General features: G+C 49.8%; 8 protein-coding genes and 1 long non-coding RNA gene across 16 annotated transcripts; 7 read left to right on the top strand and 2 right to left on the bottom strand.

Moving 5' to 3' along the window:
* Positions 1 to 9,903: 9,903 nt before the first annotated feature.
* CA4 (carbonic anhydrase 4) lies at positions 9,904 to 24,609 on the bottom strand. The gene is made up of 8 exons (XM_021524977.4): positions 24,142 to 24,609; positions 15,927 to 15,977; positions 15,233 to 15,403; positions 13,300 to 13,457; positions 13,077 to 13,169; positions 12,733 to 12,796; positions 12,460 to 12,623; positions 9,904 to 11,694 (listed from the first exon to the last, which is right to left on the bottom strand). Exons 1-8 carry the CDS (start codon positions 24,197 to 24,199, stop codon positions 11,509 to 11,511), a joined length of 945 nt encoding a protein of 314 aa, XP_021380652.3. The 5' UTR covers positions 24,200 to 24,609; the 3' UTR covers positions 9,904 to 11,508.
* Positions 15,518 to 22,607, top strand: LOC146765762 (uncharacterized). 2 transcript variants are annotated; one of them, XR_014949538.1, is made up of 3 exons: positions 15,518 to 17,472; positions 18,029 to 18,273; positions 22,276 to 22,607. It is a non-coding gene; the product is annotated as an uncharacterized LOC146765762 (long non-coding RNA). The 2 variants fall into 2 exon arrangements; XR_014949537.1 differs by having other exon boundaries at positions 15,521 to 17,650.
* A 593-nt stretch (positions 24,610 to 25,202) lies between the features above and the next one.
* Positions 25,203 to 32,018, top strand: LOC110467706 (lysophosphatidic acid receptor 1-B-like). The gene has a single exon (XM_085557221.1). The coding sequence runs from the start codon at positions 30,153 to 30,155 to the stop codon at positions 31,092 to 31,094; it is 942 nt and encodes a 313-aa protein (XP_085413347.1). The 5' UTR covers positions 25,203 to 30,152; the 3' UTR covers positions 31,095 to 32,018.
* A 2,708-nt stretch (positions 32,019 to 34,726) lies between these two features.
* ZNHIT3 (zinc finger HIT-type containing 3) lies at positions 34,727 to 36,235 on the top strand. Its single transcript, XM_021524854.4, has 4 exons — positions 34,727 to 34,829; positions 35,223 to 35,254; positions 35,566 to 35,706; positions 35,792 to 36,235. Exons 1-4 carry the CDS (start codon positions 34,750 to 34,752, stop codon positions 35,983 to 35,985), a joined length of 447 nt encoding a protein of 148 aa, XP_021380529.1. The 5' UTR covers positions 34,727 to 34,749; the 3' UTR covers positions 35,986 to 36,235.
* A 54-nt stretch (positions 36,236 to 36,289) lies between these two features.
* MYO19 (myosin XIX) lies at positions 36,290 to 54,642 on the bottom strand. The gene is made up of 25 exons (XM_085557218.1): positions 54,490 to 54,642; positions 52,835 to 52,924; positions 51,105 to 51,249; positions 50,671 to 50,819; positions 50,321 to 50,434; positions 49,470 to 49,602; positions 49,185 to 49,254; positions 48,717 to 48,819; positions 48,407 to 48,503; positions 47,887 to 47,963; positions 47,457 to 47,547; positions 45,976 to 46,147; positions 45,706 to 45,779; positions 45,493 to 45,614; positions 43,756 to 43,869; positions 43,213 to 43,389; positions 42,268 to 42,414; positions 41,942 to 42,049; positions 41,301 to 41,371; positions 40,836 to 40,945; positions 38,990 to 39,135; positions 38,268 to 38,397; positions 38,026 to 38,111; positions 37,442 to 37,720; positions 36,290 to 37,049 (listed from the first exon to the last, which is right to left on the bottom strand). Exons 2-25 carry the CDS (start codon positions 52,844 to 52,846, stop codon positions 36,921 to 36,923), a joined length of 2,856 nt encoding a protein of 951 aa, XP_085413344.1. The 5' UTR covers positions 52,847 to 52,924; positions 54,490 to 54,642; the 3' UTR covers positions 36,290 to 36,920.
* On the top strand, positions 54,612 to 59,026 carry PIGW (phosphatidylinositol glycan anchor biosynthesis class W). 2 transcript variants are annotated; one of them, XM_085557219.1, is made up of 2 exons: positions 54,612 to 55,932; positions 56,473 to 59,026. In XM_085557219.1, the coding sequence occupies exon 2, from the start codon at positions 56,487 to 56,489 to the stop codon at positions 58,005 to 58,007; it is 1,521 nt and encodes a 506-aa protein (XP_085413345.1). In that variant the 5' UTR covers positions 54,612 to 55,932; positions 56,473 to 56,486; the 3' UTR covers positions 58,008 to 59,026. The 2 variants fall into 2 exon arrangements, with proteins under 2 accessions (XP_085413345.1, XP_085413346.1); XM_085557220.1 differs by lacking the exon at positions 54,612 to 55,932 and adding an exon at positions 55,939 to 56,119.
* A 3,044-nt stretch (positions 59,027 to 62,070) lies between these two features.
* Positions 62,071 to 78,754, top strand: GGNBP2 (gametogenetin binding protein 2). Of its 5 annotated transcripts, none has more exons than XM_021524849.3 (14): positions 62,071 to 62,130; positions 62,754 to 62,884; positions 66,564 to 66,644; positions 68,254 to 68,507; positions 69,123 to 69,221; positions 71,769 to 71,882; positions 73,352 to 73,555; positions 74,511 to 74,685; positions 75,548 to 75,742; positions 76,013 to 76,163; positions 76,405 to 76,530; positions 76,612 to 76,763; positions 77,159 to 77,407; positions 78,086 to 78,754. In XM_021524849.3, the coding sequence occupies exons 2-14, from the start codon at positions 62,792 to 62,794 to the stop codon at positions 78,287 to 78,289; spliced, it is 2,097 nt and encodes a 698-aa protein (XP_021380524.1). In that variant the 5' UTR covers positions 62,071 to 62,130; positions 62,754 to 62,791; the 3' UTR covers positions 78,290 to 78,754. The 5 variants fall into 5 exon arrangements, with proteins under 5 accessions (XP_021380524.1, XP_021380523.1, XP_085413336.1 ...); XM_021524848.3 differs by having other exon boundaries at positions 73,352 to 73,561; XM_085557210.1 differs by having other exon boundaries at positions 62,071 to 62,227; positions 73,352 to 73,561.
* A 1,524-nt stretch (positions 78,755 to 80,278) lies between these two features.
* On the top strand, positions 80,279 to 103,168 carry DHRS11 (dehydrogenase/reductase 11). Its single transcript, XM_021524975.4, has 7 exons — positions 80,279 to 80,454; positions 90,316 to 90,525; positions 96,845 to 96,939; positions 97,969 to 98,098; positions 98,650 to 98,742; positions 99,357 to 99,422; positions 100,579 to 103,168. Exons 1-7 carry the CDS (start codon positions 80,323 to 80,325, stop codon positions 100,618 to 100,620), a joined length of 768 nt encoding a protein of 255 aa, XP_021380650.1. The 5' UTR covers positions 80,279 to 80,322; the 3' UTR covers positions 100,621 to 103,168.
* A 1,658-nt stretch (positions 103,169 to 104,826) lies between these two features.
* Positions 104,827 to 111,795, top strand: MRM1 (mitochondrial rRNA methyltransferase 1). 2 transcript variants are annotated; one of them, XM_077787649.2, is made up of 5 exons: positions 104,847 to 105,544; positions 106,929 to 107,022; positions 107,539 to 107,659; positions 111,001 to 111,120; positions 111,247 to 111,795. In XM_077787649.2, exons 1-5 carry the CDS (start codon positions 104,943 to 104,945, stop codon positions 111,294 to 111,296), a joined length of 987 nt encoding a protein of 328 aa, XP_077643775.2. In that variant the 5' UTR covers positions 104,847 to 104,942; the 3' UTR covers positions 111,297 to 111,795. The 2 variants fall into 2 exon arrangements, with proteins under 2 accessions (XP_085413339.1, XP_077643775.2); XM_085557213.1 differs by lacking the exon at positions 111,001 to 111,120 and having other exon boundaries at positions 104,827 to 105,544.
* The last annotated feature ends 2,440 nt before the right edge of the window (positions 111,796 to 114,235 follow it).

Below are 114,235 nucleotides of genomic sequence, written 5' to 3'. Positions count from 1 at the left end.
GAACAATCCATGGCAGCAGCAAAGTGATCCCTCAGGTACAGGAAGGCTTTGCTCTGGTGTCTGTGGACAGGATCTGCAGGTACCTGATGTGCAGCCCTGCTGCAGCCAGGGCTGTTTGCCCATGTAGCTGTGACTGCAGCCAGTGCTGGACACTTCCCCTGGGCAGGCAGGGGTGGGAGAGCCCTGATTCACTCACTCCCTGCTTTTCTCCAGGCAGGAAGTGGATCTGGTTGAGTTGGCAACCAGACCAAAGTCTGCACAGGGCTGATGTCAGGAGCACGCATCACCTAGGTTCTTTAGCTGGAAATGAACCATTGTTCTTTTTTTTACAGCCCTTGAAAATGCTCAGTGGGTATTTATCCAAGGATTAGCATCCCCAGGCTGTCTCTGGTTGGAATGGGAGTGTTGGTGCAGCACTGAGTGGTGACACTTTGCTGGTGATCAGCTCTCAGAGCACTGGTCATTCTTACCAGGTGTGGTCACCCCACTGCCTCACTGGGGTCACTGGGGCATTTGCAAGGCTGAAAATGTAATTTCAGTATAAAGAATATGGGCTACAGTACTTCCTGTCATGAATTTCCCTCTGTCACTTTGAGGTATTGAAAGGGGAATTTAAAAGGATGAAAAACTCTTAATTACCAAGAATGTTCATAGTGCTGCTGTCAGTGGTAAAGCTTTTATTGATTCAGTGCAACAGGGGACATGAAAGAGATGAAGGTGTGACATCCCTGCCCAACCTGCAGCCATGTGCTGCTGCTGGATCCCTTTGACTGCCCAGGTCAGAAGTGTGTGGGTCTCGCAGGAGGGCTCAGAAATGAGCAGAAGCCCCACTGTTTCACTGCACTTTTGTGGGGTGGGAGCAGTGGGAAATGGGCTGTGCTGGGCTTCTCCCTGCTCCCTCGGTGTGTGTGGAGTGCTGGAGCACTGTCCTGCTTTTGGGGTGGGTCAGCCAGACTTCTGCAAACCTGGGGTGGCTTTTGGTGCTTCTCCTGGGAGGGAGGGGAAGGGCACGGCAGGGACAGCACCTCTTGTGCCAAACCCTTTTACTCCCCCCAGAGAGAGGGGAGGGATGGATGCACCAACCCTGGAGGGCCCTGCAGCCCACAGGAGGGACCACTGTCCCTTCCCTGCATCCCAAATCCAAAGGCATTTTGCCATCCTCATCCAAAAATTGAATCCTTTCTGGAGCTGCTGTTCCAGCCCTGCTCCCTGCCCTCCTCTGGGCTGGCACAGGAGGCTCTATCCCTGCTTTTCCCTGTATCTAAATATCAAAATATCCCAGATTTATCTGTGATCATGTCCTGAGAACGTGCTGGGCTCCAGGCACAGCCACTGGCCCGGGGCCCAGAGCATCCACGTAGATATTAATTATATTAATTATACCTTTTGTTACCCTTTTTCCCTCAGGTCCAGTAAATTGAAGCAAGAAGTGAGTAAAATGCAGTCATCCATGCTTGCTGATTTATCGTTTCAGGAAAATAAAAACCTGTCAGGAGTTGGGGAGATTGTGCCTTTTGTTTGGGACAAGCCTCTGGCTTCCTCGATCGTGTGTAAAAGATTTCCTGTTTGTGAAAATGAAAAGCAATGTTTGATAAGGTCCCTTCAGCAAAATGAGTCACAAAGGAGAAAATAGATTAAGGATGATTCTGGATTTCATAGAAATTAAATTTCGCTGGGAGTTGTGAGCATAGAAAACCAATGAGGAAAACTTGTGGCAAAATACAGGTTTTATTTCTATTTAGGGCCATTTCAGACACACCTGCTGACTAAACCTCACCCAGCTTTTACCAGTGCATTTAAAACTCGTGGTGAGAGCACAGAGATGTCCCCAGGTGGGTCACAAGCTGCTTTGGGTGGTCAGAGTTCACGCACTTCCCTCCCCTGCAAAAAAAATAAACAGCAGCAGATGCTTCAGAGCCTTTGTCAGAGTGTTTGTGAGAGCTGGCAATGCAGCACTCGCTGTACTCTGATATTTTTTATCTCGGTGCTGCTGAAATTTTTTTCAGCACTAGGTTTTTATTGGGTGCGAAGTCCAGATGAAGTGGCTGAGAGAGCTGTGGTGTGTGATGACTTCTTTTGGATTTTGGAAATACTGTTTCTAAAGGCTGGGAGCATTCTCTGTGTTGTTTCTCAGCTCTCTGTGAGGTTAAAATCTTCTGATTTTCCCTGGTCCTGAACAGGGGAAGCACAGGGAGCTCTGGGGCCCTTAACAAGATTTTATTTTGCATAGAACTATTGAATCCTGAGTTCTTTCTGACTCTTCTCCACCTTCTTACTCCCTCAAATACCTTGCAAACTACATTGTACACCATGAATTTGAGAGGTTTTGGTCAAACTGAGGTTGAAGAAAGGAACTAAACCAACAAATAAATGTGACAGTTGGTGGTTTATATTCTATGTTTGCAGTCAATGCAAGGGTTTGAGGCAACAGGTTTGGTTCAGTCTTTACACCCCACAGAAGTTTGTCCAGGAATTGCTGCATGTTTGGGTGATCTGGTTTAAAGTTTGCTGAAATGTGATATAGAAAGCAGAGTTTTAGGTGAAATCTCCTGTATGTTTAGCATGCAATGAAATTGTGCCTTCACCTAACACAGCATTTTGCTGGGAATAATAATTTATGTGTCTCATAAATTAACCTCGGCCTCCCGAGGAGAAGCTGCAGGAAAGCTGGAGCTGGGTGTTGGTTGGGAGCTGGAGAACAACAAAGGGAAGCTGCTGCTGCTGCTGCAGGGCCAGAAAAGGGATCCAAGAGCAGCACTGGCAAATCAAAACCCTTACAAATGGTGTTTGTACTGTGATGTTTGGAGTAGGGAGACAATGCAAGGAACAGGGTGATTACAGAGCTCAGCCCGGACATTGTGAGGCAGATCCCTCCTCCAGGGGCTCGGGTGACAGGGTGACAGCTGTCCCCTGATGCCTGGGGAGGGCAGAGGATGTGGGGGGCTTGTCCAGAGCAGCTGTGGCTGCCCCTGGATCCCTGGAAGTGCCCAAGGCCAGGCTGGATGGGGCTTGGAGCAGCCTGGGATGGTGGAAGGTGTCCCTGCCATGGCAGGGGTGGGATGAGGATGTTTAATGTCCCTTCCAACCCAAACCAGCCTGGGATGGTGGAAGGTGTCCCTGCCATGGCAGGGGTGGGATGAGGATGTTTAATGTCCCAACCCAAACCAGCCTGGGATTCCAAGAGAGGGAGGAGGAGTTCAGCAATGGGGCAGGATGAGCATACCCCAGAGCCACGCCGACTCAAATATTTATGAATACTTGGCAGCAGCAGAGCCATTAAATCTGGGCTGTGATGATCCCCCTCAGCTCAGCGCTGTCAGGACACAGCTGGGGCACAGCCCCAGCCCTCCCCAGTTCAAACCAGCCCCGGGGAACTGGAGAGATCAGGGCTGAGCTGGCTCAAGTTGGAGCTCTGCGCTCAGCAGTTCACGCAGCGATGATTTCAACCACGGCTCCGTGCTGGAGGTTTGCATTGAGAGCCCCCAGAACAGAAAGGTGGATGAATTTTTGTTCTGTGGTGCTTTCCTTCTGATATGGAATAAAAACCCTTTCAATCAAGGCCAGTCCTGTTGTACCCAAGCAGTGCTTGAAGGGGCAGGGGAGGATTGCACGCGGGAAGGCGCCGGTGCTGCGCGCTCGTGTTTGGGACCTTGCTCGGGAGCTAACGCCTTGGAAACGTTTGCTCTCCGTGTGGCTGTGCCTTTTTAGCTGCACCTTTGATTATATAAATGTTCCTGTTGAAAAGGCACACGCCAGGGAATAAATCTCTGGGCCCACAGACTCTTTGAGCACAGGCAGCCCCAGCATTTAACTGGTAACAAAGAGAGTTGGAGTGGAAGCTTTTTGATGAGGAGTTGGCAGCATATCAGAGGAGCAGCTTGGCCACGAGATGTGAGCAAGGATGTCACACTGGGTGTTTCTACTTCTTACCTTTCCTTCCAATTCCTTTTTATTTTTTTTTTCTTTAAATGATTATGAATGAATTATAAGAGAGGTGGTGATTGTTTTCAGTGTGTATGTGTTCAGATAGTGGCTCAGTTAAAAAGGACATTCAATTTGGATTTTAACATAATACAGAGATCTGGCTGCTCTAACTGCAGTTTAAGTAGTAAGAATTAAGAGTGATCTGCAGAATGATCAGCTTTTAGCACAAAATCTCTTGTTTAACTGATTTAACTGGGCCCAAACCTCTGGCTATAATTTGAGGTTTTCTTCCATGAGAGTGGCAGGTGCTGCCACACAGCAAAAGCCAAGTTGAGTGTGAGGAAAAGAAGAATTCAAATAAACAAAATACACTAAGGGATGGCTAAAGGGAGGTGGGGGATAGAACACAGATGTGAATTTCTCTTCTGAATATCTTCCCCTGCCTTTGGCTGCCGGGCTTTGATGTCGCAGAGCACAAAGAGACTCCTCCTGTACCTGAGCTCTGTGTTCCAGGCAGAGCCCAGCCAGGTTATAAATCTGAAACGTTGCACTTCACCTTTTGTGTCTTGCTTAATGACCTTTCAAAAATAAATGCAGGATGGCTGAGGGGAACAGGATCGGTGGTGGAAAAGCTGACACGTCCGCAACCTGAGCTCTGATCCCTCTGATTGCTCCGGCCCGTTAAACAAAACTTCTTTTGCTTTGTGCTTAAAAAAAAAAAAAAAATTAAAGAGGGAAAAGGGGGACAGGGAAGGGTTTTCTTAGCTGGGTTCTCTGTCTTAAAATGCAGCTGGAAAGTGCTTTACTGGGGAAATGCTGCATGGAGTCACTTGCCTACAGGACAAGAGTGCAGCTACCATATATTAAAATATATTCTATCTGCTATTTCATTTTAATGGAAAGCTGCTGTTTCAAGGGGCTTCTGCCCCTTTGGAAGTGTCATCCTTCATTTCTCTTGCATAAAAATGATCATTTAAGAGCCTCATCAGGCTCTTGTTCCGTTTCCCACAGTACTAAATTTAATATGCACAGCGATAATATAAATAAATGTCTAAAACCTCTCACTTAAATCCATGAAAATGTAAGTTATCCCTGAGGAATGTCTTTCCATGAAATGTCCTCCACTTGAATGAAAGGAAAACTGCAGTTTCCCACCATTTCAGACCGGGACAATAATTTATTTTGGTGATGATTGTAGTGGATATTTTTGATTCATGCATACAATAGTAAAACTGACACTATTTTCTTTTGTTTGTGTATTTTGCTTAAAATAAAAGATTACTCCAAAGGAAGGCATTTGAGGAAGACTGCTTGCAGAGAGGGGCCAGATTTATTTTGGCTGCCTGTGCTGTCCTGTCGGCTGGGCAACAACCTGCACCATTCCCAGTCCTTCAAGCCCTCTCAGCTGCCTTTGCCACAATAATTTCCCTGCAGATTCCCTGCTGGAGCTCAGCTGACTGATGCTGACAATCTTTTCAAGCCACATCAAAAACTTTCCAGCAATTTTACCGTTTAGGATTCCCCAAATACCTGGAACACCAAAAGCCAATTGCGTTGTGGGCAGGTCACTATATATTATCTTTAATTTCTGCAGTTGTGCTGTGCCCTGTCTGGGATTTTATTTCTTTTGGTAGGGCCCTAATTGAATTTTTCCTCCAGAATATTGCTGTTTCCACCTAATCTCTGCCATTTCCTCATGTGCCTGTTTTTTCCCTGGCTGTGCATTCCAGCCTGTGTTGCACCCCTGGTTTGTTCCTTTGAGCAGCTGGTCAAACTGAATTTTGCAGTCCTTGGTGGGGATTCTGTTTTTAAAAGAGAACGGAAAAAAGGAGCAAGGGATGGGAGGAGAGGAAATAAATTCCATCTTATATATTTTGCTGGTTTTCTTCAGTAAATGAGTGGAGCTCATCCCCTCACCACCTCCCTGTGAGGCGGTGCTGCCAATCCCTGTGCCCAGGAGGGAGAATCCTCCTGTGGTTTCACTGAATTTCTGCCGGTGTCCCGAGGCTGAATCCTGCCCGAGGCCATTCCAAGGAACACACAGGGCAGGATTTTGATGTTAATAATCTTTATTTACCTGAGCCATTTGTAAACCCTGACCTGAGGGCTGCCCATGCTCCCTCATGGCCTTCGCTGCCACAGCCCCACGGCTGCAGCAGGAATTCCATCAGATTTTAAAAGTAATTGGACTGTTTGTGCTCTATGAGCTTTAATGCCCTTTTTTTAAGGAAGAAATCCATCAGGTTTCATGACAATGTGTGCCCCTATCTGTGGGATCATAAACCCCAAGGTCCTGTTTATGGCCTGGCGGTGCCGCACGAACAAAGGGACAGCAGAACCTGTCCCAGGGGGGTGATGTGACTCCAGAGCCCTTTTTGCAGTGCTTGATAAGGCACCGTGTCCTTGCTAATCAAAAAAAAAAAAATTGTTTAAAAAAAGGATGATAAAGCCCTTGGAGGAAATGGAGCCTTGGCAGTTTTTCTGCTCCCAACCTGCTCTGAGGGCTGAGCTCTCTCCACATCCCTGGGGCTCTCCCAGCTCCCAGTCCACAAAATGTCAGAGCTGGACCAAGGATCCGGAGCCCTGGAGTTCCCTGAGGAGGTGGGAATGAGTGGTGAATCCTCCTTTCCTCAGATGGGTCTGGCAGAAAGGGCTGCACAGAACGTGTGGCATCCTCAGCCACCGAGGGTCTCAGCTTCACGGGGAAGCTTCAGCACCTCCACAGTTCATTTGCTGTCTTTATCCTGCTCTTTTAAGACTTCAACTCGTTTTGTTTTCCTCAGGGAGGTCACTGCTGCTCTACCAGGATTATTCTTATGTTTCCCAGTGGCTGCTGGGCTCCAGGACATGAGCCATTATGTTTTACTGCCTGTGTGAAAAGCATTTTGTGTAAAGCTGAGAGCTTTGTGTACCACAAACTCCAATGACTGGAGGCTTATAGAGATACTGCACTCTTGATAGAGATTGTTTATGATTTATTTGGAGTTTAATCTCGACATCAGCACAATCAGCAAAATGCTAAAACTTCTCTGCCTTTCTTTCTCTCTCATAAATTCTTCATAACCACCCCCAGTCTGCAGACTCATCCATCAAGGTCTCTCAGTGTGCTGGGAACAGGAGCAGCCTGGTGAGGTGGGGAGGGAAGGGTGGTGGCACTCTAAAGGTGATTCCACTCCATGGAAACCAAGGTGGTTTTGTGAAGCAGTAAAAAGGAAGGGCAGGGAAAAGTTGAGATGGTTTGGATTGTGGGAAACAAAACTCATTAAAACAGCATCAGCTGTTTGGGTTTCTTTTACATCAATTTTTGTTTGAGTACTGGATGTCTAAATCACTTCAGAAGATGTTAATAGGTAAAAGGTAATGAAATAACCCAAACTGATTACCATCTTATAGCCTTTATGATATAACTTTAAATGCAAATTGCATTCAACTGCGAGAAGGGAAATAATGTGCCAAAGGCATTTCAATTAATTGCTGTAGTTAATTACACTCATAATTTTACTTGTGTGACTAATTATAATCAGCTTTTAGTGGTGTATATGGATTTATTTCTGATACTAAAAGCCCCAAACAGCAGGTTATTTTAGGAAATGCATTTAAACCTTATAATGAAAACTGCATGTTCCCATTCTTAGCAGTTGTCTTGAAGGCGCTGTGTCTGTTCAGGAGGAGTTTGGAGGAGATCAGGAAGGAAAAGTGTCCTGGCTGAGGTCACTGTGGCCCTGCTGTGCCTCCAGCTGGGATTTTTCACTGCCTTTTCCACAGGTACACATAGTTTACCAGTAAATCCTACATTTCCTTTCTTTAAAAATCCAATTTACATATGAATTTCTCCCACACAAAGCATTTTTCCACAGCCACCTCAGTTCCCAGGTAATTTGTTTTTTTGTCATTGCGGAGTTTTAAAATCCCATCTTATTAAAATCCCATCTTATTTTAGTGCTTTGTGGAAGAAAATCACCAAATCCACTTTTAACTCTATCAAAAGGAGCCTCCCATCTCCAAGAGTACTACTTTTTCATGGAATAATTTATAGAATAATAGAACCATTTAGGCTTTAAGATCATTGAGTCCAGCTCTGATTTTTGGGGTGTTGCTCCTGTGCAATGGGATCCCCGTCCCTGGAGCAGAGGGGATCGATGTTACAACTGGTATTTATTAAACTCCACACTTACTAAACTCTAAAACCAGCCTGAGAAATTTCCTGTCTTCTCTGTATCCTTTTTTTTTCCCCTTCTCTTTTTTGACTACAGGTGGATGAATGGATTTTTTATGTGGATTTGCTGTGTAACATCTTTTTAATGGAGAGGGTGCTGGCAAGTGCTGTTTTCCCTGTGGAATCCACATCTGGCTGGGCAAGGAAGGACAAAGGAAAAACCTCTGTCCTTCTCTCCCAGCAGTCACAGAAAACTAATTTTGTCCAGACAAGTTCATTTTGAGCTGGTGTTTTGTCACGGGAGGAGCTAATTGTAAGTGGAGTTGCCAAATTTGTCAGAATTCTTTGTGGGTAATGTAAATACATTTCTAGTGAGTAATGGTTTGGTTTCCTTGTCTCTCTGTGCTTCCTGAGAAAAATGTTTTGCTGAGGACACATTGTATGAGGAATTTTTTTGTGCCTGTCCCTGCTGTCACCCCCTGCCCCTCTGATGACTGGGAAGGAGCAGTGCCTTCACCTCTCACACCTCCAGAGCTGCTCCCAAACCCAGGTGCAGCCCAAAGCTGGGAAAGGATTGCTTTTGGATGGGTTGTACAAACCCTTGTTTGTTTTATTTGTTTTAACCCTAGTTTTAATTGCCAGTGTTGCTTCATTTTCCCTGGGACTGCAGCTCTCAGCCCCACAGCCATCAGCTCTTGCTCCAACATATGTGAAATGTATCAGTGCAGTTCTGTGCTAACCCCAATGGACATGGGAAAATAATGTTCTTGCTGGATCCTTCCAAATGCTCCTGTTCCTCCCCCCACCCTTTCCTGTATCATGCCTTGGCTATTTGTCCTTCAGGAGTGACTGTCATTTCCTGGTGTCTTCACAATAAAAGAATTTCATGCCAAACGTCGCCGAGACAACATTCCTGAAAGCCAGCACCTCAGGTTACCTGTGCAACAGCAAATTGCTTTTCCATAACCATCCTCACAAAGCAAAGCAGATGTCCCACTCGAAGTCTTCTTGTCTTTTCCTGGGAATAGGGTTTTTTTTGGGGGTTGTTTATTCCCTGCTGGTCCTGTCCTTGTCACCTCCTGGGTGCCAGGAGGGGCCTGGGGCAGAGCAGAGGCTGGTCTCAATCCCTGTCACAGGAGCATTTCCCTTTCCCTTACTGCCACAGTACTGAGCTGCTCAGGGAAAACACTGATCCTTGTCCAGGGAGATTTTATTCCCACTGGGCTGGTGCTGAAGAGCTCTCAGAGAAGGCTCACCCTCTTTGCAGCAGATTGTTTTCTTCCTTGTTTTAATCTGTTCCCTCGTGGCTGTGCCCTGTGATTGATCATTTATTATTAGCAATGAAAGGCAGCTGAGCCAGAATCCTGTGGGGTTTATCCCCCTGACCCCTTGGAGAGCTGCCTGTGAAATGAGAATTGAGGAAATAGCCTGAAGGAGAGGGATGGTGGCCCCTGCACACCTTGGTGGGTGCAAAAGGTGTTTCTCAGGTATCCAGGGAGTGCTGCCGTCGCTGCTTTGGGAGCAGGAGTTCCCTGGGCTGGGGCTGGGCAGCAGCTCTGCACACCTGGGCAGGGTGCCAGACTCCAGAAGCTGCTGAGTGCAGGTTCACCCTGTGAAACAGAGCCCTGAGCTCTGCTGACAGTGCAAACATCCCAAGGCACTGCACATCCCTGCCCCAAAAATGCAAACCCAGCCCTAAACCCAGCCCTAAATATTGTGAAGAAAACAGGGAAGGGGGGGAAATGTCATGTTCCTCTTCTGAAAGAGTTCACGGATTCCCCTTCAGCAAGGACAAAAGAAATAAAAACTCAGAACAATTCAAATATAGGTCTGTGGTTCACCTTTAATATTTCATTTCTGTTTACTCCTCCAAAGATATTCAGTTACATAAAAATACAGTTAAAGTATTAATCTTTCCTTTAAACTTAAATAGCTTAATTTAATTTCCCATATGTTTTTTTAAAGCTTTACTGATTGATTAATATGAAAATAATTTCCCTGCTTTTGGTGAGCTGTGGTTGTTCTCATTGCCAGGATTTTCCTGAAAATATATAAAGTTATCTCTGCAAACATTGACCTTAAAGGAAAATACAAATCTGCTAATATGAAATCCTATTTTGGTATGGCCAAAATCTAAAATCCTAAAAGAAGCTGTAACATGTTATATGGCACTAGCCAAGGAGAAATATTATGTCCCTCTTCAGAGGGAGAACTAGAATAATACAAGGAAACCCCATTTCCCAATGTATTTTCTATAAGTAATGGGGTGAGAGCTAAAGGAATTGGTTCAAACCACAATCTTCTTGGAAAAAAACTATGCATCTTGGCCATATGTGACTATTTCAGGTATGCTACTATAAAAAATTATATATATATAAAAGAAATATATTTATTTATGTATTTATATGTAAGAAAGAGCCATTTCTTGAGCTGTCCTATTTCATTAGGTAAATAACAACTACAAAGGATGATCAGAGTCTCCTGCTTCAGAAGCAGCCCTCCAAAGAGAGGGAATTTCCACAGATGTGCCTCTGGTCGGTGGGGATGAGCCTCCCTGCTGCTCCCCAGCACATCACATTGGCCATGGCATCCCAGAGAGAGGTGAATAAATAACAGAGCAACCTGGTAGCCCCAGCAGGAGATTGGCTGGAAGGAACCCAGTGTCCTTATCTGAAAATAACTGAGATATTCTGAAGGAAGGAGGGGGATTTATGTGCTGGGTGAGTGTCCCTCCCTGCAGGGGATGAGGGCTGTGTGTGAGCATTTATCTTTGCTCTGTGTTGTACCTTCAGGTAGGACGGTGTGGGGTTGGAGGAATTAGTCCACATTTCACTGCCAGGTTTGCAGTGCTGAATGGAAACGTGCTCCCAACCAACCCCGCCACAGGCACTTCAGAACAGATTCCTCTCCAAGGTTCTGTGTGCTGCTCCTTCCAGTGCTGCCTTAAAACTACAAAATAATCCAGACTAATGCTTTCTCTGAGTGTATTGGCTTCTCAGATTGAATTTTCATCGCTTTATCTCCCGGTTCCTTTGAGTTCTGGTGCTTTGGGTTTCATTGCTTTATCTCCCGGTTCCTTTGAGTTCTGGTGCTTTGGGTTTCATTGCTTTATCTCCCGGTTCCTTTGAGTTCTGGTGCTTTGGGTTTCATTGCTTTATCTCCCGGTTCCTTTGAGTTCTGGTGCTTTGGGTTTCATTGCTTTATCTCCCGGTTCCTTTGAGTTCTGGTGCTTTGGGTTTCATTGCTTTATCTCCCGGTTCCTTTGAGTTCTGGTGCTTTGGGTTTCACCAGAGCAGCACGGAAGCCCTTGGTTCACGTCTGGAGGAGGACAAGGCTGTACTGGGACAAAATTCACGAGAGGCTGAGACAAAGAACAGCAAAAATACCAAGAAGTGAAGGCCCAGGACGATGAATGAGGCGGGGAAGGCTCAGAGGGCCAGAGAAATGAGGGTGCAGGCCAGAGGCAGGGCCAGCAGCAGCCGCGCCGTGGGCAGGGTGATGCCGGCCCGCGACCACAGCACCTCGCGCCCGTTCAGGGGCTGCACGGGTCGGAAATTCTCCATCATGGGCGTGGAGTTCTTGCCGTCAAAGTGCAGGGCCGCGAAGCGGGACAGCTGCAAAACACAACACGCAGTTAAATCTGCTGGCCGCAGGACGCCGCGGCTGCCGCGCCGCCTCGCTCGGCTCCTGCAGCCGAGGGTTTCGTGGGCGCCTCACGCCTCGGAGGAGAGGCAGAGGTGCTGCAGAGGTCGGCGTGGTGGCTCCTTCCAGCCTTGGCAGCCACGGGCACCTCCTCAGCGAGGCAGCCAAAAGCTCCGTGCAGCCCAAGGACTGGCCTGCCGCCCGGGCCCGGCCCCGGCCGCCGCGTCAGGGCAGCACGAGGCAGGAATTCTGTCCTTGCTCGGGCTCCTGGCTGCCCTCTGCCACCCTGGGCTGTGCTGGGGCACCGTCAGCGACTCGGGCCAGGCTCCCAGCACAGCCTGCGTTTGCCAAGCACTCATAGCTCCATCTCCTCTTCCTGCCTGCACGCCACAAATGGGCTGCCTGATGCTGATGGGCCCCAGGTTTGGGGTTGGAATTGCTGTGTTCTGCTGCCCTGGCAATGGGAGAAAAGCCGTGGAGCCGGGCAGTGAGCAGGTGGCAGCAGTGGAAGTGCTGCTGACGGAGCCCTGAGCTCGGGGGGGTTTCTTGGCTTTCCCCTCACGCCGTCATTTCCCCTTCCTGACCCTTTCCTGCCGTTTTCTGAGGGATGACTCCACAGGGTCAGTCGGCCGGCAGCACCTTGGGGTGTGTGGGGAACGGGGCGCTGAGGTGTCACCCTGTGGGTGGGCATCCTGGGACACGGCACAGAGCCTCCAGGCTGCTCCTCTGCCACTCACCTGCAGCACGCTGAGCTCCACCGGCTTCTCAAAGACCGTCCAGATGACGCCCTGGTGGCAGTCAGGGCTGGTGAGGGACCCCTGGTAGCGGTAGTACCTCCCAAGGTCTTCCTCAGGTGGGAGGAGAGAGCTCAGTGGCAAAGGTTCCACCTTTACTTTATCCCCTGGAGAAAGCACAGGGGAAAATCCCTTGTAATGCTTGTGGCTGCAGGCTTTACCCAAATTTATCCTCACCCCACGCAGCTTGTGAGAATCCTGGCACGAGTGTCTTACCTTTGTATTTAATGTCCTTTAATGCGCTCAGTAGAGTTTCATAGTTTTTATTTTCTTCGTCAGCCTGAAAAGGAAATATTTTCATTCCGTGTAGCGTGTTTCTCTACAAGTGGTTGCTTTTAATCAGTGGTGAATAAAACAGAAAAGGGCCACAAGAAAAAAATAACAGCAAGCAGGATGTAGAAAAAGGTAGAGGAACTCAATGCTGGCAGAATGCCTGCAGAAGATAGGGAGGTTAAATCTTGGGCTACCAATATTGACATAAACATAAAATATTGACACAATCCCTCAGCCAAAGTGCTGGCTGAGATTTGAGAGGGGCAGTTGCAAATTTCACTGCCTACCTTTATAAAGAAGGCCAGCACAGCCAAACCATCTGGGCTTTTCTTGGCTTCTGTCACATCCGAAGCATCTTCCCTTATGTGGACGACGTGAAGCTGGAACACAACAGCCAAGGACAATTATTTCCACCCTCAGACCTCCCATGGGGAACTAGCCAAGAGATGTTGTGAGCAGAATTCCAGAGCTGTGCAGTGAAAGCCGGGCTCCACACGCAGTCCCACCTACCTCCATGGGGTATTTCTCTCCATCTATGCTGTGCTCTGAGCCAGGGAAGTTTCGTGGCTCACCTGGGACTCCCCAGTGTAAATGGAATTCTACTGCCTTGTATTTTATCCCCAGGCCTCCTCCTCCGACTTTAGGGGATGTGTCCAGTGCCACTTTAACTGGGGAAAAAAGCATAAATTGTTTTGAAGGAGAAGAGCAGGTCCTACATTAACAGCATGTGAGAGCAGAGATGTTCTTGAGATTCAAATTTATCTGCAAGTTCTCACTTGGCTTTTCAGACCGAGTGTTCCAGAAATTCTGCTCTGCAGAAACTGAACTACAAAATCATGCCTGAGTTTAATTTGAGATCAGTTCTAACCATTATGACCTCTTAACCTCTCAGAAGACCCTATATTCCTTCACTTTTTTCCTAAAAAAAACCTCTATCAAAGTAAATTGAATCCCAGTTTATTTGGGTTTTAACCATTATTTTAATCTCCTGTTGTCTGCACTGTAACATTTCCTTTGGGCAGGGTTCAAAGACATTCTGTTTTAATTTAAAGTAGTGCTGCAATTTAAGCCTAATCATACATATTTGAGATCTATGTTAAAATTTTGCTTTTTGCGACCCCCACGTTAAGCTCAGCACTTCTCTTTGCAGAGGAAAATTCTGGATTGCAGCCCCAGAGATTTCATTTCTGTTCTGAATTCTAAATGAACTTGGAGAGTGCATGAGTCATTTAGTTCCTTTGCTTTTTAATCTGTAAATGGATGAGTCAGACGTCTTTGTGGGTTTTGTTTATTTAGCTTAAAACCGTTGAGACTGCGACCTTTGCTATGTGCCCATCACGGAACATAATGAGGGTCTAATCTCACCTGCAGTCTCTAATTGCAACTGTAATTTAAGCAATGACCTCCTCATTTAGCACAGGAATTGGTTGCCCTTAGAAGGAAGAGATTTTAAAAACCCAGATTAAACCCCTAATCCTTATGCATGGCTGGGGAAGATGAGGAGCAACCCTTATAAATATTAATATTGATGTCAAAGGGACTGTAATTGGACATCCTGGAGTATTATCCTGTAATGGGAAAGTCATTAATCCATATATTAGTGAAAAGTCAAAACATTCCTTTTTCTTGTGGTCTGCCACGACAGCAATGTTTGAAATTAGAATTTGTAGCTGTTAAAATCTACCCAGCTGCCTTCCCACCTTTCTCTTTTAAATCAGGAAATATTTGCCACATGCTACTTTCTGCTTTGAGGATTTGGCAGTTAAAACAACCCATCCAAGATTTTAAAAACACCTACACATAAGTTTAAAAAAAAAATAAATTAGACTACAGGTTTATTTTTAAAGTTGAAATAATTGAACATAATTTTTTTTTTGGAGCAGCATCCTCAGTATTGTGAAGGAAGGTGGAGGAAGCGGAACAGTTCTAAATTACTGTTAATTGATTCAAGGTTTACTGATTCACTAAGTAGCTGATCAGCATCAGATAACGTCTGTGTGCAGAGAAAACAGGTCTGAATGTGAGAAGAACATAGCTCATTATTTAAAGAACTAATAGAGAATGACTTTCCCACAGCACAATTTCTCCAGCAGGATTCTTTGTGCAGAGGCAAGAGTTGGAAAGGACCAGCCCAGGAACGGAGTGGTTGCAGCAGGAAAAAGATAAAGTTCTGCCCAAATTATTGTCCTGCCCACCTGCCCCCAGCCCCGGGCTCTGTTGGGTTCTGTGGCACCTCCAGCTCTGTTTCTGCACAGAAATTCCTGCTGAGATGTCCAAAAAACCACATCCACAACCCCAAAACTTGGCCATTCCCACAAACTTCCCATTAAAATATTGACGCCAGAAGGGTCCCGGGAGTTTCCCTTCTGGGGCAGAGGGGTGGGATCTCCCTGCTGGGCTCCAGGGGATGCCCAAAACCCAGCAGCAGGCTGGCACCACTTGCCTGTGTGCCCGTTGTTCTCCAGGTCCCACTTGGCAGAGCCCTTGACATCGTACCCTTCAAAAGCCAGGGGCTTGAGGCTCTTGTCATAAACCACATTTCGGGTGACAATGTTGACAGGGGACTGGCTGTCCCCTCTGCACGCCGCGTTGATGTTGTGCCACTGAGCGGGATCTGTTCAGGGATGAAGAAAATCTCTTTATTTTGCTTCCTGTAAACAGCAAAGCCTTAAGAAAGCCAAACCACCCAGCTGAAATGTGAGGCATCACCCCAACTCCTGGGGTGATTTTTACATTTGTGTGCTTGATTTTTACATTTGTGTAGTATTTGATTTTTACATTTGTATATTTAATTTTTACATTTGTGTAGGATTTGACTTCTACATTTGGATATTTGATTTTTACATTTGGATATTTGATTTTTACATTTGTATATTTGATTTTTACATTCGTGTATTTACATATTCACATTTATTTGTACATTTCTACGTTATCCTTGGTCGACACAAAACGAGAAATTACCACAAACACTGAGCTTCAAAATACCCTGTTTGGCACTGACATGGTCACAAATAATGTGTCCACGGGCCATTAAAGGCTGAGGGCTGTGAATTTTTTGCATGATTTCTCTCAGCAGCCCCTTTGCAAAGCAAAAAAAATCACCAATGTGATTGGAAAAGTAAATTGCTTGGCACTACCTTCACACTGTGGCTGCTCACACTTCTGGGACCGATAGCACCAGTGGCCCACTAAAAAATAAAACAATAAATAAAACAGGTGAATGAAAATCTGTACCAATGATACCCCCAAAAAGCAGCAGGGAAATGGGTTGGCAGCTCTGGCCTCTCTAGAGCTCCTCCTGATCTCTCATAAATCACTTTATAGCCATTAATATCCCCCCAAAACTTACTGGCAGGAATTTTAAGGACATCAGGATTCTGACTGGGTTGCAATCCTAAAGAATTTGATTTTCAAACCTTGGCTTCCTCCTAAAGAATTTGATTTTCAAACCTCGGCTTCCTCCACTTCTTGAGGCAAAAGTTCCACATTTGAACATATGCGGTGTTAAAGTAAATTTCCTTTTATCAGCTCTGCACCTGCCAGCCTCTCACAGATGTGTAAATTCACTTATGCAAGAGGATTTATCTCAGCCCATTCCAGGAAGTCCTTTGAAGGTTACCTGGGGAAGAATTCTGAGAAATGAAGGATCTCCCTCCCTGCAGCACCTGGAGCATCTTTGCTCTGGCTCAGTTGGGTCCTGGCCCCCAGGGATGGACGCAGGTTCCTCAGCAGAACATCTGAGCTTTGCTTTCCCATTGTCAGAAGAAACACAAACTCCAGAGGACAAGAGCTGATTTAACTTTATGTGTTTATCTGGGCAGGAAAGCAGGATTGTTTCGTTTATCCCAAGTTGCTTCAGTGGCTCTTTATTTATTCTAAACTTTAAATTGACTTTGACAGGGGTAGTTCTCTTTGGCTATTTAACTTCAACCCATAACAATTCAAACCCTCTTATAATGATGATTAATACCACATCTTCTGTTTGCTTGTGATTAGGAAATTATAGACATTTTAATAAATGGCTAATCAATTTTAAGGATAATTATGGAGGAGCCCTGTCACTTGACTGGTAATTACCTTAATTTGTAATTTATAACACACCTGCTGGAAGGCTTTTAACACCTTTATCTTGATATCAGTGGCATAACAATACATCCATCTATTAAGTATTTAGGAGTTAGAAATAGAGAATTGTTGTAAAACCTGAGCTGCTGTGACACAGAGGGAAACCTCGTGGCAATTATTATAACCTTAAAAAAATGTCTTTCACAAAAACAAAATTTCTGCTGAAAACTACGAAGTGTTGCCTCACTTTGTTGTTTAGCAAGACAGGGAAGAAACACAAACTTTGTGTTTTCTGTGTGGTTAGAACTGCAGGGATTTCTATGTTGTCATCCAAAAACTGGTTTTGATGAGGTTTTATCCTTTTGGCAGATCCCTAACACGCACAAAACTTCATTTTCCAGCACTGATTGTTGCTTTTTTTATCTTTCCAGGACAGAGCTTTTCCTCATCCCCACTGGGAAACTGCAGAAGTTCCAAGCACAGGATGCCACCGAGTGCCTGAATCGATATTTTAATCAATAAATTAAAATGATTAATTTTAATTTCTTGCAGAATGCCAGCTGAGCTGATCTCCTCACTGCCTCCACCTGTGTTTTCTGCACAGATCAAAGACTCCAGGTGAGGCTCTGGCAGCTGCTCTGGGGTCAGTGTGAACTTTTAACAATCCCCCAAGCCTGGGGTTGGGAGTTTCTTGCCAATTTACACACGAAGGAACTTTCAGGTGTGAAAAAAACCAGCAGGAATAACCTGGAAGGATGTGCTGCCAAATCTTTGGGATGGAAAGCAGAGGGGGAAGGTGAGAACTTCAGGCTGGGCAGTTCCAGGAGGTTTTACAATGGGATGGGAGCATCAAAGCATTTCTGCAAGATAAATCTGATTTTTCAGGCGCTGGGAGCCAGGGCAGCAGCTTCAAGGCTGGGGAGATTTTAAACCTCTTCCCTGGAACCACCAAATTCCAAGAGAGCCACAGGGGCAAGGGGAATTATACCCAAATTGTGCTGGTGGTGGTGCTGAGCAGGGCCTGTGTGCCAGGGGGATGAAAATGGGTTATGTCCCACCCTTCCCCAAGACAGAAATCATTGAGTTTTTACCCCCTGGACAGGGGTCTGGGAAGCTGTTTTATCAATCATCTTTCTCCTATATTTCATTATGGATTTATCTTTTTTTTTTTCAGTGGTTCTGTGCCATCAAATAAACTTGTTGCAATCACGCCTCAGTAAACTGACACTTGAGCACGCCACAGATCTTCCAGCCTGGGCAGCAAAATGATGGGGAGAAAAAGTTGAACAAATTAAAGTTTCATTTTGAAAATCCAGCCCTCAGTGGCTGCAGCTGCCTCACATCCAGCTCTCAGGAGTGTTAATAATTAGCATCTGATTTTTGCACCTTTCCACCAAACCCCCAGTGTCTCTGAACAAGGTAAGGATTGTGTTTTCTACAAAGTCCTGAGCACACTTGTGGTTGGATGGTATCAGTGAAGTAGAGGAGCACATAAATCCAGCACTTCATAAGAAAAATGTCCTTGAAGCTCTTAAACCTTAAAGAACGAGCTAATTAAACATCACAGAATGCCTGAGCAAACAGAGGATTCATGTTTAGTGTGAATTAGGGCTGGTTTTTCATTTGTGGTTTGGGGTTTTTTCTTGTGATTGGCAGTAATGGAACATTGGGGAACAGGAGCCTTTGTGTGGGTGCTGCTCAGGAGGAACCACAGAGTCCCCAGGAGGAAAATTTGGATTTGATCTGAGTGGGAGGTGAGCCTCCCTCCCTATAGGAACCTTGCATGACAATGGCTCTTTCTTCCCCTGAGCTCTGGGGCTTTCTTTGCTAAGCAAGAAGGGAAGATCCTTGTCACATGCAGGCACCTCTCTGTGGTTTTAGCCAGGATTCTGTCCTCAGGCACATTGTCCAGGCCACTTTTAATTATCCAGAGGCTCCTGCCACTTCCCTTGGAGGACTTTTCCACAGTGCATTAGCCCACGCTGTCAGGAAATGTTTCCTATTTAATAGCTTACATTTTCCACTTCCTTATCTGCATCCCATCACTCCTAGAAATATCACCGAACCACCCTAAACAATTCTTTTCCCTCCCTGGTGTTTACAGCATCCAAACAGTTCCCTCTTCATCTGGAATTCCTGTCCTGGCTCCATTCATCTTTTGTCCCCTCTGACAACCGTGCCCTTCACCTTCCCTCTGTCCCCCCTCCAAAATCTCCCTCTGAACCCCCTTTTTTGTGGGCTCTGGGAGCCCTCGGATCCCACCCTGCTCTGCCCTTCCACTCACACCTCAGCTCCCATACTCTCTTTCCTGCAGTTCAATTTATTGCTGGAAAAACACAGCAGAAAGTGGGGTTTTCAGTGGTTTAGGGAAGATTTTTGGTTTGTTTTTGTGGTTGAGGTCCTGAGATGATTGCTGTGATATACAGATATAAAAATATATAAATGCAAATATAAATAAAAATATAGATAAAGATGTAGATATGCACATCTGGACTTACTGTATTATCAATTATCTCTTTCTCTTACGTTTTATTATGGATTTATCCTTGATTTCAGTGGTTCTGTGCCATCCCACAGGTGTCACCTTGACTTTATTTGGTTTAATTTAGAGTAAGGCTGGACAGGGCTGGCTCTTCCTCCACAGAGTTCAGGACAGTTAAATTTAGGGAGCCTGTCTTGGCACGTGAGCAGTCCCACTTATCTCTGCCTCTTCCTCCTGGAATTTACAACTGGTTCCTGCCCAAAGCTGCTTCTTGGCAGAAAAAACAATACAAATTACGTATTGTTTTCATTTCATTACAAACGCTTCCAATTGTTTCGGCTATCAAGCCTCGTTTGGAAGCTGGAGGCCAAAAAAATAAATAAAATATTCCTGCCCGGTGAGAGGGGAGGTGCTGCTGGCCAGGGGCCAGGCTGGAGCAGCCCTGCCAAGGTGCAATTGTGAGATCTGGGAAAAGACCCTTCGGCTCTTTGGACCATGCTCAGATTGTCTGAATTCCACAAAAGTTCCCCAATCTGCTCTGTCCCACTTGGAGCTGCTTGGTGTGCTGGGTGAAAATGCCATTTAACCTGTTCCTGTGCACTCAAGGGTCACTAAAAGGGGCTAAACTGCCTCAATTCCTGCTCCTGATGGAGTGCCTGGGGTTTATTCAGCTTCTATTTTGCTGGTTTTATTATTATTATTGTGGGTTTTAATATTATTTTTGCTGGTTTTATTAACGATATTGAGCTTCTGGGAGTGTGAATGATCTTTTTGCCTGGGACAGCAGGAATGTCCTGTGCTGATTTTTAATTCAAATCCTTTTTCTCTTTCACCTGAGTCCTTTTTTTGTCCCTTTAGGCTCCTGTCCCCCTTCCAGCCATCCTGCCTGGCCATTCTCTGTTTTCCTGGGGGTCCCAGAGCTCTGCCATCCTCATCCTCAAATCCACCCCCAAAATCTGCTCTCACTCTTTTCCACCAAAATGGCAAAAGCTGGGTTTGCATGGGATTGATTTTTAGGTTTGCCTTGTGTTGGACTCATCCTATTTCTAGCTGGCTTTGTGAAACTTTCTATTTTTAGTGCAAAAGACAGAACAAAAGCAATTGTTATCTAAGCCTGTCTTTCTAATTAATGGGCACCAACTGAGCATATAGAGAATATTTATACCTTCTGAAGCATTATACATCCTCAGGAAGCCCCAGGCAGCCCCTTTGAGAGACAAAACCAGTTCCAAAAGTTCACCTCGAGATCTGTGTGTCCCTGCAAGGCTGGTGGCCATTCACTTCTCTTCACTTTTCACCTTAATTTGATTTTTCCCTAGGGATGCACATATTTATGCAGGTATATTGCAGGAGATGATGGGCAGCTAGCCTGGAAATCAGCTTTATTGTGGTGGGGAAGCCTTGCAAGGCAGCACATCTGATGTTTATAATTTGCACACATAAATCACAGGCTGGGTGAGGCCTTTGGAACAGACACGAACTGCAGGAAAAGTCCAAAGGGAATCGGGGATTCTGGATATGCAAACATCTATTAACATCTGCAAACGACTTCCTCTGTGTCACAGAGCAGGGGAAGGTTTTCAGCTGTGACCTGTGGTACTCTGCTGTAGATAATGTGCCCTCAGAAATGTCCTGTATCAAAGGCAGGAGCTGCAACAAAAAAATCAGTATCCAGGGCTAAGGTGATTTCCTCCTGTGAGCGGTTTCGCCTGGCTTTCTTTAATAAAAATGCAATTCAGAATTATTTATTTTAAACTACTTTAAAAATTGCATTCAAACAATTCACTTGGTAGCTTTGCTGGCCCTTTGCAGCCTTTTACAATGAGATTTTGATGGCTGATCCTGAGGCTAAAAATATGACTAAAAATCTAATAACAGGCCAGTGGAGGGATGCTGGAACACCACAGAGCATCCCCTGCAATGCCACAGGCAGGGAAAAGAGCCTGCACAGAGACACACTCTGGGCTTTGCAGCTTTGCTAGGAGAGCTCAAAGTTTGTGCTGGATTTTTGCAAGTGTAAAAGGCTTTTCTGCTTCCAGCATCCCAGTGGGAGAGCCAGGAGCATCCATGGGGAAATCATGGATAAAACTCAGCAGGATCATCCTCATCCCTGGGGAAGGGGCAGCTTGGATCCCGACCTGATGGAGACCCCAGGGGTGACCTAAACCCCTCACTGGGGTAATTCCATCTTTCCTGTGGCTCACTGTCTTTTCTCTGTGCTCCAGGTCTTAAATTGCATTTATTATCCTTTTTTACTCAGCTGAAAATGCAACTTTTCACCCCAGAGCATGTCCAAGTGCGCCAGCATCCCGAATTTGGCAGCTCTGAAATGGATTTGGAGCCCAACCATAAATCTGTGTGCAGTCCACACCATTAGAACTGGAAAGGGAAGAATCACAGAATATTTTTATTTTACTTTATTTTATGTTTTGTTTTTGTTTTGTTTTGTTTTTTAGCTGCTGATGGAGCTCTCAGGAGTATTTTGTACCTGAATGGCCCCGAGGGAACCCCAGAGTGAGAATTGATGCCAATGTCCGCATGGTTATGTAAATTTAATGTTTGTGAAGGGTAAAAGCATGTAAGCAGAAATACAGAAAATCAGAGGGATCTGATCTCATCTAAATTAGAGGAATGTCCTATCAGGCATCAATCTTTTGGAGCAGCAGAGCATGGACTGTGGGAGATTTGTCTCCTCATGGCTGAGTCTTGCTCTGTGATAAAGCAAAAGGTTAAAACGTGCTGGGGTTCATTCCATTCTCCCTGAATAAAGATAATTTTCAGTGACTTTGCTGTAACCCCACCCCAGAGCTGCTGGAGGGATGGATGGACAGAGGGATGGACGGAGGGATGGATGGATGGATATCCCTCACTCTCACAAGTTTTGGAGCATTCCTGCTGGAAATTGCAGACACTTTTGTCTCTCTTTTCCCCAAAAACAGCCCCAGAGGATCCCTGAGCTCTCGAAGGAACCACACAAGAAACCTGAGGTGGATCAGTGCAGCTGTAAATGGAATAAGCTGGGACCTGGATGAGCCAGAGGATGAGGCTGGACAGAGGTTTGGGGGTGATGTTTGGTCCCTAGGCAGGTGCCTGCACCAGCGTGCCTCAGTTTCCCTCTCCTACAACAGGGATAGTGTCCCTCCCTTCCTTAGAAAGCCCTCTAGGACTGTTCATGCTGGTTTCAAGCCACAGGTGCTCTGCTGTTTGACAGGGCTGGCAGCAAGCTGAGATTAGCAATCAGGGCTTTGGCTGGCTCAGGCTGCTGAGCTGTGAGCTGCCCAGGTGGAGCTGGGCTCAGTGAGCTGCTCCGGGCACATCACCCAGGCTGGTTCTCACAAGTGGCAAGGCAGGAAGGAGAGCTTTATTCTTAAAAAAAAAAAAAAAAAAAAAAAAAGATAACAAGAAGGAATACAACAAGGAGGAATTTCAGCTGGTTCTCAAAAGTGGAGTTTCTTGAAACGTGTTAGCCTTTAACTTAATTAATTGTATCCTGTGGAGCTGCTGCCTGAGGAGAAGTTTGGAGAAGGTGTAGAGAGTAATTTTCTTGTGTATTAATGACTGTGAAATTTGGTCCATACTCAACGAAAAACATGGTAATAACCGGGCTAGAGGGGGCAAAAATCACCCACAAATGATCATCTATGCATTCCCTGTGTTATCTCCTTCTGATAGAGAGGTAAACCCTAATTATTGACACCAATCTAATCAAGTCACAAGGGTTTTCTGGCCAGCCTTTAGGTTTCCCTAACTACCGGGGCAGTAAATTTAGCACAGCATTGATAACCAGGATCAATGGGAGGCAAACCCCAGGGGCAGAGTTTGGAAAAGCAAAAGCTTTTTGTGTTTTTGTGTTTACCTGGCCCAGGTGTGGGGAGAACAGGGGCTGAGCAGAGGGAAGGGCTTGGAAGGTCAGGGAGGAATTTGGGGAAGCCAAGCTGCTGAGGGAATTCATTCAGAGCAGAGAAAGAAACCCAGGGAAAGCCTCCAGGATTTCTGAGCAGCTCTGAACCTTGATCTGCTTTAACACCATCTCCCTCCAGCAGCTCCCAGGGCAGCACTTCCCCCTGATAATGCTGGAGCCCTTTTCTCCTCCCTGCACTCTGCTCTATTTTGCTGCAAACAATGGACCCTTCGTCACTTTTAAGAGCTGCAGTGTTTAATTTCGAGGCTCTGGGCTGGTATTTGCATAGGAAAAGGGATTTATTCCGTGCTGCTGGTTGAACAGAAGCAGGGGGGAAAATACCTCCTGCATTTTTCAATACTAGTTATAGATCACAATTTAATTGAGCCATCCTAAGTGCACAGAGTACTTATAGTGCCCAGGGAGCAAAAATAGATGGGGCTGCTGGGCTGATGCAGCAAAGACATATTGTTCTTTCTCCCTCAGCAGAATTTCATCTTGGATCATACACAGCAAAGCAAAGGGAGTAGAAATTTCAAACAAGCAATTTCTTTCAAGTTTAAAGGGGTTTTAAAGATAAAGAAATTAAGTTTTGGTATCTTAAATGCACGTACATAATAAAATACAGAGATCAAGTCAAAGCTCATTGATTTTTCTTGGAGGAGGAAGGCAGATAGAATCTCAAAAGGTGAAAAGAAACCCCCAAAGCACTCATTCATTCATGAGAAAAGCCTGTCCTTGATATTTTAACACAAATAATAAAAGGCAGAGAAACAAATAAATCATCCTTCATTTACCAGAGAGAAGAATCAGAGAGCCTGCACTGCATGTCCTGATAGTCAGAAACAAATCAGAAATAGGAGTGAGCTTAAGGTGGGGTTAGAAAGAGCAGGGAAGGACTTACCTACTGCCTCTGTCTTGAGAACGTGCAGGCAGGACAGAGCAAGGAGCAGCAATTCCATTCTCTAGCTTAAATAGGCTCAGTGTTGAAACCAGAATTGATCAGACTCCTCGGGATGTGATCATATTTCTGCTCTCAGTTTTATACTGGAGTAAGTAGTCCAGGACAGACCTGAAAGCCATAGCAGGAAGGTGAACTCCTCCCCTTTGTAATTTCTCCAGATTTGCCCTGCTCCTGATTTGCCTGAATTTATTCATTCTCCAAAGTGGATGGCAAAAGGAGTGAGGCTTTCTGGCACTGAGCAAGGAGCCTTTAGTGAAGAACTGAGGCTTTGCCCAAGTAAAATGTCACATTTTTATTTACTGGGAGCTTTTCTCCTGGCAGCCTCGTGACATTCAATTAATACGTGTGTTAACGTTTCCTTAAAACAAAAAACCAAAAAAACCCAGGGAGACAAATAAAACCCCAACTCGCCCTCACTTCTACCCCACAGCTCTCCAAACAGGATTGGACTTGATTTGTGGGACTGGAAAATGGGAATTCCATGTGCAGCAACAGGAAATGTTAATTAGGTGACATAGAACACCTTACGTAGGCAATTAAGCAACGATACATTTTTTAAATAATGCTTTTTCTCAACTTTCTGCTGCTGTAGAATGATAAATACGCAGATTTTTTTGGTTTGGTCCCCTTTGTTTTCCCATCTAATTTTTTAAAAAATTAAACACGATTCAGGGACAACTCAGAATTTGCATTCAACGAAGAAAAGCGACACAGCTTTATCACAGACACAGCATCATCTCTGGGATTTTTGGGGGTGCATTTTGATCCAGCTGAGGAAAACAAAATTCATTTCCCAAATGCCCGTGGGGGCACAAGCCCAGAGCTGGGCCGGGAGCAAGAAGAGCAGGATGCTGTGGGGAATGGGCAGAGAAGTGATGTTATTCCAGCTGAGCTGAGCGTGCAGAGTCATCCAGCAGAGTCTGCATTCAACAAAAAAGCAGCTGAGAAATCTCTCCTTGCCCTGCTGCTCCGGCAGGGGGGTCGCAGGGGCTCAGGCACACCCAGAGCAACTCCTTTATTCCTAAAAACGGGGCTGTAAATGACATTTGCACAACGCAGAGCTCTCGGGGAGTGTTTTCCCACCCTGCAGCTTTGCCTCGCACGTGTGATGGGGTGAATAATTCCTGTGGGGGGAACAAAGAGGGGCTGGTGGAGTTTGGTCCCTTCCAGGTCCCTGCGGGGCCAGGGGGATGCTGAGCACGCAGAGCAGCTCTGCAGCTCCAAGGGCATCCAAGGGACAATTCCTGCTCCTTCCCTGGGCTGCTCCTCACCAGGGAGCTGAACCAACGTCCCCGGAGGCTTTTTCCTGCTCTATTTCCTTGAAGTGCTCTGTTCAGGACTGGAAAGCTGAGGGTTAGAAATTCTGGTCTTGAAAATCAGGATTCTTGATTGATTGATTGATTGATTTTCCTTTTATTTTTTTTTTTATTTATTTTCTTCTTTTTGTTTCTAAACCTTCCAGCATGTCATTATCAAAGTGGCAATTAACTGCACTGCAGTCACGTTAATTAAGCCTTCATTTGAGCTCACAAGTGAAGGCACACTCAGGCAAAGGCATTCCCTTTCTTTCTAAAGCCTGTCATCTAAACAAGCAGGGCTGGCATAATTTGATCTCCTTAGCTTTATTTTTTTTTTTTCCCTAAGGAAACTCCCCTGCCAGGTGCTTGGGTGTCAGTTTTTGATGGCATCGTTGCACTTCAGGGTGATTCTGATTCCTCTGCAAAACCAGAACTGCCCTGAGATGCAACGATGCCATCAAGATCTGGGTGTATTTACACAAAGATTTTTGGGTGCTGAACCTGAAGACGTGGGAGCATCTTGGTCAGAGGAGATGACACAAAGTTAAGCAGCTCTCTGAATTCTGTTTTTTCCTGGCAGCTACAGTGGAGGGAAGGACAGGTGGGAATATCAAATCCAGTAAAAATTGCACTGATCTTGTGGCCTGGAGAGCCACAGCAGCAAGGGCTGAGAGGGTGAGGCTGGCTTGAGCCCAAACCCTGGTCAGGGATGAGCTGACCCAGCAGGGGACAGAAAAGCACTTCCAAGGGATTTAAAACCCAGATGGGTTTAGGAATTAGCCAGTGGGTGACTGGGAATCCCACCCTGCAGGGTGAGAAAACACAGCGTGCTCTTCACTTGGCTGTGTGCTGTCATTTTATTCCCCAGAGTTCCCATGGCACTGAAGAGGAAATCTGGAATTTCAGAGCTCTGGATGAAGCAGAAATATTCCAGCTTCATCTTCCATGGGCTGCTGTGGCTGTGCTGAGTGCTGCCCTGGGAATGCTGCCCCAGCACGGGTCATTCCATGGAGCCCTGGCAGCAGGGATGGGATCTGCTCTGCCTTCCTCACACCCGGCTTTGTTTGCCACACACCTGCCTCCAGGTGTTTGTCTCCCATTGCTTTGATTCTTAAGATTTTCTAAAGCCTTCTGAGTTTATATTCTGTTAAAAAACTTTTTCACACAATATTCTATAAACAACATATTGTTTTATATTCCTTCATAAGAGTAGAAAAACTTCATATCCTAATAGTTTGTCCAATGTCTTTGGAGAGGTGGCCCATTCACTCTCCAATCCACTGTCACCTTTAAAAAAGTATAAAAGTTAGAGTCAGAAAATAAACATTCTTCTTCTTTACCTTACAAATAGCAGTAGCACACATTATACTTTCACATATCCTATAACAACAGTCTCCCATCACTCCAAACCTGGGAGGCAAAAATTCCTCCAGGAGAGAGGCTGGAGCGGGGAGGAGCAGAGCTCTGTGTTTTCAAAACAGCTCCGAAAAATCTTGGACAGGGATCACAGACCCCGTTTGTGCCTCCCTCTCCAGAAAGGAAGGCTTTAATCTGCATTAATTGAAACATAAATTTGATAAATAGGCTCCTTATTTGTATCACTCCCTTTCCTGACTGCTTCTTCCTTGCAGGCCTCGTGATGCCCGCGGAGAGCCGGGGCAGAGGGACACTGATGTGCTGTGCTGAGGGTCATGGCACAAAAGCTGGGATGCATGCAGTGATCCTGCCCAGCTGCCCAGTCCCCGGGCAGGTTTTTGGCCCAGGGTTGGTGTCCCAGTGCAGAGCTGAGTGCAGGGACAGCGGGGAGACAGCAGAACCCTCCCAGCTCCCAGGCGTTGGTGTCGGGGTGGAGAAGGTGACAGGGCAGAAAGCAGGGTGCTGAAAACCCTCATCCTTTTTGGGCTCTCCTGCGTGCACACAACCTCTGGCTCGTGCTGCATCTCCTCTCCCCCCTGTGCTGTGGCATTCCTGTCTCACCACAAGGATGCATTTTCCTCTGGAGCTTCAGGCAGGGTTCCAGTTCCAGCAGAGGACCCCAGGGCGAGGGTGGGAGCTGCCCAGGGGATGAATTCCCTGTTTTGGGATCAATTCTGGTGTGTCCCAGCCGGGGCCTCTCCTTCTGAGCCCTTCTGGGTCCCACTGGAGGCTGAGAGCTGCAGCTGGGGGCAATTCTGAGGCTGCGAGCTCAGCTGGGTGAACTTGGATTTTCCTCACTCGAACTATCACTAAAAATTCAGCCTGGAGTCTCTCCTGCCTCTTTCTCAGTCTCTTCAGTGTGGTCAGTGGTTACTGTCTTCCCCACAGGCACAATCAACAGATAATTCCACAAAATGAGGCCATTTCTTACACATACATCAAAATAAATTGGGCATTCAGAAGAATTCAGTCAATGCAATCACAGAACTAAAAAAAAAAAGTGTTACAGAAGGTGAAATCTCAGTAAACATAAATCAAAGGCTGCCCACAGCAAGGTACAGTCAGTGTTGGAGGTGTCTGCCTGAGATCCTGGAGATTAGATTCAGTCCCTGGAATCCTGTGTCACCTTAAACAAACAATGGGATTGTTCTTTCCCCATTTATAGGATGCAGATAACAATTCCTCACGAGGTATAGTGAGGTAAGCACAGAGAATGATGCTCAGTTCCTGGAATACAGGAGTAGAAAAACACCCTTGAATTGAGGTTGTTCCATGAAGAGGCTGGGCTTTAAACTTAAAGTATTTTTCATCTGCTTTGGGGAGCCCCAGCTGCATCACAGAGGGTTGGAATACACAAATCCGAGGGTTTCTGAGTATTAAAGCCCACTAAAAAAGCAGCTTCCCCACTATTGTCTCCCTTAATCCAGCAACACGATGGTAATTTGTATGCAATTCTATTAGGGAAATCAGATTACAAATCTTTTGTGGAGAGCTATTTATACCACTTGATATTACTTTAATTACATTCTCATCTCACAATGTTTAGCATTTTGTGCTCGAGCACCAAATTTTCAAATTAGAGCAACTTCAAGCAGCATTTTCAGGAATATCTAGAGCAATTTGGAGCCCAAATTCACAGCTAAGTAATTTTTAGCCACCGGGGCATTTTCCAAACCGTTTTGCTCTGTGGATGTTGTGTCCATCACGGGTGTCCTGTGCCCACCTGGGCCGTGCTGCCACTTCTGCTGGGAGGGAAAGGATTTGCTGGGCTGGCTCAGGGGGGACAGAAATAGTGGGGCCCTTGTTCAGCAGCAACCTCACACCCGAGGTGTGGCTGCCAGGGCTGGGATTACAAAGGGAGTTTTATCTGGGACACTGGGAGAAGAATATTTTCTAGGGTGTTAATGCACCCCCAGGCTTGATTGATCAGTTCTCAGCCCTTATTTCTATGTTATCACTCTCTATGTGACCATCTGAAATGCTTGTTGCTTACTTAGACTTGTATAAAGTATAATAATCCCACTTTAAAAGTGTATTGATTAATTATAAAGTATTCCTGGTACACAAAAATGGTGGATGATGACTGCACATTAAACTGAATATGCTTTCATACACTTCAATAGAAAAAAAAAACCCTAGAATTCCCCTTTTTAAACTCAAAATTCTACCCTAAATGTCCCACATTTTAAATGTGGCAGAGCTATCAGAGTTCACAGATTCCCACCTCTGGGCTGGAATTGCTGCTGTCATGATCAGTGCTGAATGTGGGAGCCCATCAATTCAGCTGAGCTGCTTGGCAAGGCCGTGGCAGAAAATTGTGACCAAGGAAGGTGAATCCTTCATCAAGGTAACAAGAAAACACAAATTGAATCCGAATAAATAACGTGGATAAATGGATCATTTACCTGGATAATTGTCCTGCTCACCTGGACTGCTCACCTGGTTAAAATCTCCCTGCTGCGTCTGTATCCTGTATTTTATTCCAGCAGTGCCCTCTGCTGAGAGCATGGAATGTGTGTCCCCAGAGCTTTTTTTTCCGCCCCCCAACTCTCGGGTATTTCCAATCTAAGTTCTCAAAAATCATTTGCATTTAAAAAGGTGGAGAACAAAAATCTACACTGGTGTTGATATTGGTTTATTAATGAACAAACCACATGAAATAAACACAAAATATCCTGTAGCAAGGGCAGGGGTAGTGGTGTTGGCTGGGTTTTAGCTGTGTTATCGTGAAAGGATTAATTGGAAAAAGGCATTTTCTGGGCTGTTGTGGTCCAAGCTGGAGACACAGCAGTGATGTTTTATTTCCCTCAGTCCTCCAAACCCACAAAACTCTGCTCTCCATTTCCTGGCTCTCTAGCCTTTTATGATGAATTAATTTGTGAGTTAAAGCTGGATTCACTTCACTCTGTTTGAGAACATCCTTGAAGGATTTTAACCTGCAGGCGTGCCCACCCATCTCCCCAAGCCCTGGGCAGGTTTTGCTCTTGTCAAAGGTTGCTTCCAGCAGCTCATCCGTGTGGGAAACGTGTTCTGCAGTTTGGGCTATCCTAGCAACTGCCAGGGGCTGGCACAGCCCCCAGCTGGCAACCCAAATATTTAAAAACACGCCTGGTTAAAGTTTAACCCCTGTGCCGATGGTGATGTGGCAGCAGGAGCTGCGTGGAGGAGAGGACCTCTGCCCAGGACCGAGGGGGAGAATGGGATGAGCAGAGCCGGCCGAAAGGAGCATTTCCCACCATGAATGGGTTCCCAAACTGCTCTGCCAACTACACCAGGATCTGGAATCATTACTTGGTGCTGGCCCTGGGCATCCCCCAGCTGACCATCAACGTCGTCTCCATCATCTTCAACTGCACCGTCATCTTCACCCGCCTGGCCACCCGGGACCTGCACAAGCCCATCTCCATCCTCTTCTGCAACCTGGCTGTCTCTGACCTCTTCACCAGCTTCTCTGGCTTCTGGATTTCCATGCTGTTCATCACCAACCCCGACATCACCATCTTTGGCTCCCAGGACATGCTGGCTCCCTACTCCCTGTACACCACGTCCATCCTGTCCACCATCTACAACCTGGTGAGCATCGGCATCGAGCGCTACCTGGCCGTGGCCGCCAGCATGAGGACGAGGTTCCGGGTGGCCAGGAACCACTCCATCGCCGTGGTCTTCATCAGCTGGCTGCTGGCTTTCTTCCTGGGCTGCCTGCCCCTGATGGGCTGGAACTGCCTGCAGGCGGAGAGCAACGTCTCGGTGCTCTACAGCCCCTTCTGCGTCAGCTACCTCGTCTTCATCGCCATGCCCAACGTGGCCGTGGCCTTCCTCGTGCCCCTCTTCACCTACCTGCGGATCATCATCATCCTGAGGAAGAGGAAGCTGAGGATGCAGGCGTGCGGCCAAGCCACGGGCACCTACAGGTCGGCGGAGACGCAGGTGGCCAGGACCAGCATCTCCATCTGGCTGCTGGCCCTGGTGTCCTACGCGCCCTTCCTGGCCGGCGTCGTCTTCGACGCCGTCAACCAGCGCTGCCACGGGGAGCTGTACCCCGGGGTGTACATCTTCAGGAACTGCACGGCCATGCTGATCACCCTCACCTGCCTGGGCAACCCCCTGCTCTACACGCTGAGGCTGAAGGCGCTGCGGGGCCTCGCGGCCGGCCGCGCCTGCGCCATCGGCCACGGCTGACCCCGGGCTGGGGGCTGCGGTGGCTTTGGGGTGCTGCTGAGCCCAGTGCCGTGCCTGTTCCTGCTGGATGTTCCATTCTGTGCCCTCCAGACTGGCTCTGAGAGCGGAGGTGGGGAGAAGATGAAGCACGGGGGCTCCTCTGGAAGCAGCACTCCACGTTCTGCGCTGCACGCTGCTGTGTGGGCACGGACGGAGCAGAACAGAGAGCTCCCTTGCTTTTTAGTTAGTTTAGCCACTGAGGCAGAGAAGGTTTCCCTGGGCTGTTGTTTTTTCTTTCCCTTTTCTTGGAACTGTTGGAACCTGCTCCGGACCAGGACCTGGGGAGCAGCGAGAGGTGGATTGGAAACGCAGTGAAGCCGGTGGGAAGAATGCTGATGTCTGACTCCAGTTCAGGCTGAATGATTTCTTTGTTATAACTATACTACAATACATTAATATACTATTTAAAGGAGATACTCAAACTACAAACCTACTTTTCTAACTCCTATATCTAACAACTCACAACTCGTGACTGTCTCGCTCTAGTCCAGCCCCAGGTGGGTTGAATTGGCCACCAGCTCAAACAATCCTCACCAGAATCCAGCCAAGCCATCACCCCAGGTAAACAATTCTCCAAACACATTCCACATGGGAAAAACAAGGAGTAGAAATGGGAATTGTTTTCCCTTTCTTTCCTCTGTGCTCCTCTATGAAAAATCCTGAAAGAAAGAAGAATGTGCCTGGCACAAGCTCGCATCTGTGGCCTGCTCTGGGCAGCATCCTCTCCCAGTGCCAGAGGGACTGAGAACAGAGCCACCAGCCACAGGAGAGACTTTCTGAATTTGTCATCTCTTCAGAGCAGCAAATGAACTTTGTCACCTGGTATTGTTCATTTTTTATGTGCTGGGGAGTGCTTTGCCTGTTAAATAAACAGTTTTTTTCCCACTTCTCTCCCAGGAAATTTTTCCCGAGCTGGTTGAGGGGAGGGGTTGTGTGGTTTGACTTTCTGAGGGGGCCCTTTTGGAGGTTTTCTCCCAGATTTGCCCTGTGAAAAACACCATTCAGTTGTGTTAAAATTTTAGAAGTTTAATAGCAATGAAAACGGGGATGACAAGAGACAATAAAAAACAAAGAACGACAGACCTCTGGGTGCCTGGCACTGCCACAAACACACCTTGCCAACAAAGGATTACCCTTTAAAAGCAATAGCCCATTGCATATTCATATATCTCATACATAATTCAAACATTCCTCTTCAAACTAAGAGTGTTTCTGCTTCATTTCAATCCCCCCTCATCTAGCAAATCAATCCTGCTGGTCCCTCGAAGTCTGGGTCTTCACCATAAGGAGGCAATAATTCTTGTCTTGGAATCTTATGTCTTGTTGCTGTTATTTCTATGTAAAGAATTTCTTAATTATCCATTCTATGAGCTAGTTACAAAAATTATTATTATATTACACCACATAGTTTCTGTTTTAATATTATGCTATAGCCTAAAAACTATATTTGCCACACTGCTAAAAAAAGATGAACACAGCACCACTTAGAAGAGATTAATACAGCACTACTTAAAAGATGAATACAGCATAACTTTCCAACACAACACATACAGTACTCAGTTTAACATTTGCAGAGAGCTAATCACATAAAATGCATTTTTCACAGCCCTAAAGCAGGACACTGGCACTGAACAGACAAATCCAGACAAGCTGCCAAAAACCCGTGGGGAAGAGGCCCTGGCCCTGTCCCTGCCTGTGAAAAATGAGTATTTTATGATTGGCTCTTCTCAGATATTAAATTGAATACTATATGTGTTATGGAGGGTTATTTTGTAATACTGTATTAATCCGTTTTAAGTAGTGTGTTAAATATAGTTTTAGGTTGCAACATAAAATGGAAAAACTGTGACGTTAAAATGGAAACTCTGTGATGTAAGGTATTTTTTACTAGCTCAAGAAAGGGAAAAAGATAATAAAATAAAAAAAAACTCTTCACACAGAGATAACAGCAACACAAAACCTAAAGAGTTACAGCCTCCTTGTCAGAAAAGACAAACATCCTTCCACCTTCTCTCTGTCTTTATCACCAGGATTAAAGGGAAGAAGTTGACAAAAACCAGAAAAATTCTTAATTTGCAAGGAATTTATGCACCATGTATGAGATACATGAATATGCAACAGGCTGCTCCTTTGAAGGGTTATTCCTACACAAGGCAGGTTTTTGGCAGCTCAGTGCCCAAAAACACCCAGATGTCCAAAATTCTTTGCTTTTCATTGTCTCGTAGTGTCCTAATCCTCATTGTTCAATTTTTTTATTACTCTAATTTTATTACATTTTTAAAAACTATTTTATTGCTAAAAAAAAAATAAAAAAAACCCAACAAGTGATTGTTTTAAGATTTAAAAAAAACAAGTGATTGGTGTTTTTCACACTGCCCCTGTCCTTCAGGGGTTCACAGGAACAGGAGCTGCTGTCCCAAAGAACTCCATGAACCCTGTCTGCTTTGTTTGAGGGTGGGACAGCTGGGCAATTCCCAGGAATTTTGGGGAATAACAGCGTTTTCCTTTCTTGCTCAGTCGGTCACAGTGTGGCTTTTGACTGCTGGATGAATCTTTATCAACACTGCCTCCCTGCTGTAATTTTGATTGCTGGACGAGGTGTTTTGGTGAGGTATTTTGGCTGCACTTTCATATTTCTGCTTTTAAAGGCACTCTCAAGTGCCTGGCTTGTGGAATTTGTGCTGCTCCAGGTGAAAACCTTGGCTGGGCTCTTCAGGATCATAGCTGCAGTCAAGTTGCCTGGACAGAAAGAAATAAAAAGGTCAAGAGCAGAATGCTTTGTACAAGCAAAAGGTCTTGACTACTCCCTCTCCAAAGAAAAAAAGAGTTGGTTGCTGAATATTTATTTAGTAGATATTATTCTGTCAGATCCCACCGGAGGTGGAGGCTTATTTGTAGTTACACTGGGATATTTCCCAGAGGAATGTCAATGTTTAAACTTTTTTAGAAGCCTGGACTGGATGGATTTTGTGACATCAGTCGTGTTTCTGGTTCTGCACTGCTCAGCTGCTGCTCTGTGGTGTTTCACCGGTGCTCAGCAATCAAATTCCATGAAAACCCACAGAGTGATGATGTTCTCACATTCATCACACACAGTCCCACAGCTGGGGTTTTCAGGGCCTTCTTTCCAGTTTCTTTGCTTTGTTGTTGTTTCCTCATCTTGACATCTACCTGTGTGTCCCTAACTCTATATTTCTGTATTATATCCCCACATCTACATCTGGTTATGTATTTTATATGTGCCCATATCTATATAGGCACCCCTATCTCCAGACACACATCTCCCAGTCCGCTCCCCCTTCTCTCCCCATATTTACATATCTATATCTCTTTCCATACCCACATCCACATCTCTCCGTGTGTGTTTGTCAATTCACGGACACATCTCCGCGCACCGGGGGCGCGCGCCGCTCTCGGCCGTGGATTAGACGCGCCTGGCCGGGGGCGCGCGCCGCTCTCGGCCGTGGATTAGACGCGCCTGGCCGGGGGCGCGCGCCGCTCTCGGCCGTGGATTAGACGCGCCTGGCCGGGGGCGCGCGCCGCTCTCGGCCGTGGATTAGACGCGCCTGGCGGGGGCGCGCCCGGGCGGGGCCGCGGCGGCGGGAGCGGCGGAGCCATGCGGGCACCGGGGCCGTGCGCGGAGTGCGGCGCGGGGGCCGCGGCCCGGTACCGCTGTCCGCGCTGCGGCAGCGCCTAGTGAGCCAGGGCAGGGCTGGGGCACGGCCGGTACCGCGGGATGGGAGGGCTGGGGCACGGCCGGTACCGCTGCTCCGGGATGGGGACACTGCCGGTACCGCGGGATGGGAGGAGCGGGGGGCACAGCCGGTACCATCGGTACCGCTGTTCCGGGATGGAGCACGCCCGGTACCGCCGTTCCCGGGATGGGGCACACCCGGTACCGCCGGTACCGCTGTATCCGGGATGGGGCACGGCCGGTACCGCCGGTACCGCTGTATCCGGGATGGGGCATAGCCGGTACCATCGGTACCGCTGTATCCGGGATGGGGCACGGCCGGTAGCGCCGGTGCCGCTGTTCCCGGGAGCGGGGAGGGCGGTGCGGGCCCGTCTCTCACGCCGTTCTCCCCACAGCTGCTCCGTGCCGTGCTGCCGGACCCACCGCGGTGAGTGCGGGCCGGGAGGGGCGGGAGGACCGGGGCTGGCCCGGGGCTACCGCGGCTCTCCCCGGCCCGGGCTGGCCCGGGGCTACCGCGGCTCTCCCCGGCCCGGGACTAACGCGGCTCTCCCCGGCCCGGGGCTAACGCGGCTCTCCCCGGCCCGGGACTACCGCGGCTCTCCCCGGCCCGGGGCTACCGCGGCTCTCCCCGGCCCGGGGCTACCGCGGCTCTCCCCGGCCCGGGGCTACCGCGGCTCTCCCCGGCCCGGGGCTACCGCGGCTCTCCCCGGCCCGGGACTAACGCGGCTCTCCCCGCAGAGCGCTGCTCGCCCGATGCTGCCCCGCGGGAGCGGGAGGCGGCCGGGCAGGAGCCGGTGCCCGCAGCCGGGCTCCCGGAGGACGTCCCGGGCGAGGAGGACGAGCAGGACCGCGTCCCGGCGCACAGGCTCCGGCTGCTGGGTGAGCGGGGCGGGCGGGATGCACCGCGCGGGGCGGCGGCTGCCCCGGCGTGGCACGGCTGTGACTCGGTTCTCTCCCGGCCCAGGAGAGTCGGAGGAGCTGCGGGAGCTGCTGCGGAACCCGCACCTGCGGCAGCTGCTGCTCGCCCTGGAGCGGGCTCGGGACAAAAGCTCCGTCCTCAGGCGGCTGATGCAGGAGCCGCTGTTCGTGGAGTTCGCCGACTGCTGCCTGGGCATTGTGGAGCCTCCCGAGGAGAAGGAGAACGTGCTCCCCGAGTGAGGTGCCGTGGGAATGGATTTGTTTCATTATCTTCGGGATTTTGGTGTGGGAGCTCAGCCAGCAGCCAGAGGTGCTGCTGTCCCTCTGCCCGTGGATGTCAGTGCTCTGATTCCAGTCTGGGACACCGTTTTACATCCTGGGGGTTCAGCTTGGTCCTCTGTGGAATTCTTTCTGTTGGCACAGAAATTCACCACAGCAAATGTTGCTTCACAATGACAATATTAAATGTATTTACATTTATTTTAATCCATGGGTACTCCGAAGTGTTTTTGATCACTGAAGGTTGTTGGGAAGGGTCAGACACTTTGACAAGGCATTGAGCAGTTTATTTAAAATGACATACACAGAGCAGCTGAACATTTTCAAGATCCACAAGCAACAAGGGGAGGGTTCAGAGCACTCCTGGTGAGCCTCTGGGCAGGGTGATGCTGTCTGGGGAGCTCTGCAGACACCTGGTACCTGTGAGAACTCACAAATTTTGGTTCTGTAGATAAAAGCAAGAGCCCAGCCTTGCTTTTCCCTGAGACATCTGCCCCTAGGGCTGCAGCTGGCTGCTCCTCCCCACCTTGGGGACACTCGTGGTCAGTCAGGATGAATCAGGGATATTTATGTGCATTATTTTCTCGCTCTGGCTGCTGCAGGCAGTGCCAGCAGCATTCAGTTCAAGTATTCATTGCTTCAAGCACCTGATCTGTTGGAATTGATTTGTTCCCATAGTGTTGATATTTCCTATAACGTGGCAGGGAGCAGGAGCTGCCCCCACATACAGGAAATGTAATTTAATGTTATTATAATGTGTATTATCCCATTTCATCACGGTGTAGGTACATGGCAGCGCTGTGGAAGCTCTGAGGTAGCAGCAGAAGTGGATGTTGAGTGATTTGGAAGCAGCAGCTTGCAGAGAGCCCTCCTGGAGGCCAAGGCCAGGGGCAGAGCTATGTGGGCAGGAGTTCCTGTCTGTCCAGCAGGATCTGGTTGAGTCCCGAGATGGAGAACACCTCTGTGTGGGGCCTGACGTTGGCAAAATGCAGGGGGGACCTCCTGCAGTGGAACCTGACAGAGCCCTGCAGGGACAAGAGGGGGACAGTGTTCAGCCAGGTGTGCAGCTGACTTTGTTACTCACATTGAGATCTGGAGTGTGGATGAGGACAGAGGAACTCCTCCAGAGAGTCCCCACAAATGGATTTAGGAGAAATGGCCACTACAGAAACTACCAGAACTGTGAACTGCACTGAGATCAGCTCAGACTCTGGAGGTGGGAGTGCTCAGCACTGCACCTGGCAGAGTTTCTGTGTTTGCATCAAGTTGTGTGTGCAGGAACTGCAAACACAGAAACGTCCCCCCCCAGAGCCGGGGGTGCTCTGCAAGTGCAGTTTGTGATGGAAGGCAGTGCCAGCCAGTGGGAAATGCTGTCCCAGCCTGTGGCCGAGCTGCAGCAGGAGGGAGGGGTGGGTACCTGTGGGAGGGCTCTGATGGAGGCGATGCCACAGCCCGGGTGTGCCCTGGGGCGCTCCCGCAGCGCCCCGAGGCAGCGCAGCAGCGGCAGCGCCCGTCCCATGGCACTGCCAGGGCCAGCAGCCAGCACCAGGCCCAGGGGCCAGCACTGCACGGCTGCCTGCAGCGGCCACGCTGTGCCCAGGGCTCTGGCAGCTTCGGCCAGGGCAGCTCCAGGGGCTGGGAACTCCTCTCCTTCCCCCTCGTCCAGCTCCGCTGCTGCCAGCGCCGCCGCTTCTGCCTGCAAAAGACACAAGGACAACATTGAGAACGTCCTGGGCACAAGCTGGACTGCAAAACTGAGCCTGTCAGAGAGGGAGGCTGGAAGGGCAGCACACCCCAATTTCCCTGCAGGTAGGGAATGAGTTTGTTCTGCAGGATGAGCCAGAGCAGCTGTACAGGACTGGCATCTGCCCTTCAGCTGGAGAAGAGTTTTCTGCCCTTCAGCTGGAGAAGAGTTTTCTGGAGCACTGGGTTTATAGTTCTCAGTTATTGCCCTGAGAGGCCTCATGCTCCTTTTCAGTGCTGTCCTGTCCCCACACTCACCTTCCACCTCCTCCAGCCCCGCTGGATGGCACGGGCAGCCCTGCGCAGCCTCTGGAAGCGACTCTTGGCCAGCCAGGAGCGAACAGCTGAGGGTTGAACAAGAGAAACCTGAGTGCAGAGGATCTCAGCAGCTCTTGCACACGCTGGGAGAGATGGCACTCAGCCACTCGTGCCACTGGAGTCCCCCAGAGTAACTGGCAATGTCCCTTGCTCTGTTATGTCATCCCCACCCCACAAGTCACCTGCTTGGATGAGAGTTGCAGAGCGTTTCTCCTTTGCTGTTTTCTTCTCTTTAAATCTTCTCCAGCAGCACTGGATGCAAAATGCCTTCTCATTTAACACCTCTGCTCTCCTGGCTTCCAGGAGCTCCAGCTGCAGTGGGGAACAGGAGCCTGGAGTTAGGGATGGACTTGTGCTCACAACTCTTCCCTCTTTTACAGCCCCTTGGTGTTTGCCAGGGCACCTCAGCCTCATTCCAGTGTCCTATGACTGCTGGATTAGGTTTGAGAAGCGACAGCACTTCATTAGTGCCTTTCAGCTAACAGGGAAATGAAAATGGAAATGAAAGTGGAAATTCTTGGGGAGGAAAGGGCAGCCTCCCAAAGTCCCAGCAGCAGCAGGTTCATACCCAGCTCCACAGAAGGGGCTGCATCCTGCAAGCTTGGCAGAAGTGCCTGTGACTCCTTCCTCTCTTTCCCAAGGCCTGCTGGAGCTCACGTGGAGCTCAGGAAAGCTGCCACCTTTACTGGAATTCTGACACAAGTGCAGCTCCTTGTCCAACACAGAGGCCATTACACAAAGTGCTTTGCAGAGCTGGATTCTGAGGGGTGCTTGATTGAGTTTGATAATTGGATGGAAAATGCCCAGTTCTGCTCACTCTGGCTTGGCAGGAGTTTTGCCTCTGTGCCAGAATGTCCCCGAGGCAGGAGCACTCCAGAGGCATCAGCCAAGGAACAGCACTTACCAGGGAAGTGGCCAGGAACACTTTGGTTTTGCCACAGTAGACTGAGGGGGCTCCTGCTCCATTCCCTGCTCCCTGAGCAGGGGTTTGTCCCCTGACAGCATCCTGAAGGATCTCCAGCACAGCAGCACGTGGTGCTTTGTCATCACCTGGAATGAAACACTGAGGAGAAGGCACCACAACATTTGCAAATGGGGGCCAGGGCATTGTCTTTGCACTGAGATCTCTTGGCCATTTAGAGGGGAAACAGCAAGAGGGGAGGAGGAGATGGCTGAGAGCTTCATCTCAGATCCCACCAGGTGCCAGCAAGCAGAAAAGCAGTGGGGCTGTTGGAACTGGGCTGTGGCTGGGGGCTGCCTTCTCATCTCTTATCACCTCTGTTCTCCACAGGTAAAATTGTCACTTGGGATGGATCTAGACCAAAACAGGGAGGGCTCAGGTGTTCTCCCATCCCACACGGATGCACGAGAAAGCAGCAGCAATGCCATTAGGAATAGACTGAGCAGATAAGAAAATCACATTAAATACTCAAAACTCAAAGCTGTGGGAGCAAAGAACAAAAGGCAGGGAATTGTAGCCTTAATGTGCTGAAAAGTACAGGAAGGGAAGACAAATTCTACACAATTGTACAGCTGTCACAGGGCACTGGGAGCAGCTATGGGGTCCTGTACTGAGCAGGAACTTATGGCAGCAATTACAGGTTATTAAAGCCATTTCTGGGACACAGTGCACAATTTCTTACAAACAGGTCAGCCAGATGAATCTCTTTGGAAATAGAGACAGACTTAATTCAGACCTGGAACAAGAGATTGTTGAAAGAGTTCCTGCATGTACAGGGCTGGATGCATCATTCCATCCTGGATACTGTTTGCTTTTCTGCTATAAATATTTCTAAGGAGATGAGAGCATTTTAAGGTCCTGAAAACAAATAGAAGCAATTCTTGCTTACAGGAAGACATCTGGTGGCTCTGATGGCGTCCATGGGGCTGGGCTGATAAGGGAACCAAAGCTTATCCTCTTGTTTGGGCAATTGTTTTGCTTTGTTTGCAGCTTATTACCCCCTCAAGATAAAAAGAACTAAAAAGCCATCACAAAGAGGCTTTGCAGTTAATGGGTTTGCAATTGAGGGGGAAAGATTCAGTGTGTAAGTAATTTTCCAGCCTGCACTTCCTTACTTCACCCCATTTCCACAGGGTGAAGAGATTTCCACCAATTTTATTTATCTGAACAGGCTGGTCCTGCTTCCCACAGCTGCTGTTTATTGAACTGACCCACTGGGTGATGAGGGGATTCATCTGGGGCACAGAAAGGGGCTGCAGCAACCTTCAGAATTAAATGTAACCACCTGATGAGCTCCTCCTTTCAGGAGTTCATTGCAAAGGCTTTACCTGTGGGCTGCATTGTGTTTGTTAAAGTCCATCCTCACTCTTGCTTAGAGAAAGAGAAGTTTGCAAAAGGTGGAAGAAGCAGCAGAGTCCAGGTAAGCTGGAAGGTCAGTGATTCAGCAAGGAAACAAGGGGAGAGGAAAAGAAAGGAAGGAGAAGGAAGATAAAGCAAAAAGTAAGTGGTTTTCAAGTCTAGTAAAGAATCAACTCTAAATCAAATTATATTGGGCAAGGGGAACCCCAGACACCACTGCAGTGATTGTTCCACCCAGAAGGAACACAGAAAACCAGCAGTGAGGGGTAAGATTTCAAGTGTTAAGCAAATTAGAAACACAGGTTGGTGATAGGTTAAAGAAGTATTTTGAGAATAGTGGTGAATACAGTAATTGCCTGATCTGTGTGATACCAAATGGGTGCAGTGACAATTTTACTTGATGGCACGGGGATTACCTGAAGAAACTTACCTTTTTTCTCAGCAGGATGAGAGCTGCTTTTACTCCACACTCTTTTTTTACTGGAGCCCCAGGATTTTCTCAGTAGCTTGTAACGCTCAGTGAAACTTTGGAAAGGGATCCTGGGAGACAAATGTGCAGTGAATTCCAGGCAAGAACCATTACTGTAAAAAACTGATCCTTTTGCTGTATGGTAAATAACTCATCCCCTGAAGGGGAAAAATTCCAGAATGGCTTTGTGGATCCAGTGCAGGGGATGCAAACAGACTGATGCCTAAATGGTCAAACAGGCCAGAAAGTACAGGACTTGTGAAGAAATTCAGATTTCCCAGCACCAGTAGCAAAGCCAGGGCAGGAATTGTGCTTGGATATGCTGATGGTGCAAAATACTTGGGCTCCCTGCTTATATGCTCTTCTGAATAACTAAATGCCACTAATTGCTATAGAAATGGATTATGCTGAAGAAGCTGGACTTACCTGACTGGGAAACCTGCTGCACTGATGCTGATGGCTTCCACTATTCCACAGGCCTGGAGCTGGCTGAGAACCTGAGGCACAAATTGAGTTTGGTTTAGGCAATTTATTGCTTAAATTTATTTATTTAGCTGATTTTTGTGGAAGCTGCTCCTTGTGTGCCCTGTCCTGGGCATCCAAAGCCAGCAGGGTGTGAAAAGCCAGTGTTGGCATTTCCAGGCTCAGTGCTGGTATTTGCACTCTCAGCAGATTCCATGGGTGTTTAAAGCCTGGTTGCCCACCAGATGAGGTTCTCTAGTTACAGCTTGAGCATCTGCTGCTCTGCTCCCAAAACTTCTCAGCTTCCTGGACTGCAGGAGCGAGCAGAGTTCTGTTTTGAAGGTGTTTGTGTGCCCAGGGCTGCTCAGATCACCTCCACCTGTCTGAAGGGCTGGGAGGGCAGCAGCCCAAATCCCCCCAGCAATGAGCAAGGTGCAGCTGGAGGAGCTGCCGTTTTGGACAAGCACCTCAGGGACTCTGAAAGGGTGCCTATCTCACAGGAGGAAGAGCTGCTCCAAAATGTGCTGTGGAAAGAGCTTTGTGAGTGACTCAAGATGCTGAGAAAGCCAATGCAAAGCCCTGGGGAGAGGCTTTGGAAGAGTTACCTCTTCTCTCCTGAAAGTCATGGCCTTGCAGTCAGCGTTGGGCTTGATGCAGCGGATGTAGTGGGGTGTGGTTCTGCTCAAAATCTCCATCAGATGCTCCAGGGAGCTCTGCAGGAACAAACACAGGGCTCAGCAGGGCTCCTCCTCCTCCTCAGGGATCTCCATCCACCCCAGGAAGCTGCTCTTGGCAAGGATGGCTCTACAGACTCAGTGTTAGAGCACTTCCCCTGAGCAAAAAATCCACTCTGTGGATGCATTTCATCAAATCGTTGATGGTAAATCCAGGAAGTTCCCAAAATTACAGCAGAAAGCTGAATAGGATGTACCTTGAACTTGGACACCACTGTAACCACAGCTGCTCTGTTCTGGGTTTTGGTGTTATTTTGGTTCTTTTCTGTCACAGGAAATAATTTTTGAAGCAAAGGGTCCTTTGACTTCTGCAAAACGTGGACCAGCTCTGGTGGAACAGCATCCTGCAAACAGACATGACCTGTCAGTACCTGGACCTGGCAGGCACCTGCACCTCTGAAAATAACTAAGTATTCCACATACAGAGGTAGAACAGTATTTCTGATGGAAATTTGATGTGACCACAGCTGCAGTTTCAAATCTGATGATGTGCATTCATTCATAGTCAGATTTAGGGACAGAAAACAATGTTTGGTTGAACATTCAGTAAATCCAGTCAAATGTACAACTGCTCCCATCACTGCTGTTGTTACACAGCCTAAGTGAGCTCCAACTTGCAGGGGTGGTTTAATCCCTGAAGGACAGACTGCAGCAGACATTAGAAATATTCATTTGAATTAAGACATGGTGTTTTATTGCTGGGGATGTCAGAGCTGAGAAGGGACCCTGCTCTCTGCAAGCTATTTCACATATCAGTCATTCCCTGATGGCCAAAATTTGAGTACTTTGAGCACTTTCAGCAGTTAAGCCTACGCTCTTGTTGCTCATAAATTTATCTGAATTTTTTTGGGAATTAAGTGCTGTATTTGTAGTTATAAAAATGCCCTGATGCCATTAACAATTCTGCATCCCCCAGGAGTGGAAGAAGCCCTAATTTGGTGATGGTTCAAGGTGTAAGAAAGCATCCGCTCGTGCCAGTGGTGATTCAGAGAATCACACCAAGGGCATCACCCAGGTTTACAAGGGCTGAAGCAAGTTATGTCCAGTACCCAGCACTGAATATATCTACTTGACTTAAATCACTTCAGGTCTGTAAGATGCTTTTAAGGTTTTTTTAAACAGCTCTTTCTGCAAACACCTACCTTATTTTTCTCCACCATTGCTGCCAGCTGGTAGCAGACTTTGCCAGCATAATGTGAAATGATAAAGTTGGGCTTCTTACTAAACTTATCTCGACTTAAACACTGATTACTGGACAAGGCTTTCTCAATCCTGGTCTGGAACAGGTCAGTGTTGGAGGCTCTGTTCAGACGACACTCCTGCAAAGGACACACAACTGCAGCATCTCTTCTTTGTCCCAGAGAAATGACTCTAAAAGCTACAACGTTTAAAATTCAAATCATAGCAATTTTACCTTTAGAGATGCTTTGAGTATGCAAGGCCTGAAATATTGGGAAGGAAAGGGGGGAAAGAAGTAATTGAGGGTTCATGTTTGAATCAGAACATCCAGGATCAGAGGGAAAAAGACAACTTGGAGCAGAAAGAAGCAGTGGCATGATTTTGTGAAGCTGAAGCCCTGCAGAAATTTTATAGCTGGCAGGTTTTCTATGAATTTACTGTTTGTGTTTTCTGTGGTGGTGTGGGACAAAGGCAGGAAACTGGGCGCAAGAAATGATCACGCTTACCTCATTCAGCAAGGAAAAAATGCTGAGAGGATTTCCCTCTATCAGATCAAGGCAGTTCTGGTTATCCTGGTAGTTTATGAATGACCACTGCAGGCCTTCAGCTGCATATTCTTCCTGAAGGAAGAGGGAAGGGGTTATTCTGCAGCAGAGGGCACCAGAGCTCAGGACTCTGAGCCTTGGGCAGCTGATCCAGGTCCTGTTTGAGGAGTTAATCCCAGATCAACACCAAGCTTGAGAAAAAAAAAACAACCCATGTGAAGGTATTGTAGCCCAGGTAGCTTCTGGGTGTGGATCAGAACCCACTGGAGCAATTTATCAGAGGATTTGGGAACCCCATGGATTTATCAGAGTGTGCTGCAAGGCTGCTTTAGAGAGCAAACAAAGGCCACAGTCACACAAAGCCTCTCCTGGCTGTGCTGAGATTTTCCCTGAAGGACAAGGAACAAGCAGAACTCCTTCCCTGGACTGGGACACTGCCCCAGCCCAACCTTTGTGTGCCAGGCTTTACTGACTGAGCTCCATTTAAAGCAAAGCCTGATCTGCAAGGAAGTACAGGGAGATACTGGCTGGAATAATTGGTACAATATTTATGCTGAATTACAGGACAAACTGTCAGCAGTGTTTAACAAGCACAAGCTCTGGGCAGTTATTTGAAAAGCCTCCTGCCAAAAGCTTGCTCAGCACAGCCACTAATGGCATTTAAGTGGTTTGGGGGACAGCCAGATCCAGAGGTAAGAGGGCAGGCAGTGAGTGGGAGGGGTGCTATAAACAGAGGTCATGGAGCTGTTTCAAGCAAAGCAATTGTGTGCTTGAACTTATTTTCCATCTTCTCTGACCATTAACCCCTGGCATGCTGACCAGGGCAGGCAGGGAAAGCAGCCTGGCAATGGCAAAGCACAAACAGCAGTCAAAGAAATCCTTGACTCCTGAATAAATTGACAGAGCCCTGCTGTGAGGCAGGAGGTGCCAGCACACTGCTGCCATAAAGAAAAGAATTTCCCTGATTCCAGTTAATGGCAAAGAGCATTTTGGTAATGGATCTGCAGTGGGGAGGGGCAGAGCAGCAGCCCTGGCAGGGACTCTGCACCTTGCAGGGCACTCAGATGAGAGCTGGAATTAGCAGTGTGTGACCAGTGAGGGACTGCACAGGGCAAAAAAACCTTTTCTGCTGTGAAACAACAGCATCTATGTCTCTCCTCACTCAAGATAAAAGCTGGAGCACGCTGGGGCTTTTTTAAAGGCACCAGCGTGGCTGGGTGCAGGGAGCTGTGCCCCTGTGGCTGGAGGCCTCCACAGGTCCCACGTGCTCAGGTGTGGGTGACAGGGTTCTGGTGGGCTCTGCCCTCACACCAAGCTCAGCCTAGAAGATCCACTCTTTAGGGGCTTTATGCTTCATGGCTGAAAGCAGAAACTTCCAAGAGAATCTCAATTCAGGCTGCACTTACCCCAAGAATTTAGTCTCAAGTGTTCAGCTCTTTGAGGAAAAGCAAACAGTCTGACAGGCAGAGATCCAGTGGGGCTGGGAACAGATTTCCAGTCCCCAGGGGACAAAGCTGTGTCATTCCAACTGCCCCACACTCCCCTCTTTACAAAGCCACTGCTCCTTCCCACTGCTTTCTGTGGCATTGCTGACTGAAGCTTCCACCTGACCATGGGCACAGCAATGCAATTAAAGTGACAAAAAGATGCTGGTTTAAATCAGATATGGAAGATTTGATCCTCAGTTTGGGGTATTACCTGCTGTGCCTTCAGGTAGTGAGCTACAAAGTGCTGCTGCAGTTTCTCATTGGCATAATTAATGCAGAGCTGCTCCAAGTTGTTTTCAGGGAAGGCTTCAAACCCATAAACATCCAGCAAACCTGGAAGAATGTGGGAGGACAAGGAGATTTAGTTTAGGAGCAGCTTGGAGGGCTGTGGCCCCTGAGTTAAACCAGGGTGGGATATCCATACCTATGAAGCTGGTCCACACTGAGGGATCAGTGTAGATGTTTTCATTGATGACCAAAACCAGCCACTCAAACAACCTGCAGACAGCAACAATGGGATTAGCTGGAAGCTGCTAGCTTGCAATAATCAGAATTGCTTCTTTTCCTGCTGCTTCCATCAGTGTCACTTGGAAGGAAGAGGAATTTCTGATGTGCTGCCATGGAACAGCAGCACGTAAATCCCTCTGGCCTCCCCATTCCCTCCCAAAAGTCACCTGGATTAGCCCATCCTTACCTGGCATAGATGACTTTGGCCAGGCAGTCCCTCCTGGTCTCACACTCAGCTCTGGAGCACGGCTTCTTGAACACTTGCTGCTGTTTTCCAGCAGTGATTGTTCGGATCCTTAAAGATTCCAGGAGCTCCTCAGTGGGAATCTGGAGCAGATCCCCCGTGCTCTTCACAAACTCTTGTTCAGGAGAACAAACAGTGGAAGGTTACCTGGTGTGTTTGTACCTCTGGAGGTAAGGAAGGTCTAGAGATGGTGCAGGAAAATGCCACTTCCATCAGCTCCCCAACTTAAATGTGGATTTTGGATCTTTCTATCCAAACTTAGGAATGAGTTTTCCAAAACCAGACTCTTAATTTGGACGCAGAGTGCCCCTAGAATTCTGGGTCCTCTCTTTAAAATGAAGGAATACCAGAAAAAGCTGAAGTTGGCCACACCAAAGCTGTTTTTCTCTCTAGGCGTGTCTTTGTTACTTTTTCACCTTTTTTGAGTAGGGACCTCAAAATGCAGACAGACAAATCAAACAGTCATGGACCAGGAAAAAAGCAGGGATTTGGGGATAGAAAGGAAGTGAAGAATGAGTATTTTCTGACAAAGCATTTAAGACCTTTCTCAGCTGAGCTGTAGTCAAAATTATTTGGATATTAAGTAATTTGAGTTGAAATTTTAGCAGGAACCTTCACTATTCAGGGCAGTTTTAGTTCTGAAGGAAATCCAGATCCACAAGCCTCCTAAAAGCGGAACAACCTCTATTTCTGCTGCAATTTAACAGATTTGTTGTCACTGCCTTTTGGTCTTTATCACAAAAACTTCCAAGCTTTCATGTGAAAAGCCCTGCTCTCCCTCTGGGTCAGATTTCTGCCAGGCCTGTGATGGCAGAGTAAGATTACAAACAAGAGCCACAGTTCTGCCAATAATCCTCCTGAAATCACTGGGCAATGCTGCAGTTGCCCTGACCTGTCAGGAAGGATATTATCTCTCAGGGCAGGGGAGCATTAGGTTTTTGTTTGCTCACAAAAACGCACCTAAATTTTGGGTTGCTCACGGCCTTGATCATCTCCCTTATCAGGAGAGATATTGTTCAAATTATTTTCTTTAATAAGGAATTATTTCTGAATTAAATGAAGAAATTACATTAATTTAAATTAAACAAATTCAATTTAATAATTTAAAATGCAATAAATTCAATACCATTTAAACACATTTATTAATTTTCAAAATTATTATTAATAAAGTAATTAGTCTTATTAGTAGTTAAAAGGAATTAATAATGAAAAGTAAAAATAGTTAAAATTACTCAAGTGAAAATTTGGTAGATGTAATAAATTTTAAGAAATGTTAATAACGAAATAAATATAAGTAAATCTAAATTAACTAATTAAATAAAGGAAAGAATTCTCTCCATTCTTTCCTTTCTCTAATCCTTTCCCTTGGCCATCTGCGCTGAACTAACAAGGCTCTGGAGCATGGCATGGTTGTGTTGCCTCACCTTTGGTTTTGTCTTCCAGTTCACAAGGCTGAGATTCATCCCCTGGATTAGAGAATTGAACGTTCCCAAGGTGCAGAAGGCCTGATAACACCTGGAATGCAACCAGGGAGTTTTTCAGGACAGCTTCCCCCAAGGCAGCTCCCCTGAGCCTTCCTGCAGCCTGGAACAGGCCAGCTCCTGCACATTCCTGCACAAAAGGCAGCCAACAGATCCCAAACTTCTGAGCTTCCCCAGTGCTGCAGCTCCTGAAGGCAAACTGAAAATCAGAGGTGCAGGCTTTGGGCTCAGATCTACCCTTCAGCTGTGAGCCCTCCAGAGAGGAGCAGCAGCTCTGCACGGTGACAGGGATTGATCCCAGCAGCAATCCCACCCCGGGAGCTCATTCCCAACATCCTCAGCAGCCTCGTGCTGTCCCTGCGGTGTGGCTGACCTTGAAAATGTTGCTCTGCGTGGCAGGGCCGATGCCCAGGTGGAACATTGCCCCTCTGGTCACCTCGAAGCAGTCCTCTGAAAAGCCAAACAGTGCTCTTGGAAAAGCCAAGCACACAAACAGGGGCAAGCAGAACATCTCAGCACATCCAATCCAGCTGGGATGGTCAGAGGAGAGCGGGGAAGAACGGGGATGCTGCCTGGGGAAATCCCAACCCACTGGTTTTTTTCTGTCAGGTGGAGCACATGCAAAAACAAAGACAATTTCTAAACAAAGCCACAAAGATGCAAATTTGCCAGGCCAGAACCAGCTGTTTTAAGCCAGGTGACTGATTTTAAGCTTTAAGACTTACTAGTGCCAAGTGAAACTTAAAAAGAATCCCATTAATGCAGGTGGCTTTGCAAAACATCTGCTGTTGGCTGGCCAGGGGATGGAACAGGATGTATTTCTGCCTGCCTCCCTTTAAAGCTCCAGCCATCATTAATGGATTGATTAATTAGTTAGTGAAGCTAATCTTTACCATCTAAGTTTCTTTCAGAGTTTGGCAGCCAGCGGTACTCAGCCCCTTCTGGAAGGTTCCACTCCAGCCTCTCCTCTGCAGTAGCACCTTTTGTGATCTGAGACAGAAAACAAGGTAAAAATTGAATTCTGCCTTTGGTGTTTACACAGCTCCCAGACAGTGAAGAATAACATACTGGGAGGATGATTTAATTTGGAAGCCTGGCAGACAGGGAAACTGGTAATTATTAAAAGTTGCAACTGTGCTAAATCTGGTGATTCCATCCCCGCTGTGTGGCAGAAATGCTCAGCAAAATCAACTGAAGGCAAACCTGATAAAAAATATGGAAGTTTCTTTCATTGGGGGCCTGATAGGCAACTCTTGTTTTCTCCAGAAGGAAAGTCTGGATGGAAGCACCAGTCAGATGATGGAATCTGGAGAGGGAAAAAGAGGAAAGATTTCAACAAAACCTCTTCACAGAATCCAAGAGGGGTTATGTTGTTCTGAGACCAACTGACTGTGAATGTTTTGCAGTTCACCTTCAGTTTTATTCATATTTTATTCAGAGTTCTTAACTACATCTCTGTTTTTCCTTTGCTGTCTCTTAAAGATCATGGTAAGAGCTTGCAGAAGAAGAAAAAGGAAAATAATAACAGTTTAAGCTGCCAGCAAACCAAAATATGCTCTAAAGACATAAAATATTCTATAACAGACTTCAGAATATAAGCTTTAAAGGAACGGGATAATAAAGATTTAAAGGAACAAGACAACAGGTAAGGTTTTACACAGTAATTCTTACCTGTCCAGCTGGAGCTGGATGTATTTCCCAAACCTGCTGCTGTTGTTATTCCGCAGGGTGCAGGCATTCCCTGTGAAATTGCCAGTGGCAGACACAGAACAGTCAGAGTGGTGCCACTCTGCCATGCAGCACATACAGGTATTTAGGGTACTCTGTAAATAGCTCCAGTATTTGAAGAGTTTTTTTTAAGGAGAGGACCAAGAGAAAGCTTAGACTTGTGTGGGAACAAAGGAAATTGCCACAGTGGCCATTCCTTTACTTTGTTGCTAAAAAAGCCACATTTACCAAAAGCTTCCATGACAGGGTTGGAATCCAGCACTCTCTTCTCTATCCTTTCCACAGTTTCATTGCCTTTTGGGGAGATAGCTGAGGCAGCAACAGAGGCATAGAACTTCATGAGGCAGCGAGAGGTCCAGGTCTGCAAGACAGAGATCTGACAGTAGCTCTTTGTTTCTAACATGTTATCAGTGATGTCACACAGTGTGCAGGTGGAGGGGAGGCTAAAGAGAGGAACTGTGTCAGGTTCAGAGCTCTGCTTCAGTGGGAACTCCGTGCCACAGACACACATTTCAGTGCTCTGCTGAATGGCACTTCCATCGAGGTGTCACCAGCTGGAAGCTCAGCCAGAATTAACAGCTATTGCCTTGGGATGGAATGAATGAGAATGGATTTGGAGGCATTAACATTCAGCATTTGAATCACCTTGTTCTTGGGCTTTAAAATGCCCTCCTCAGCATGGTCCTGAGCAGGGATGGGCCATCACAGGAGGGCCAGGGCAGGAGCTGAATCCACTGCTCCAAGTCTTTACAGAGGGTTTGCTGAGACTCACAGAGCTCCCTGACAGACCAGGCTGAGGCATTAACTCAGTGAACTGCTGCTGAATGATTCAAACCCAGCCCTCCAGAAATGACAGATGTCACCTGAAGAGCTGCTATATAAAGCAGAGTGTGTTTAACTGCAGCAATCACTTAATGCTTCACACACATTTCAAGAGAGTCGTGCTGGGCAGATTGGCTACGTGCTGTGTCAGAGGGGCTTTTAATTCATCTTTGCTCATTCACTGCACTACTCTGCACTACAAATCACTGGCAGAGTTCGAAACTTGAGAGCAATGTCACAGAAAAACATTTCCTTACCTTCCCAGCACCACTTTCTCCACTCACAATGATGGACTGGTTCACAGGGTCCATCTGCTTTTGGACATTCCTGTAGGTTTGCTCAGCCACTGCAAAGATGTGAGGTTTTAAATCCTGGCAGTGAAAGAGAATATTTATATTTAAGAGTACAGTAACCACACAGTTCAACAGCAATGGATACCAAGGTCATCTCACATTCACCTGAAAACAGCACTGCTCTTTGAACAGAACTAATATTTCACTAGAAATGGGGTTTCTCCTGTGGGAGTATTTTGCTCAGATGAGTTTAGAGCAAGCAGTTGGACACCTGGGCTCTACAGAAGGACAGAGATCTCAAGCACAAGGGTTACCTGAGGACAAAGTGCAGCGTGGTACTCCCTCATGAGCTCAGGTGAGTAGAGGCAGGAGAAAGGCTGGAAAGGATTTAAAGCCACCAGGCTGCAGCCAGCGTTTGTATAGAACAGGTTGACTCTGTATCTTGCTTGCAGACATTTCAGAACTGAAAAGCAACACCTTCTGTCAGCATCTTTTGCTAAGTGTGTTTGACCCTTGCTGTGCCTGTTGGTAACAAGAGTCTCAGGTGTGTTCCCATCAGGTTTAATAGAGAACGAGGTGATCAAGAGACTGATGTAGGTGTAATATACATAATTGTACATGTAATTAATATAATATACAGAACTCCTGTGTCCACGGTGTTAATGCAGTGAGAGCAGGAATGCAGTGGCCATGTGTCAGTGGCCAGCAAGGTAAGGGATCCCTCAGCAGACTGTCCCTGGCTGCTCACCTGTCCTGGTTGTCACTGGATTCACTTTGGTGAGGTCGTCGAAAAGATGCAGTTTCTCTTCATCACCGAGGAAGGCTCTAACTTCTTCTTCAAATGATTCACTGAGGTCATTCTGGATGAGAGAATCTTCCCTTTGGCCATTTTCCTGGAGGGGATGTCAGATCAGCACCAGTGAAAGGTGAAGAGCTGGACTTTCACCTCCTCCCCTGCTCTAGCTCTTCTGCTGCTTCCATGTCACCAAATTTCAGTCTCAGCAGGAGCCAGACCTCAGAATGTCACAGCTACTCCTCCTCCCAGCTGCCTCCTCCTGCTCTGATGCAGGAAAAGGGTTCTGGCTGTGAGCAAAGGCACTCAGAGAAGGTGGCCTTGGGCTCACACTGCAGCTCTGCACACACACACCCCCCATGCTCGTGCAACTGGCTCATTTCTAAGCCTCTGCCTGTCGTGCACTCAATCCAAGCAGTGCCCTGGGCTCAGGGAAGCAGGAAGGGCTGGCTGCAGGTACAGCTGGAAGCCCCTGCAGGCCAAAACAAATGCAGCTTTCCCAGCAGAGACTCTCATTTTCAGGGTGAAAGCTGCAGAGTGCACACATCACAGCCAGGGCACAGGAATGGTGCTGGGGGAAGAGCTGCCCTGCCTTAGCTGAAGTTTTGTCCCCTGTGAATCACTTAAAATATTCAAATCTCAGCCTCTGGGCTCCCATGTCCTTGACAACATTCTTTGGAAGGACACACTTGTCGTATGGAAAACCAGGCAGAAGAGATATTCCAGGACCTGTTTGCCATTACTGGAGAGAGGCTAGAAGAGAAAATGAAGAATGGAAAAGATGCCAGTCCTGATTTCTGCACTCTGTACACTCCTCTTCTGATCTCCTTCTCTTTGACAGAAAGTTCTCCAAGCTATTCCTGCTCACCTGTACCAACCAATGAACAGCTACACCTTGTTTGTACAGAAAATGCTAAATTTAGTTAGCAGCATTCCCACTATGTGAGATGAGCCCATTAATTTAGGGGAAATGCACTGCAAACCCCACTCAGCATGTTCCTGAAAAGGAAAAAAAAAAGCTATAATAGTGTACTCATTTAGGAGCATTTTTATCTTTTGCAGACAGCATAAATCCTTCCTTTCCAGTGATACAGAATTTTACACAGTAAGGGAAAAAAAAAAAAAAGCTTAGCAATGCAGTAAAGCACTGCCATCCAAGTGATTTCTGTTATTCTCCTCTGCATGAGCATTAAGCAGCTTGCTGCTGTCCCAGGACAGACACCACAATTAGCAAACACTGCGTGGACCTGAGGAGTTCCTGCCCATTCCCCTTTCTCCCTGTGCTCCACCAGGCAAGTCAAACCCACTGTGAGACTGCAAGGCCTGAGGAAGGGCCTGGTTCTGCTGCCCTGCTCAGCATCACTTCAGCTGGGACGATTGCTCAGCCAAAAGTAGAAGAATGTTTGACAAGAAATCCCAACTCTCGTGTCCATTTATCTTCCTGAGCAAACACCCCCAAGATGTGTTTGCTGCCTGCATGAACACCTGCCCTGTTAGAGCCCGGGGCACAACAAAAATCACTGCCTGGTGTCTCTAACACAGCTCAAACCCACAGTAAATAGGTCCAGTCAATTCATGAATATTCTTTAGTAGTTACCTAATCTTGACTGCATGGAAATAAGCCAAGAATTCTCTCCTGGCAGTAACATTTAATTAGCACACACAATTCCTGCTTTTCTTTTTACCTGCTTTGGCATCTTGTCCAGGCCTGTGGACGGGAACACTGGAGAGGGCCTTTACTTTAGGGTACTTCATTCAAATCACACTGGAGAATGCTTGAAAATAAAGAAAATAAAAAGGCATTTAGATAAAAATAACTCAGGGCATGTAATTCTCCAGAGGTTTCCACAAGCAAATCCCGAGGACTTCAGGCAGAATTAGTGATCCCAGTGGAGCCCAAGTAACCCTGGAGCTGGAAATCCTACCCAGAGTGATGGTTATGTGCTGCTGCCCCTGCAAATAAAGCTTTTTTGGAGGGAATCGTGTATATTCCATTTCATCAGGAATAAAATGCTTTGCTTCTCTTTAATAAAGCAAGTTTTATTGGCAAAACCTACAACTACTTGTAAAACTCCTCCTGTTTGGAGAAACAGAGCAGATCTGAGGGTCTGACAGTGCCAGAGAAGCCAGAGCTTTGGGAAGGGGAGTGACTCAGAGAAGTTTGTGTTGTCCCCTTCCTGTTTCCTTTGAAAATCTCTGGGAGCCAACCCAAGGTGAGTCATTTGAATTTCTGTGATAAACGCTGAGGTTCCAGTCACACTGCCAGGAAGAATCCTGTCCTTCCTGCAACTGAACCTGCCATTACTTCCATTCCTTTTTTATTCTAATTCTATTCTAATTCTATCCTAATTTTGTTCTATTACACTCTTAATTGTTTCTATTCTATTCTATTCTATTCTATTCTATTCTATTCTATTCTATTCTAATTCTATCCTAATTTTGTTCTATTATGCTCTAATTGATTCTATTCTATTCTATTCTATTCTATTCTATTCTATTCTATTTTCATTCTATTCTATTCTATTCTATTCTATTCTATTCTATTCTATTCTATTCTATTCTATTCTATTTTCATTCTATTCTATTCTATTTTCATTCTATTCTATTCTATTCTATTCTATTCTATTCTATTCTATTCTATTCTATTCTATTCTATTCTATTCTATTTTCATTCTATTCTATTCTATTTTCATTCTATTCTGTTCTACTCTATGCTATTCTATTCTATTCTATACTATTCTGTTCTTTCCACTCTATCCCGTTCCTATTCAGTTCCTCTTCTTATTCCATTGTTATTCCCATTCCATCCCTAATTTCCTTCCTAACCCGGCATGAAAACACCACACGGAGTCAGCCCGGAGTCCCCGGGCGCGCTCCCATCCCCAAAGCCCGGTCCGATCCATCCCGCTCTCCCGGCAGCGCATTCTGTGCCGGTGCCGGCAGATCCCGGGGGACACGGGGGACACGAAGGGCAGCACAGGGACACGAGGGACACGGGGGACACGAAGGGCAGCACAGGGACACGGGGGACACGAGGGACACGAAGGGCAGCACAGGGACACGGGGGACGCGAAGGGCAGCACAGGGACACGAGGGACACGAGGGACACGAAGGGCAGCACAGGGACACGAGGGACACGAAGGGCAGCACAGGGACACGAGGGACACGCCGGGGACGCCGCGGGCCGCGGCAGCTGCCGGGCGGGACCGCTCGGGCGCGGTGTCCCCGGGCCGCGCGGTGTCCCCGGGCCGCGCGGTGTCCCCGGGCCGCGCGGTGTCCCCGGGCCGGGCCCGGCGGCGGTGCCGGCAGCCCGGGAGGGCAGGGCGGGCTCGGGACTTACCGCGGCGGCGGGCCCGGAGCGGGGCCGGGGCCGGCAGCGGAGCGGGGCGGGCGGGCGGCGGAGGCGGAGCCGGGGCGGGGCCGGGGCGCTGCGGAAGCGGCGAAAGTGCGGGCGGGGAACGCGGCCCGGATTTACCGGGGCCGGCTTTACCGGGGCCGGCTTTACCGGGGCCGGCTTCACCGGGCCCGGCTTTACCCGGCCCGGATTTACCGGGGCCGGCTTTACCGGGGCCGGCTTCACTCGGGGCCGGCTTCACCGGGCCCGGCTTTACCCGGCCCGGATTTACCGGGGCCGGCTTCACCGGGGCCGGCTTCACTCGGGGCCGGCTTCACCGGGCCCGGCTTTACCCAGCCCGGATTTACCGGGGCCGGCTTCACTCGGGGCCGGCTTCACTCGGGGCCGGCTTTACCCGGCCCGGATTTACCGGGCCCGGATTTACCGGGGCCGGCTTTACCGGGGCCGGCTTCACTCGGGGCCGGCTTTACCCAGCCCGGATTTACCGGGCCCGGCTTTACCGCGGTCCGGCTTTACTCCAGCCCGGATTTACCGGGGCCGGCTTCACCCCGATCGTGCTTTACCGAGCCCGGCTTTACCCCATCCCGGCTTTGCCCCATCCCGGCTTTGCCCCAGCCCGGCTTTACCCGGCCCCGCTTTACCCGGCCCCGCTTTACCTGGCCCCGCTTTACTCATCCCGGCTTTACCCGGCCTCGCTTTGCCCCAGCCCCGCTTTACCCATCCCCGCTTCACCCCATCCCCGCTTCACCCATCCCCGCTTTACCCGGCCCCGCTTCACCCCAGCCCCGCTTTACCCGGCCCCACTTTACTCATCCCGGCTTTACCCCAGCCCCGCTTTACCCGGCCTCGCTTCACCCCAGCCCCGCTTTACCCGGCCCCACTTTACTCATCCCCGCTTTACCCAGCCCCGCTTTACCCGGCCCCGCTTTACCCATCCCGGCTTCGCCCCATCCCCGCTTCACCCGGCCTCGCTTCGCCCCAGCCCCGCTTTACCCATCCCGGCTTCACCCCGGCCCCGCTTTACCCGGCCCCGCTTTACCCGGCCCCGCTTTACCCGGCCTCGCTTCGTCCCAGCCCCGCTTTACCCATCCCCGCTTCACCCCAGCCCCGCTTTACCCCAGCCCCGCTTTACCCATCCCCGCTTTACCCCAGCCCCGCTTTACCCGGCCCCGCTTCACCCCATCCCCGCTTTACCCCAGCCCCGCTTTACCCATCCCCGCTTCACCCGGCCCCGCTTTACCCATCCCGGCTTCGCCCCATCCCCGCTTCACCCGGCCTCGCTTCGCCCCAGCCCCGCTTTACCCATCCCCGCTTTACCCCAGCCCCCCTTTACCCATCCCCGCTTCACCCGGCCCCGGCTCGCCCCGGTCCCCCCCGGCCGCGGCCCCGCCGCTCGCTGCCCTCGGCGCCGCCCGTGCCCCGCTCCCGGTAAGCTCCCGCTGCGCCCCGCGGCTGAGCAGAACCCTGATTAATTCTCGCTTTTTCCATCCCCCGCGGCTGCTGCTGCCGTAAAAAGGCACCTGGGGGGTGCTGGTTGTACTCATCAGGCAGCACGGTGTTGCGTAGGGACACGTTTTTACATTTCTGTGCCATTTGGATCAGAGGATGTGGCAAAGTATGTTCTACAGAGCTGTGAGATTATTCACCATTTGAATATTCAGAGGAGAATTTGATGTTTAGAGATCTCCCTCAAAAATGTACGGAGCATCTTGTTGGAACACAGCAGGATGAAAAATGCTGGCACTTCCTCAAGCCTGTGCATGTCCTTGGCTTCCCAGGCCAGCTCCAGTGCTGCTCTGTGTTCTTTAAATGGAAAAGTAATTCAGTAACTTCTGAAATCAATGTTGGTTTTGTGAACTGTCAGAGACAAGTTCACGTTTTGTGTTTTCAGAGGAAGGAGTTTCATTTTTAAGGAGTTTGGAGACCCATTTTACACAGCTACCTCAAGTTCACGTTTTGTGTTTTCAGAGGAAGGAAGAAGAATGTCCCAGAAAGAGCTGAAAGAAGCTTTTATCAGCAACCTGAATGGAACGAGTTTGCTGGAAATTTCTGCAGGCTTGTCCCTGCCTCCACTGTGCCTGCTCTGCAGAGGGCTCCTCCTGATCCTCTACTACCTGCACCATGGAAAACCTGTAAGCTCAAGGAAGTGCAGTCTGCTGCTAGACTTCTTGGTGCTGGTGTCTCCTCTCCTGTTCTCCTGCACTGTCTTGTCTCCTGTCATCTTTTTCATACCACTTATCCTCGCTGCCTTCTGTGCCGGAATATTTTCCAAAATATACAGCCAGAGAAAACGGGAGGCCAGAGTACCCTTTGGGCAAATTGTAAAAGAATTCCAGAAGGCATGCTTGGACCCCGAGTGCATTCCAGCAATAACTGTGTTCCGTGTTTATGTCAATGTGCTGACATCCATCAGCATTCTGGCCGTGGATTTCCCGCAGTATCCCCGGCGATACGCCAAGGCCGAGACCTACGGCACCGGAGCCATGGATTTGGGGGTGGGAGCCTTCATCTTTGGAAACGCTCTCGTTTGCCCTGAGGTTCGGCAGAAGCCTCACACGACACAGCCCAGATTCTCCGGCCTGGCCAGGCAGGTGTTCTCCGTGTGGCCGCTGATTTCCCTCGGCGTTGGGCGGCTGCTGAGTGTTAAATCCATCGAGTACCACGAGCACACCTCGGAGTACGGGGTGCACTGGAACTTCTTCTTTACCTTGGCACTGGTGAGACTCGCAGCATCTCTGCTTTTAGCCATATTCCCCAAACATAAGGCTTGGCTGGTGGCTCTAGCCGTGGCCGTGCTTTACCAGCTCCTCCTCAGCACTACCTCTCTGAAGACGTTCATCCTGCACGGGAGCGACGGCAGGGGCTCCCGGCTCGGCTTCCTCGATGCCAACCGGGAAGGGCTGCTCTCCCTCTTTGGCTACCTGGCCACCTACCTGGCGAGCGTGCAGGTGGGGCTGTGGCTGCTGCGGCGCAGGAGCTCGGTCAGGGGCTGGCTGGAAGCCCTCGGGGGGCTGGCGCTGGCCGTGCTGCTGCTGTCGGTGCTGCTGCAGCTGTGCCAGGCGTGCACGGAGCCCGTGTCCCGCCGCCTGGCCAACCTGCCCTTCTGCGCCTGGGTGCTCGCCCACTGCCTGCTGCTGCTGGCCTTCTTCCTGCTCGCTGACCTCACCTTGGTGTTCGCCAAGCTGCTGGTCAAGGGCTCCAGCGTGCCCTGCTGCTGGGAGGTTGTGCAGCCCCCTGATTCCGGGAAAAAGCGCGGAACGCAGGCCGTGCCGGTGGGAAGGCAGGACAAGCTGTCACAGCTGTGCCTCATTAGTGCTATTAACAAAAATCAATTGCTGTTTTTCTTGCTAGCGAATGTTCTGACTGGTGCTGTGAATATCTTGATAGACACAATCCACAGCAAGGCTGCCTTTACATTGTGCATACTGCACTTGTACATGTTTTTTAACTGTTTAATTATGTATATATTGCATGCCAGAAATATAGTATTAAAGTTTTGGTGAGCCCACTTTGGCTGACTGGACTAGCTGGACTTTGTTTGCTGCAGTTGAATGATGGTATTTAATGGAAAAATTAGTATTTTTCCTGGATGTGTTGCAATAATGTATAATTTAGCAGAGCTTTTTATTATTTAGTGTGGATTACTCTTTAATGGTTCATTTTACCAAATTATACAGTCAATGATCTTACCTGTTGGGAGTTGTTGCATGTTATCCTGAAAACTTGGGTTTGGAGATTGCTGAATATTCCTGCTGCTCCTGAGAGTAAATTGCATTTACAGTTAGTGAACTGTGCTCATACCAAATGAATTAGATAACTAGGTAGAGCAGAAACCAGATGAAAAGTAAGAAGATGAGTAATTATATGGAGAGAGAGGCCTAGCTGTGTCAAGATTTACCTAGTAAAGGCCCTTGCATAAGTAATAGATAAGAATAATTCTTCATATAAAATGTATTGAATAAGTGGATACTTGAAAATATTTTGGCCCCAGTCCTGCAGAGACTTATACATATGCTTGACTTTGATGGTAGTAATTGTGGAATGTTAATCATACACTGAAACCTAAATTAGCCTTCGAATTAAAGCTAAATTTTACTTCCGTCCCCACTGATGAATATAAATGAAGACCTGAGATAAAGTGTGATGCTCTGAAGGATAAACTCAGCTGCAGATGAATTCATAAAGCAGTTATTGGAGGTTGTGGTGCAGATAATAAGAACCACACTTCATAAGAAAATACAGAGATACCAAATGAATTCAGCTCCAACCTGCAGACCAGCACATTGAATACTGTATTTTGCCAGCTGAGATGTCTCCAAGTGGGGACATTTGGTATTAATTTTTATTAGCAAACAAACAGGCTGTACAGGGTCAGGGTTCTGGCAATGGCTTGAGAAGGGAACTGCTCAGTTTCTCCTTGCAAGTCTTCCTTGCAAGGCCAGAGCAGAGCACCCTCTGTGTTCCCTTTCCTGACTGTGACAGTTCTTCCTGTCCTCATAAAGTTGTTGGGAAGAGAAATACACTTAAAGATTGTGAGGAATTCAATAATGGGATATAAATACTTTAGGAGTAGAATTCCAATGGTAGTTGATGATAGATGTCCGGTGTCAGTGGAGTTACAGCAGTACACATGGGCCATATTTCATATTTCCCCTTGTCTATCACAAGTGATGAATCATCAGACCTTTGGAGAATAAGCCTCTAAATCAGATTCTTTAAGACAGACATGCTGTGGAAGAGACATAAATTTATTAAGTTCTCCAAGCCCCTGGCCAGCAGAAAGGTGAAGTCTGAGGATTACAGGCTGTGGCCACGCTGGGTTCATTCTTGTTTTCTTCCAACTTAAAGCCATGTAGTCTTGAGAATTAAAGCAAACCAGCCTGTATTATCCTGGGGACAGATGCAAGAACTGGCAACAACCTCTTAGAAACAGTTGTCAGTTTATAGCAGAGTTTTCTGGTAACTGGTGGATGTGTTTCTTTTGAAACACTTCCTAGACAAGAAAGGTCTCCCTCGTGAACCAACTGGCACTATTCATTTATGCAAACTTACTAATGGATATTTATTTTTGAAATGTTTAAAGCCCAGGACCTGCAGCGAGTTCTGCCTGTGAGCACAAGCCTGTCGGTGTGATTCAGAACGGATTGGGTGTGACAGGCAGAGCTGTGTCTGGACAAGCACAGGGCACCAGGTGCCAGCTGCACCGGGTGAAGCAGGGAGGACGTGGGAGGTCTGGTGGGCGAGCTCCACGCGGGCTGGTGGTGCCAGTTCCAGGGCTGCAGCGTGGCTGCCACAACAGCAGCGAGCCCAGGGATGGTGTGCACCCGAGTGAGAGCTGCCCTCTCACCAAGGCCAGCTCCTCATCCTGGGACTTCTCCTGCTTCTGAAACTCTGAGGAGTAACTTAGAGGCGGTAGCAGGTGGCTTTAGTCTCTTCTCCCAGGCAGCAAGTGACACAAAGAGGACATGGCCTCAGGCTGCGCCAGGGGAGGTCCAGGTTGGACATCAGGAGGAATTTCTCCATGGGAAGTGGTCAGGCACTGGAAGGTGTCCGAGGAAGGTCCAGGTTGGACATCAGGAGGAATTTCTCCATGGGAAGTGGTCAGGCACTGGAAGGTGTCCGAGGAAGGTCTGGATGTGGCACTCAGTGCTCTGGGCTGGTTCACAGAGTGTGGATCAGTCACAGGTTTGGCTTGATGGTCTCAGAGTTCCTTTCCAACCAAAATGCTTCTGGGATTCTGCAGGCTGCTCACCAGTGGATTAATGAGAGGCAGTTCTCATTGCCTGTTGTCGATAACAAATGCAGCGAGCTCTGCCCTGAAGCAGCTGGTGTAGTTCTGAGTGCTGTGTGTTCAGCTATGAACACAAGATAATTGCCCAGGCCTCTGAAAGAACCCAGAGATGCAAGCGAGCATCCTTTGATCACAGGATGAGCAAACAGCTCTGTTTGGGTTTGAAAAGATGTGGAAAGTGAACACCAGGACACCGCTGTTCTCCACACACCTCCACAGCTGAAGGAACAGGAACTCTGCATTTCACTTCGCTCTGGGCTGTGTTTAGACAAAGAACCCTTTGTACAGATTAAAGGTGTATTTTTTAAAAGAAGAAACTTCTATTTCATTGTTACAGAATGAGTAAAAGTTGAAAGATGTTTCAAGTACGAAGACTAATGGTTCAACCATCATGTGTCACCTGCTTCAGCAATAGTAAAGCAGAGGAAAACAGAAATGGTTTTGCCTTTGCTGCCATAATTCCACCAAATGACCTTTGTGTAGGGCTGCAGGGTAGAAAAATGCTGGGATATGGTGGGAGAGTAGAGCTGATTACATTTATCCTGAACTTGTTATTAAACATCACTAGCTCCTTAACACATCTCATTATTTTTAAGGATCAACTCTAGCATGCCTCCTCTGCCAGCTGCAGTGGTGTCTCTTTTGAAGTCAGATGCTGCCCTGAAGATTCCAGGCAGTATCCTATTTCAAAGCCACCCTGTCCCAGAGAACAGGTATTTCTTCCAGGCAAAGAGGGCCATGCAAATGAGCGCAGGAAGGGGCTGGCTGCCTTTCCACCGCCTTGGAGATAACAAAACAAGCCACGTGTTCCAGCAACTTAAAAAAAAAAACCCTTAAAAATCCATGGATAGAAATTGTTTGAAATGTAATGGTGGTTTTTGTATCAATGTGTGCTCCAAGAATACAGAACCTGAGACAATGCTGTTGTTGTGGGAAGGAGGAGTGACACAGGGAAAGCACACCCGTGCAAAGACCAAAATTCATCGTGGTTCAGTGTGGTTTGGTGTGAGAAACTATCCCTCGTCACAGAACCCCAGCTTTTCTGCTGCAGAAAGCCATGAAAACCGTGACTCCACACGCTGTTCCCGTTACAGCTGCTGCACGAGGAGCTCGAGTAAACGAGCTCCTCCACTAAACACCACTTTTATGCAGACACAAGAAAGAATCCTGCTCCTTTATTCCCTCCCCTTCATTTTCTTCTGAGTGCTTTAGTGCCTATATCCATACACAACAAGAATGAACAGGTCAGCTGTATTATTCAGTAGTTCAAGGAAGACTCTGGGTTCCTTGTTGGTTTTTTGTTGGCTGCTTAATTTAGGCAGCCACAGGATTTCGGTCTGGCTGCACTGAGCTGTTAAACCCTGCCCTGCCTGTCTCGGCAGCAGCGCAGCGAGCGCTGAGCTGCGTTCGATGGCGGGGCAGGGTGTGAGCGAGCCCCGAGGCCACGGGTGCAGCTCATCCCCGCGCCGGGCGCCCCGGAACCTCCGCCGGCCGTGCCCCGGAGCGTTGAGCCCCGCGCCCTTCGGCTCCCCGCGGGGCCGCTCGCACCCGCGCCAACGCCCGGCCCGGCCCGCTCGTTGTAACCGGGCCGGCAGCCGCTGCCGGCGCAACCCCCGCTGCGGGCCGCTCCGGGCAGCCGCTGCCCGCGGGCGCTGATCGCGGCCGGCCGCGGCGGCGCCGAGCCAGCCGTGCCCGGGGCGGGCCCGGGCGGTGCCCGCGGCTCTCGCGAGAGCGGGGCGGAGCGGCCCCGGGGCGGGCAGCGGGGAGGCGGCTCCGGGAGCGCGGGGCCGCCCGCCTGTCACAGCGCCCGGGCCGCCCAGCGCCGCCGGCAGCCGGTAAGGGCCCGCCGGCCGCGGGGGGAGCGGGGCCGGCGGCGGCGCGGCCCCGCGGGAGGGGAGCCGGGCGAGGCCGCGCAGCTAGCGGGAGGAAGGGGTGGGTCAGCCGGGCTGCACCCGCGGCGGGGCGGGCGCCCCGGGCAGCGGCGGGCAGCGGCGGCGGCTCCGCCGCGGAGGAGCCGCAGGGCCGCGCCGGGCTGGGCGGCTCCCGGCGGCCGCGCTGGGCCGGTGGCGGGCGGGGGGCGGCGGCGGCGGCTCCATCTCCCCGCGGCGGCGGCTCCATTTTCCCCCGCGGACTCCATCTCCCCTGGCAGACCGCGGTCCCCGCCCGCGGTTCCGCCTCCCCGCGGGGGTCTCCATCCCCCCGCGGGGGTCTCCATCCCCCCGCGGGGGTCTCCATCCCCCCGCGGGGGTCTCCATCCCCCCGCGGGGTCTCCATCCCCCCGCGGGGTCTCCATCCCCCCGCGTGCTGCCGCATTCCCGGCCCGCTGGCGGCGGGGCGGGTGGGCAGGGCTCGGCGTGGTGAATCAGGCGATGGGGAGCGCAGGCTGGGTGCCGGCTGCTGGTGAAAGTGTGGCGGGGAAGCGCGGCGGGTGTTTACCTCCGGCCGGGGCCGCCCGCAGGCTGGAGCGGGGAGGAAGCGGCAGCAGCAGCGGCGGCGATGGCGCGGCTGGTGGCGGTGTGCCGGGACGGCGAGGAGGAGTTCCCCTTCGAGAAGAGGCAGATCCCCCTCTACATCGATGACACCCTCACGGTGAGTCCCCGCCGCGCCCGCGTGTTGCAATGCCCGGGCCGGGCCTTTCCTCCTCGCCCGGCCTCGCTGGCTCCTCCTCGGGCTCCTGCGGCGTTAATCTTTGGCACTTTGCAACACTTGGGCTTAGCGCAGCCGAGTGTGGCAACTTTTTATTTATCTGATGGCCGGCTCCGAAAGCGGGCGAGCCGCCTAACGAGGGAGTTATCGCTGTGCCGGAGTTGTGGAGCGTGGCTCGGTGCTCAAGGGTGGAGCAAAGCCATTTTTCTGCTGGGAAGGAAGGGAGCCATGTTAACGTTAAGCCCGGCTCAAACCCGGCGGGTTGTTCTGCTCCTGGACAGGCAAGGAAAGGCTGCAGGCGTTTTCCACAGCTTTGGCCTGAAGTCGGGGTTATCGTGTCCGCAGAAACGTAACAAATCTGAGAGTTCCCGTTTTCAGGGTGTTGCTGGGAGTTGGAAAACGTGGTTTGGCCGTTTCCAGAAGATTCAGTGGAAAAATCAACTAAATGCAGCTTGGAGGTTCTCTGGTCCTTCTCCTTAGAAGGTTCAAAAATTGCATTGTAGGACAACACAGAGCAAATGGGGAAAAAAAAAAATCTCTAATTAGCCACTTGCCCTTTGTTTTAATTCTTAAAGCGGGAAAATGCGTCGAGAATAATATTGCACTCAGTGTAATCTGGTATCTTAATGGTTCATATTTGATTTCTCATGATAGTAGGACAGGAGCTGTTGTCACTTTAAGTGATGTAAAATGGGGATGATTAAATTCCTAATCTAATGTTTAGGATGGAAGAATCCCTGAGTTTTATTAGCTGAGGAAGGTGTCCCTGCGCATGGCAGGGGGGTGGAACTGAATGATCTTCAAGTTCCCTTCCAGCCCAAACCGTTCTTCCACCTTCCAGAACAAAAGTGTTGAATGTCTTCAGGCAGGCCCCATCTGGTTTTGCTGCATTTGAAGGAAGTCCTCTTGCTGTATTTTAGTTTTGATCAATGTGAATGGTGAGATATTACTATTTTACCAATTATCACTATTTTTGGCTTCTCTCTGGTGAGCTGTGTTCAGGTATTAGGCAAAGTTTCCTCCAAAGCTGTCCAAAGCAGTATCTGCCTCTCCTAGAGGGGCTGATGATCTGGAAAACCCAGCCCTGTGCAGGAATAGTGCAAGTTTGAGTTTTTTGCTGTCTTGGCCACACCTTGAAAGTTATTTTGCTCATTCATTTTCCATGTGGTTTTAATAAGCTCTTGGATTCCTCCCTTTTTTTTTTTTTTGAATTTTTATTTATCCTTCCTGGACTCCCTGTAAAAATTACCCATTAATTTGTGTCAGGTAGACTTGCCATGCTCTGGTTATTTTTGTCGTGTGTAATAGGTTGAGAGTGAAAATTCAGCTCTACCAGGAGGATGACTTCAGAAGACCTAAAATGCCATTTGTGGTTTAGTCCCAGAATTTAATACCAGGCCCAAACTTTGTGTAATTGCACTGTGTTGTTGCTGCCCTTCTGCTTTTTACACCGTCCTCATGATTGAAAGGGTCCTCTAGCTGTAAATCAGTTTTATATCCATCTGGAGAAAAGGCATTTATGCAAGTGCAAGTCATCCTCACCATGGAGAAATCTTACTTTGTGCCCATTTTTTTTTTTTTGTGTTACTGTTGTTACAAAGTATTTGGATTTCTAGGTGGTTTTTGGAGGTTTTTATTAAAAAAAGTCTGCAGAAGCAAGTGAATGAACTCTGAGCTTCCTTGTCTGTCATCAATAATTTATTTTTTAAATACTTAATGAGAGCTATTACAGACATGCAGCTGTCTTTGAAACAGAATTTTACATCTGCAGCACTATCTTTAAAAAATAATGGTATTGATAGCAACTGGCTTCTGTTACTCTTTAAAATATCGAATTTTAACATTAGTGTGACCAGTCCGCTGAAAGAGTTAATCTGTGCCTTAAATGTGGAATCCGTGATTAGCGATTGCAAATGAGGAGTGAATGGCCCATGTGCTCTTCTTCTGGAATGCTGCTTTGTAGGAGCCCAGGAAGCAGCTCAGGTGCGGGGAGATGCTGCTGCCCGGAGTGGATCCTTCACCACCAACTTCCCTGCTCCTTCTGGCTCAGCCAGAAATTAAAGGAGGTTTCAATATTGAGCCCTTTTCATTTCTTAAGCAGCTTTTATGGTTTCTAGAAGGCATTCCATTTGATGTGGTATTACAGGATTTTTTTTTTTTTACTCTTCCAGTTCAGGGTGTGATGGTGGTTGATGTTTAACCACTTAATAAAATCTCATCAGACACATGAATTAATTTAGTCTTTGATTCTTTTGCTCTGTTGTACAAAATACCTCAGGGTGTTGTGTGATAGTGGGAGATGAAGGTGAAGGGGGAGAAATAGGCAGATTTATCTCTGTTATTGGCAGATAGAGCTTTTAGTTCTGCTTGTAGCTCCTGGCCCACAGAAATTCCACATTAGCGATGTAGGAAACCTGCAAATCTGCAGCAGAAAGTGGTGTGGGGATGGATCAGGGGTGAGGAATGCTGGAAAAGGAGCTGGGGGTTAGGATTGGCAGTGCTCTGCACAAAGGTAAGGCAGCTGTGCCAATGCTCAGATTGGGGCACATGGCACAGCAAAATAGCTCTCAGAGAAATGCTGTTTATTTTGGAGAGGTGTTCAGTGCCTGGAAAGGTGAGTTCTCTGGAGGTAGTGTTGGTAATTAGGCAGGCAGCAGGGAATTCTGCCTTCCCTAGACAGCTGAGGGGAGGTGGAAGGAGGAAAAGGGCTGAATCAGACACTTTTATTTGGTGCTCATTTGCATTAGGGTTATTAACCAAAGCTGCTATTTTGCCTTTCAGATTTTAAAGTGAACTTTCAATATTCATATTGACAAATTCCCTGTTTCTCAGTTTGGACAGAGAAGAGAATTAAGCCAGGCTTTGCACATATTTCTAGTTGCTTTCATTTTATTCCATGGTTGCACGGTTGGATTTTTGACTGAAAGTTGCTTTCCTGGTTTCTGCCTCCTCCCAAGAAATTGCCCTCTTTGTTTCTCAGTAATTTGATAAGAAATGTTATTAATTACTTACAAGTAATCACATTGTTCTGTAGGCTTAACATTTTGCTTTGAGCCTCTTGAGAGTTGCAGCTGCAATCACACAAAGCAAACTGTGCCTTGGAGTACCTTGTTGGGTTAATATGGTTTGAAATTAGCCTTTGGAGGAGTCGACTCTGTCATTAAACTGTTGTGACTGTTTCCTCAGAGCCTTATAAAAATTGAGTTAAGCTGTTGGGTCCATTTGGATCTCAGTGTGTTGAAGTATTTTTTTTTTTAAACTGAAGCAGGGTCTCAAGTCATGTAGATGATAATTTGAACACTGATGGTCCATTTAGCAACTCTTGCTTTCTAACAGCTATTTAAGAGTTGTCATTTATAAACTGCCTCTAGAACGTTATATCAATGAAGCATTTATTACTTTGCTGAAACATTCACTATCTGAAACAGTTACTTTTATCCTTTCCCAAGCTCCAGTAATTATGTGAAAAGAATGAGCATTTAACATAATTTCAATCTTATTTCCACCAAGAAAGTAAAACAGCTAATGCTCTGTTTGGCTTTTTTTGATTGGGTTTTTTTTTTTTTTTTTTTTTTTTTTGTCTGAAAGCTCCTCTTTAAATTGTTTTTCCTCTCTTGTATAGATGGTGATGGAATTTCCTGATAATGTGCTGAACCTTGATGGACATCAGAATAACAGTACACAACTGAAACAGTTCATCCAGGTAAATCATGTTTCCTAAGAAGTGAAATTTTTGCTTTCCTCAGGTTTGGGTTTTTGCTTCTCCAAGGAGGTTGTGACTCCTGGAGTGCCTCAGACACGTCAGCACCTGGGAGCAATCACACATTGGTACCAAAGTGCACTGGGTTCAGTGTGCTCTGGATTCCACAGCATTTATTGCAGGTTGTCTTGTCAGGAGGCAATTGCTGCGTGTCTGAGAGCTCAGAACTTAGAGTGGGAGCTACGGCTTCTAAATCCGTCTTGATTTTTATTTTTCTGAGCAGTTTTGAACCACTCTTTCAAGTGGAAGTGTGGACTGCTTGAGGTTGGGTTCTTACGATTTTGTGTAGAATTTGTGTGCCAATTTGTAGATTTTATATAGATAAGTAGTGGGAACTGATTTTGTGGTACCCCAGAAACTTTAATCCTAGAAAGTGACGTGCCAAATTCTGACACATAACCGTAGCACTGTGACACCTGTAGCAGCTGCAGAGTGGTGCCACTGGATGTCCAGAGGGGCAGAGGTTGCTGCTCTGCAGCTGCACAGTTGCCTCACCCAGGCTTGACAGCAGCAGTGCAGACACACGCTGCATGCCAAGTGCAGCTGGGTTGTGAAAATAGCTTGTTCCTGCCTTGCTGTGACTCCTGCAATTAATTACAGGAAACAGGGTTATTGCAGAGTGATAGTGCTTGGCAGGTGATTTAATGGGCCCTTCCTGTAAGGGCACAAACCTTAAATGTTGCCTGATGTTGCTCTGCTTTCCATATTGCATAGAAGGAGCTGAGGACACTTTCTCTTTTCAGTGGGTGTGTGGTCTTTTCTTCCTTTCCCCAGAAGTTGTGGCAAGTCCTCTGTTCATGGGTGGGGAGTGTTTGAGTGGTGTGGTGTGACAATAATACAGAAAATTCTCTGGTGGTGTGACATTCCCTGTGCAGATACAAGTCAAGTGTGGGTTTGTGTGGTGGGGTGTGAGGAAGGGGCTCTCTGCTCTGCACAGCTCTGCTGGTGGCACTCCAGCTGCTGGAAGCCAAGGCAGTAATTCAGCAGTGAGAAGGACTAGAAGGGAATGTGCTTTTTGTGAGGACGTGTGCCTGGATGTGTTTGACACAGGGGCCAGGAGACACATCTACAACTGTTTATTGACTTAAGCAATATTAGAAGGTGTTCTCATTAATGTTCTATTAATAGCACACATTGGATGTTCACTACTGAAGTCGAAGGCTTCACCCCGAGTAGTAATGTGTGCTTTCTTTAATTCCAGCTAGTAGGATTGTAATGGGAAATGGCATTTAGCCTTCCAGGAAAAATCCTGCTAAATTGTCGTGGTCAGAGCAGAGCAAGTTGGTTGTAAATGAGATTTCCATAAATGCCAACAAGCCTTCCTGAATTTCCTTTCCATGTGCCAAAGACAAAACGAGTGTGAGTAGAAGCTGAAAACTTGCAGTTGGTGTGTGTGAGACCTTTCCCTACAACATCTGTGCCCAGGTGCAGAAAAAGAACTTCCCAACTGGGACAGTTATTCTGAAGCAGCATTTGCGGCGAGAGGAGGCAACGAAGAGAACAAAGCGGAGAACAAGCATGAAATGGTTTGGTTCTTGTGGTGTTTTTGCAGAGGCACAGCATGCTGAAGCAGCAGGACCTGAACATTGCCATGATGGTGACGTCGCGGGAGGTGCTGAGCGCGCTGTCGCAGCTGGTGCCGTGCGTGGGCTGCCGGCGCAGCGTGGAGCGCCTCTTCTCCCAGCTGGTGGAGTCGGGGAACCCTGCCCTGGAGCCCCTCACCGTGGGGCCCAAGGGGGTGCTCTCGGTCACCCGCAGCTGCATGACTGATGCCAAGAAGCTTTACACGCTCTTCTACGTGCACGGGTCAGTGTCTGCGAGCTGCTCGCGCCAGCCCCGCTCTGCGCGTTGCCTTCGTGGCAGTGCTGAGTTGTCACAGCTCCTTCTCCTCCTCAACACCCATAATTACACTTCTTGTTGCCTCAACTGGGGAAGAAGCAAACCTAATCTTTGGTAGCACCAGTTGCAGTGCCATGGTTGCAGTTGGAAGATGCCAATATTTAATGTTCAGTCCTTAATCTGACCCAGGCCCTGCGGGGCTTTTGTTGTCTCACTAGTGTTTGCCTCACTAGTTGGGGTGTAAAAAAATAAAATACAAGTGATAATTTTTTTCCACCAAAGCTTGCTGCTCTTGGGTAGAAAGGTAACACTGAGAAAGTGAAACCTCCTGGGTAGGCTTGGTGAGCACAGTAAATACCCCAGAGCCATTAGTTCCTCAGATGTCAGCAGAGCAAACAGTGAGTGCTCAGCACAGTGTGTCTTGGCCTTCCAGTTGGCTTCAGCTTGTTCTTCTTGCTCCAGTTAGCACAAAAAGTAGGGAAGGTTAGTGCAGAGTTGAGATTGAGATGGGGAAAGTGAGGTAGTGTAACCTGATCCAGTGGTTTTCAGGATACAAAGTTCCTCACTGTTGTTTTTCCATAGGTCCAAACTGAATGACATGATTGATGCAATTCCCAAAAGTAAGAAGAACAAGAGGTGTCAGCTACACTCCCTGGACACACACAAACCAAAACCTTTGGGGTAAGTCTGTGTTTAAAATGCAGAATTGAAATATTTTAAGGAAACAAATTATTGAGACTAGTTTATTTTTAAGCACTGAGATAAATTTTTATGCTCTGATCTGCTTGCCAGAGTGGCAGTTGGGTTGTAGCAGACCTAAATAGTTGTTGGGGAGAGGAAGAGAAGCATCAGGAGTTTTGGGCGTGCTCAGGGCATGGATGGCTTGTGCACTGTGATTTAAACAGTGCTCTAGAAAGACAAACTGGTTTTTGTGCTGTAGACCAAAATGGTTGCTCAGCAGATTTTCTCATGTTTAGGTCAAAGGGTACATGCTAAATAAATATACATCATTTTACTTGGGTTTATTAAAAATGCCTTACACAACTGTTAACCAAGGGCTTTATTGTGGTTGGATGCAGGGTTAAAACTGGAACTCCATAAAATGTATTTTCTCAAAAGTGACAGCATGTTTTGAATACACCACTGCACAATATGCATATATGCCTGTGTCTTGAAGTTGAAATGATTTATTCCAGCTGGTTAAGCAGAAAAACACTCCTTGTAAATCTATTGTGGATTTTGGGGAGGTTTCTTGTTTGTGGGGTGGCTCCTTTTATTTTTTTTTTTTTCATATGATGACCAATAAATTAGTCTCTTGAGCTTAATTGGAGTGTCTGGACCTTTTTTACTCAGCTGTGTTCTGCTGCTGCTTAAGCCTCCAACCTGTGGAAGCTTGCTCATGGTTTCCAGTTACAATACATGTATTTTTCTATGCAGATTGGAGTCTCTCTGGGTTCACTTAAATCCCCTGGGATACCAGGCATGTGGAATTTGACACTTGATTTTTGCTTGTGCTGCTTGAGGATACTGGAAACTAATCATTATCTGCTATTGTATTTTGGTTACAGGCCTTTCACGAAATTACTTTAAAGCTTATGTTACCCAAGATCCTGAGAGTATAGGGGTGTAGATATATGTATTTCTTTTTGTAGCTATATATATATTTCTTTTTTAAATAAAGCAAATTTATAGCATCATAAAAAGTGGGTTTTGGGGTTCTTTTATATTTAGTAAGCTTAATCTTTTCTGCGTGAGAACAGATGCTGCGGAACCTGCAGTTAGCACTTCAACAAGGTAGAACAATTCTGAAGCTGAATGAATAGAGAGGAAAATGTTGCTTTTATTTCCTCATTTAATGCTGGAATAAATCCCCTTAGTTCTTTGGATGCTGGCAGGTTAATAGGGAATATGAGGAAGAGCAACGTTTATATTCTGCAGGTAAACCTTGGGGTTATCAGAGAACATTGCCTGTGGACAAGCAGTGCAGCTTGCTAAGGAAGCAGGACTTACACTCCCCATCTCTATTAAAACCCGTGTTGTGTACAGAAGTGACCAGAGTGTATCAGTATTGATAAAATCCAAATAAATCTGCCTGCAGTGGACACAGGCTGTGGCTGGGCTGTGCAGGCACCCAGTTGTCACAGAACAAACTTCATTTACCACCTTAGAGCTCCTGCTCCTCATCTTTACAAGAAACTCCTTCAGATGAGTTGCATCTGTCGGGCATTTCCTCCACACAAAAAAGGCTTTGAGTCAGAGCTGTGTGTTTAATTAGAGGAGTTATGTAAGCAGCTAATGCCACTCGAGGGTTACTTGATGTCCTGGGTCTGTGCCTGGCTTTTGGCTCCTCAGCTCTGTTTGGGGCTCAGGAGCGTTTGGAACTCTCCTAAATGCAAGCCCTATGACCTGGCAAAGTGGGTAATGGCACACAGAACTCCTCTAATTAGAAAACAGGGTTGCTGCTTCCCATTTTCCTGCCCTGTTGTGTCCATAACACAGAAATGACCATTCTGATAAAGTGTCAAGTGTGGACAAGCCTGTGATTTTATTTAAAGTCCATTTTTTTCTCACTTTTAGCACATCCGAATGTGAGTTGTAAAGTTACTTTGATATTCTAGCAAATTTTTAAAATTTGAGGTAGGATATTTTATGGTGAAAGTTGTTTGGGTTTTTCTTTTTGTTTTGCTTTTTTCTTTTGTTATTTTATCAAATTGTCTTCAGCTGATAAGTATTAAGACTTGTATTTGTTTATACTTAAAGTAATATTGTGAAAATCACAGCTGGTTTGCAGCTGTGACATTAGAAAGTCATGGTGAGTCTGGGTCATAAACATGGACAGCAAAATTTGCATCTCAGTTCTGATCCAAACTTTCATAGATGTTAAGGCTTAGCCTGTAAAGAATTCAAATTAAATTAAGGAACAGAACAACATTTTCCATAGGATTTTTTAAGGAAGAATAACTAGCTGATAACATATATGTTATAGGTCTGAAAAATGTTTGGTAATACTATGTGACAGTGAAAGGAGCAGTAGCAGACTCAGTTCAAAGAAATTAAAAGCAGTTAAGAAAAGTAGAGAAGACAGGAAGAGGAAAGAGAGCAAGTGTAGCATCATTTTCTGCTGTGGACCTTCCCAGGGAGCAGTCAGGTAAAGAATGAGGCTCTGCTGGGTTTCTTTTCTGCCCCCCAGCAGGATAACGAAGAGTTTGGTGTCTCATTTCCACGCAGGGGTTGCTGGATGGACGTGTGGGAGCTCATGTCCCAGGAGTGCAGGGATGAGGTGGTTCTGATCGACTCCAGCTGCCTCCTAGAAACGTTAGAAACCTACCTACGAAAACACAGGTACGTGAGGGCAGCAAGGCACACCTTGCTTTGGGGAAAGGTGGTTTTTGTGAGATCAAAATGCAGAGGGTTTTTCCTGGTGAAGCTGAAGATCTCGGCTTGGTGGTGATGGGAGACTTTGCCATGTGGTTGTCGAGACAAAGATGGTGGAACGTTCTTTGTGTTTAATGAAAGGGAAGATGTGGAGACCTCTGATAAAGTTGTAGCTGCTTGTCTTTTTTATGATTTACAGATTAAAACCTGTGTGTTCTCATTCACTCTTTGCTCTTGGGCTGTGCTTGTTTTTAGGCTTTCAGGGGCAATGTGCCATTTCAGAAATCTGTGAGCTGCTCTAGTGCAAGCAGATTTTAGGCTTGGTGTTGCCTTTAAAGCACTGCTTTAAACCATTTATTTATGCCTGGTGCTGTTAAATCTCTCTTGCAGGGAAGAAATAAACCATTAAATTATAGTTGCATGTGCACAGGACCTGCCGTGCTGATTGAAAAGTTTTAATTTCCATCAGTCTCAAGGTTCTGATATCAACTGTGGGGCACAGATGGGCGTGGGGGTGGCGGTGCTGTGGAAATAACACTTTGGAAACAAAATAACTTTAATCTCCTGTGACATTAAACACTGCCTTGGCTGCCTTCCTGGTGCTAACCTGCGATCATACTGCTGTTTTCTCTCCTTCCACCACAGAAAGCAGACAGGTATCGTAGCTCTAACAGCAAAATATGTTTGATTTAGTGCTGTCAAATGGCTGGAGACACTAGGAAAGGAAAAAACATCATCCAAAGCTGGCATGGGGAGCCAGCTTTGGGCTGAAATGTCAGCAGCTTGTCTGACTTGCATTTTTAGAGTCATCCAGCAAGAGATCTTGTAGCCTCTTGAAGGTTACTCCTCTTATGACACAGAATGAGCTTAATTTGCTTGTATTTTAATTATAAGTATACTCCTGTCACACGTGAGCTGTCACATGTTTAAAATGAGCACGTTGTGTTATAAATAACCCTCGTTTGGCCATCAGCACAGCAATCTAATAATTCAAAATATGTTTGTAGTAGAAACAAGGATCACTCTTGTACAGCAGGCACCAGAGGATACTTTGCCTTGTTTCTTATCACTCACTTGAGTACCTTTGAAAGGATTGCTAGAAGGTGATGTGATATGTGTTACTTGAGAGAGGGATTTTGCCCAGCTTTGCAGTATTTGCTCACTGCTGAGATTTCTGATCTTTGAGTTGAATTCCTTGTGGGAATTTCTTCAAATCAAGGATTCGCTGGGTGGGCTCCGCTCCATGGGTCAGAGGACAGAAGTTTGATATCCAGGTTAGTAATGTAGAACAGATGGGATAATTAATGGTCAGTTGAGGTGGATCCTAGCCAGAGTACCATCACAATTACAGTTTTTGAAGCAGCACAGCCCTCCCCTCCCCAGGTCAGACACCACCATGGGGCGAGCCCAGCCTGATTCTGTGCTTCCCCCTTCAGATTTTGCACCGACTGCAAGAACAAAGTGCTGCGTGCCTACAACATCCTGATTGGGGAGCTGGACTGCAGCAAGGAGAAGGGCTACTGTGCTGCCCTGTACGAGGGGCTGCGCTGCTGCCCCCACGAGCGCCACATCCACGTCTGCTGCGAGACCGACTTCATCGCGCACCTCTTGGGCCGGGCCGAGCCCGAGTTCGCAGGAGGGTATGAGTATGTAATTGGCTAGAGTGGGCTATCTAGCGCTTTGCTTCTTTATTTGACTCCTCAAATGTCTGTGCCCAAAGTGGCTTTTTGCCTCTCTGCTGTGTGGTTGTGGATATCTGTACTGGTGTAGGCTTGGAGAGAGTGCTTCGAAGGTTTCAGCCGTGCTTTGGGAGGAAAAGGAAAAAAAAGTGACCAAATGTCTTCCAGCTGGTTGTTCACTCCCTAGAGCTGCCTGCTTGCCCACTGAGGTGTTCAAATATGCGAAATAGAAAGAGAGCCTTGGTCGAGTTTTGCCAAATGCCAAGTGTTCAAGTTAGTTTTGTTGCCAGTTGTGTATTTCTGAACCTTTAAGCATCTTAAAACCATCCAGTGAAAAGGACGTTTCTGAATGGAGTATTGAAGAACCATAGAATGAGTTGGAAGTGACATTAAAGATCATCTAGTTCCAACCTCGGTGCCTTTAAAGCTCAGTCATAACTGTTTACTGAGGAGGATAAATCCTTTCATAGTAGTTTTCCCTTAACAGATTAACCAGATTGATAGATAATAGAAGGATAATGAACAGATTAATACTGAAACGTTTTAACTCTGCACGGTAAGTAATGTACAAAATTCCCTGTGTGTTTATTCAGCTTGAGCTAACTGATGGTGAAATAATTGCTGTGAACTCCAGCAAATTTTAAGCCACAAAAGAATGCATCTCTGGCATTTAAACTCTTGATGCCTCCTAGGAAGAGCAGGATACGGCACCTGAAGCCAGAGGTGGCAAGGCACAGTGGTGGCTTTGACCTGTTCCTTTCTATTTTGCATCTGCATGCAGCACAGCAGAGCCCTGCCAGGCTGCTCCTGCAAACACAGCTGCAGTTGTACCTCCAGAGAACACGTCAGCCCTCCTTTGATCCCTCGGTTGGCTTCTGGCTGCTCTAACAATGCTCTGGTTCCCCTTTCCCCCCAGACGGAGAGAGAGGCACGCCAAGACAATAGACATAGCCCAGGAGGAGGTTCTCACCTGCCTGGGCATCCACCTCTACGAGAGGTTGCACCGGATCTGGCAGAAGCTGCGGGCTGAGGAGCAGACGTGGCAGATGCTCTTTTACCTGGGGGTCGATGCTTTACGCAAGAGCTTTGAGGTAAAAACATCAAATTTTGTCCAACTTGTGTCTGAGCTGCTGCAGTAACTGGACCCGTTGTCACTGGAATTCATTTCCTGCTTTTCAACACTGGCTGGAAGGAGTGTCAAGGGTGTTGCAGTCAATCCCTTGTTCAGCTGTGTGACATCCATGCACAGCACAACTGGAATGTGTTCCCATGTGGAATAAACTGGAATATAAGAGATTGAGGCTTGCTTTTACTTTCAAGCTGCCCGTTCCAGTACACTGAACCGTGTGTGTTAATTCTGTTTTTCTACCTGATTGCATTGGAGGATGTGCTTTTGAATTGCAAAAGTGGTTGCAAACTCTCGTGATCGGCTTGTTCTGAATGCACTCTGATCCTGAGGGATCCTGAGCTTCAGACAGCGCTCCTTTAACATACCAATACTTAACATTAATTTCAGTTTATATGACATGGATCTTTTTTGTTATGTTCACCTTCCATTCATAACAACTGTTCTGTCTAAAACCTCTAAAACACCAGAGAAGAAGGAGGAAAATCAGTTTGGGAAGGATCATAGTGGAACCTTGAGCTGGTTAGCTCTTGGAGTGTTTTTACTCCCACAGGATCAGAGTATCACAGATCCAACAGTACATTAAAATCTGCAGCTCTTCACTGAAAAATGTGAATCTGGGCCATAGGTGCAAGCCAGAGCTGCCCCACACATGAGTTTCCAGCAATCTGAACCAAGTGGCTGCATCTTGGTGGGCGTTTTTCTCCTGTAGTCGATAGTTGTGCTGCTGGGATTTCATTAGTGGCTGTTTTCCTTCTCCTGCTTTATAAATGAAAAAGCTTGAACTGTGATGACTTCTGTAACTGGACCTAACCTCTTGTAAACAGATGGCTGTGGAAAAAGTGCAGGGCATTAGTCGATTGGAGCAGCTCTGTGAAGAGTTTTCAGAAGAAGAGAGAGTGAGAGAGCTTAAACAAGAGAAGAAACGCCAAAAGCGGAAGAACAGACGGAAAAATAAATGTGTGTGTGAGATCCCTGCTCCTCTGCAGGCAGCAGAAGAGAAGGAAATCAATCAGGCAAAGGTAAACATGGGTAGCTGGGGCTTTTTGGGGCTTCATCCATCAGCTCAAATTATTATTCAGGCTCTCTTGGCTGACCTTAATGGGCTGTGACTGCGGGTCAAGGTAAATTGGTTGGGGTTTTGTTTAGTTGTGTTGTACTTGTGAAGAATTCTAAGCAATGCTGTTATCAGTCAGTGTCAGCTGGTTTTTCTCATGGAAAGAGTAGCCTTTACAAAAATGCTGGCTGAGCTGCTTTCAGTGTCTGCAAGTGTTTTTTGTTTCTGTTTGAAGGAGAACTCAAACTTCACGGAAAGCAGCTGCAAAGCCTGTGGTAGCACCGAAGAAGCCAACAACTGTGTAGAAGTAATTGTTACTAATGAAAGCACTTCTTGCACTTGTCCTAGTAGTGGTACCCTATTAGGCTCACCTAAAATCAAGAAAGGTATGTTAAATGTCAGTATTTTTCATTTTTAAACAGCATTTGCCATTCATGGGGTGAACAGTGGTTGCCTGTTTTTAAAAAGGAATCCCTGCCCGTGGCAGGGAGGTGGAATGAGAGGATTTTTAAGGACCCTTCCAATCCAAACCTGCCTGGGGTTCTCTGAAGTCTTTCTTGTTAGAGGCATAACTAAAGAATGTGCAGCAGTTCCTACAGATGGCAGTAATTTTGGCCTCTGTCTCAGGTTTATCTCCACACTGTACTGGCAGCGACTGTGGCTATTCCTCGAGCATGGAGGGCAGCGAAACGGGGTCCCGGGAGGGCTCGGACGTGGCCTGCACTGAGGGCATCTGCAACCATGATGAAAATGGTAGGTTTGGGAAGAAGATAGGGATGTTTTAATATCCCCAGAGCTGCAGCATCTCAGAAGAAACTTGGCTGTGTTTTGCAGGGGACGATGCCTGCGTCCATCGCTGCGAGGACAAGGAGGAGGATGGAGACAGCTGTGTGGAGTGCTGGGCTAATGCAGAAGAGAGTAACACAAAAGGCAAAAACAAAAAGAAGAAAAAGAAAAGTAAAGCTTTGAAGTGTGAGAATGACCACGTAAGGAACATGGCTCTGCCAGATGCTTCTCTAAATGCTTACATTTGAAAGTAGTTACGGAAGGATTTTAAATTCTGATTGAGACTTGGGCTGAAAATGGGACAACAGGCATCTCCTGTTCCCTTGTCATCCCAAGTTTTTGGAGCTGAGGTTCTTCCTCTAGAGTAGGTTGTGGTGGAGTCTCTTCTGTGTTCCTAAGCATGTGCACTTTTACTCTCTCTCAGTGAATGTGCCACCCCCCCCCCCCCCCCAGCTCTCCAGGCACATGTTGAAGTATAAATACCTACCCTCGCTCACCTTTGAACCTTCCTCTTTTCCCTCTGCTTCCGTCTCCAGCTCGAATATTCCACATTAAACACTGCTGGCAGTTGATTGCAGGCTCCTTTCCATTTCAGATTCAGAAACTTGGGAGCTGTCTGGCAGATGCAGGTAGCAGAGAGACCTCAGGAAATCTCACGCACACAGAGTTTCACCGCGACAAGACCAAAGACACACACGCCGAGAGCTGCTGTAGTGCAGACAAAAGTGGCCAGCAGTTGCCTTGGTTTGAGCATATGAAAAATGTGTCACAGTTTGCAGAACCTACAGAAATGTCACTTGTCCCTGATACTGGAAAAGGTGCCAAAAGCTTAGTGGAACTCCTCGTAAGTACTCGCTGCATTCAAGGTTTGGGTTGTAGCATCACGCTTTAATCTTTGGAGCTGAGAACTCAGCTCCCAGTGAGGAATTGAGTCCCAGTGTTCAGTTCAGTTCCTGGTGCACGTTCCCCAAGAAGTTTATAATTGAATGCTTTGCAGAGGAGGAGAGATGGTCGCTGGAATGTGGTGACAGAACTTGTGTTGCAAGCGCTCATTGTCGAGGATTGCGTTATTCCGTAACATGAAGTGGGCATTATTGCTGCCTTCAGGCCTCAAATGTGGCTTCCCACTGCAGGCTCCTTGGGCAGCTTTCATCTCTCTCCTTTCCTTCCCTTCTTCTTCCACTTATTTAAATCCCTTTGCTCAATTTCCCTGCGTTTTCCTTTTTCATCTTCCCTCATTTTTCTCTCTCGCCTCTCTTCTTTTTTTCTCTTTTTCTTTCCCCAACTTTCCCCCAAACCCTCTAATAAAATCTATCTTCTTTCCATGGGAATGTGCTAAGACTGCAACAGATTTGGATCAATTTAATAACTGAATTGGCTGTTTCTCAGCCCAAACCAGCAGAGCCCTGTGTGAGCGGGGTGTCCAGATCAGCTTTGGGCTGGTGTGACAGGGAATGGTGGGGACAGATGTGCTGCACAGCTGGGCAGTGCTGGAGCTCTGAACTCCCCGTTCTCCTTGCAGGATGAGTCAGAGTGCACTTCTGATGAGGAACTGTTCATCTCCCAGGATGAAATCCAATCCTTCATGGCAAACAACAAGTCTTTCTACAGCAACCGGGAGCAGTACCGGCAGCACCTGAAGGAGAAGTTCAACAAGTACTGTCGCCTCAACGATCACAAGGGGCCCGTCTGCAACAGCTGGCTGGCAACAGCTGGAGCCAACTGAACCCAATCCAACTCTGTCTGTCACTGAAACTCGAGATGACTACTGCGCCTTCTCCTTCCAAACTTAATTTAGTGACTTACGGCAAAATTTTATCTTAAATTAATGTGATTCTTTTTTTTTTTTCTTGGGTTTTTTTTTTTTTTTTTTCCACGGGGAGGCTGGTGGAGGTGATTTCCTTAATTTTGTTCTTTCTCCAGGCTTGTATCTTTAGTTGAGTAGCTGTGCAAGCCTCTCTTCTAATTTAAGCCATCTCTTTTCATTCAATGTTTCTCTTCCTGTGAGACTTACAAAAAGCAAACTAGTGGCAAAGTAATGTTGTACCTATAATTCTGTACAGAATGACAAGGAGCTGAATATAAGATTTTACAAAGTAGACATCCATTTGCAAAATGTTTTGGATGTAATATGTTAAAGCGCAATGTGCAAAAATTTAAATAAAGAATATTTATTAATATGCATAGTAAAGCTGGGAGTCTATGTTTGTACTCGGGGAGTTCTCGATTCATGTGGTGGAGGTGGGAGTAGGGTGAGGAAAGCTGGTCTGGGAAAGGACAGATCCTTGAAAACCAGGCTCTGTGCTCCTCCGGGGCTGTGGTTTGGGCATGTGGAGTTGCTGCCAGCCCAGCAGGGCCTGGCTGTGTTGGTGGCACAGTCCCAGCCTGGCACGACTCGGCACCAGGTGCCTGTTGTGCTTCCAGGAGCTGGGATAAGGGATGGCCACGGAGCTGCTGGGGCTCTGCTCTGGAGCTCCTGCCCAAGGGGCCATTCTGGGGGTATTGTTAAACCCCACAGTTTTCTGTCATCAACTCAATATCCATTGTCCCTCTTCTATTCCAATTAATCTGCCTCCTGGGGCATTATTTGAGCATTATTTGAGTGGGATAACAGCCCCTCCAGTGTGCTGCTCCCTCTCTGCTCTCTGCACACCCATTTCATCCCTCTCCAAACCTGGCTTGCCTGCTGGCTCTCTGCTCCATGCATCCCTCCCGCAGATTTTCATACAGGGCAAGGAGAACACCAAGAGCACTCCCAGGCTGGAGCTGAGCCCTGGCAAACTGCACAGAGGGTGTGTCCCCATGGGCGTGTCCAGGGCGTGTCCCCATGGGTGTGTCCCCATGGGTGTGTCCAGGGCGTGTCCTCATGGGTGTGTCCCCATGGGCGTGTCCAGGGCATGTCCCCATGGGTGTGTCCCCATGGGTGTGTCCAGGGCGTGTCCTCATGGGTGTGTCCCCATGGGTGTGTCCAGGGCGTGTCCTCATGGGTGTGTCCCCATGGGTGTGTCCCCATGGGTGTGCCGTGTCCAGGGTGTGTCCGGGGCGTGTCCCCTGTGGCCAGGGCCATGTCCAGGGCATGTTCCCATGTCCGAGGCGTGTCCCCATGGGTGTGCCGTGTCCAGGGTGTGTCCGGGGCGTGTCCCCTGTGGCCAGGGCCGTGTCCAGGGCATGTCCCTGTGGCCAGGGCCGTGTCCAGGGCACGTCCCTGTGTCCGGGGCGTGTCCGGAGCGTGTCCCTGTGGGCGTGTCCCATGGGCACACCGTGTCCAGGGCATGTCTGTGCCGTGTCCCCCGTGGCCAGAGGTGTGTCCAAGGTGTGTCCCCGTGGGCATGGCGTGTCCCCCGTGGTCTGGGGCATGTCCGGGTCATGCCCTGGGCGTGTCCCCCGTGTCCGGGGCGTGTCCATGCCGTGTCCCCCGTGGCCAGAGGTGTATCCAGGGCGTGTCCCCGTGGGCATGGCGTGTCCCCCGTGGCCAGGGGCGTGTCCAGGGCATGTCCGCGTGTCTGGGGTGTGTCCGTGCCGTGTCCCCCGTGGTCAGGGGCGTGTCCGGGGCGTGTCCGGAGCGTGTCCCCCGTGTCCGAGATATGTCCTGGGCGTGTCCCCCGTGTCCGGGGCGTGTCCGGGGCGTGTCCCCGTGGGCATACCGTGTCCGGGGCGTGTCCCGGGGCGGGCCGGCGGGCGGGCGGTGCTTTGTGCGTGCGCTGGCGGCGGGGCCGAGCCGGGGCCGAGCCGGGGCCGTGCCGGGGCCGTGCCGGGGCCATGGAGCGCTGGACCGGCCGCGTCGCGCTGGTCACGGGCGCCTCGGTGGGCATCGGCGCGGCCGTGGCGCGGGCGCTGGTGCAGCACGGCATGAAGGTGGTGGGATGCGCCCGCAGCGTCGACAAGATCGAGGTACCCGCGTGGGCGGGGCGGGCCGGGGTCGCCTCCCCACGAGGCCGGACCCCGCTCGGGGGATGCCCGGCCCCGGCCGCTGCTGGCCGCCGAGCCGCTGGGGAGAGCGGGGAACGTGCCCGAGCGAGCAGCGCCGTCACTTTTGGCTGGTTTTCTTATTAATTTATTTATTTTTTAGCCGCTTCTTATCGAGGTTATAAATAGCATCTCCCCGGGAGCGGGATGGGGTGCGGCCCCTCGGGGATGCGGCTGCTCGGGGGGCAGGAGTCGGTGTTAAAACAGGCTGCGCTCCTGCGAGGAGCATCTCCAGAGCCCCGCCAGAACCCTGCTGGCGCTGGCTTTACAATAAAGATGCTTAAAAGAAGGGTTTTCTCGGGATCCTTTTTGTGCGTCGGTCAGCTGTGCCTCGCACAGGTTTATTTGCCATTTAGGAAGTTTTCTCTCAGAGAGGAAATAAGTTTTGGTCGTCTTAAATACTGCCCTCCTGAGCGTTTGGAGCTAAAGGAGTCCCGTAAAATATCCAGGGTTGTGTTTCCCTAGCCGAGGTGATAAGGGCTCCGCACAGCTGCCTGCGCTGAGAATAAATGGTCCAAAATTCACGGAAACCAAGGCTTGACATCCGTGGCGTTGCTACGTGGTGTTGAGTAGAGAAGTGCTTGGGAAAAGCCAAACTTTTCCCTTTTTTCGCTGCGTGTCCCGGAGGCGCCGCTTGCGGAGGGGAGGGAGCAGCAGCGTGGCTCGGTTCAGCTTCTCTGGGGCTCGGTTTTGGGCTTGCCAGCGTTTTGGTGCTGCGCTTTGCAGGGAAACTCTGCAAAGGCTTTCCCAGGTGCAGGTGCCGCGTTGGATGTGCTGGAGCCTCGGGGTGCCTGGCAAAGGATGCTGCAGAGGATGTTGTAGCTTCCCATTCCCCTCCAGAAAGTTATTTCCAATATCGCCGCTTCCAGCAGCGCCCTTATCTGGGATTTTGTTCTGGAATCTTGTCACTTGGGAAAGAAATCAATGCAACTTCACGTGTGTTGCCTTCCTTTCTGAACCTTTCCTGGCCAAAATGCAGCGTGGGTTTAAAAAGGAGCAGGGCTGTAAGGCTTTGTGTTTTGATTTGAATGCGCGCCAGGAGCGATCGCTGGTGTATTGGTGATTGATTGGTGATCGATGGGTGGGTTTGCGGGTGTCCCGGGCTGCTCCCCAGTGTCCTGTGCTGTGTCACACAGCAGCTGCTGTTTGTCCCCGTTCCCTCCCTCCTGCCTGGGTGTCTGCAGCGCTGTCATTTGTTTTCCTGGGTGTCTGGACTGTGTTTTGCCCCGCTGCTATTCTGGGTTTATTTACTGTCCAGCACGTTTCCTTAACGAGGAAGAAAATCCCAGCGGTGCTGGAGCATGGGGGGATCCAGGGTCACTGTGGGAACAGCTCTGTCACCTCCTGCCTGCCAGGGATGCTGTGGGAACTTTGTACCCAATCCTGCCAGCTTCAGAGCAGAGCTGGGCATGGAGCTTTCCTCCAGGAGATTCACCTTGAGGCTTTTCCTTTAAAAAAAAAAATAAAATAAAACAAGAAGATATCCAGATTTGGAAGCGTTGAGCTGGGGATTTGACTGGGGGGGATTTGAGGGATGCTCCGAGGACTGGAGCACAGTGATGGAGGGAGGAGAGAAGGGGAATGTGAAGGAGTTGAGGGTTTGGTGATGCCAGAGCATCACTGCTGTAGTTAACAGAATTATGGAATCCCGGGTGGTTTGGGCCGGAAGGGACCTTATAAACCATCCCATTCCAACCCCCATGGGCAGGGACACCTTCCACTCTCCCGGGGTGCTCCAAGGAACCTTGACATGGAACGAGGGCAAACAGCAGGGTGTAAAACCTGGAATACAGAGCTCACTTTGTAGCACAACAACATCACATTTCATTAAAGCTCATGAGAATAATCAGTTTTAAGGTGAAATGGCTGGAACCCTGTGTGAGGTGGTTTTGTAACCTCCAGCTGACTGAAAGAGCAGGTTGTCTAGTGGGGATTTAGCTCGGGCAATAAATGCTATGTCAAGATTTCTTAATCTCTTGGAAAATCAGATAAGGGCTGGAGGCAAGATAACGAAGGATTTGCAAAGTTGCGTGTTTGGCATTAAACTCCAGTTGTCTTTATTTGGCTTTTGGAGTAAAAATGTTAATGGCTCACAAAAAAAGCCCCAAAAACCAAAACTACAGGAGGATTTTTTTTTTTTCCTTCCAGTGGCTCCACTGGCCACGTTTCCCTCTCCGCTCCCCGTGCTCCCCGCTCCTTCTGCCGCAGATTCCTTGTGTGGGTCACCAAACAGGAGCTTTAACAGTCAGACATCGAGGAATAAAATAGAATGAAAGTGGCTGCATTTTCCTTTTGCATGCCAGGAGGTAATTCAGGTTGAAGGCTTGTTTTAAAGCAGAGCCTGGAGGTACTAACAGCTGTCAAGGACTTCTTGGCGAGAGCTCAGCAGCGTTTGCTGCTCTCCAGACACCGCCACGCGTTCCAAGTCAGGAGCTTGAATGAAGCAGCCAAGTGTTTTTAGCAGCTTGGAAGAGCAGGCTTTTTTTGGGGGAAAATGCTCCTTGGGTGATGCTCGCCCTCACAGGGACCCCCTTGCTGCTGCTGGGGTCTCCAGGGTGCAGAGACCCGCTGGGATTTACAGGCACAGCCACTCTGGTGCTCCTCGTGTTCTCCAGGAGTTTGTGTCTGGTCTCTGTGCTTGCAGCAGCACAAAAAAGGGGAGAATTTGCACATGCATGGGACAAAATGTTCCTGCCCTCCCAGCTGGCAGAGCCCTCTCTGGGCTTTTATTCAGTGAGATATGTGAGTTTGATTTTGCAGGGTTCTTCCCTGGGCTGGGGAAGATTTGGATTTTTCTGGCTCAGTGGGATCCTGCATCTTTCCTGCAGCACAGGAAGGCAGGAGACAGGGAGCTGTTTCCAAGGGCCTTGCAGTGATGCTGATATTACACTTTTTTAATAATTAAGATTGATTTATTTTACATTTCTAGAGAATGGCAGAAGTGCTGGCAGGTGCTCTCCCTCCATCCATGGTGTCAGAGCCCTGGATCTGCAGCCTGGCTGGGGCTGTCACTGGTGGGAGATGCTCCAGCTGGGACACTCCCACCTGCTCCAGGTCCCTGGAAATCTTCCAGCAGCTTGCTTGCCTTCCTCTGGTGTGACCAGGGACACCATGGATGCCGTGTTCCAAAAGAAATCCACTTTTTCTCCCCCTGTCTTTGTCGGCGTGGTGAGAGCAGAGCCGTGCAGGAAGCAATAAATGTGACTTAAGAGACAAGGTTTAACCAATTAATTCCAATGCATTTGTGACAGGTATTGATCAAAGGTAACATTTATAACCAGGGCCTGCTTTGTCAAGGTTAGATCTTGCTCAGGAAACAGCCTTTGATAAGCTGAGCAATTGATTACGGGCTGGAGCAGCCCAGGCTCTGAAGAGGCTGTGTGGGAGGAGGAAGAAGGAGCTGAGTCTTCCTCGTGGGACCCGAGCATCCATTTTTGGGCTCTCTGGTCACTTCCATGAACCTGAGGTGCAAGGGAGACTCTGGACCCTCCTAGGAGCATAATTAACAGCTAATTGCTGAGTGTGGTGTTTAATTACTTGCAGGCAGATCACACCGATGGTTTAGGGCTCACCTGGTTCCATTTTGGCATTTTGCCTGTCCCTGGTGGGTCTGTCCCTCTGCCCAGCAGCTGGGATGGGTTTCCTGGGCTGTTCCCCCAGGTTTCCCCAATCCTGAGGCAGGAAAAATCCCAGGGCACGGTCCCTGAGCAGTGGGTGACCTTCAGAGTCTCCTTGGCCTCGGGTTTGTTCTGTGTTTGGCCAAGGCTTTGCCTCGGGGCTGGTGGGCGCTCAAGGCCTCTGAAGTGCTTTTATTGCCACTTGTCCCTGACCAGATCTTGTCCTGATAAACAGCAGAGATCCCAAATTGCTGTCAGAGTGAGGGGGACAAATACTCCTCTGTCCACATGGATTTCCTCAGCATTGAAGCTCAGGGGGTTTCAACCGGTTGGATTCCTCCTCTTTCTCCCCAAAATGTGCTTTAAGAATGTCACTTTGCAGCAACCCCCCCTTCTCTGCTGCTCTTCTGCTCCCTGGGGTTTGCAATAGAGCAGCAATACCCTGCTCAGAGCCCTAAAAAGAAATAACAAGTGAGCCCCTCCTGGGATTTTGGAGCTGGGATGGGCAGTGTGTGCTGCAAGGAAGGCTGTCCTGTGCCTCAGTTTCCCCGTGTCAAACCTGGCAGCTGTCCTGGGAAGGTGGGAGGGCTGTGCAGGAGCAGAGTTGGACACCGAGGGGACTTTCTGGCTGGTTTTGGGTTTTAGGAGAGTGCCCAGGGTAGAGGTGTGAAAAGAGCTTTTCCTGGGGTTAATGAGCAGTTTAAGATCCTGTGTCCTGGTGGGCAGTGCCAGCGGGGATTTCCTGGCTGGCAGTAATTCCTGGGGCAGCCCCAGGTGGGTTTGTGCCACCCTGGCTCTGAGAAATGCTGGATTCCTGTCCCTGCCCGGGCGTGGGGCTCAGCCCTGCCCAGCTCAGCTGGGGTTAGGCTGGCAGATGTGGCTGCAGATGTTGGATGGCAGCAGCTGCAGCTGAGGGTGCCCGTGGCTGCTCCTGGCAGGGCTGGGATGGGCTGGGATGGGCTGGAGCCTCCTCCACGGGTCACACACCTGGGCTGGAATGAAATCCAGAGCCTGCCACCTGAATTTGGGAGCTGGGGGCAGCTCTCAGTGATCCCTTACACAATCCCAGCAGGGACCCCATTCCCAGCTGTGGTCCCAATCCCTGCATTTATCCCATTCCCAGCTGTGATCCCAATCCCAGCAGTGATCCCAATCCCTGCATTTATCCCAGTCCCTGCATTTATCCCAGTCCCTGCATTTATGCCATTCCCAGCACCAATCCCATTCCCAGCATGACCCCCTTCCCAGCATTGATCCCAATCCCAGCAGTGATCCCAATCTCAGCTGTGATCCCATTCCCAGCACTGATCCCAATCCCTGCATTTATCCCAGTCCCAGCAGGGACCCCAATCCCAGCATTTATCCCATTCCCAGCATGACCCCATTCCCAGCAGTGATCCCAATCCCAGCAGTGATCCCAGGACACCTCCAGCTCTGGGGATGTGTGATGATGGCTCAGCCAGAACCAGCTCAGCAGGAGCCTGGCTCCAGTGCCTGGGAAGAAATGGGGAATAATATTTATCCTTGGATCATATGGGCCGAGCAGCTCTGGGTGTGATTCTCCCCACCTGGCAGAGGGGACACAGCTCTGAGCTCGCTCATGGTCACAGGGCACTGTGGAAATAAATAAATGAGCCTCACCCTAGTGCTTTATTCACTGTACATCTCTATTGTGCTGTGGAACTGTTATTAAATCTTGATTAAAAGCGGCTTCAGACTTGCCAGTCAGGGGAATGAAAGGGTTTGTAAGCCCCCAGGTTTCTTTCACAGCTGTGGTGCTGTTTGTTACAGTTTTTCTCCTTAATTTCCTTTAGATAGCAAAAGTAATTGGGGTGATCTCGGTGTTTTTGCAGTTGGTTTCTTGGTGCAGCTCTGTGTTCAAGCACAAGCTCAGTCAGTAGGACACGAGCACCTGTGATGAATGGCAGGTTAGATTAAAAATCACCTCATGGCTCCTTCTGGCTTTAATCTCTCTTAAATGTGTCTGAAGTTAATGGGATGGTTTACCAAATAAAGCCCTACTTGACTCCTTGCTTTTCCCTCCTCTTTAGAGTCCCTTAACATTTTTACATCAATTAATTTTGTAAAACCATTTCACCAGGACTGAATGGGGATGCAGGGCACCGTGCCCCATATGCACAAAGAGCTTTAACCCTTTCAGAGGAGAACTGGTGATTTCTGAACACAGCAGACCCATCCCATAAATGTGAGGCACCCTTTCAGGCTGGGTAGCACCTGGCTGTCCAGTTCCAAACACCCAGAGATAAAGGTGTGCTACAGAATGCTGGAAGTGTCCCAGGCCAGGCTGGACAGGGCTTGGAGCAACCTGGGATAGTGGAAGGTGTCCCTGCCCATGGTAGGGAGTGGGAACTGAATGATCTTTAAGGTCCCTTCCAACCCAAACAATTCTTATTTCAGATTTCTGTGAGAATCCAGGGTTTCCCTCTGGCTGCCCTGGTCAGGAACCCATGGACAGAGATCACAGACAGTGTCTCTGTACAGAGCCCCCAGAGACACTGGCTGTGATCTCTGGCCATGGAAAAGAGTTTTCAATCTCACAGGATGACCTACCAGCTCTGAGTGTTTGATATGAGTAATAATTAAGTGTGGCACAGGTATAAAAATAAAATTTTAGGATTCTAGATTGGGGGTCCAAAGGGGACAAGATGGAGGAAATTGGGTGTGCCTTGTCCTTTTTCTCCTTCTTCATGCCCTCCATGTCTCACTGTGGTGTTGGCATTTTTCTGTTGGTTCAGGCTGGGGACACACTGTCCAACGTAGGTGACAGATATTGGCACGTTATTGTAAATCCAGCCCAGGGAGTTTCTGGTATTTAATGTTTGTCACATCCCACTGAGGGATGTTACAATTTAAAATAAATTTACAATTTATATTGTAAATCCAGCCCAGGGAGTTTCTGGTATTGAATGTTTGTAACATCCCACTGAGGGCAGAGCCCCACACGCTGCCCTGCAGGACAGAGCTGGGCAGGGCAGCAGAACATGTGAGAGATAAACAGAATAAACAACTTTAAAAACAAACACAAACAAATTGTAACTTCTTCTTTAGCAACAAGGCAAAAAGCCAGAGACTTTTTACAATCTCAGAATCATCAATACCACAAATTCTGACAGATTTCCATCTCCAGCTGCTGGACTTGCACTGGCCTCGTCTGTACTGCTGTTGCATTACCTGATCACTCTCAAGTTGCTTATGGAATCTGGAAAACCAGCTTTTTTTCTCCTTTTTTTTCTTTCCTCCTTGTGCACGTGGTGTGCTCAAAGTGGAATGAGCATCACTCGAGTGACTTAATGGATGCTCTGAAAAAAAAAAAACAAACAAAAAAACCCCAAAACCTCGGCAAGCTCCTGTAGCTGAGAGTTGCTTTTCAAAAGTCTCTTGCAAACTTGCCCGCAGTTGATGTCTCTTTGAAGAGGCTGTGATGACTTTTTATCTGCAGATGGTTGAGGCACTGCCTGGATGTCAGCACTTGGTTTTCAAAGAGAATTTGTTAGCACAAGTGCAGCCTGAGAGATGAAAGGAGCTGTGCTGGAGACACCAGGCAGGGAAAGAAAGGTTTGGAGAGGGATTTGATTTCCCTGGTCAGTGGTGTCGGAGGAGCTTTTCTGCCAGGGTGGGAGTCCTTCCTCCTGCTGTGGCTGGAGGCTGGCTGGGAGCAGAGGAAGGGCAGCTCCAGCCCTGGAGGCTCTGCTGCCCCGAGCTCACAGCCAGAATGGAGGGACCACAGTGGGCATCTGCTACAACCTCCCACCCCAGAGCAAATCACTCCCCGCGTTTCCTCTGCTCCTTCATCTGTGTCTGCACGGAGCAGGGAGAGGTGGAAGTGGCAGCTGGACGTGGAGGCAGCTGTGGAGCACAGCCCTGTGTCCCTGGGGCTGTCAGTGAGCTTGTCTGTCCTTTCCTGTCCGTGTTGATGGGCTCCTCTTCCCTCCAGCCAGCTCTCCTGGCACGGCTCCTGCTCTGGGAGGTTCCTCCCACCCCCCTGTGCTCGTGTTTCTCCTTTCTGGACATCTCTGGCGTTGCTCGATTCACACACCAGTTCATGGTCCTTTTGCCCCTTTTTCCCTCCTGTATCTTTGCAGGGACATCCCTGGAGCAGTTTAGAACCTTCCAGCAGCCCTTAGTGCTGCTGTGAATTTCCTAAATGCTGCTCTTGCAGATGTCCCCCCTCCTGGACTGTTTTTTTCAAGTGCTCCGATGGTGAAAAGGAATATATGAAGGAATATGTAAAGGAATATATTTTCCCACTCCCATCAGCACATCATCAGCAAGGATGGCAAAGTGCAGGCAGCCCCAGGAGGGCACAGAGAGGTGGGATTCAGGGCCAGGGCACCTTTGCTCAGGCAGAGATGCTGGCAGCCCAGCCCAGCCCAGCAGGGCTCTCCGGGGATGCTGCTGGGATGGATCGATCTCGGACTCAGCTCAGCCCATCCCCTCCTTGCTGTGAGAGCAATAATAATGATTCTGTGTTCTGCAGGGCTTTCCCTGAGCTGGGAACCAGGCAGGAGAGCAGCCCCTGCACCACAGCTCTGCCCTGGGCTGCTCTGGGCTTGTGGTCCATGGAAGCTGCTGGGGTCTGGGGAAGGCAAAGCAGCAAAGCAGCAACTCCCTGCTCAGGGTCTCATCCAGCTCTGCGCTGGGCTCAGCTGCTGGGAAACGCTGAAAATCATTTCCCAGGCAGCCCCAAAGCACTTCATGTTCCAAACTTACCCCAGAGTGCTTCAAGTGAACGAGTTTGGGGTGCAGGGAGGGCTGGGGATGTGCTGGTGTTTGTCCCTCTGCAGGGCAGGAGCTCGGAGCTTGGTGTGACCACTTCCAGGAGGTTCCTGCACTCCTCCTTTTCTGAAAGGCTGGGAATGGCAGTGCCTGGAGTGCAGGGAGGAGTGGCAAAGCTGCCCGTGGCAGGAGCAGGGCGTTTGGGCACCCGCTGCCGTGTCGCTGCTGGTGACGCCGCCGTGGGCCACGCGCTGCAGTGACCTGGTGGGCATTGGTAGCCAAAATCCATCTCCCCGCAGGAGCCAGACATCATGTGGCTGCTGCCTGGCACTGGGAGCTGTCACTGTCACTGCCACTGCTGTGACACGTCGGGGAGGAGATGCTGCTTCTCATTAGTGTCAGGGGAAAGGGCACGCTCGGAGACGCGGCAGCAGCTCCCGGCCTTTCCTTGGCTTCCTATCACCCAGCCTGACAAAAGGCTGGCATATTTGGAGCCATCCTTGGGCATGGCTAACGAGGGATTGTCTGGCACATCCTCTGCCAGCCGTGCAGCCTGGTGCCAAGGCAGGAGTGATTCGTGTTTGCCAGCACTGCTCACCTGGAGCCGCATTGCCCGGGGTGATGGACAGGCACTGAGCGTGCCCTCGGTTCAGTAGCCGAAAGGCTGAAGCTCTCAGCTTCTCCTGGATATTGGTATCTCCCTTTTCTGAATCAGCATCCCAGAGATTCTTCCCCAGTGCCTGCTTTTCAGCCCGGGCTGGGTTAGCCCTGAGGTGTGTTTTTCAGCAAGTGGCTGGATAAGCTGCTCTATGGGGAGAGGGAGCTGATGGCTCTTTCCATCCTCCCTGCTGGCTGTTTTTCTCCTTCTTGCTGGCTGTTTTTCTCCTTCCTGCTGGCTGTTTTTCTCCTTCTTGCTGGCTGTTTCCATCCTCCCTGCTGGCTCCTTTTCCCCTTCCTGCTGGCTCTTTTCCCCCTTCCTGATGGCTGCTTCCATCCTCCCTTCTGCCTGTTTTTCCCCGTCCTGCTGCCTGCTTTTCCCCCTTCCTCCTGGCTCTTTTTCCTCTTCCTGCTGCCTATTTTTCCCCATGGCTGTTTTTTCCCCTTCCTCCTGACTCTTTCCCCCCTTCCTGATGGCTGTTTTTCCCTTCCTGCTGCCTGTTTTTCCCATGGCTGTTTCTCCCCTCCCTGCTGGCTGTTTTCCCCCCTTCCTGCTGCCTGTTTTCCCCATCCTGCTGGCTGTTTCCATCCTCCCTGCTGCCTGTTTTGCTGTTTTTCTCATCCTGCTGCCTGTTTTCCCCATCCTGCTGGCTGTTTCCATCCTCCCTGCTGCCTGTTTTGCTGTTTTCCCCTTCCTGCTGCCCGTTTTCCCCACCCTGCTGCCCGTTTTCCCCACCCTGATGGCTCTTTTGCCCTCCTGCCCTGTCTCCCCCAGAAGCTGGCAGCCGAGTGCCAGAGCGCTGGCTACCCGGGCACGCTGATCCCGTACAAGTGTGACCTGTCCAACGAGGAGGAGATCCTGTCCATGTTCTCGGCCATCAGGACCCTGCACCAGGGCGTCGACGTCTGCATCAACAACGCGGGGCTGGCCCGGCCTGAGCCCCTGCTCTCGGGGAAGACAGAGGGCTGGAGGACCATGATAGATGTGAGTATTCCCCCAGAGGGGCCAGGAGCTGGGCCACTTTTCTGCCTCTTCTGGCCACCATCTACTCATTTCAGAGCTGGGCATCTGCTCCCCAGCATGCTCTGACAAAGCCCTGCTTGGGCACTGGAAGAACATCCTGCCCTGCTGAGCCTTCACCTTGGAGGATGGACTCACAGCAGCATTTTCCCATTTTTTCCTTTAGCTCACTGGCTTTCTGAAGGGTGAAGAGCCTCCCTTTTCCTTCCTTTTCTTTTCTTTTATTTTTTTCCCCTTCAATAAAGCAGGAAATCGAATGCCAGGCGCTGGGTTTTGCAGCTAATCCTGTTAGTTGTAGCAGTGGTTTGTAGGAATGGGCAGATTCTTTTTGGCTTAAAAAGCTGTAATGCTTTTTGTCTTTATAGCTTAATTTTCTGCCCATAATCTGGTTAGGGCAGGATGTGAATGAGAGCATTTCACGTGCTGAAGTGGGAGTTTTGCACATGGCCCATCCCATTTACAACTTCTCCCTGAGTCTTCCTCTCCTGAGGTGCTGCTGGGCATTTTTCCTGTGACTTCACCATTTTTGGCCATTATGTGGGGGCCCTTTTCTGCACATAGCAGTGGCAGCCACAGCTGTGGGACCTCGGGATGCTTTGGGTGTCCTTGCAATGTCTGTGGCCAGTGAGGTGCTGAACTTTTCATGGAATGAGCTTTTCATGGGGTGATTTCCCCTCCTGTGCCACCTTCTCTGTGCATGGGAACGTTTTCCTCACAGGAGCAGGAGTGGAACTCGTGGCTGTGAGCAACCCTCGTGGCACCTCCAGCAGCTCTGAGAGCTCGTCCTGGTGGAGGGAAGGACGTGTCTGAAAAGCTGTTTGAGGCTGCAGGAGCCAGCAGGGACGTGTCAGCTCCCCTGGCTGCTCTGGGAGCTGCGTAAAGCGGAGCGGAGGAGCACGCTGAGACTCCAGACTCCTGCTGCCAGGCCAAGGGCTGCCATATCCTGCCTAATTCAGTTCTTGTTAGGATTTTGGCCCGACTGCTGGCTGCTGTGACTGCAGCCAAGGCGAGCTGAGCCCAGCTTTGTCTGCCCAGGCGGGTTTTTGTGGGCTGCCCAGCCCGGGTCACTGCACGGCCGCATCTCCCGGCCCCGGTTGCCATGGAGGCTTTGAAGAAAATGAAGTGAAGTGTAGCTGAGGCCGAGCTGCTCTTCAGCTGGGCACTGCCCAGCCCTGAGCCAGGCCCCGGGGGTCACCTGGGCCTTGGAAACCCCCAGTGCTGGTCCCTGGCTCTGTGTCCTGTGTGCATCCCTCAGGGATGCCGCGTGTCCCTCTGCTCCTTTGTTTTTGTCAGGTGGGCAGGCCTGGGGGGGAATTGTGGCTTTTCCCAGCTTCCCCAATCCATATTCCCTTCCCTGGCTGCTCAGCTGGAAGTGCTCCCCTTATCTCACCCTCCAGCATTGCTAGGGAGAAAGATTTTGCAGTGGGGATTGTCCTGTGTGAGACACTCCAGGGTTGGTGTTTACAGTGGCTCCAAATTTGGGGTCCCCCTGCTCGTGGGGGCTGCTTTGGGGTGGGATGGGTGGGGAGGGGAGGCAGGGTGGTGACCCCACAAGGGCAGTGTAAGGAAGCCAGCCCGGGGGAATGTTTCATTCCCAGGGATGAGCTGTGTGGCTGTCTCTGCTCCCACTGCTTGGCAGGAGCGTTGTTGGAGCAGCCTGAGACACCCCAGCTTTCTCCCCGTGCTGGCAGATATTTCCCTCTCACCCTCCTCCAGCAGCTGCTGGCTTGGCTCCTGATTTCTGTGTTAATGGAACAAGCCTCCAACACAAAGGCAGAGCCCTGGGATGCTCCAGAGCCCAAAACTTCCCAGCCCTGGGATGCTCCAGAGCCCAAAACTTCCCAGCCCTGGGATGCTCCAGAGCCCAAAGCTTCACCCACCCTGGCCTGGGCAGCCTGGCAAGGCTGGGCTTTGCTTTTCCTGCTGCTGCCGAGGGGTAGGAACAGCTCAGTGGAGTTTTCCCTTCTGTTCTGTGCCCCTGCTGTGTGGCAGTGTCCCCTGGCAGTGTCCCCTGGCAGTGTCCCTGTCTCCAGGCCCTGCAGGCGCCGTGGCAGGGCTGGGGGGGCTCTGTCCTCCTGCCAGGGCACCCCAGCCCCAGAGCAGCCCTGGCCAGGCCCTTTCCCTCACTGGGAGAGCTGCCAGCACCTTGCTCTGGCCTTTGCAGAGCTGTGTGGCAGCAGGGAGGCTTCTTCCCGAGCTTCCCTGCAGTGCTGGGAGATGCTGTGGGAGAGTTCCAGGGCACCTCTGGGCTGCAGGATTGGAAAAGTTTCCAAACAGCCATCGACCCATTGATTTTGGAGGCATTAGGGCCTTAAATTAGAGGCTTTTTTTTTTTTTTTTTTTTGGTAAATTGATTTTTTGCTTCCATGCATTTTTTATGAGCTTTGAGGCTCTGTGTCCTTCCAGATTCCCCTCTCAGTATCTTCCATTTTGCTATACATCTAACAGTCAAAACCATGTTATGATTTACTTATTCCTCTCCTTTTCTGATGTTCTGGTCCTGTATTGTCTGGTGTTTATTCCCAAGGTGGGAGCTGCTTCTCCCCAGGCTGCAGGGAGTTTGGAATGATGGATGTGCTGCCTTACAGCAGCACAGAGCCCTGCCTTGCCAGCCAGCAGATCTGCAGTGGGTGCAGGAGGGAAGGTGCCACCTCAGGCAGGTTCTGAGCCCATTCCTCCCTTGCTTCACAGCTTCCCCCATTTTCTCACTGGTTTCTGAGGCTGGGCTGGAGCTTCCCCCATTTTCTCACTGGTTTCTGAGGCTGGGCTGGAGCTTCCCCCATTTTCTCACTGGTTTGTGAGAAGGAGCAAAGTCCTGATGTGAGGAGGAGCTGGGGCTGGCTGCTGTGCACACACTGAGCCTCTGGGGCTGCAGCAGCTCCTTCACATCCCACCCACTGACCTTTCCAGCCAGGAATTCAAGCTGAACTTCCCATTTTCCCTGCTCAGGGCACCGAGGGCTGCAGCACACATCCCCTCGCTGCTCCAGACACGGAATGGGTTTGATTCTTGGCATTATACACTGACAAGCCAGGCTCTGCTCCTCTCCTTGCTTTGCTAAACCATCTGTGCAGGGATGTGCTGTAAGCTGTGCTTCCATATGTGCTCTGGAGCTGGGGCACTGCTCTGGGTGCCTTGGAAATGCTGATTCTGGGAAAGGGAAGTGCTGAGCACTTCTAGGAACAGGAGCTTTTGTGTTCTCTAGTCTGGCAGCTGGAGCTGTTCATTGCTGGGACATGTGGTGGCTGCTGCCACTGAGCAGGCCCAGGTGTGTGGGCCACCATGCCAAGGCACCTTTGAGCCTTTTCTCCCTAAAACAGAGGCAGGAAAATGCCTGATGTGGGTGTTGGTAACACCAGCCTCGGGGTCACACACACTTGCTCACATCCCAGGTGTGTTTTTAGGTTCCTGAGTGCCTGTTCCATGTTTTGAGATGGGATTTCACCCCGAAAACCAGTCTGTGCTGGTGGGAAAAGGCCATCCCAGCTCCCAGCCAGCTGTTCTGTTGTACCGTGGGGTTTTTTTATCTGGATTTTCCCATGTGGCTGGTGCTTGGGATCTTGCTTTGCCAGGAGCTGTCAGACCCTTGTGACTTTGCCCAGGGGATGCTGCCCCGTGAGTCAGCTTTGGGAGGCTGTTACCCCCCAGTGGTGCTCCAAAAAGGAGCTGAGGTGGCTGAGGGAGCAGGGATTGTTGGTCGTGAAGGGTTTTACAGCAGCCCACACCCACATGCCACAGCCCTGGGTCAGCTGCAGAGGGCAACTCCTGCTTGCCCTGCCCTCCCTGCTGGGGGACCCCAAATCCTGCCCGTGCCCTGCCCAGTGCTGAGGGACCCTTGTGCTGCTTTCTCTGCTGGTTTCTCCTTGCTGGCACTCCCAGGTGAGTTCCCAGGTTAAAGATTGATCTGGCAGCCCCAGGTGTGATGCTGAGGTGGCCGGCAGGGCTCTGCTGGGCCAAAGTGCACTTGGGTGGGGGTGAGGGCTCCTCTGGTGCTGCCTGCATCAGATTAAATCCCCGTTTATCTCTGGCCTCCACAAACCCCTCAGGGATGGCCTCTGGCAGTGGGTGGGGAATCAGGACCAGACAAAAGCAGAGACAGAGCTCTGACCCCATTGCATCCCTCAGCTCCATCCCTTCCCAAGCCAGTGCCCCTCTCCTGCCTGGCCTTTTGTGCCAGCAAGTCCCAGTTATTCTGCCCCATTCCTGTGCTTTATTTTCCCAGTGGTGACCCCCCAGCCCTCTCCCATCTCCATCCCTCGCTGGTCTCTTTTTTTGATATCCTAAAAGGGTCAGGGACACCCCAAAGGGGTCAAGGATATCCCAAAAGGGATAAAAATGTCAGGGACACCCCAAAGGGGACAAGGATATCCTAAAAGGGTCAGGGACACCCCAAAGGGGTCAGGGACACCCCAAAGGGGACAAGGATATCCTAAAAGGGTCAGGGACATCCCAAAGGGGTCAGGGAGATCTTAAAAGGACAGGGAGACACCAAAAGGGTCAGGGAGACCCCAAGAGGGTCAGCAATACCCCAAAAGGGTCAGGGAGACCCCAAAGGGGACAGGGATGTCCCTGTTGTCCCTGCTGCTCCACCTGCCTTCTGGTTCATCAGCAAATCAGTTCCTGCAGTGAGTGCAGTGTGCTCAGACCCCTCTGGGCTGCTCCTGCAGCTGGCAAAGTGACACGGTGCAAGGTGGGAGCTGCCAGGGGACGGTCACACCCTTTTGGAGGCTGCAGCAAAACCCCTTCCAAATCTCAGCCCCCCGAGCAATTAGCACTGATGAGCAGCAGTGCTGCACGTACCTCTGGGCCCTGTGTGTTCCAGCTGGGAGAATTCCCTTATTTCTGTCCTCCCAGCAGCTTTGGCTGTGTGTTTGTGGTCAGGACAGGCTGGAGGCAGCCGTGCATCGATGTTTAACCAAGCCAGGGCATGCTGGGGAGTGCTGGTGCACAGAGCAGGAGCCTGGAGTGCCCTGGGTCCTGAAGGAGTGGGGAAATTGCCAGTAAGGAGTGAGGAAATTGCCAGTAAGGAGTGGGGAAATTTCCAGTTAGGGCTGAGGCAGGTGTCAGCAGCAGGTGTGGGGACCCCAGCCTTGCTCTGGGGTCTCACGTGGTGGTGAAATTCCTCCTCCAAGCCCGAGCTTCCAAAGAAAAACTCAGCAGGCTCTTGCTGTTGGGTCTCAAGGCAGTTTATTGTGAGTTATCTAAAAGATTTTCTTCTGGGGCTGCTGTGGTTTGCTCACAGCTCAGGCAGAGGCACACGCACACCCTGACATCCTCCCTGTCTGCTGTCCTCTCTTCTCTCCCTGCCCAGGGCTGCTGCTCTCTTTTATATGATATATTACATGTTACATGTTTATAGTTTTCCCCCAATACCTACTACTTATATTACAAAGTGCTTTTCTACTCTAAACCAATCTGTGAATGCCAACATCACCAAGAACATGGAGGTGAGGAAGAAGAAGGAGGAAGAACAGGATCAGCCCACTTTCCTCCATCTTAGAACTTCTGACCCCCATGTACAAAGTGAAAACCCCCCTGGACAGGTGCTAAAACCCCCCTGTACAATACTAAAAAAATTTCCCCTCTGTTTTGTAACTACTTTTCCTATCCTATCTAACCCTTTGTGACTGCTTGTTCCACCTCCAAAGTATGGCTCAAACTCAAAATCACAGCTGTTTCCAGCTGCCTGCCAGGGTCTAAAATGCTTCTGACCAAGGCCTGGAACCTCCAGAAATGTCTGAGGGACATTCTGAGTTCCAACAAGCAGGGACAGCTCGGTGGCTTCCACAGCCCCAGGCTGAGTTGCCCACCCTGGCATTCCCTGTGGCACCAAGTGAGCTTTGCTTCCTGTGCCTGGGAGCTCTTTTGGTGCCTCCTGTGAGCTGCTGGCCCTCTGACAGGCAGGATCTGGGGATTTCCTCATTAAGGAGCTGACCTAATTACCTGCTGTCAGTGCCCTGCCAGCTGCCCAAACCCCGGAGTGCTCCCAGAGCCACCAGCTCTGGCAGGGCTGCTCTGGGGAGGGGTTTGCTCTCCCTTCATTGGGCTTCACCCTCCCACCTGCCCCTAAAACAACCAAATCCTTTTATTCCTGCTCCCTCTGGGTGTCTGTGCACCTGCTGTGGGGTGTGAGGACGAGCAATTCCTCTTTGGGTTTTCCTGGGAATTGCCCAGGGAGAGGGACTGGAACTGATATCCCAGATTTTGGGCACACAAAGGGCACATCAAGGGGTGCCAGGCAGGGCTGCTGGCCTTAATTTCTCCTTCTTTTCTCCCCCCTCAGGTCAATGTGATGGCTGTGAGCATCTGCACCCGGGAGGCTTATCAGTCCATGAAGGAGAGAAATATAGATGATGGGCATATAATTAACATTAACAGGTGAACAAAGGGGGGTGTGGGATCAGCCTGGGGCCTTCCTGCTCCTCCCTGCAGCACAGCTCCTCCTCCTCCTCCTCCTCCTCCTCCTCCTCCTCCTCCTCCTCCTCCTCATCCTCCTCCTCCTCCTCCTCCCTGCCTTCCAGGAAGGGTTTGAGCACTGGAGTTTCAAGCTTGCTGTGGTGCTGATGGGGTTTGCTAAGGATTGTGGTGGTGGAGACTTGAGAATTAATCTTTGCTGGTCTAAAATGAGGATATCCCAATCCAGGGAGAAAAGGACATCCCAAACCAGGGGGAGAAAAGGATACCCCAAACCAGGGAGAAAAGCATGCTACCAAGTTGTTTGGAGCTGCTCAGGAAGGTTTGGAGGTGCTCAGGAGGGTTTGGAGGAAGGCTTGGAGCTGCTCAGGAAGGTTTAGAGCTGCTCAGGAAGGTTTGGAGGAAGGTTTGGAGCCACTCAGGAAGGTTTGGAGCTGCTCAGGAAGGTTTGGAGGTGCTCAGGAAGGTTTGGAGGTGCTCAGGAAGGTTTGGAGCTGCTCAGGAAGGTTTGGAGCTGCTCAGGAAGGTTTGGAGGAAGGTTTGGAGGAAGGTTTGGAGCTGCTCAGGAAGGTTTGGAGGCACTCAGGAAGGTTTGGAGCTGCTCAGGAAGGTTTGGAGCTGCTCAGGAAGGTTTGGAGGAAGGTTTGGAGCCGCTCAGGAAGGTTTGGAGCTGCTCAGGAAGGTTTGGAGGAAGGTTTGGAGCTGCTCAGGAAGGTTTGGAGGTGCTCAGGAAGGTTTGGAGGAAGGTTTGGAGCTGCTCAGGAAGGTTTGGAGTTGCTCAGGAAGGTTTGGAGGTGCTCAGGAAGGTTTCTGGAGCTGCTCAGGAAGGTTTCTGGAGCTGCTCAGGAGGGTTTGGCTGTGCCACAGGAGCCTGTGCTGGTGCCTGTGCCCCGCTGCATCCCGGTGCCAGCCCCTGGTGGGTTCCTTGTGGTGCTCGCAGTGCCCCGGGGTCCCTCGCAGCTGGCAGCAGCGTCCCCTGTGCTCTGTCCCCAGCATGAACGGGCACAGCGTGGTGCCCCAGTCCGTGGTGCATTTCTACAGTGCCACCAAGTACGCGGTGACGGCGCTGACCGAGGGGCTGCGGCAGGAGCTGCGCGAGGCCAGGACCCACATCCGAGCCACGGTGAGTGCCAGGGCCCCGTGCCAGCCAGGGGCACAGCCCTGCCCTTTGGGGAGCAGAAATGGTGCTCAGCACACTGGGAATGGTCAGGAAAATGTGAATTCCAAGGTTCCCTGCTCCTCTGCCAGCCAGGGGCACAGCCCTGCCCTTTGGGGAGCAGAAATGGTGCTCAGCACACTGGGAATGGTCAGGAAATCCTATGGGGAGCTGGCTCAGGTTGGGGCACTGAAGGTCTGGGAAGGGATTTTTGGGGTGCGGTTGGTTGTTGCGGGGGTCAGCACTCAGCTGGGCTCTTGGTGCTCAGTCAGAGCTTTTCCATGATTTTCTTTGCTTCTCTGGGCTGTGAGGGGGGAAGTACCCACCAGAGGTACCTGCCACAACAATCAGTAGAGCAAGGTCTGCTCACTTCAACTGGTCCCTTGAAAGTGAGTGGGAAAGGAGAATAACAGAAAAATTCATTTAATTTTTTAAAAATTCTTTTACTTTAAGGGGAGTTACAAATCCTATTAGGTTATTTTACACATCCTATTAGGATGTGCTCTGCTTTTTTCCAGTGTATATCTCCAGGACTGGTGGAAACAGGATTTGCTTTTAAACTTCACGATAACGACCCCGAGAGAGCTGCTGCAACCTATGAGAGCATCCGGGTAGGACTGGCAGGAATGGAAGCAGTGGGAAGTGGCTCTGATTGTCCTTGAACAGTCTTTCTCCTGGCTAATGGCTCCAGAGAGTCTCCCGTGCCCTCCAATCTCAAACCTCACATTTTCCACTGGTATTTACACATTGTGCAGGTTTTCATTCGAGTTCAGTTCCCAGCTCCCCACATTTGTCCTTTTATTTTGATGCTTCTGTAAAACAAGTGTCAGTCAGCTTTGCTGTTTTGCAGGCTGTGACTTTTTCATTGCAGAGGAGATGGGACAAGCAGAGGTGCCAGCACAAGGAGAAGCGTTGTCATGCAGGTGGCACGGGTTTTCCTGTGGGAATTCCTGACAAGGATGGCATTGCCTGAGCTGGCACAGAGTTCCTGTGCCAGCAGGGAGGTTGCCCACAGCGATGGAAGAATTGCCAGCACCAGACACATCCTTTGTTCCATTCTCAATGGGTCGGGCATTTCCTGCTGGCTGGCACCTCCTGGGCACGCCCCAGTGACACTGTGACCTCACCAAGGATGGGCAGGAGTGGGGGGATCTCGTGGCAGCTTTGTGGCTGCCACAAAGAGAGCCCCTTTGACCTTCAGAGAGCCCCTCTGCTGTCGTTGCAGTGTCTCAAGGCTGAGGACATGGCCAATGCTGTCATCTACGTCCTCAGTGCCCCTCCTCATGTACAGGTAGGCTGGGGCTGGGGGGCTGAGGGCTGCCCTGGCCTGGCTGATCTGCTGCTGGATCAGCTGGGAGCTTAGGGAGCCTGCTCTTCCTGGGGATTAGCAGGGATCACGATTGTTTACACTTCCAGCCCTGGCATGGCACTGCTGGGGCTCTGGCACTGCTCAGGGTGTGGGATTGCTCTGGGATGGCACTGCTGGGGCTCTGGGATTGCTCAGGGTGTGGGATTGCTCTGGGATGGCACTGCTGGGGCTCTGGCACTGCTCAGGGTGTGGGATTGCTCTGGGATGGCACTGCTGGGGCTTTTCACATCCCCGTGGATTCAACAAAGGCTGAGCTGGCTCTGATTCTTCCCCCAGAAGGTGCTGGGGCACTGCCCAGGCTCCCCAGGGAATGGGCACATTCCCAAGGCTGCCACAGCTCCAGGAGTGTTTGGACAGTGCTCTCAGGGTGGGGTTTTGGGGTGTCTGTGCAGTGCCAGGAGCTGGACTGAGTAATCCCTGTGGGTCCTTTCCAACTTGGGATGTTCTGTGCTTCCATGGTCACAGGAAAGGACAGTGCAAGGCAGGGGGAGGTGAGGGATGGGGGCACACTCTGCCCTTTTGGGTGGTGCCATCTGAGATTTGCTGAGAGCCTTGGCTTCTGCCAGTTGCCAAATGATGTGTTGGACCTGCTTCCCCCGTGTGAGGTGCCAGAGGGACTGTGCTCCTGAGGAAGCAGGAATGCCTGAGCAGGAGCAGGGTTCCTGTTGTGAGCAGACTTTGCTCACGAGAGCTTCCTCAGTGTCTGGGGTGGACTCTGCTCCCTGGAGCAAGACGTGTCCCCTGCATCCCTGGGGATAAATGGCTTTTCTTGGCTTAAAAAGATCCAAACCCCAGCCCTGTGAGCTGGCCAGACTCAGCCTTGAGCCCTGGGGTTTGTAACCAGGCTCATCCTGCACCTTCCCCGTGTCCATCTGAGCTTTTGCCACCTGCTGAGGCAGAGCAGGTCCCTTCAGCTCTGCTCTCCTCCCAGCTCAGCTCCCCAGGCCCATTCCTGCTCACGGGCTGGTGCAGCAGAGACGTGCCCAGTGCAGGGCTCCAGTGCAGGGCTCCAGTGCAGGGCTCCAGTGCAGAATTCCTGTGCAGAACTCCATTTCCACCCCTCGCTGGTCTCTTGCAGATCGGGGATATCCAGATGAGGCCCACAGAGCAGATCTCCTAGCAGGGGAGGAGGAGGATGAGGAGGACCACGAGCAGCACCGTGCCCACTCCACCTGGAGCCCTCTGGCAGCCCAGGGTTCCCTCGGCTGGCTGGCAACGTTTTAATCAAGTACCAAGGATCATGTTTGAAGAATTATTTTTCTCTCCCTCTCTCTGAGCTGGTGCTGGTGCTGAGCCAGTTTTTTAAAAAAAAAACAACAGCAAAAAAAAAAGAACCACAAACTCGTAGTGGGTCTCTTTCTCCCCCACTCCTTTCTGAAACTGCTTAAGAGTAAAAATGTGTTTGAAAATAATGCAGGGAAGTGGTTTGTGGAAGATTGTTTGTTTCCAGGCTGGTTTAGTCTTCATTTTGCTTTCTTTTCAAGGTTTGTTTGATCTCAGTTGCTGATGCTGTGCGTGGACCTAGGTGAAGTGGCACAAGAAGTTTGCCAGCTTCAGTGTGCTTAGGGTTTGAGATTTTTGGTGGATGTCATACATGAATCCATCTAATAGTCTGAGTTTACTTTCATCAGGTTGATTACTGATGGTGGTGATGCATGTGATATTTTCCATTTCTTTTGTACTCCACTGCCCTAACCCCAGTGTACAACCTCCCCCAGCCCTCTTTTCTCCTTCACACGAAGAAGTATAAATGTGTGTGCTTGATATTTCTCTTTTTTTCTAGATAGGTAAATAGTTGGAGGAAAAGCACCTGTCCCTGTGCAGGTTAGGAGGATAATCTAAGTGGCATAGTTACAGTAAGAGTGAGTTGTTTGGTATTTTGAATAAAAACTAAACGTGTGCTGTCTTGTGATCACCTCTATCCTTGGGATCATCTCCCAGCACTCTCGATGTTCTGTATGTGATATTTGCATGCATTGACACTTTTCTGGAAATGTGGATTGCTCTGGTGCTGTTGAAATGCTGGTGCTGAGGAGCTGGAAACGGTGGAAGTTTATTTTTATGTAGAGACACAAACTCTGAGAGAGAGAGAGACAGAGAGAGATAGAGTGGGACAAGCTGTGCCGAAGGTGTCCGGAGTGAGGAGAGATTTGCAGGGGCATTTTGGCTACAAAAAGCAGCAGGGGAAGGGTCTGGCTGAGATCTCTTGTTGGTGCAGCCCCAGTGTTTGGCTCTGGGCTTACTCAGAGTTGAGGGAGAAGAGAATTGGCCCCAAAGCAGAGCTGGAGTTGTCTGGAGAACTCTCTGCAGGGAGGTCTGTGTGTGGCCAGCTCTTGGACACGTTGCCTTAAGCTTGCAGACCCTGGCCAGCTCCTGCTGAGCTCCAGGCAGCGTTGCAGAAGGTCAGGGATGGTCAGTTGGTCGGAGCAGAGGATGGACAGCCTGGGAAATTGGGGTTGGATTGTTTGGCTTACACCAGGAGAGCCCTGGGAGTTCATCTGTGTTACCCCTGCCCAAGGGAGAGCAGAGCTGGGCCACCAAGACACGAACTCAGCTCCCTGTGCAGCCTTGGGCAAGTCACTTGACCTCTCTGCCTCAGTTTCCCTGTCTGGAAAATGGGGATAATAACACCCACCTACCTCACAGGGGTGTTGTGAGGACTCACAAGCTTTTGTAAAGCACTTTGACAGGCGCTGTGTAAGTGCTGAGTGTTGATGTTGAAGTATTATTATGAATTAAACCTTGTGATAACCTAGAATTCCTTGTGCCAAAGGTGAGCAGCTGTAGGAGGATACAAGGAGAGAGCTGGCAAAATGTTCCTTTGATGATGGCAAAAACAAAAGGCAATTTGCCCCTTTTTTTCCTCTTTATTAACACATGGTGTGTTCTGTCCATTCCTCACCTGTCACCAGTTTCTACTGACAAGTGCACCTGGATTTGGATTTTTATTTTTTTGTGGGTGAAATCCCTGCCCCTTGGGAAGTCTTGCACTGCCCTGCTCCAGGATGCCAAGTGTGGATTTGTGTGGATTCCCAGCAGGTGTCCTGGGCAGTGTGTGCCACCTTTAGGAGAAGGTGGTTGAACTACTAAAGAGGCCAAAAAAAAAATAAAATTGAGAAATTAGGAACTTCTGAGCCAAAAAAAACCTGAGCAGGGATGCAGGCAGCAGTGAAGAAACACGGAATTGTGGCAGCAACTGTGTGCAGAGTTCAGCAGATGTTGAAACGTGTGGCTGAGGAGAGCCTTTCCATCTCCCTGTGCTGTAAAAAGAGGATTTGGAGAGAATTGTTTCAGATGCAGAACCCTGACAAAGGGTTTGTCCGGGTAGTTCTCCCTGCAAATACACCCTGGCAGCCCTGCAGCCCTGGAAGTTGTTGGTTTTTTCCCCCCAAGAACATTTGTAAGTCTCTGAAGTCACGTCGAGGTGACGTGCAGTATATTTTTCCATTTGAAGTGTGGTTTTAGGGGATCATCCCTGCTGCCTGTTAACCTCCCACGAAGGAGGGCTCCTTGGGTGGCCTTGGTGGCACCTCCTGCCACCTTCCTGGGATGAGAGGGGACACCGCTCCGAGGCCCTGAGACCCCTCAAACGTGAGGATCAGTGAACTGTGTAATTTATCAGTAGGTTCTAATTGTGACCTGTAAAATAAAGAATAAAAAGAGAGGCACACTGTGGCTGGTCTGTGGTGTGTTTTGTTACTTTTGTGTTAAAACTGAACAGCTTTTTTTGCTGTTCACAGCCAGAGTTTTGCTTGGGGAAGGATCCAAAGAGAATCCTTCCTTTGGGGGCATCTTTATGAGGAAAACCAGATTTTCTTTCCAGAGCTGGACAGCATCCAGTTGTCTCAGGAGTAACCTGTGGTGCTCTGTCCGGGGACAGCTCTGGGATGTTCTGTTGGGGACAGCTCTGGGATGTTCTGTTTGGGGACAGCTCTGGGATTTTCTGTTGGGGACAGTTCTGGGATGTTCTGTTTGGGGACAGCTCTGGGATGTTCTGTTGGGGACAGCTCTGGGATGCTCTGTTTAGGGACAGCTCTGGGATGCTCTACTGGGGACATTTCTTGGATGTTCTGTTGGGGACAGCTCTGGGATGTTCTGTTGGGGACAGCTCTGGGATACTCTGTCTGGGGACAGTTTTGGGATGTTCTGCTGGGGACATTTCTGGGATGTTCTGTTGGGGACAGCTCTGGGATACTCTGTCTGGGGACAGCTCTGGGATGTTCTGTTGGGGACATTTCTTGGATGTTCTGCTGGGGACAGCTCTGGGATGTTCTGTTGGGGACAGCTCTGGGATGCTCTGTTTAGGGACATTTCTTGGATGTTCTGTTGGGGACAGCTCTGGGATGCTCTGTTTAGGGACATTTCTGGGATTCTCCGTTGGGGACAGCTTTGGAATGCTCCGTTCCTGCATTGTTCCCGGTCCCGGGGTCTGTCCAGGAGCTCTCGGATGTTCCGTACCTGGGCTGTTCCCGGTACCCGGGGTCATTGGGGTTCCCGTTCCCGGGCTGTTCCCGTTCCCTGTCCGGGGCTCTGCCTGCTCCGTTCCCGTTCCCTGTCCGGGGCTCTGCCTGCTCCGTTCCCGTTCCCTGTCCGGGGCCCTGCCTGCTCCGTTCCCGTTCCCGTTCCCTGTCCGGGGCTCTGCCTGCTCCGTTCCCGTTCCCGTTCCCTGTCCGGGGCTCTGCCTGCTCCGCTCCCGTTCCCGTTCCCGTTCCCGTTCCCATTCCCGTTCCCGTTCCCTGTCCGGGGCTCTGCCTGCTCCGCTCCCGTTCCCGTTCCCGTTCCCTGCCCGGGGCTCTGCCTGCTCCGTTCCCGTTCCCGTTCCTTTTCCCGTTCCCTGTCCGGGGCTCTGCCTGCTCCGCTCCCGTTCCCATTCCCGTTCCCGTTCCCTGTCCGGGTCTCTGCCTGCTCCGCTCCCGTTCCCGTTCCCGTTCCGTGTCCGGGGCTCTGCCTGCTCCTTTCCCGTTCCCGTTCCCGTTCCCTGTCCGGGTCTCTGCCTGCTCCGCTCCCGTTCCCGTTCCCGTTCCCGTTCCCGTTCCCGTTCCCGTTCCCTGTCCGGGGCTCTGCCTGCTCCTTTCCCGTTCCCGTTCCCGTTCCCTGTCCGGGGCTCTGCCTGCTCCGCTCCCGTTCCCGTTCCCGTTCCCGTTCCCTGCCCGGGGCTCTGCCTGCTCCGCTCCCGTTCCCGTTCCCGTTCCCGTTCCCTGTCTGGGGCTCTGCCTGCTCCGTTCCCGTTCCCGGTACCCCCGCCCGCCGCCAGGGGCCGCTGCCGCGCGGGGCGGGGCCGGGCGCGTCCGCGGCTCCCGGTGCCCGCCGGGCCCCGTCCGGGCCCCGTCCGAGCCCCGCCGGGCTCCCGGTGCCCGCCGGGCTCCCCTCCGTGCCCTGCCCGAGCCCAGCCGCGGAGCGGGGCCGGCCGTCCCCCGCCTGCCCGGCCCCGTCCTCCCCGCCATGCAGCGGGCGCTGCTGCCGTGCCGGGCCGGGCTCCGGTTCCGCAGCGGCCGCGGGGCCGAGCCGGGAGCGCCCGCGGCCGTCCCGCGGGGCTGGCGGAGCGGGCGGGAGCCGTGGCGGGCGCAGCAGGCCGCGGCCCGCACGGGGCAGGGGCGGAGGGCGGCGGTGCCGGAGAGGAGCAAGGGCTCGGAGGTGCTGTTCGGGCTGGCGCCGTGCGCGCTGGCGCTGTGGCGGGCGCGGCGGGCTCTGTTCCGGCTCTTCCTGAAGGAGGAGCGGCGCGGCGGCCCCGCGCGCCCGCTGCGGGCCGAGCTCGCCCTGCAGGCCGCGGCCCGCGGCGTGCCGGTGCTGCGCGTCCCGGGCCGGGCGCTGGACGCGCTGTGCCGGGGCCGGCCCCACCAGGGCGTGTGTCTGGAGGCCGCCCCGCTGCCCCTCAGGAGCCTGCGGGACGCGGAGGAGCCGCAGCCGGGGCGCGCAGAGGGAGCGGGCCGGCCGCTGCTGTGGCTGGTGCTGGAGCACATCCAGGATCCCATGAACCTGGGCGCTCTGCTGCGCTCCGCCTACTTCCTGGGGGTGGACAGAGTGGTGGCGACCCGCAGCAACAGGTACGGGGCGCAGTAAGGGGTAGGGGACGCAGCAAAAGGTATGGGGCATAGCACAAGGTGGGGGGCACAGCAAAAGGTATGGGGCACAGCAAAAGGTATGGGCCATAGCAACAGGTACAGGACACAGCAAAAGGTACAGGACACAGCAACAGGTACAGGACACAGCAAAAGGTATGGGGCATAGCAAAAGGTGCGGGTCACAGCAAAAGGTATGGGCCATAGCAACAGGTACAGGACACAGCAACAGGTACAGGACACAGCAAAAGGTACGGGACACAGCAACAGGTACAGGACACAGCAACAGGTACAGGATACAGCAAAAGGTATGGGGCACAGCAAAAGGTGGGGGTCACAGCAAAAGGTATGGGCCATAGCAACAGGTATGGGGCACAGCAAAAGGTATGGGCCATAGCAACAGGTACAGGACACAGCAAAAGGTACAGGACACAGCAACAGGTACAGGACACAGCAAAAGGTATGGGCCATAGCAACAGGTACAGGACACAGCAAAAGGTATGGGCCATAGCAAAAGGTACAGGACACAGCAAAAGGTACAGGACACAGCAACAGGTACAGGACACAGCAAAAGGTATGGGCCATAGCAACAGGTACAGGACACAGCAAAAGGTATGGGGCATAGCAAAAGGTGTGGGTCACAGCAACAGGTATGGGGCATAGCAACAGGTACGGGGCACAGCAAAAGTTATAGGCCAGAGCAAAAGTTATGGGCCATAGCAAAAGGTGTGGGCCAGAGGAAAAGGTACGGGACACAGCAAAAGGTATGTGACACAGCGAAAGGTATGAGCCATAGTAAAAGGTACAGGACACAGTAAAAGGTATGGGCCATAGCAAAAGGTACAGGACACAGCAAAAGGTATGGGGCATAGCAAAAGGTATGGGCGAGAGCAAAAGGTATGGGCCATAGTAAAAGGTACAGGACACAGCAACAGGTGCGGATCACAGCAAAAGGTATGGGCCACAAAAAAAGGTATGAGCCATAGCAAAAGGTACGGGACACAGCAAAAGATATGGGCCAGAGCAAAAGTTACAGGCCACAGCAAAAGGTACAAGCCACAGCAGCAGGTACAGGCTTCTCCAGCCCCGCTTTTCCTCCCAGACAGGTTTCCAGGCTGCATCACTCTGCTGTTGTTTAAAAGAGATTTTTGGGGCTGATCTGTTCAGAGCAGGATTTGGGATACGGAGTTCCAGGCTCTTCCTGGACTCTCCTTGTTTAACCCGTTCTGTGTTTCTGTTGTCTCAGCTGTGACCCGTCCCTGAGCCCTCCTGTTCTCCATAGGAGAGCACATCTGTCTAGTGAGTGGGATCTAAAAGGTCACCTGCATTTCCTCCCGTGTGACACTTTTCCATTCTTTTCCCCTTGCAGCTGCCCCTTGACTCCCATCGTGAGCAAAGCCAGCGCTGGAGCCATGGAGGTGTTTGATGTGTACAGCACGGATGATCTGCAGGGCTTCCTGAAGGTACAGCGAGCCACTTTAATATTTATTCCTTTGCTTCAAGAAAACTCAAACAGGTATGCCACAGAGGGGAGGCACAGGGGGAGCCCTGAGTTATTTGCAGTGTTTGTGCTGGGACACCCCAGCCGCATTCCATTGGGCAGGGGGAGAGGGTGGCTGTTTTTTCTGGAATACTGGGATAATCCTGCGACTCTGGGGGTGCCAGGGTTTGTCTCCCTTCTCATCGGGATGTGTGGCAGAGCAGCATCCCGGGGCCCAGGCACACGATGGCAGCATTGGGCAGCCTTTGGAGCAGGGAATAGAGGAGGAACCAGGGCTGGGGGGAGCTGCCGGGAATCTTTTTACATTTTCCCTGTGCAGTGAGGTGTGAAAGGGAGCCCTTTGCAGGCAAAAAATTTAAGGCAGCCAAAAAAACCCCTAGATAGCTTAACTGAAAGTGTAAAAAAAAGAGTGTTTGCATACATGGTTTCTTTTTAAGCTTGAGTATTTGGCAATTCTTGATTTCTTTCCATTTTCTAGGCTAAAAGTGCAGAAGGCTGGGAAGTGGTGGGAACAGTCAGCAGGCCTGAGGATGTGGAGGATGTTCCTGTCATCAGCTGCTCGGAATTCCAGTGGGACAAACCCCTTATTGTAGTGATAGGTATTTCCATTTCCAGAGCTGAGGGCTGGGTGGGGGATGCTTCACTCCAGGGATTGTTGCAGGTCTGGAAAACAAAAGCTGAGAGGGAGTCATGGAATGATCTGGCTGTGAATGAAGCAGGGACTGAGAGGAATGGGGGAAGCTGAGGGGGCTCCCAGCAGGAGCAGTTTGTGATGCACTCACAGCTGTGGAGGGTCTGGGTGGCAGTTTTGGTGCCAAGGCGGTCACAGGGTGGTGTTTGCATTGTGCTCTGTGTTTTGATCTGTGCTGGGGTCCCAGATTTGGATTTTCTGTGGTGGTGAGCCCCAGGCTGAGGGAGAGCCCTGGAGGTGTTTGCTGTTCCTGCACAGAGCTGCTCAGGGGCAGCTGTGCCACATTTCCCCTTAAAAACCAGGAGTGTCTGGTCTGGGGAGAACCATGAGGGGCTGTTGCTGGGGGTGGTCTGGATGCAAAGCTGGGTTTTGCAGCCACCCCAAGAGCAGTCAGGGCACACCTGAGAGAGGGCAGGAGGTGCTGGCTGTGCAGCAGGAGCAGACGAATCTCCTCCCTCTTGGAGCAGTGGCTGCCACTTCCCTGAGCACCCAAACTGGGCAATTCCTGCAGGGAATTCTGCCCACTCTCTCACCTTTGTGTAGGGACAGTTTGGACTTGTGCAGCCTCCCAGAAGGTGAAGGGAAGGGGAGTAGCAGCTTTGAGGCAGCTGGAGAAAGAAATTCCCCCAGGAATGCAGCTCCAGGCACCTGTGTGTGGCCGTGCCACATCCCCCACTCCCTGTCACCTGGCACAGGAGCTGGCTGGAGCTTTTACACTTGGAAGTAGAATACTGCTGGCCACGAGCCAGGGAGGGGCTGTAATCCTGCCCCGTGCTGGGGCTGGCTTGGCTCGGAGGATATTCCTTTAATTAAAATGTTTATTGAACTCCTGGAAACACTGACAAGACAACGCTGCAAATCTGGCATCTCTACAAGATGTGTGGAGCTGTATTCCAGGGGGAGCAGGGAGGCTGGCAGCTCTGCTGATTGCCCACAAAGAAATGCATCCCACAAACGGCGACAGCACCCGGAGAGAGGCAGGGGCTGGAAGCGGCAGCAGTGTCGTTACCTTGAGTTATGAGAGATTTCTCCAGGAAAAAGTCCAAATATCCTTTTGTCAGGGGAGATTGGAGGCTGATTGGTAGATGCATGAGGAGAGCTCCCGGACCTTGCAGCAGTAATGATTTCAACTCTCTGCTGAGCACTAACTCTTGGCTGAAAAGAAAATTGAACATTACGGTCGTCTGATGCTGGGCTTGTTGGGAGAAACGTCCTGGATGTGAATATGGAGCATTCCTGCAGCTGCAGGGAGCAGCAGAGATAATTCAGCCTGGGATCGAGCTCCCTGGCACCACACAGATTGTCTTGTAAGTTAAGCATTTGCAGGCTCCAGTTCCCCCTCCTGGCATCCTCGCTGGCTTGGCAGAGAGTGATTTGGACAGTCCAGCTTAATGTTGTCTGCACTGGAGTCATTGCTGGAGGCGACAGACAGCTCAGACTGGGAGCCTGGTGCACACAGGAACAGATTGGGAGCACTTAGATGGCTGAGTAAGAAGAGTTTCTGGGTAATTTGTTCTTCTTAGACCTTCAGTTTTCAGCTCGGGGTTTAAGGCTCTTCACAGAGCTGGTTTTATGGAGATGCTCATTTTGCATATTTTTCTGCTGCTAGATCTGAATTTCCTGCACTGGAAACTGCAATTGTGAGTGGTGCTAATTGTAAATGGGGTGGGAAATGTGTTTTGTCATTTCTCCAAGCTCTGGTCTTTGAGCTCTGTCAGTGAGGGACGAAGCTGAGAGGTGGAAGTTAAAGATCTGAAGTGGGAAGTGTTTTGTTCACCAGTCTAAACGAGGATTTAATCTGATTCAGTCAATACTCCCTCCCTTGTGTCACACTGTGCAAGTCTTTTCGCCCTGAATTTATCGCTCCTAATTATTTTAAGCAGCCAGGGCCATAAAAAGCTTTGTAAAAGCTGGAGGCAAAATCGGCGCCTTTATTGGGAATTGTACAACCCTTTTGAGGGGCAGGAGAGGATTTCTGCAGGAGCCATTGCTGCTGTCCCAGTTGGAGAGTCCTGTGGGAGTGTGGTTTGAGAGGCTCAGGAGGCAGCCACACTGTGAGGTGTACAGCTTTTCCAGGATACGATTTCTGGGTTTCTTAGGCATCCCTGGACAGTGGTGAGGAGACAGGCAGGGCCACGGGAGGCCTGGCTTTGATTCCTGCTGTCACCCTGTGACCCTGGGTAACTCCCCCAGGCCAGTGTGCACTGCTGCCTTACAGCAGCAGGGAAAGGTTGGTCAGGATGGGGCCAGGGGCTTCTGAAGGCTCACTGACCCCAGCCAAAGGGCTTCTGCCATCACTGATTTCATCTGGGAAGGTGCTGCAGGATGCATTACCCAAAGCATCCTCTTCCTTACCCAGAAAAACATGAGGGGAAAAAAAACCATCTGGGAATGGTGGCACTTCCTATCCCTGTGTGGTCAGAGGGATCAGGGTGCCCTGGCAGTGCCATCCCACGCTGCTGTGGGGCTCAGCCAGGTCGGGGCACGGCTGTGGAGGGGTGCCACGTGCTGGGCCTGCTTGCCAGGGGTGTTTGGGATGAGCTGGCCATCCTTGCAGCCCTGGAGCTGCCTGTGCTGCCCTCAGTAACAATGTGGAAGAATTCTTTGGGGAGCCAGGCGGGCTGGGAGGTCCGTGGCCCTCTGCATTTTCACCTGTCTGCACACAACATTGTTTAAAGCCTCTCCCTTTCCATTTCCCTTTGTGACAGTGTGAGTCAAACAACTACTAATGACCTGGGATAGATTTCAACTCTGTTTCAGCAGTGTATCAGCCCAAACATATCAGGGCTGCTGCCTGGTTTAACAACTAATCAATTGAAGCCTCTGGTTAAACTGTCTGCATGCACAAGTTGCACGGGTGTGTGTGTGTGTGTGTGTGTGTGCTGGGAAGGCTGGAGCTGTCAGTGCCTGTAGGGATGTGGGATTTGCTGGAGCAGAGCTGGCCTGTGGCCCCTTGTCCCCGTGCCAGCAGCCTGTGCCCACGGGGAGCTCTCTGCTGGCACGGTGGCTGCTCCCAGTGGGATCTCTGTGCAGCATGGATATTCTCAGCAGCACTTCAGATGCTGGGGAGCAGATCCAGAGAGGGAGGGAGGGAAGGAGGAAGGTGCCTGGCTCCCCTCTGGCGGCTCAGTGTGAGGTGGCTGAGCTTAGGGAGAGGGTCAGAGAGACAGAGCACGAGCAGGAGCTGACTGAGGAGGGGAAAGGACGTGGCAGTGCTGGAGCTGAGCTGAGCAGTGTCTCTGTGTGCAGGCAGTGAAGGGGAGGGACTGTCCCTGGGGACTCAGCAGCAGTGCCAGAGGATGCTGGCCATCCCCCCGGGCAGGGCGCTGCACCCCGGCCTCGACTCCCTCAACGTCTCTGTGGCTGCAGGTGAGAGCAGTCCTGAGCACCAAACCCCCACCTTCTGCTTTTGACCAACATCCAGGCCCACTGGACTATTGGCTTCTGGTTTGAAAAAAAAATCCTTAATATTTATTTATTTTTGCCTTCCTACAGGTATCCTCCTGCACTCCATCTGCAGCCAGAAATGGAGGCAAGGAGATTGAAATCCTCTTTATTAGGTGGAGGAAGCTGCCCAGTGTGGATGTGGAAATGCTCTTCCCAGTGTCTTCACCATCACTGTGAGCTCCAGGGAGAGCCCCAGTGACCTGAGCTGTATTTTGGCTGGTGAAGAAGCCACCAGATCCCTTCTTAACACCAAAGGCAGTTACCTGATGTCGTAGGTAACACCTGGGAGGAGCAGCTTGGGAAGGCAGGCAGGTCTGGGAGCAGCCAGTTTGGGCAGGAAAACACCCAGGGATGGCTGCCAGCGCTGGGGACTTTGTGCATCACTTGAACCATGGGGACAATTCGGGCTGTGGGTGAAAGTGCCCTGTGCCCTCCCCCTGGGCAGCAGCTGCTGAGTGCCAGCTGTGCTTGGGAACCACTGGAGCTGGGTTTTCTGTATTTGATTGTAAACCAGGTGTGCAGCCCTGCCAAGGGCTGGCAAACAGCTGGAATGGGGGGAATATGCAGCCTGTGGAAATAAAGCTTTTGTAAAGATCGGTTGTAGACTCATATTAATACATTTTGTGTCATATAAACCCAGAGTGTAATTAGTCCTTCAGGTGGCAAGAGGGATCCAGAGCTCTTTTCCTTCTGGGGAGGTTTCCTTTCCAAGCTGGGTTGATCCTGCTGGAGGCTGAGGTGCCCCAGGACCACTATCCTGCTGGTGGCACTGGGGTGGCTTTATTTGCACTGGCTAAATTATTGAGAGCCAAAAGAATGTTATCACTTAGCACCTTAATTATTTTATTTAGCTACCGTGGCCCTTTGCATAGGGTTCCTCATTAACACTTAATTTACAGTGCCCTTTAGGGATAATTTCAAACAATTCTGTTCAGTCTGCCCCCTCCCCACTTCCAAATGAAGAAGTAAATCACTCTGGGTGACTAATTAGGACTTTCCTTTGAGCTAAATGAATCTGTAAACCTTGGTCTTCGGGTGTGGGGTGTTCCCTGTGTGTCCCTGGGAGGGTCTGGTGGCACTGGGGACACTCCAGGTGCCTGGGATGGGCATGGAGCTCCTGAAAGGTGTCCAGGGCTCCCTTCTGTGGCTGTGATGGAGAGGAGGGTCCCTGAGCTGTGTCCTGAGGAAAAGGACAAATCCCAAATCCCTCTGAAACGACACCAGCAGACAAACAGGGCTGTGTTACCCAAATCCACAGGGAGGTGAAGAGCCCTGAGCTGGTGCCTTGTGGGCTGAGAGCCTGGTGCATTTTGGGGGCTGAATTTGCCCTTTTTTCTGGTTGAAAGCTGAGAGGAAAAGGCTGCAGGCCTCTGGCAGCCCTGTGGAGCTGCTCAGGCTGCCCCAGCAGAGGGTGCCCGTGGCTCAGATTTGCTCATTTTCCAGAGGAAAGATTCCAGGATTCAGCTCCTGCCTAACTGAATCCTTCCTCTGGAGCAGCAGGGATCGGGGTAAAGCCATTTCTTCATTCTTCACCTACAGGTAAGTATATTTATTTCCCATCTCATAGGAGCTGCTGTTTATCCCTTTTGGTTTGTATTTTTTTTTGAGTTTGTCTCAGCACTGGGGAGGCATTTCCTGGCTTTGTGTGGCTGGGAAAGCTGGGCTCTGTCAGATGCTTGGCCATCTGCTCAGCCCCTCTAACGAGGAGGCAGCTGAGGAACCCTGCAGCAGCTCCTTTACTTCTGGAAGGCTCCCAAAAACCTTGAGAACCTCTGTGTCCACTGGAGTGGGAGGAGAAGCTCCTGCTTGGCCATCAGTCCAGCAGCCATCACCACTCTCCTGTGAATTCCCCAGTCCTGTATCCATGGAGCACCTTGATTTGGCACTGGAGCATCAGACAAGGCTTTTTGGGCTTGCATTGCAGGATCTGAGTGCATTTGAGCTTGAATTTCAGGATCTGAGTGCATTTGAGCTTGATTTCAGGATCTGAGTGCATTTGAGCTTGATTTCAGGATCTGAGTGCATAACTCGGGCTGCAGCTGGGACTGTGCTGCTTGTGAGGGCACTGAATCCCACCCTGGCTGGCTCTGCTGTTCCCACTGACCCCATTTCCCTCTGTGGTAAGTTTTAGCCCTGTTTTTTTTCCACTGGGATCCACCTGCAGTGAGTTTTGGATGGAGCTGATGCTTTGTCCTCCTGCCCCAGCCCCATCCTGAGACTCTGAGGAGCATGGGGACCTCTGCACTCTCCTACCTTTGGTGCTGGAGCTTTGTGCTGTGCCATTTGCCCCCGATATAATAAATGCAATCCATTAATTGGATCATTGCCTGCTTCTCCAGTTAATTTCCTGGATATTTTTAAATGTTAAAATGTAGTTTTTATAGTCTTTCATTATTTTTAGCCTTAAGCTTGACTATAATAATCCCTGTAATGTAACTGTAAAAAACTCCCAGCTTTATATCATAAAGGGGGACATTAATTGTCATTTTTTTGTGTACATCAGCAGGATCAAAACACGTTTCCTGATTACTTCTGTTTGTACATAGAGTCTCTTTGATATTTAGATATGAATAAAGTACAATGTGTGTGTAATTTGAAAGTCAATTCTTCCCTCCCTGCTGCTTGTCATGGATTCCTTTCAGAGGCTTATTTACCAAATTGATTTTAAAATTTACTAATTGCCCTTCCAGAATGATTTCTCAATAATCAAAGTGTCTCTAAGCACAGTGGCAAAATATTTGTCCTCCTTGATTCACAAGATGAGTTTGGCACCGGCACTGCTTTATCTTCATCCAGGGGAAAACACAAATCTTCCCACTTCTCAAAATCCACCCTGGGGAGCTCTGCCTGGAAGAGCAGCTCAGCTCCTGACCCCAATTTCCCTTTTTGGGAATCACCCTTTTGTGCTCAGGGTATCACCACACTGGAAAAACCCCATTCCGCCCCATGCAACTGATAGTAAAAGGGTCTAAAATCATGGGGATTTAGGGTTAAAAGGAAAATTAAGCTTAGTAGGCCCTGAAAAGGAAATAAATAC

The sequence above is a fragment of the Lonchura striata genome, chromosome 19, assembly GCF_050655825.1.
Source record: "Lonchura striata isolate lonStrDom1 chromosome 19, ASM5065582v1, whole genome shotgun sequence".
NCBI classification, from domain to species: domain Eukaryota; kingdom Metazoa; phylum Chordata; class Aves; order Passeriformes; family Estrildidae; genus Lonchura; species Lonchura striata.
This window is presented reverse-complemented; position numbering and strand designations above follow the sequence as displayed.

Excerpts from the sequence above, each read along its gene's own strand:
- MYO19 (XM_085557218.1), bottom strand. Across the intron at positions 46,148-47,456 it reads ACTGGAAGACAAAACCAAAG|AGTTTGTGAAGAGCACGGGG; the intron begins GTGAGGCAACAC and ends CTCCTGAACAAG. Across the intron at positions 38,398-38,989 it reads TGTTCCTGGCCACTTCCCTG|CTGGAGCTCCTGGAAGCCAG; the intron begins GTAAGTGCTGTT and ends TCCCCACTGCAG.
- MRM1 (XM_077787649.2), top strand. The coding sequence starts at position 104,943 with ATGCAGCGGGCGCTGCTGCCGTGCCGGGCCGGGCTCCGGTTCCGCAGC. Across the intron at positions 107,023-107,538 it reads ATCTGCAGGGCTTCCTGAAG|GCTAAAAGTGCAGAAGGCTG; the intron begins GTACAGCGAGCC and ends TCCATTTTCTAG. Across the intron at positions 111,121-111,246 it reads CAACGTCTCTGTGGCTGCAG|GTATCCTCCTGCACTCCATC; the intron begins GTGAGAGCAGTC and ends GCCTTCCTACAG.
- LOC110467706 (XM_085557221.1), top strand. The coding sequence starts at position 30,153 with ATGAATGGGTTCCCAAACTGCTCTGCCAACTACACCAGGATCTGGAAT.
- GGNBP2 (XM_021524848.3), top strand. The coding sequence starts at position 62,792 with ATGGCGCGGCTGGTGGCGGTGTGCCGGGACGGCGAGGAGGAGTTCCCC. Across the intron at positions 62,885-66,563 it reads ACATCGATGACACCCTCACG|ATGGTGATGGAATTTCCTGA; the intron begins GTGAGTCCCCGC and ends TCTCTTGTATAG. Across the intron at positions 69,222-71,768 it reads CACAAACCAAAACCTTTGGG|GGGTTGCTGGATGGACGTGT; the intron begins GTAAGTCTGTGT and ends ATTTCCACGCAG.
- ZNHIT3 (XM_021524854.4), top strand. The coding sequence starts at position 34,750 with ATGCGGGCACCGGGGCCGTGCGCGGAGTGCGGCGCGGGGGCCGCGGCC. Across the intron at positions 34,830-35,222 it reads CCGCGCTGCGGCAGCGCCTA|CTGCTCCGTGCCGTGCTGCC; the intron begins GTGAGCCAGGGC and ends TTCTCCCCACAG. Across the intron at positions 35,255-35,565 it reads GTGCTGCCGGACCCACCGCG|AGCGCTGCTCGCCCGATGCT; the intron begins GTGAGTGCGGGC and ends CTCTCCCCGCAG.
- DHRS11 (XM_021524975.4), top strand. The coding sequence starts at position 80,323 with ATGGAGCGCTGGACCGGCCGCGTCGCGCTGGTCACGGGCGCCTCGGTG. Across the intron at positions 80,455-90,315 it reads GCAGCGTCGACAAGATCGAG|AAGCTGGCAGCCGAGTGCCA; the intron begins GTACCCGCGTGG and ends TGTCTCCCCCAG. Across the intron at positions 96,940-97,968 it reads CATATAATTAACATTAACAG|CATGAACGGGCACAGCGTGG; the intron begins GTGAACAAAGGG and ends CTCTGTCCCCAG.
- CA4 (XM_021524977.4), bottom strand. The coding sequence starts at position 24,199 with ATGGAATTGCTGCTCCTTGCTCTGTCCTGCCTGCACGTTCTCAAGACA. Across the intron at positions 12,797-13,076 it reads TGCTGGCCTTCTTTATAAAG|GCTGACGAAGAAAATAAAAA; the intron begins GTAGGCAGTGAA and ends TTTCCTTTTCAG. Across the intron at positions 11,695-12,459 it reads TGGAGCTCAGCGTGCTGCAG|CTGTCCCGCTTCGCGGCCCT; the intron begins GTGAGTGGCAGA and ends TGTGTTTTGCAG.